Here is a 117,040-nt window from a genome sequence, read left to right on the forward strand (position 1 = left end):
TATATATATATATATATATATATATATATATATATATATATATATATATATACACGTGTTATACTCCCTCTAATCCTTAATATAAGAAAAAATTTACAAGATTGATGTATCTAGACCATATAGTAGAATATATACATCAATATTTCAACGTATCTAAAAGGTGAGTTCTTTCTTATATTAAGAACCGAAGGTAATATATATTATTAAAAAAAAATTTGATGCCTCTTTAAATATGGAGCCCCAGGCAGTAACACATCTCGAACTATGCTCATGGCTGCCATTATTTACATGTATTTAATTTTATGTATCTGTTAAAATATTTGTCTCGTGTCTATGGTGAATTTTATCCACATCCACAGCAACCACGCATATGGATTTTTTGATATCCTAAATTATTTATTTTAATTATATATATATATATATATATATATATATATATATATATATATATATATATATATATATATATATATATATATATATATATATATATATATAATGAAATGATTGTTATGCCTATATATACTCATTTTATTCATTCTAAACATACACTATTAATTTTTATTTCAACTTCGACAAACAAAAGTGATTTGTTGTATATTTTATGCATATATATATATATATATATATATATATATATATATATATATATATATATATATATAAATTAAGTAGAACAACTTTTAAATTTTTATAAATCCAACCCATGCAACACGGGTAAAATACACTATTTTAAGGAAACAGTTTGATGACCTAAATACACTGGACAGACTTGTGTCACTTTACAGGATTAACGACCTCTCTCATTCAAAGGTTCGCTTTAGAGTTGATGTTAGTGCTCAACAAAATTATTTGACTGGATGCGCTGTGATTTGTGATGGTATTATCGTTGTCATGGTTGAAGGTAAAAGCAAGTCAATTAAGAGTTATGGAAAACTAATACTAAAACGTATGAATTGGAGTGATGTTTCAAAAGAGATAGAAGAAAACGAAGATTCAGATGATGACGCCTGCCAATAAATGTGTTATGGTGTGGCAGGGAAGTGTTGTCAAACCGAACTTCGATAGGTTTAGTATTCATGATTACATCACTGGAGCAGCTCGAAAAGTTTTTGTGAATGTTAGGGTTCATGTTTTAGATAAAAATGTTTGCAAGGTACATTGTTGACATGTTAATCAATTGTAACCAATTGTATATATACATGTGTGTTGTTTGAAAAAAGTGGAGTCGTAAGCTCAGTGATATCATATGCAATTATACTCTCACCGTATAGCTTCTTTTGTGTTGAGTCGGCATCCAGGGGCGCCCAAGCCCATGTGCAATATGTGCATATGACCTCTTAAAAATGAGGGTCTAAAAAATAATTACTCCCTCCGGACACAAATATAAGAAAAAAATATTTTAAATTTTGGACACAAATATAAGCAAAAGTCAACTACTTTTAAACTAATTAATACTACTGTTTCTAATATACCCTTATTTAATCATTTTACTTTTCAAAAGTTTATGTGATTTTCAAGGCATAAATCACTTTTCAAAGGGTAATATAATAAACTTTTTTTTTTGAAGAAGCTAAATTAGCCCACCCAAATTGGCGCCAGAGGGGTAATATAATAAACTTAACTCATGTTTTGCATTAAATCAAGAAAATTAACTACACTTAACTAAATTTCTTAAACAGCGCGTAAACGTTTATTTTTTCTTATATTTGTGTCTGGAGGGAATACAGTGATAATAGTATTAGTAAGTTAAGGGGTGTAAAAATTAATTATGTTACAATATTGTAAGGCCCAGGTCCAGTTTTTCTTTATAAAAAAAGAGGAATAGTAACAAAATACAGGCCCAAACCCAGTTTTTCTAAAGAAAAAAAACTAAACGAATTACTGAATTAGCGTACACCACCGTCCACCACTAGTGGAGATTACTTTTGTGTTGTTTTTAATTTTATTAAAAAAAAAACTCCTTGATTTTTAGTTTCAACATGACAATGTTTCTTGTCCTATTTGGTTTAATGCAATTGGTTTAATATTGATAATTTATATGTTTACTAGAATGATTATTTTTTTATGTTATTTGCAATTTATATCGATAATGATTTTTTTATTTAAAAAAGTTTTTTTTTTTTTTTATCAAAGGGCCACTTTTACATTTTGCACATAACATCGGAAATATAAATTTTCTTAATTATTATATAGTTTTGGAAATATAAATTTTAAAGTGTGGCATTAAATGAGGTCAAATCATTTTTATACACTTGAACATATTTAAAAACTTTAGTAATGAAAAAAATCGAAATAAATGAAAATGGAGAGGATCCCAACTCTTTTGTGCCTTTTCTGCTATAGTTCACCCTTTAAAGGCTTAGTCATTACCAAAACACACTAAGAAAAAATCGACAAAGTAAAAGTCCCGAAAAGTATATTTTATACTTTAAATTTTATAATTTGGATGCGTAACTTTTTTTTTTATAAAAAAAATACACCATAATTAAAATAATTGTGATTAATTTTTTTCTTTTTTAAATGGAGATTATTTCATAGATTCTATAATTTGAAGGGGAAAAAGCATCAAAATTTTAAAATTCGTACTAATTAATTAATTTTTTTTTTTTGCATTTGCAAGAAACAACGGAAATGTGGAGGTGAGAAAAGAAACTCCTCATGTAGTAGCTTCTCAGGCCTAGCCAGATTTGGCCCATAGTGCAATAAAACCATGAAGTTTTCTATCCCGACCCTCTCATTTCTTTTCTACCCCCCAAAAATCTCATTTTGCCCCTTGCGGTATGAAAAATTTTTGCCAACAAATTTCGGTTTATATAAACCAAAGTTTTTAAACATGGAAAAAAAATCCGGTTTATATAAACCGAAATAACATATACCCCCCAAAAAGAAGAAAAATTTATGTGAAAATTCGTGTAGAGCTACCTGAGTACCTGTGGTAAATTTAGCATATCTCTCTGAATATAGGTCGTATGCTAATTATTTTTAATCCAGTGTAAAGAAGACAAAATTTACTACAAGCTTGACACCGGAATTATTAAATTTCATTAAGTATAGTATGAGAAAATCTACCTACAAGTTTGAGAAAAGTTTCTATAAAATGTTGTAGAGATACATGTGGTAAATTTATCATAGCTCTCTGAATATAAGTCGTATGCTAATGATTTTTAATCCAGTGTAAAGAAGACAAAATTTACTACAAGATTGACACCTGAATTGTTAAATTTCATTAAGTATAGTATGAGAAAATCTACCTACAAGTTTGAGAAAAGTTTATGCTCTGTTTTTGTACTAGTACTCATTATTTGGTCAAACTGAACCAATTGGATATTTAACCCTGAAAACAAAAATTATATTTGTATTCTTGACACCCTAAGATTTCCAACGAGTGGTCATTTACTCAAATCGGACATCGTTTAGTATTTCAAATAAATTGTGGAAGTTGAGGGTCTCATGCAGAATTTATGCAGGAAAGCTGAAAAAAAATTTGGAACACAATATTTCGGTTTATATAAACTGAATTTTTTTAGCATGACAAAAATATTCGGTTCGTATAAACCGAAGTACCCCCCAAGGGCAAAAACGGAAATTCAGGGGGTAGAAAAGAAATGAGGGGGGTCGGGAGAGAAACCATCTAAAACCATATTTGAGAATCAACGTGGTTTTAAAGGCTACAAGAGAATACAATGAAGGAAGAATTTATCTAGGACTGGGGTGTGGCCTAAAACGAACAATTAAATAAGGTCTTTAATTTCTTAAAAATAAAATAAAAAATTGATTTTACAAAAAAAATTAAAATATTTTCCAGGTAAAAACCTACTAAATATCTATATTTATTAAAATAAATTATATTTTTATTTTTATTTTTGTATATAAGGAAACATCTTCAGTGCAATTGTTGTTTGCTAAAAAAAAGTACCATGGAGGGACCAACTTCGATTGAACTACCGGGGGACCTTTCATTGCTACAAGTTATGATTATGATGCACCAATTTTGGCATGTATTGGAATTCCCTGCATTGAGTGGACTATTTGTCGCACTATCTGGATTGGTTCCTAACAGTCTTTTACAATTTAAACCCCTCAGGCTGCAGTTTATAATACAGGATCTGTATGTGCTGCATTCCTCGCCAACGTGGACACCAAATCTGATAAAACTGTAAATTTCAGTGGCAATTCATATCACTTGCCTGCATGGTCTGTGAGCATCTTACCAGATTGCAAGAATGTAGTGCTTAATACTGCAAAGGTTTGTGTTACCTTCATTTATGTTAAGTTGCTTGCTTCAATAATGACGATTATACCGGTCAAAGTAGATATTTAGAAAGTGTGATTAATATTCATTTTGTGATTAAACCTATCTATATATAGTCAATGTGTTTTTTCTTATTTGCTTGTCCAAGAAGTAAATAGCATATTATGTAGTAAAAATAACTTTTGTTTTATGGCAGATTAATTCTGCATCTGCAATTTCAAGCTTTGTAACTGAACGTTCGAAAGAAGATATTGGTTCTTTAGAAGCTTCTAGTTCAAAATGGAGTTGGATAAGCAAACCTGTTGGAATTTCGAAGGCATATTCATCCTCAAAAAGTTGGATTACTAGAACAAATATATACCACAGCCGATAGAAGTGACTACTTGTGGTACACATTAAGGTAGATAAGCCTTAAGTTTGAAAGATATATTTCCTCCGAGCTATGATTTTCTGCTTCTTGATAACACTTCTCTTGTATTTTTTTTTAAAGCGTTGTTGATCTTAAAGATGATCCTGGTTCGCAAACTGTCCTTCACATTGAATCACTTGGCCATTCCCTTCATGCTTTCATAATCGGCAAGCTTGCAGGTAAATATTCATTAGGAAGTTATGTTTTATATATTTTGTATGTTTCAATTAAGTTCTTCCTGAACTATTTAATAGTAACTATGTATATTATCGACAACTTCTCAGGGAACCAAGCAGGAAACAGTGGCAAAGCTAAGCTTAATGTGGAACTTCAGGTTTAGATTTTACGGTTTATTGTGTGCATTTTTGCTCATTAGTTTCCATCGCGCATAGACTTGCTTTCTCCTCCATTGATTGCTCTCATTAATATGCAAGCTAACATGAACTGTACACACATCAGAACTATATATGGAGCTTATTTTGACACTGTGGGAGCGGGATCACTGGTCCCGTGATATTGAAAGGTTTGAAGAATGGCAACACTCTAGATCTCTCGTCTCAGAAATGGACTTATTAGGCCAGTCTTAACTTTTGATTAGGCACATATTACACGATAAATGTATATACGAAGATTATAAATTTGGAAATCAAGTTGAATCAATATACTTCTTTTATTACAATTATATATGAGAACCACATGATGACTTGAGTGTCAACTTTAAAAAAAATTATTTTCTACTTTGTTTTTGTTTCTATATTTCTCTTGAGATCAAGTAGATCACTTATACATTGTAGCACAATATAGTATTTAAAAATGAGACACATATTTATATTTTTAGATTATTTAGATTTCCCTCCTTTGATTGATTGAACGCCTCCATTTTATAAGCCATATTATTTATGTAACATATATTCCCCCATTTTACAAGACCTCTTTTCACTAAATACACCATTCATATGTCCTGCTTTGACCGTATTTTTCTAAAAATATATAAATGTAAATATATTTATATAAGATCTTTTTTTATTTGTTTTGATGGTTAATGCTACGGTGGACCACAAGTGATCTACCGAATATGAATTTTACAAAATTCACTATTGAATTGAAAGTTTATATAATATAGATCATCCATAAATTTTTTAAATTTTTTTGAAAATCATTTGATGTGTTATTAAGACCCATCAAGATTTACATTATTTAATAAACCGTTAATCTTGATGTGTCTCAATAACATATCAAATGGTTTCAATTTTTCTAAAATTTTTCATGGATGATCTATATGATCTAAACTTTCAATCCAACGGTAGATTTTGTAAAATTCGTATTCGTTATAATGTTATTCGTGACTGGTCCACCATGAACCACTTGATTAAATGATCCATATTAGAATTTACCTTGTTGTGATTAACATTTTTAAAATATCAAATTTCTATAATAAAAATTAAAAATATTCACAATCAAAATTATGCATAGCCATACGTGCAGTGATTAGGGTTGGGAACAGGCCAGGCCAGGCCAGGCCTTGACAGGCCTGAGCCTGGCCTACGATTTTTTTCAGGCCTAAGCCTGGTATGTGGCCTATCAAATGATATTTTTTTTGGCCTGGCCTGAGCTTTTTAAAAGTCTGGCCTGACCTTGTAGCCTGTTTAAAAGCCTGTGTTACATTAAAACTTCTCTATATAGTTTTTTTAAATAGGCTAAACAGGCCTTAAAAAGTTCACATTTAAATTTTTATAATTTCTACAATATTAAGAAAAAGCTAATAATATAATTAACACAATAATTAAAAACTAATCAAATAACAAATACGATTACGAAAAGTCGCAATAATTAAAAGCTAATAATATTTATATAAATAATATTTTTTTATAAGATATAAATAATAATATTATATAAATAATTATTATTATAAACAGGCCGGCCTATCAGGCTTCGTAGGCCTTTTTAGAAGCCTAAGCCTGACCTATTTATGTAAACATGCCGTTTTCAAAGCCTAAGCCTGACATTTTTAATAACCAGGTCAGGCCAGGCTTATATAGGCCAGGCCGAAGGCCCCTGTAGGCCGCCTGGCCTATTCCCAACCCTAGCAGTGATGAATAACTTCTAAATTATTACAAAATAAATTGTGAAATATAAGCTTTCATTTATTTTATTTACATTTATTTATTTAGTTGCATCACATCACATTAGTTAAATTAATAATGTAGTAGAGCATGAGAAATGTTAGAAAAAAATTTGGAGTAAACAGTCACTTTGGTCCCCGAAAGTGGCACTCGCTGTCATATTAGTCCCTGAATCATCAAAAAACATTTAAAATTCCCTGAATGTAACTTCCGTTAGTCAAAATAGTCCCCGACGTCAAGTTTTAGCAAAGAACTGTTTGATAGTGCTGACGTGGACAATTTGTTGACTTTGTTGACCAATACGTGTCACTTTTCTTTAAAATTTGATGCCACGTAGGCAGAGACCATATTGAAGGAAAAATTGAACAAAAAGGAAGATGAACATTGAGGGACTAAATTGACAAAGAAAAAATCACCCCCAAATATAAAGTGGGAATCCAAAATCTTCTTCCTCTTCTGTTTCACCAAAAAAAAAATCTTCTTCCTCTTCTCATGGCCATGTTCTTCTTATTCTCATTGAAGTTTTATCAATCATAATCTTTATAACCATTTTTGAAAACCTTGAAAGATGAAAGGGGGAGGTAAAGTGGGAATCCAAAATCATCTACATACATTATTTGACTATTTGATTTGGTTTTGAAATCCTTAGTAATTAAGAATATCGAAAAATCCACTCAAATTTGTTTGAACATATCTGGAGAAGACAAGTGCAATTTCAATTTATGTTAGAGGCTTCTTTATAGTTGTTTATGAAGAAGTTAGATAGTTTTTGAAAAAGTTGAGATGAATAAGTTAATTTCAATTTATGTTAGAGGCTGCTTTATGATTATGGAGAGATTATGATTGATAAAATTTCAATGAGAATAGGAAGAAGATGGAGATGGGAAGAGGAAGAAGATGAAGATTGATTTAGGGTTTTATATTTGGGGGTGATTTTCTCTTTTAGTCACTTTAGTCCCTCAATGTTCATCTTTCTTTTTGTCCTATTTTGCGTTCAATATGGTCTCCGCTTACGTGGCATCAAATTTTAAAGAAAGTGACATGTATTGGTCAATGAAGTCAACAAATCATCCACGTCAGCACATCAAACGGTTCTTTGCTAAAAATTTACGTCAGGGACTATTCTGACTAACGAAAATTACATTCAGGGATCTTAAAATGTTTTTTGATGATTCAGGGACTACTACGACAGCGAGTGCCACTTTCAGGGACCAAACTGACTGTTTGCTCAAAAAATTTGGGGAATTAAAGTTCATTTAGATGTGACACGTAGACACAATGCTTGTCTAGAAGCTTCTTTTATAAGGAAAGTAAATAAAAGAAGTAAAATATTTCTATCCAATTTCTATTCTACTTATTTTCTCTTCATTATTTCTCTTTTCACTATCTCATCTCTTTGGCATCCATACTGTAAATCCGATTGCTGAAAATCAACAAAAAGCGTTTCGTAACAGTGATCACTACCGACTCCGCTTACGCGAGCTCCCAAAACCTGAACCCTAATTCATCACTCAATTTTCCCCTTTTCTTGGCGCGTTACGGTTTCGATTTGTTTCATAATTTCTACTTATTTTCTACTTAATCATATACTATTAGTTAAGAAATCAAATTCTACTTTGTTTTTTTTATAAATAGTTTGTGAATTTTACTGATTGCTTGTTGCAGTGTGGTTAGATCTGTGCAAAATGGATTTCATTTCTAACTGCAAGGTATGATATTAAATTGAACCATGAGGGTTTGCTTTCCTACTTTATTCCTACTTTACTGATCTAGCGACTTTTCATGTAGGAAAAATTGGCATATTTTCGTGTAAAAGATCTCAACCATGTGCTTACTCAGGCAGGGATTTCAAAGAAGGGAAAGAAGCAGGTGAGATCTTTGTTGCTGTTGTATAACGAGTTAGTTATGCATAAAATTCTGTCCAGGGCTTTCAACTTTGAGTAGTTTGGATTTGCTTCCATTAACTGGTCCTATGCACTTGACCCCATAAAATAAGCATATTCTCATATAAGGATTCAAATTTCACACCAGACATTGATTACATTTGGAAATTACTATTACTCACATTTGTTGCCTCTACATGTTTCTACAATCAATATTACTTATCGTGCATCTCCAATGTTTGTTGGAACTCAGATCAATCACACACACACAGGCAATAGGCACGATTTGGGCCTATTGTAGAGAAGGAAGAGTTTTCTGCAGAAATTGCAATGGACACTTTTGAATGGGCCTATTATGAAATTTAGAGAGAATTAAACAATATGAATATTAGGGAAGAAGCTCTCATTCTCATTATTCACTTTGATCAATTATACAAGTATTTATAGTTGTTACTTGCACTACAAGGTACAACTGTCATCACTAACTAATTTCCCTAGATTTTAGGATTTTTCAACTAACACATATTAACCAACTTACATTGAGTTAGTTACACATAACAAACTATTTACAATGCACTTAAAACACAAAAACTAATTCTGTTACTTGTTGCTCAAGCAGACATGTATCATTATTGTCTTCTATTGAATTCAGCTCCTCACTCATGGCATTGATCCATTTTGGATTACTCAGTGCTTCATTCATGCTAACTGGTTCAGTGTAAGCAAGGAAGGCATAGTGAACTAACTCACCTTCATCATTTACTTGATTATCTGCAGTTACTTTACAATCTTGCACTATCATTGTTTGTCTGATCCTGTGGTTCAGCTTCACTTATCTGGTCATCAAACATGATTCTCACAGAATCTCTCTTAGCACTTTGAGTCCAATCCCATTCTTTCAATTCATCAATTATCACATCTCTGCTTATTACAATTTGCTTTGTCAATGGATCAAGCAATTTTTAACCACCTGTTGAGTGATAGCCAATCAACACCTTGCTTGTTGCTTGAACAACTAGCTTCTTGCTTAGAGTTTTTATTATTTCCATTATTGTGACCACCTCTTCCTTTGTTACCATTCCACTTTCCTTTGTTCTTCTTTTCTTTGTTGGGTTGAGCCTGCAGTGCTACTTCTGCTTTAGCCTTGCCTGCAGCTCTTTCTGCCATTCTTTGTTCATGAGACTCTGATGAACCAAGCAACTCTTCTTTTGACAACTCTGACAATTTCTTTGATTCTTCTATAGCTGCTACTAAGTAATCAAATTTAGGTGTCAAAGATCTCAAGATCTTTGCTACAACAGATTTTGTTTCTATCACTTCACCACACACCATGATTTGATTCACAAGTCTTGTGACTTTTGTGAAAAAATCAGCTACAGACTCATTCTCTTCCATTTGGATCAAATCAAATCGTCTTTTGTGAGTTTGAAGCCTTACCTCTTTCACTTTTTCTGCACCACCAAATGATTGAGCTAAGATATCCCAGGCTTCTTTTGCTCACTCACAATCAACAACCTTCTCAAAGTTGTCAGGATCCACACATTGGTGGATTATGAACCAACCTTTGTAATCTTTCTTCTTTAATTCTTTGTGTGCCTCATTCTCTTCATCTGTGGCTCGAGCTCCTATTGATGGCATTCCCACAGTAACAAGATTCCACAGATCTTGTGCACAAAACACGACTTTCATCTGTTTACACCAGTTATCATAATTTTTGTTGGTCAAGATTGGTAAATTCATGGGGAAATGACCATTTGGATGATTCATCTTGCATACACTTGCAATTCTGAATACACTTATCTTGAACACACTCCAAGAAACGCTCCAAGATCGAAACCGGATGCTCTGGATACCAAATGTTGGAACTCAGATCAATCACACACACACAGATGAACTCACACAGGCAATAGGCACGATTTGTGCCTATTGTAGAGATGGAAGAGTTTTCTGCAGAATTTGCAGAAATTGCAACGGACACTTTTGAACACTTTCAATTAGGAAATTTAGAGAGAATTAAGCAGGATGAATATTAGGGAAGAAGCTCTCATTCTCATTATTCACTTTGATCAATTATACAAGTATTTATAGTTGTTACTTGCACTACAAGGTACAACTGTCACACTAACTAACTTCCCTAGATTTTAGGATTTTTCAACTAACACATATTAACCAACTTACATTGAGTTAGTTACACATAACAAACTATTTACAATGCACTTAAAACACAAAAACTAATTATGTTACTTGTTGCACAAGTAAGCAGACAAGGATCAATGAATTACACTTAATTTCAACAAGGGGTGGTTTTGAAATTTAAGTGCGATTGAATGGTGTTTATTGATTTATTACTTGTTATTGTTTTAATTGTTTAGAACAATGTAATAATGTCAATACTCCATTTTCCGTAGGATCTTGTCGATATGATATTATCTAGTCTCTCAGATGAACAAGGTATGGTTATATTATCACTTATCCTGGCACACACATGATTTAACTTTTAGTATTCATATCACTCTATTTGTATTTTCTAACTTTTGTCTATTTGATAAGTGTGAAAAACTGAAAGCTTATACAATATATGCGTAGCAGTTATTATTATTTAAATTCATAACACCCATATTTTACAAATGTTTTATTTATCTTTGAATATATCATTGGAAGTTGCAAATTGTAGCATGCGTATCAATTTTCTTTAGTTCAAATTCCGATGAAAATTCTAGGGAATGCAGTGAGTTCTTTCATTTGCACACACTAATCGGTAAATCTTCCTTGGTTAAAATAAGAAAACCCTAAACCCTAAATTAAAAAAATATCAACAAACCATATGAAGGTTTTCATCTGCATATAGGTTAAAGTATTTCATGTTACATCTTTTGCTTTAAAATTAAGAGTAAAATTTAAGGTTACAACTTTTAATGTGTCCCAACTTGGACATCTCCTTTTGCCTGTATGTTTTGTTATATGTAGCAACAAGGTAATGAAGGGCGGTGTTGTTAAATAACAGCAATGTGTAGCGCCATGATAGAATAGCGTGGCGGATTTTATGCCAGCTGCCATAGGAATTTTGTGGAACGCCGCCCGACATGGTGGTACCACAGATAACAATTCCCACATTTATATGGTGGAATTTTGGACATCCACCATTGATGATGAAAGGTCATCATCAGGCCAGCCCAGGCTTTATGCCATAATGAAGTAGTGCTTCGGTTTCTTGGGGAGCTGTCATCATCAAGCTTCAAGGCATAGTGAATGGTAGTTGGAAGATCCGCCTCTGTTGACTCTCCAGGCCATGCTTCCTCTGTTATTTGCTTGATATTTGCTCATCAGGCAACATGCACAAGGCAACAAGCTAAGTGCTGACAAAGGGGGTGGGAGTGACGGCATTGCTTCGCCGAGTGCATGGGGTTGGCGGTGTTTCTCACCGTCTGCAAGACGTTCACATCATTTTTATTTATTTTCAATTAAATTTCATCAAAAGAGAATGCTGGTTAGCTCTCCGGTTCTAAACTGGCTGAGTCAAACATGTTTATACCGATTGAGTTACATTTCCAATCTGATTTGAGACTTGGACTGGTTGGACCCGCTAGTTTTAACTTTCAAAACACTGCTTTAGGAGTGGTGGAAAATTCTATGATGCCATATTTGATTGAATATGAAATTTGGAATATTTAGCTTTTATGCTTCTAATAATTCAATTTTGTGTTTTTAATATGTGAAGTTGTGTTTCTGATGTTCCTCCCTTTTCTCCTGTAAAGTAAGCAATTTGTTACTTTTTTTGCAGTTGTCAAAGTAAGTGCTAAGAAGAATGCCGTTGATAAAGAAAAATTGGTAAAATTAGTGGACGAAACATATAGGTCAGTGTCAAAGACAACACTATTGATACCATTTTCTTCATCTAATTTTGGTATGCTTCTGATTAATGTCATGCCTGAAGTTTTATAGAAAAGTTCATAGTTAACACATGATTTGGTTATCTGTTTTTAGGTTTGCTTTAAGTTGACTATACTGGTGCATATATGCCATAATGCCCTCATTTATAGTTTTTCTTTCATGATGTTTTGTGTTTTATTTTTTCCCAGAAAACTTCAGGTATCTGGAGCCACTGATACAGCATCAAAGGGGCACGGTGCTTCAGACAGCAGTAATGTGAAAATTAAAGGTGAAGTTGCTGATTCCTTTCAATCAGATACAAAGGTTCGCTGTCTCTGTGGAAGCTCATTGGAAACAGATCTTTTGATCAAGGTGTAATATTCAACATATTTCCTCTATCCTCATTATCCATAAAATTATATGTTTCTTTAATCTTTACATTCTCGTATGATTTCATTGATCATTTCCATGGTTTTCCTTGATGTCATGTGATTTTAAATTAGAACCCAACTGACAGCGTATATTTGATAACTATGGCATTGTTTACAGTGTGAAGATACAAAATGCCCTGTGTCGCAGCATATCAACTGCGTTATTATTCCGGATAAACCCATTGAAGATCTCCCGCCACTTCCAGATAAATTTTACTGTGAAATATGCCGTCTCAGTCGTGCAGACCCGTATGTCACGTTCCCTTGTTATTTTCCTACATTTTATTATTTATCATTTTCTTTAATCCACATGCTCTTTCTCTATATTACAGGTTTTCGGTTTCAATGACACACCCTTTATTTCCGGTGAAGTTGATTACAACCCATATTCCAACTGATGGGTGAGTACCTTGTGTTGATTTTGTCGAAACTGATATAGTTGTGTAATTGTTTTCATTTGTCTTCAAGCAAGATATGTTCGTGTAATTTCTTATATGCCCTTTGAAGATATTTGTTGCCTAAGCTTGAACTTAGTCAGTAGAGATTAAGATGTTCTTCATATCTTATATGACACTAGGTGATATTTTGTTGTCTAAATTGGTAGAGATTTGCACATTCTTCATTTTGGCTTGACTACTATCCATTTCATCTAACTCCAACAGTGAATGCAAATACACGTGCTTTAACTGCTGCGTACTCCCTCCCTTCCTTATTACTTGTTGCTTTTGTAGAAAAAACTTTTTCCTATATACTTGTCGTTTTCAATATACAATGCACCATTTGTGTAAAACTTTTTTCTAATAAGACCTTCATTTAATTAAATAATCCATCTAACTATTCCACTACCACGGCTTTTAATCAGTCCAACTAATATGGGTATTTTAATCTTCATACATTTTTTACTACATAAGTCAACACAATCATTTTCTTAAGTAGTGTGCATGACCTAAAATGACATTTATAATGAGACAATACATTAGCATATATTATTATTTACTATTTTTGAAACCCATTTTTTGTAATGGTTTTCTACTTGAAAGGCTTGACCGTATTTCTGTTTGTATGGTTCAGAACCAACCCTGTGCAGAGTGTTGAGAAAACATTTCAACTTACAAGAGCAACCAAGGATTTGTTATTAAAACAAGACTTTGAAATTCAGGTTGGTTTTGGGTTCTCGGTGTAAGTATAAATGTGTAACCTTCTACTAATCTAATTAAGCACTTTGTGATGTTTGCCGAATGACATCATATGTAGGCTTGGTGCATGCTTCTGAACGACAAAGTTCCATTCAGGATGCAATGGCCACAATCTGCAGACCTACTGGTCAATGGTATGTAATTATTATAAGCTCATAATTTTCATGTAAAATATAAATCAGTTTTTGGAATTCATAATTTTGTCGTTGTATTGATTGTTTGTTCTATTTGATTATGATCATATAGGTTATTCTGTTCGTGCAATTAATAGACCTGGTTCGCAATTGCTTGATGATGATGGCCCAATTGTGAGTTTATTGTCATTTATTATAATTTATAACTATTCCGAACTTTCTTCAGTTGTCTTATTTATCGTGTATTTTAAATGTAGATATTTATGTTGGGTAGCTGGCTAGTCATTTAGCAGTGTTATATTAAGTTTTGCCTATCTTGGTTTTATTCAATTTCTTAATATTTTTTTCTTTCTATTTTGTTAGATCACGCCATATACAAAAGAAGGAGTTAACAAGATTTGTTTGACGGGGTGCGACACTCGCATTTTCTGTTTAGGGGTCCGCATTATTAGAAAGCACACCGTGCAACAGGTAGTCTGCAGTCTTCCTTAACTCTAGTAAGTTGAATGTATGTTGGTTTCTTTCATACAGGCTTATCCAAATAGTCAAGTTTGATGTTGAGAATCTGCGCAGTATGGTATCGGTCCGAACTTTCTGATATCTGAGGCTGATTCCCGAGAAATTTGATAAATTGGAATGCTTGTTTTGTGTGGTTCTTTTTCCATGTCAATTTGAAGAACATGTGTTTTAATCATGGTCTCAACTCCATAGCTCCCAACATAAATGAAATCACAAACCAAAAAACCTGAACATCCCCATTTTGCAAAATTGCAATGAACCAAACAAGCTTATTAGGTGGATGGTATCAACTTTGATTAGCTGAGACCTTGATCTACAAACCTACATGTGACTCTAATGAGGGGAGCTCAGTTCCGTCATATTTCAATCTTTAGTCATTTCGAACCTTATGATTTGTCAATATTACATGTCTATCGATTTTGAACTTGTTATGCTCTTTTTTTGCTAAGTTGTGGATCTATCGTGATTTTTATTTTGTCCATTAATTGTCTCATCTCCATAGCTCCCAACATAAATGAAATCACAAACCAAAAAACATAAACAGCCTCATTTTGCAAAATTGCAATGAACCCAACAAGCTTTTTAGGTGGATGGGCTCAACTTTGATGAGCTGAGACCTTGCTCTACAAACCTATATTTGACTCTAATGAGGGGAGCTCAGTTCCGTCATATTTCAATCTTTAGTCATTTCGAACCTTATGATTTGTCAATATTATATGTCTATCGATTTTGAACTTGTTATGCTCTCTTTTGCTAAGTTGTAGATCTATGGTGATTTTTTATTTTGTGCATTAATTTATTCGTCTGGTCCAGTCTGGTCTTTTTTCAGACCGCGTGCTTTATTGTTGTGACTTTTTTCTTTGATACATCTTACTAAGGTATTTTTGGGGTGTAGGAGGGGATGGGTGATTTATTATGATATCTTTTCATCAAACTGCATTTTGGGCATACCAAAGTATTTTTTTTTTATGAAGTTTTGGTATTTCTAAATAAAGCAAAATAAAATTGTACACTGTTATTATAATTATTTACCTATCCTTTTTATGCATATGTTAGTGGTCTAAATTTTGTTTCACCCTACACGATTTTGCAAAGTGCATCAACTTGCTTAACCATTTGACTTGGAGAGAGGTGTTTGCATTGATCCTAAATAACACAATGTACACGGGGTTGAGGATAAGTAATCCTCTTAAACGGGTAGAAACACTAGGGAGAAAACAGAAATAATGAGGGAAAACTAAGGTTGCTGCAAACCTAGACAATGTAATCCTTGAGTAAGATAAAAATTTAATTCAATAAAGATGTGTTTTTTTGGTCTGTACTGTTGAAATGTGTTTTGGTGGTATCTTGAGTTTTTAAAGCGTCAATGTTTTGATTGAACTTATAATTTTTACCATCTGTGTCATAAAATTAAATAATTTAGTCTCTGGTATCTAGGTCCTGAACTTGATTCCAAAGGAGTCTGATGGTGAGCGTTTTGAAGCTGCTCTTGCACGTGTCTGTTGTCATGTTGGGGGTGGAAATTCAGCTAATGAAGCTGATAGTGACAGTGATTTGGTGGAGGTGGTTTCAGATACTTTTAGCATCAACCTTCGTTGTCCAGTAAGGCTTTGATGTATTGGATTATTTTAGTAATTCATGAAGTTTTACAAACCAGTCCTTGAAGTTTTTAAAAAAATTATGTTCTTGTGAAATTTTTAGATGTATGGTTCAAGAATGAAGATTGCAGGAAGATTCAAACCTTGTGTTCACATGGTTTGTTTTGATCTTGAAGTTTTTGTGGAAATGAATCAACGTTCGAGAAACGTAATATCCTCAGAAACTGTGCATGCTTTATCTTATTCCTTTCTTTGTATTAAAATAAGTGTTAAATGAAGCATTAATCGTTTCTGCAGTGGCAATGCCCCATATGTCTCAAAAACTATGCATTGGAGGATATCATTATTGATCCTTATTTCAATCGCATCACTTCTATGGTAGTGTTTTCATCTTTGACCTTCATTTCTCTCCTTTGTATTTGAGTCTTATGAACCGGTACTTATTATTGAAATTGGTTTTTGGCACAGATGAAAAACTGTGGGGAAGAGTTTACAGAGGTGGAGGTGAAGCCTGATGGTTATTGGCGTGTCAAAGCTAAGAATGAAAGTGAATGCCGCGAGTTAGGGAATCTTGCTAAATGGCACTCCCCCGACGGGTTCCTCTCTGTTTCTACTAGTGGAGAAGACAAGAGAGCGGAAACTTTGAATATCAAACAGGAAGGTGTTTCAGACAGTCCTAATGGCTTAAGACTTGGCATTAGGAAAAATCGTACTGGAGTTTGGGAAGCAAGCAAACCCATTGAAACAAACACCTCTTCTGATAATAGGTTGAATGCAAATTTAGGAAATCATGAACTTGTGGTTATTCAAATGAGCAGCAGTGGCACTGGAAGCGGATTGGATGGTGATGATCCAAGCGTAAATCAGAGTGGTGGTGGGCATATAGATTATTCTGCTACCAATGGGATTGAGGCGGATTCTGTGTGGCACACTAATGTTAATTCAACTTATGGATATCCAATGGCTGATGCAGATACTATTCCTAACACTTCTACTCCAATGGCTGATGCAGATACTATTGTTCTTAGTGATTCTAAAGATGATGATATATTAGTATCTCCTACAGTTGGTTGCAACAATAATCAAACTGGCGATGCAGTTGATGTTTATTCAGCGCCTCCACCTGGAATTACCGATCCATATGGTGGAGATCCCAATATTGATAGAAATTCATGCTTGGGAGTTTATGATAATCCCGATGTTTGTTTTGGGGTCCCCTCTCTCTGGCCATTGCGTTCTAGAACTCAGGCAAGCTCAGGATTCCAACTATTCAGTTCTGATGTGGATGTGTCTGATGCATTGGCTCATGGTGATATTAATTGCTCCTCATCACTGAATAGTTATAAATTGGCTCCGGACACTGCTCTGGGATCTAATACTCTAACACCCAATTCATCCACTGATCAGTCTGACACTGATTTAAATGGTGGCTTGGTTAACAATCCATTGGCATTTGGTGGAAACGATCCCTCACTTCAGATTTTTCTTCCTACAAGACCAGCAGAATCATCTGTGCAGCATGAATTAAGAGACTGCACAGATGTGTTGAATGGCGTCTGTACAGAGGATTGGGTCTCTCTAAGCCTCGGAGGTGGGGCTGGTGGCAGTAATGGTGATGCTTCCACACCAAATGGTTTGAATTCCGGACCGCAAATTACATCCAGAAAAGATGCCACACATTCTTTAACTGATACCGGTTTGTTACTTTCTGAATCTAAATCTATTTTTATGAATGCAAGTTATTCCTGTAAATTTCATTATGTGACGGTGGCAGTCCACCAGAGCAATGTTAGCTATTGAATGCAAGTTATTATAGTATATTCATGTTCTAGTATAGTAATTCTTAATGTCATTTTTTTTCCTTTGACTTTCTTGACTTATTTTAGAGTTGGCATCATCCATGACGGTGTCGGTAGACTGGTCTGAACTGCCAACAGATCTTCTGAATAAGATATCGCAACGCATCGACAACGAAATCGATCTCATTCGCTTCCGATCAATTTGTTCCAATTGGCGCTCTTCTTCCATCCGAGATCACCATACCAAGATTTTACCCTTCAAATTTCCATTCCTGCGTTGGGTTCCTTTTGTCAACCCGGATTCTAAGAATAGATTTGAGGGTCCCATTGATACCAACGTGGAAGACTATCCATTTTCAAGACATCTCTCCAAATGTAGTACCTTTCTCATCAAACCACCACAACAACAACAAGAACAACAAGATCAAACACTTCGTCCTTGGTTAATTAGAATTCTTCAACACCCAAATGGAAAAATCAAAGTCTTCCGAGATACTGAATGGGTTGATTCATTTTTCCCTTTCTTTGAGTATTCTCGCGTGCTCGACTTCAACGATCTTTCCGTCATTCAATTAGGAGAAAATTCATACATTAATGAGGAAGACGTGACACCCCCTCCCGATTTCGGTGAATCGGTAAACGTTGACCCTGATGTTGTGTATGCTATCACATGCAATGGGAAAACCCCTCTACTACTAGGGTCATTTTCCTATGTAGTCGCTTATCCGATGGTTTTGGGTTATCTCGATGAGAGTTGGTGGGTGATCGGCCCGACAACTCTCCATGGAGATACATGTGTTTTTAAAGGCCGGTTTTGCGCACTTAACTTATCTCATACGACCTTGGTTGAACCGGAGTCGAGTCTCCAGCTAATGGCTCAACCGGAGAAGACCATGCGGTCAGTGACTCAACCAATTCTTGATGCCACCAGAAAACTCTTAGTGGAGAGTGACGGTCAATTGTTGTTGGTAAACATTAATGAGTCATTTCCCGACTACTTTCATATTGACTTATTTCAGCTTGACGAGAAGGAGAACAAGTGGGTGAGATTGAGGAGGTTTAGTGATGAGGAGAAAAAGTGGGTGGATTCAAATGATTTAGGGGATAGGATATTGTTCATAGGACATGGAAGTTCGTTTTCTGCGCATGCTTCAGAATTGGGTCTTCCCAAGGGAAATTCTGTTGTCTTTATGGACGATTCTATCATCCATAAAGATAATTTCAGATTAAGGTACTGCCTTTATGACCTAGATGAAGATGAACTCTGCGACATGGATGATTATCCCGAATATTCAAACTTGTTCTTGCCACCAACTTGGATCCTCAATCGATAAATTTGTAACAGGTATGTTATTTCTTTTCTAATGCAACAATAATTAATAGTTCATTATTATTATTATTATTATTATTATTATTATTATTATTATTATTATTATTATTATTATTATTATTATTATTCTTGTTGTTGTTGTTATTATTATTATTATTATTATTATTATTATGATGATGATGATGATGATGATGATGATGATGATGATGATGATGTAGTAATAATTGCAATATATTCAGGGAAACACATGTGAAGAGCTCCCTGAGTTTCTTCTTGGAACCTGCCGCCTTAACCATCTGGATGCCTCTAAAGTAGTTAGTCTAAAGCCTTGATTTTCAATGAAACTTGTGACAAAAGTACATTTTGGAAGAGAGAATTCCAAGTTGCAAATGTAGATAATTGAAATTGAAATTCTACATTCTTGTCTTCATATACCTGATTTCAGAAATCATTGTTCAGCGAATTTGAATCACACGCCAGTTTATGTGGTGCTGTAAGCATTGTTAGGATGAATGGTCTGGTAGGAGTGGTAAAATAAAAAGTTGCATTCGTTCATTAAAATTGACTGTTTTTTTTTGTCTCCGATTTAAAGCGTCTTTCATTCCTCATTCCTTAGCAATTGTGTGTAGATAGGCAATGAAATCTTAGCAGTTTTTCTCTTCTGAGTAAACCAAAGAATCTCAACAGATAACTATGGACACTACTCAAGATAATTTTAATTCATTTAAAAGATTGATCTCTTACAACATATGTTTTTCCATATACATTGACCATAGACCGAATTCTTGACCAAATGGTTAAGGGATCAGAAGGGATGGATCCTTTTGTGTGGGGTTTTCACATGAGAATGAGAGGATAAAGTGTGACCTCTTACTCTTCAAAAGGCAAGAGAAACCAATAACTAGTTTATATGTGATGACTTTGAATGGTATGAGATCACACTTTACTCTCGTGTGAAAATCACACTTAAGAAATTCCATTTTTGGGATCCAAATGTATACCATTAGCGTTATACTATGCATTATATATTTGAGAAGATAGATTTTGAATTCATTTCATGTAACTACATAATTTAATCCAAATTATGAACATTACTTTAGATGAAATTATGTTATTATTTTTCATGAATTTTAACTCAATTAGTAAAATTGTGAAATTTAATCAAAAGTATTTCTAATATAGATGACTCGTAATAATAATAGTGTCATAAAAAGGGAGCTGATAGGAGCATTTAGGAGTGAAATGCAAGTATTAGCATTGTGAAACATAACTGTACTTGTACCAATTATAAGTGAGTGAACTTACATACTACCTACCAATCCAACCAACGACCTTAACACATGATACATCATACCAAAGTGAGTTGGCCCCTCTTTTAAGTTAAACTATTGTTCGAGGTGCTCCTAAATATAATGTACAAGGACAACACTTTCTCCAACAAGATTAAATCCCATGATAAGATATTGTTATTGATTGTTTTCCATTAAGTACATGATGAATTTGAAATGAACTAGTTAGTAGTACTTGTAATAAAACTTACAAGAGGAACTCCTCTATCGAGGGTAGTACTTTTGTCTTGCAGGTTAAGGCACGTCGAAGTGGTACGATTCGGGGAGCTAAAAAAGTTTTGGCAGGATGGCTCTGTGATCTGCGTGGAACGCAGGGTATGAAGATGTATGAAACACGTGGCCTGTGTGAGACGCGTGTCACGTGTGGATTGGCTGAAGTTGATGGTGTGACACGCGAGTTTTTCTGCGTGAAACGCAGATGCGTGGGAAAACGTGAGCAGGGTTTTCAAAATTTGATTTTTTTTTTCTCCTCTTCCCTCATTCCATCAGTTACACTTCCAAACTGTCCCACTTCTCTTTCTCACCCAACCCATCTCCAATCTACCTTTGACTCCTAATCAATCACCATCATTTCCTCATCTATTCCCTTTCCTCCATATTTCTCAACAAAAAAATAATAAAAAAAAATTCCCCCAATTTACACCAATTCTACCCACAAAAGTCTAACCCTTTTTCACCAAATTTTATTCATTATGTTGAGAAGAATGACTGATAGAGGGAAGGAAAAGAGTGTGGCATCTTCCTCTCCACCGGAACCACAAAAAAAAATAAAAAAATAAAGAGAACTCTGAGGAAGATTGGTGCTTCTAAGGAGGGTTCTACTTCTAGAACTAGTGGTTCTTCTAGACAACCACCACAAGAGGCATTAGTACCTCCACCAGTACCACAAGCGATGCATGCTGCTGCTGGGAACAGATTTTTGAGTCCTATGGGTCGTTAGAGGTTCCGTCAAATTCGTTCCTTCAAGTTCAACCAAGAGCAGACTTTTGACGATGCTATGAGGAGTGTCCCTGAAATCTATAGGGAACTAAATCGAAGGCAGTGGGTGTTCTTCAATTCTATCATCTAGAAGAGCAACATAATTGTGGCTAGGGAGTTCTATGCAAATGCTTATCAGTCGGGTAATGTTACGTTCAAGTTTGAAAGTGTGGTCAGTGGTGTGAAGGTAAATTTTTTTGCTAATGCTCTTAATACTTTGCTTAAGCCTGAGATCTCTCCGGCATGTCAGCTGGAGCACTTGCTGTTGGAAACTAAGAAGGGGAGTTGGAAGGAACCCCAAAGGAGGGAAGTTAGGGACTATTGTTGTAGGCCTAACATTAAGTGGTTGAAGTATAAGGGAGGCTCTTTTCCGACAAAAATCAAGATGATAAATTTTAAGCCAATTGCTAGAGCATGTGCAGGTTTTTACGTGAGGAATTTTGATAGTGTGTCCAATCATTCAGAATATCAGATTGAAAATGCTCTGGGGGTTAAGGCAATTTCAGAGGGGAAAGAGATTGTATAGGGCGGCTTTTGAGCAAAAGTTTGAAGGAAATTACCCAAAATAAGGCGGGTGTTTGCCGCCTTGGTCATGCTAGTTTGATTCATGCCTTATGTGCGAACCAAGGTGTGCCAGGTCTAGATGAAGATGGTGATGATTTTCTGGATCCTATTAAAGCATTGATTGGTGCTTGGTTATACAAGTGGAAGGTTGGTCCGGTTTTGTCTGATCCGGAGTCCACTGATGATGATGAGGGTAATGATGAGGCTGAGATAGATGGGTTCACCAGTGGGGCTCCTATGGGTGATGGTGTGCCCAATGCAGGAGTGCAATTCCAAGAGTTCCAAGTACCGTAAATCACTCCAGCAGTGTACCAGTATAGAGCTAATGAATTGGGGGCCTTCTTGAATCAGAAGTTCTCGATCTTGAGGAGGTGAACTACTATGACAAGGAATCTGAAAAGTGGAAGCAAGCGATGGAGTATAGGCAGATGGTGGCGCCGAGCGCTTTCTATCCGTGCTATCCGACGGAAGCGGCGTGTGTGGCTGGGCAGGAACGCCGAATGCGTCAATATCAAGCTCGTCAAGTGAGCAATTTGAGGACTTACCGGTGTATTAGGTTTTCTGCGAATGATGGTTGTATGGACTTCGTGCATAACTCTAGGGCAGCTGAGGCCCAACCCTCTCATGACCCGACTATGAATCAGGACCATCCCACTTATCTCTCCTTGCCCTACTACTATTTTATGTTGCTGTTTGGATGTTGCTTGCCTGCCTGTTGCGTGTAATAATTTGTTTGGATTTATCTTGGACCCGTATTTTTCACTTTACTTTGCCTTTAATGAATGCATGCACCGTTTGATATAAATTTTGTTGTATATTGGCTTTTGATATCTTGAATTTGCGGTGCAATTGATCTTGATATGATGGATTGAACGACAAGACAAGAGAACATTCACATGTTTGACCGCTCGATGATCCGGCCATAAACCGTGAGTATTTGAGCCCAAATACTATGCTTTATTTGATGTGTGATTCCACAACATTTCTCATTCTCTTGGGTTTATGTGCGTTCTTTTAATTAGTTGATTGCAATGAATGACTCATGAGGCAATTTCTTTGGTAACTTGAGCCTTATTCTTGCCACCCTATGCATGATTTATCCGTTCCTAAACCACTAAGCTTAAAGAAAAATGTTGTTTCTATCTCCCAAGTTTAAATTTGTTCTTATCAAATTGGAAAAGAAAAAAAAAAATTTGGAGATTAGAATAGCTTACTTATGATTTTTGCACCTTGCAAATCATTAAGTTTGGGGTTGCCTTTGGAACTTGGCAACTTTCTAAGTTGGGGTGGGTGTACTTGAGAACCATTATTTTGTGAAAATAAAAATAAAAATAAAAAATTTAAAAGAAAGAAAGAGGCACACAATAGTGTGAAATGTGTTGCAAAGTCAATCTAGATTACTGAACAAAAAAATTATTTCGTCTGCCATATTATTTGAAATGAAGTTCCTTTTATAGAGCTAGAGAAGAGAGTGGTTGAGAAAAGAATCTTTAAAAAAACATAGAGTTGTTGGAATTGAATCCGATGTAGAGTACAACAATAATAATGAACAAAACAATGATTAATTCAAGAACAACAAAAAAACAAAAAAAAATAAAGAAAGAAAAATAATTTGATAAATAAGTGTAATAGACTTCTAGTTCTAACCATTTATTTGATCTTCATAAGCCATATAATCATGTCATGATTGTTTCTATCTTAGGAACCATCTCCAAAAAATTCAACTCATTCTTTTTACAATTCGTTTCCACAAGTGTATCCCTTTGTGTAGGAATTATAACACCCTCATGTTGTGCATTAAGGATGTTTTTGATTGTATCCTCACTCACACCAAAAGCAGCTGCAAGTTCAGGTCCCATCAATGTCTTCATAAGTGATGTAGAACCTACCAAAAACTGTGGCTTGTTCTTCTTTGAAGAAGTTGTGAATCCAAAGAAATCTAGTTGTTCACTACTTGATGCTATTTGACTGAATGCAAAGTATCTTGGTACAAAGAAAACATCTCCTTCTTTTATACTTGTGTCCATTGCATTGGTTCCATTTGGAAATATTATTTGAATTCTACCTGAACCTTTTACTACTATGCCATATTCTGTTGCCCTTGGATTTACATGTGGTGTCATCATCGATCCCTGCGATAAAAAATAATGTTATTTCATTATCGAATATGCGGTCATGGACGTTTATTTAAAAGAGTACTACGAATAATAAAATTTGAATTGTTTACGGTATGAGTGTGATCGGCTGACTGCACACAGTCAACCACATCTAGATAGTCCAATCAAGACCTTGAAAATTAAAATATCGTGTTTGAAATTTGAACTATATGATCTTGATTGATCGATCAAGATGTAATTGGCTGGATCTAGATTTTGTGCAATTGGAGAGAGGTGACTGCATTGCAGTCGGTCATATCTAAACCGTTTGATTAAGATCAGACGGTCCAGATATTTAGCTTGAATTTTATATTTAAAAACAGTTAAAATATGGACTTTCCGATATTGATCGGACGATCCATATGTTCTGACTGCATGCAGTGTGACTGGCTGACTGCACACGCTCCAATTCCGTAATTGGCTGTGTGCAGTAATGGACTGTGACTGCACACAACCTAGTTCATTATGAATAACTATTGAACAATACTTGGCTTGCATACCGGTTTGAGATTGACGTGATAAATGCCAATGCCGGAACTTTTGAGAGGAGAATACTCGGAACCGTCTAGAGCAACGCTCCAACCATAACTATTTTTGAAATCTGGTTTTCTGTCATAGAGATTGCAAGAATGAGGTGATTTATGGGCAACATTGTCTCTTTTATTGTTTTCTATCTCATCACCAAATACAGATTCCAATAGCTTCCTCCAAGACCAACTTGCTTTTTTCTCTACTTCTTCAATATCAACTTCATCTTCTTGATCTTGCATCATTTTCTTCATGTGGTGCAGTTTTTCATCCTCTTTTAGTTGAAGGAATTTGGTCCATAAGCTTGAGGCTTTGGAATGTGAATGGCCTACGTGCACAATTGGACCCTCATGTTGCTGAGTGAAAAGTTTCTTCAACTCTGATTCCGATACCTGTGATCGAGTTAACCATTGAACACATTAATTAATTTGCCTGCCATGAATATTGTGTCGGTGTCAGATACCGACATATGTCAGCACAAACACACACCTTGAATTGATATGTTAGAGGCTAACTTTGTAAAAAAAACAAATTGAGAAATGGAAAATTATTATTAATTAAAGTGATACTAACGAAGTTATTACTCGATTAGTTGTCTTACATTAAAAGCGGATTCAAGGACTTCAGGCTGGAATCCGGAAAGTACTGACACTGGATTGGATCCTCCTCCAATATAGAAAGACTGCAAACATATAAATCAACCATATTAATGAATTAATTAGCAAGATTAACAAAACTATATGTAAATGTATTGATTGATTATACAAATGCATATATATACCTGGAAAATGCCCAGTCCTAAACTCTCAGAGGGGTCAATGCTGCAAATAATATGAAGCTTTTAGAATCCTTAGTGATCGTGTTGACCAGAATGATGCGACTTCGCCGGCGTTTGCGGTGGTTGAGAGCGTTTGAGACCCCTGTTGGAGCGGAGGGGGGTTGTGTACCTGCAGGCACTCCGACGCTCAAGTCAGTATGTGTGTAAGGTTTTCTTAGCTATAAAAATGCGTACCTTGCAAATGAAGTGGAGATGCATATATATAGCCCCCATCGCTGGGCTAAGGCCCTTGATGGCATTAATGGCCATCAAGTGACTGCCGGAAAACGGCTAAGGAGCCATGATGTGCAGTTAATGCTCATCATTCCGGTGTCTTAGACGTTACAGAAGCCATAGAGAAGTAGCCGTTGGTATCCCGAGCATTTATGGTGTGGCCGGTGGGTAAGGGTCAACTCGACTACACAAGCTCGTTAGAATCTGTACCGAGCTTCTAAGCTCGGCCCAGAACAGGAGCCCCCCAAGTTGTTATGCTCTTAATTGAGGATAATAACTTTGGAGTCACCATCTGATGCTGTATGAGGGAAACGGCACTTCAGGAGCGTTTGCTCAATTTCTCGAGGAAATTTGAGCGATAACTCCCATGATCTGCTTGGTTGATAGTCAAGGCTTTCAGGTGAGTCTATGCTATTTTCCAGAACAGTCAACTCTGGAGCTTGTGCACGTTAGACTGGTCAGTCTTTGGGAATTGCAGCCGCCCATTTATTTGTTGTGGGCCTTTTAACAAAGGTATTGGGCTTTCTTGAAAAGAGGCAAGTTTTTCTTATAAATACCTTGCTGCTTTTTCTAACCCTTGTGTTTTTAGGCAAGTAAGATGGAACGGCAGAATACCAAAGAAGTTGCTGATAAGAAGAGTTCTCACAAAGGAAAGGGAACCATGCCAAGCCGGCCTCAACCCCCTCGCCGGTCTGTTCGTTTGAGGCGTCCCACAAAGGCCAAGTTTGAGACGATCGTACTTTCTTCCGATTCTTCTGACTTGGATGAGACCGATGAAGATTATGCTGAGTTCCTGAAGGTGTATAAGCCTGAGGACTCATACCCTCAAGTTTCAGCCTCTAGCGGCGAGGAAGGCTCTCAGAAGACGGTGGAATCCAAGCCTGTAGTCGTAGTGGAAGTTGATTCGGATAACGAGCAGTAGATGCTCGTTCCCCCTTTCCCCTTTGCTTCCTGATTTGTATTTTGGCTTTCCGCCCTTTATAATAATAATAATAAAGTTGATTGTTTCTAGTCTTTTTCTTTCGAAATTCACAATTATTGATCTGCACATTTTATCGCGAGCGTACATTTAGTTTCGGAGCCCACAGTTCTCGAACTGCACATTTTATCGCGAGCATGCGTTTGGTTTCGAGTGTTTACCAACACCGTAGGTATCGTAAGGGATCCCTTTGATTTCGCGAAAATCTCGGATGGCCGTGTCGCACGTTATCCTCCGAGATCATTGCGTGTTGATTTTCGCGAGATTTGCGTGCAGATGGAAGTGATTTGAAGGGACGAGTCGTTTCGTTTCCTTGCGCCACGTGTGTGAGCTACCCAAATAGCACTTGAGTGGCTATTTGAAATGTTTCAAATTCCGAGGCTTTATCTGGGCCGTTGGATTTTCGCGCCCTTTGGTTTTTTGGGAGGGTGCTTCTGGATCGTTGGATTGTTTCCTATCGCACCCGTTGGATTAAGGCAACGGTCCAGATTCGAGGCGGCGTGACCTGGTGTATGCGGTCGCATTTGTCTATATATATGAGGAAGGATGATTTTTTCGAAACTTTACAGTTTCCTTGCATCCTTCGCTCAGTTTCTTCTCCTTCTCCTACCCTCTCCGCCTTCCAAACTTCAAGCTTCGTGAGTTCAAGCTGTTTCTTTGGCGTGTTTCTTTGATTGTCTTCACTCCGAAGCTTTTTCATCCTTTCCATTGATCAAGTAAGTGTTTCCTTTTACTTTCTCTGGTTTGAATGGTCTGTTTGCCTGATTAGGATAGATGTTTGATGGCTTGCCAAGGTCTTTTTAAGCAAAACTTTAGCGATTAAACTGCTTTAGACTTGGATGTTTTAGTTTTGGCCTTAGGTTGTTAGCGTAGTGCTTTTAGAAGCTTTAGGCTGGAAGTGCGCCCTTGTCTGGGTTTTTCGGCGCTCGTTTTTAGGGTTTTCGAATGGATTTCCCCCTTTGTTATTGTTTCGCGTTTGTGGCGAATGGACGACCACGCGCTCGCTATTATCCACGCCCTTTCACTTGATTTGGCGGTGGAAGGGTGGATTTGATATTGCGAATGTCGAATTCACATTTCCTTCCTCTGCTTTCAGGTATCCGATGGAGGGCGACCAACCTAGACCAGAAGAGGGCTTACCGCGTTTGTCCGTAGACATTTCGTGGGTAGCGAATGAGGTTCGAGAGACGCCCTCTATCTTCTCCGGGTGCACTGGTGGGCATAAGGAGATGTTTTACGAAGTGGAGGATCCTAGTGTTTCTCATTGGGAGATTCGGGTTCCTCCCCTCGGCCGGAGAATATGCTCTAACTGGGGTTGGGGAACGATCCCGGTGTACCAGATTATTTTCGAGCACATGGGGTATCGCCTGCCCTTTACCGACTTAGAGGTCGCTGTGTTCCGATATTTGAGGGTAACGCCGTCGCAGCTGCACCCGAATTCCATGGCCTTTCTTCGAGCGTTTCAGGTGACGTGCAAGTTCCTGAATATTGTTCCTACCCTGAAGCTGTTCTTCCATGCCTTTTTCCTCCAACGCTCGTGTCCCAAGGGCGAAAGGGCCAAAGGGAAGGCGTCTAAAAGTGGTCAAGTCTTGGAGGGCAGTAAGTTTGGCTGGGTATCCTTTAGACAGAGGAAAAGTTTTTTCCGTATATATGAAGATTCGATCCGGGGTTTTAAGGAGAGGTACTACGCTGTCCGTCCCATCACCTCGGAGGGATGGAAGCACGTTTGTTACCGAGGACCCAAGAAAGATGTGCGCGGGGAGGTGGTCAGGGACCCGAGCGGTGTAGCTGTGGAGGCGGACTATGGGAGTTTTCCCTTTTATTGGAATAGGAGTCATTATGATCTTCTTCCTCGGGATTTAACCATTACGAAATCCGACCTGAGCCCTGAGGAAGCGGCAGATTATAAGAGACTGGAAGACTATGTCGGGTCTTTTCCCCAGGTTTCCTTAGAGGATAGTAACGGTAACCTGATCCGAGATGAGGCGGGTCGTCCGCAAAAGGTTCCGAAGCTAATTGATACCAAGAGGCTACTGGCCTGTAAAACCGATGAGGATGTGGCCGCTTTTTTCCGTATGCTCGTACTTTGTGCTTTGTTATTTTGCTTTGCTTTTAGTTTTCCATCTGGTTTACTTTACTGATCTTCTTTTTCCTTTGTTTGTGCAGTTGAAATGTCGAGTGCTCAGGCAAGACTTCGTCAGGCTAAAACTGCCAAGAAAAAGATTATGGAAGCTGCTGGTGGTTCGCATTCAATGCCTGCTGGTGGTTCGCATTCAATGCCTGCCAACTCTTCAATTCAGCAAAATCCCAGTCCTTCCCTCGAAATCATCGGAACCTCAGCGGAGAGACGTGTCCGTGAAGGGGATACCGAAGACACGAATTCTTCTCGCCAGCGTCGTAGGGTGGATGATGTCGATGATCTCATGAATTCGACGTCAGGTCTCCACAAGCTCGAGCCCGGCAAGCCTGCAGCCCACTTTGTTTTCCCTCCTGTTTATGCTCATGACCCGATCTTTGATGACCAGACGGAGATCTCCATATCAGAGCCTGATTCCGGCATTCTTTCTTCCCTGGGACCTACTGCCATTAGAGCTGAGATCGCCAAGCATTCAGTGGCGATGTTCAAACTTTTGGAGATGGTGACTTTCCTGAATGGTCGGGAATGCCATTACCTTCAGGAGAGGGATGCCGCTCTCACAAAGCTGAAGGAGGTTTCCTGTCAACTGAGCTCGAGCCAAGCCGCTTTCTCGGAGTATAAAAAGCAGTATGCTCTTCAGCTGGAAGTGCAGGAGTCCCTAAAGACTGTACAGGCAAAGCTGGAAGAGGTTACCAGAGAAAGGGATGCGTCTTTGGCGAAGATAGAAGAGCTGGAGGGTCAGATTCAGGAGTTGAAGCTGAAGGTGGATGAGCGCGCTAAGCAGGTGGTTCCCGAAGCCGTTGATGAGGAGGAGAAGGTCGTAGATCCGGCTGGTGTTTATGCTGATTTTTCGCGAGCCCGTCTTGTTCAGACGATTATGGATCTGAACGACAGTATGATTGATGCTGCGAGTTCCCAGTTTGCCAATGCCGTGGAGCAGTTGAAGATTGTGAATGCTGATAAGGATTTGATTGTTGAGGGTATAGATGAGGATAAGGTGGTGCTCGACGGAGCTATCGTCACCCCTCCCGAGGATGAGATGTAATCTTATTTTTCTTTTTTCTTGTAATTAATTTGCTTTCTTTTGGGCGCTTCGTTCGCCCTTTTGATGTATTTGATAGCTATGGCCCCTCGTGGTCTTTATATTTCAGTACTTTTATTTATCCACCTGCTCTTTTACCTTTGTCTCATCTAGATTTAGGCTTTGTATGGCGATGTTTTTAATTTCCTCCGAATGTTGAATCGATCGTTTGTATGCTCAATGCTTTTAGGTTTGCGCTTTTGATTATATTTTCGTTATGACGACCTGTATGCTTGATGCTTTTGTTTGTTTGCGCTCGACCAATCTTGAGGTTTTTAACTTGGTAATTTTCCAAACATTCTATACGCCGAACTATTCGTTTCTTCGCGCTAGTGTGTGTTTGGATGGTGGTCATCGTTGTGGTAGCTGGTACCATTAGATGCCGGGCTTAGAAGGTGCGGGGAACCATTCTAAGTGTTTGGAGATGTTAATCCAAACTAACAACGAGGAGAGGGGCTGTTGTTAAGCTTTCCTCCTCGGGGTGTGAACATCCCATCGCGAGCTGGGGTTCTACCGGGCGTGTACTATGACGATGGTGCTCCGTGGTCTAGAGCTTTCCTCGCCAACATCATCGAGCTCAAAAACGTCTCGACTTTGTTTTATATTTTAAGATTCATGCCTGTACCTAAGCACTCCTCCGTTGTATAGGCGTGTTTCTCATGGGCGAAGACACAGCCTTCGTTGAGGGATGGTTTTGAACTTCTCTCAACTGTAGTATTGTTTGAGCTTTTCGGCATTCCAAGGTCGAGGAATTTCTTTTCCGTAAAGATCTTCCAAATAATAGGCACCGTTTTCGGTTTTGGCTCGAACACGATAAGGTCCCTCCCAATTTGCCGCGAGTTTACCTTCACGAGAATCTTTTTGGTTGCGTCGGAGTACTAGTGTCCCAACGTCAAATTCTCGCTTGATGACCCTTTTGTCATGCCGTTTTGCTATTTTTTGTTTCAAAGTAGCTTCTCGGAGGGCTGCGCCGTCTCGGAGCTCTTCCAAGAGGTCGAGCTCTTCTCTGAGCATTTCGTGGTTGTCTTCCCCTTCGAGGGGTACTTCCGTTCGGAAAGATGATGCTCCGGTTTCTACTGGAATTACGGCCTCTGTTCCGTACGTCAGTCGGAAAGGCGTTTCTCCCGTTGTAGAATGTGGAGTGGTTCGGTAGGACCAGAGTACGCTGTGTAGTTCTTCTGTCCATTTTCCTTTTGCTTCATCCAACCTTCTTTTGAGTCCTCGTAGTATAACCCTATTTGCAGCTTCGGCTTGGCCGTTCGTTTGAGGGTGTTCGACAGAGGTGAAGTGTTGGGTTGTACCTATTTTTGCCATGAATTCTCGCACTTTCTTGTCCGTGAATTGAGTCCCGTTATCTGTAATGACAACTTGAGGGATCCCAAACCTCGCAAGTATATTGCGTTTGAAGAATCGCAACACGTTGAATGTTGTGATGTGGGCGAGAGGTTCGGCTTCGATCCATTTCGTGAAGTAGTCGACAGCTACTATTAAGTATTTATTTTGTCCTGCTGCCGTTGGAAACGGTCCTAAGAGGTCCATCCCCCACCAAGAAAACGGCCACGGGGACGATAGCGTTCTTAGCTCGTTTGGAGGGGCCAAGTGCATATCCCCGTGACGTTGGCATTTGTCACATTTTTTGACATGCTCTTTTGCGTCTGCTTGCATGGTAGGCCAATAGAATCCTGCTCGCAAGGCCTTTCTGGCCAAGGAGCGTCCACCGATGTGTTGACCGTTTATTCCTTCGTGGATCTCGCCGAGGATCGAGGCTACCTCGCTTTCCTCGACACACCTTAGCAGAGGGATGGAAAATCCTCGGCGGTACATTTTTCCATTTAGGATTACATATGCGCAGGCTCTCCTTTTTACCTTAGCCGCCTCCTTCTTATCAAGTGGGAGGTTTCCAGTGTTCAGAAATTCGAACACGGGTGTCATCCAGCTGTTGGCGTCGATCTCGCATATCAGGAATACCTCGGTGGGTTTTACTATGCTTGGTTTGGATAGCGTTTCCTGAATAAGCGATTGATTTCCACCTTTCTTTTTCTTAGTGCTTGCGAGCTTTGATAAAATATCTGCTCTTGCATTGTGTTCGCGAGGAACGTGCTTGATTTCGGTTTGTCTGAATTTGGTTAATTTTTCTTTGATCAAGTTTAAATATTCCGTGAGTCGCTCGTCTTTTGTTTGGTATTCCCCGGTTATTTGTGATGCGACGAGCTGTGAGTCCGTGAATATTTTAATTTCCTCGGCTTCCATATCCTGAGCCAACCTTAATCCCGCCAAGAAAGCTTCGTATTCGGCTTGGTTGTTTGTGGTTGGAAAGGTGAGCTCGAGTGAAACTTCTATGAGCGCTCCTTCACCGCTTTCGAGTATGATACCCGCACCACTCCCTTGTGGATTCGAGGATCCATCTACGAAGATGGTCCATTTGTTTTTGTTCGGGGTAGATGGTGTGGTCATCTCGGCTATGAAGTCTGCTAGCACTTGGGCTTTTAAAGCCTTTCTGCTTTCGAAAAAGATTTCGAATTCGGACAACTCGAGCGACCATTTTAGCATTCGTCCTGTCATATCCGGCCTCGCAAGGAGTTGTTTGATCGGTTGATCAGTTCGAACCACGATGGAGTGAGCTAAGAAATAGTGTCTTAGCTTCCTCGCGGCCATGACTACTGCTAAGGCCGTTTTTTCAATCTGTAAATACCGGAGTTCTGGTCCTTGCAGAGCCTTGCTCACGAAATAGACAGGTTTTTGTCCTTGCTCGGTTTCTCTTATGAGAACGGCGCTGATGGCCTCCGATGCTACGGCGAGATAAAGATATAATGTCTCCCCTTCGTTGGGTCGTGTTAGGACTGGAGGTTCGGATAGTGCTCGTTTTAAATGTTGTAGCGCATCCTCGCATTCCTTTGTCCATTCGAATGCGGATTCTTTTCGAAGTAATTTGAATAAAGGTAGCGCGTGTTGAGCGGATTTTGCGACAAAACGAGATAAGGCTGTGAGCATCCCGTTTAATGATTGGATAGATTTCTTTGAGTCCGGCGTAGGGAATTCAAAGAATGCTCTGCATTTATCGGGGTTAGCTTCGATTCCTCTTTCGGTTAAGTAAAACCCGAGGAATTTCCCAGCTTTTACGCCGAACGTGCATTTTTCAGGATTGAATCTCATGTTATACTTTCTCGCTTGGTCGAACACTCTTTTTAGATGGGCTGTATGATCGACTTCCTCTTCGGATTTGACGATCATATCATCCATGTAGACTTCGAGCATGTCACCGATTTCATTATTGAAGACTTTGTTCATCATCCTTTGGTATGTGGCGCCTGCGTTTTTAAGCCCGAAAGGCATTACGTTGTAATAATAATTACCGGATTCGGTCATAAACGCTGTTTTCTTTTTATCGATTTCAGCCATTTTTATTTGATTATAACCCGAGTACGCGTCCATAAACGATAGTAATTTAAATCCTGATGAATTATCTACTAATTTGTCTATGTTAGGTAAAGGGTAAGCGTCTTTAGGGCAAGCCCTATTAAGATCGGTATAGTCAACACACATGCGCCATTTTCCATTCGATTTCTTAACAAGTACAACATTGGATAGCCAGGTGGTATACCTAGCTTCCGAAATGAAATTTGCCTCGAGGAGGTCTTTTACAGCTTTTTCGGCAGCCTCCGCTTTTTCGGGAGACTGCTTCCTACGCCGCTGAACAACGGCACTAGCCCTAGGATCTAAAGTCAGCTGGTGACAAGCGACCTCAGGGTCGATACCAGGCATCTCTGCAGCGCTCCAGGCGAACAGTTCAGCATTGTCCTTAAGGCAGGCGATCAGCTGCTTTTTGACCAAGTCGGGGAGTCCAGTTCCAATCTTGATCCCTTTGAGGGGGTCTTCGCCCAAGGGCACCAGCTCGAAATCTCCGTCCGGGATGGGGCGGTAGATTTTCTTTTCAGCATCGGCGAGGTCCTTCTGTTTTTCTTCTTGATGCTCCTTTTTTGTGAGTCGAGCATCGATGTCGACGGAACCTCCAATAGTGTTTACCCCCGGATTTTTCTTTTCAGTTTTCTTGGGGGTTGCCACGGTGCTCAGATTCTTTGCCGCGGCCTCGAAGCATCTCCTCGCAGCAGCTATGTCGCCGTTGATGGTGGCGACCTGGCCGTCCGGTGTGTAGTATTTCAGCTTCAAGTGAACAGTGGACGACACAGCAAATAGCTCCGCTAAAGTAGTTCTGCCGATGATGCAGTTGTACAGCGAGGGACAGTCGACGACCATGAATTGCGTCCTCACGGATTTCATAGCCTTTTCCTCGCCGAAAGTGACGATGAGGTCCACGTATCCCCAAGGTTTGGTAGTCGACCCATTGAACCCCTGAAGGTCGGGTCCTACATATGGGACCAAGTTCTTCTCCGATAGCTGTAGAGTTTTGAATAGCCCCGAGTACATTACGTCGCACGAGCTCCCCTGATCTACGAGGATGCGGTGGACGTCGAAGTTTGCCATGCGAGCCCTCACCAACAGTGGTATCTGATAGTTTGGTGAGCCCCCGGGAACTTCTGATTTGTAGAAGGCCAGCGGGTCGGAGTCTCCCTCAGGTTTGGTGACGGTGATGGGAGTCACCGAGCAAACGTTTTCCAGCTCCTCGAACTTCCTTTTTACCGATCCGAGGGTGATTTTGTTTAGCCCTCCACCTGTTATCACCAGTGCTTTTGGGAAATTTTCCCATGAGCCATTCAGGTGGGCGTTGAAATGCCTTAGGAGCGCTCCCTCGTCTGACCCCGGGGATGGGAGTGGAATTTCAGGTGCTGAGATGGCAAGCGCCTGAGGGACGATGCCTCTGTTTTCCTGCTCGGGAACATCAATGGCCATTGCGACCTCTTGAGGCTCCCGCCTTTGTTGTTGTTGTTGTTGTTGTGCTTGTTCGTCGTTCTGAACATATCTTCGGGCATAACCCTTTTGTATCAGAATCTCGATGGCATCTTTTAAGTGGACACAGTCCTCAGTGACGTGTCCATGGCTTTTATGATAGCGACAAAATTTCGTCCTATCAGTATTTGCCTTCATGGGCTGCTGTCTCGGGAAGTGGATCCCAGCCTTTTTGAAGTCCGCAGCGGAGACTTCGGCGAAAATGCGATCTCTTGACGCATTCAGTGGAGTATATGTTGTGAATTTTCCTCGAGGAGGTTTGGAATCTTTTATCCTTTCCTCCCTTTGCTTTTCGTTACCTCTTCGCGAGGTCCCAGCTTCGTCCTTTTCATAGTTCCTGGTTTTTTCTTGACTTTTCGGCCTTCTTATATCTTTGGCCCTTTGTTTCTCCTCGTAGGTAATGTACTTCTTCGCTTTTTCGAAGAATGCATCCAGCGTTTTCGGCTCTTCGATACCGACGGCTTTAGCAAAGTCGCTGTCTGGATGTAATCCCCTGTCGAGGAGATACAGCTTCATGCTCTCATCGACCTTCACTTCAACGGCTGCCTTGTTGAACCGTTCGAGGTAGGCCCTTAGAGGCTCGTTCTCGCCTTGGATGATGGCCTCGAGGGTTGCTTCAGTTTTTGGGTGACGCCTCGAGGAAGTGAAGTGAGCCCGGAAGCGGGCGCACAGGTCCGACCAAGAATCTACGGATCCTGGCGCCAAGCTCTTGTACCAAGCCATAGCGCCTTTCCTCAGAGTTGTGGGAAAGAGCTTACACTTGATAGAGCCTCGTACATTTCTGTACTCGAGGAGAGCTTCAAGATTTTCGATGTGCTCGTCCGGGTCTGTCGAGCCATCGTAGGTATCCATTGCCGGTGGTTTTTCGAGTCCGACCGGTAGGGGGAGTTCTCGGATCCTTCGGGAGAGGGGGCCTTGGTGATTGTCTCTCTCTTCCGGGGATCGGTTCCTCTGGCGACGAGGAGGGTTGTCCCTTCTAGGGGAATGTCTCCTCGGCGGGGTGGAGTTTCGAGATATAGCCTCGTTTCTCCTTTCGCTTCTGTGGCGAGGTGGTGAGCGAGACCTGGAGTAGGTTCTGCTCCTCACTGGTGTGGGTGAACGGCGAGCTGGGCGAGCTTGCGCCGTGATCCTCGACTCGGCAATTGCGTCGATGCGACGGCTTTGTTGCTCGAGCCTTTGATTCTGCTGCTCGAATCGCTGGTTCTGTTGCAGCAGTAAGTCCAACTGGCGGTTGATTGCATTGACCAGCGCAGCCATCATTTCTTGCATGGGAACGCCCGGAGGGATAGCCGCTGCCGGAGTCGCCTGTGGCGGGGTAGCCACAGGGATCTGCGGTTCTTCTGGGTTGTAGGGCTCGTAATGCGCGTTTTGCTCTCCCTGGCCATCTTCCGTTACGGAGGCGAATTGGCCGTCCCCTGGGTGGTACGCTGCGTAGTCCATCGGTGATCCATGGTTCTCCGCCACTTGCTCCGGGATTTGATGGTTGTTAACGCCAGCCATTGGTCGTGAAAGGGTGTTTTGAGGAAGTTTTTAGTTTTTGGTTTGAATAAACAGGGAAACTATGGTTCCCACAGACGGCGCCACTGATCGTGTTGACCAGAATGATGCGACTTCGCCGGCGTTTGCGGTGGTTGAGAGCGTTTGAGACCCCTGTTGGAGCGGAGGGGGGTTGTGTACCTGCAGGCACTCCGACGCTCAAGTCAGTATGTGTGTAAGGTTTTCTTAGCTATAAAAATGCGTACCTTGCAAATGAAGTGGAGATGCATATATATAGCCCCCAGCGCTGGGCTAAGGCCCTTGATGGCATTAATGGCCATCAAGTGACTGCCGGAAAACGGCTAAGGAGCCATGATGTGCAGTTAATGCTCATCATTCCGGTGTCTTAGACGTTACAGAAGCCATAGAGAAGTAGCCGTTGGTATCCCGAGCATTTATGGTGTGGCCGGTGGGTAAGGGTCAACTCGACTACACAAGCTCGTTAGAATCTGTACCGAGCTTCTAAGCTCGGCCCAGAACACTTAGTATTAGAGTGTGTTTGGATGGGAATGATTCTAGAAATTCAAGGGATTTTAAATACTAGGCAGTTCAATTGATTTAATTGAATTCCTTTTATTGTTTCTATTTTCTTATATAATTTTTTTTTAACTAAACTTTGATATTCCTATTTTTATGAGTATTTATTTTATTCTTTCTATATTCAATAATATCTTTATTGTTTTTTTGTTTCTACTTTAATGCATAAATAGATTCATATATAATTTTTTTATTGTTTCTATTTTCTTATATAAATTTTTTTTTACTAAACTTTGATATTCCTATTTTTATGAGTATTTATTTTATTCTTTCTATATTCAATAATATCTTTATTGTTTTTTTGTTTCTACTTTAATGCATAAATAGATTCATATATAATCTTTTTATTGTTTCTACTTTCTTATATAATTTTTTTTTTACTAAACTTTGATATTCCTATTTTTATGCATATTAATAGAGTAAAATTATATGCTTCAAAAAAAAAAAATAGAGTAAAATTATAATGAAAGATACAAAATTTGGAACATTATTAAAATTGATAAGTGCAAATTAGTAAATTGGGCACTAATCAATTTTAATATAGTAGATTAGATTTTGTAACATGTACAAAAAAAAGATTAGATTTTGGAACCAAAAAAAAAAGATTAGATTAGATTTTTTTTTGACACATAAGAGTAACATGTACCAAAAAAAAAAGATTAGATTTTGTAGAAAAAAAAAGATTAGATTAGATTTTTTTTTTGACACATAAGATTAGATTAGATTAGAAGTAGATTTGAAAAAATTATTATAAATAAAGCTGAAGTGATTCTTATACTCCAATTCTTCATCACACACACGATAGAATAGAGTATCTCCCAAACCCTAGAATGGACGTCATCCCCGATAGGCGAAAGAGAGTTCGACATTCCGAAGGTGACCGCCATCATCGATCTGACCGGAATGCCAAACGCCACCGCAAAACCAGGGATAATAAGGTATACGACAGGGACGAAAGAGAGGGTACGAAAGTTAGGTCTAAATTGAAGCGCGATGAAGAGATGGAAGATGATTGCGACAACAATGCATCACCACAAAACGTGAGATTCTTTTTTGCCTTTCTAGTTCGTTTTATTTGCTTAATTCTATACTTTTGCCTTTCAGAGTATTGCTTTTGATTTAGAATCCCACTTGAAACTGTAGGAATTCTTGATTTCAGTAACTGTTTACTAGATTAGAATGATGATGCTGATATACTTGTACTGAGAAATATATATGTATGATAGCTTTTTATTTTTTTTATTTTTTTTTTGAACTCAATTACTTGGAGTTGGTGTTACCTAATTGCTTCCGTTTTGAATATTCATTCCACAAGAGTAATGCATTTATTGGTGTTTCATCTGTGCTGTTTCAGGGTGTTGCTATGGGATCACCTGCTGCGGTGTCTGCTAGTGTGCCAGACTCAACTTTGGTCCCTCCTCCTTCCTTTCCTATTAAGGTATCATCGATTTCTACCACAAATGAAAATAAGGGTGTTAGTTTTACCATGTCTCATGAGGTTACTGGAAAATTTAGTACAGATGGATCCTCTCCAATTGCTGGAAAACCTGGAAGCCTCTCTATTCATGCCTTAGCTAAGGCAAAGAAGGTTTTACAAATGCAAAAAGCTTTGTCGGAGAAACTCAAGAGAATTCCTCATGTAAATCCTCCAGCTAGTGGCATTAGTGCTGCTGGTGTCACAACTGCAGATGTTACTATCCCTCAGAAACCAACCAAGGCTCATGTTCTTCGTCTTGACGCCCATGGACGGGAAATAGATGAACATGGGAATGTTGTTAATGTAACTAAGCCAAGCAACCTTAGCACATTAAAGGTGTGTAGTTTTCTCAATTGTCTTTTTCTCATTTATTTATTGTCTCTTTCTATTTGCGAATATTGTCTTAACCCTACCATCTGTGTCTGATGATTCCAGGTCAACATTAATAAACAGAAGATAGATGCATTTGAAATACTAAAACCTGTGTTGGATTTTGATCCTGATTCTAACTCTCATTTTGACGAGAGTATTGGCATCAACAAAACAAAGCTCATGCGCCCCAAGAGGACAAATTTTCTGTTTGTGGAGGAAGGAAAATGGTCAAAAGATGCTGAATCAATAAAGTTGAAGGTATATCTCTTTGTTATTTGCCCTTCTAATTACTTGCCCTTTACTTGTTTCTTTCAAATTATCTTATATGTGCTTTTGCTATTATTATTTCGCCTCATGCAGAGTAAATTTGGAGAAGCTCAAGCAAAAGAGCAGAAGGCCAAACAAGCACAGCTAGCAAAGGCAAAAGCTGCTCCTGATATAAATCCGAACTTAATAGAAATTACAGAGAGAGATGTAATGAAAGAAAAGCTGAAGGATCCAATTCCAGAAGTTGAGTGGTGGTAAGTTCATGCTTTATTTGGACTACTGGTTAATTTTGCATACAGAATTAGAATTACTAGAAGAGAAGGGTTATTTTTTATTTCCAAGCATTAACAAGAGCTTTTAAATTACTAGCAAAATATTCTGAGGTGTTTAAAAGGTGATTACAAATTAGTTAGGTGGGTATCTTTCCCCCAGGCTGACTGCAAAATGAATAATATAACATGAGTGGCTACATGTAAATCTAGTATTGTTTGTCTTTGAGGATATATATTGTCTTGTTATTTAAATTAAATTTAAATAGTAAAAAAACTAGAAACAGAAAACGTGTAGTACGTGTATATTGATAAATCTTCAACTAACTTTTGGATTTTTGTCAGGGACGTGGCACTTTTGCATTCTGGAAATTATGGTGACATTGACAACAGAACTGTAGACGAAGATAAACTGAAAATGGAAAAAATCACCTTTTATGTGGAGCATGTTCGCCCCATTGAACCGCCTGCTGAGCTTGCCCCTCCACCACCTCAACCTCTCAAGCTAACCAAACAGGAGCAAAAGAAACTCAAGACCCAAAGGCGTATAGCTAAGGAGAAGGAGCGACAAGAGATGATTAGACAGGGTGTCATAGAACCGCCAAAACCAAAGTTAAAGATGAACAATTTAATGAAAGTGCTCGGGACCGAAGCAACTCAAGATCCCACTCGGCTTGAGAAGGAAGTACGTATTGCAGCTGCTGAGCGTGAGCAGGCTCACATCGATAGGAATATTGCACGCAAGCTTACTCCTGCCGAGCAGCGTGAGAAGAAGAAAAGGAAGCTGTTTGATGACTCAAATACACCGGATAGACTTGTGGCGCTTTACAGGATTAACGACCTCTCTCATCCACAGACTCGCATAAAAGTTGATCGTAACGCTCAATATAATGAGTTGACCGGATGTGCTGTGATTTACGATGGTATTAGCGTTGTCGTAGTTGAAGGTAAAAGCAAGACAATTGAGAGGTATGGAAAACTAATGCTCAGACGTATCAATTGGAGTGAGAAAGAAGAAACCGAAGATTCAAATGATGACAAGCCTGCCAACAAGTGTGTTCTGGTGTGGCAAGGAAATGTTGCCAAACAAAACTTCAATAAGTTCAGTGTTCATGATTGCATCACTGAAGCAGCTGCTCGGAAAGTGTTCGTGAATGCTGGCGTTCCTCATTATTGGGACCATGCTGTCAACTATGAAGATGACGGCGCTGCTTGAATTGTCGTGTAGTGTTTTTGGTCAATATTATTAGCATAGTTAGCCAGGCTTTTTAAGAGTGATCAGTTATACAATTTGTGTTAAGCAGAGATATTTGAACACAATAAGAAATAAAATAGCTGTTGGTGCTCCTTGTTTCATGTGGTCAATGATGTGATGTCTACAACTATTGTATAGGTTTGCTAACATCATTTAGTAATTAGTGGTGTAAACTTTTTTCCACTCAGAAAGTGTCCCTTTGATATGATTGTGTGCGACATCACTTGGTTAAAACTTAAAAGTTTCAGGCCTTTGAGATTTATTGCGATGTTTCAAACTGTAAGATAAAATAATTATTTTCACAATGAACTCGAGGAGTACTTAAGGGAAAATCATTTTTGGAATTAAAGTGGACTTATTAGTAAGTAACTAAGGTGGTGAGAAGGGTTAAAGTGTGTAATTGAGTAGCGATAAGATCAGTTAAATTACTCTATCTAATACTCGAAATGATCATTTTTTTATAGTAAAATGCTTATACTTGATTGAGTAAAATGGTTGTTCTTTCCTGAATATTTTTTTTTTTTAAAGAAAAAAATGATGGTGATGAATATTCTTGAAATCCGTCGATGAGGTATGAATGAGACTAATTAGAGTTTTGGTTCAGTGACGGAGATTAGAGCTTCGGCTCAGTGACGTTGATTAGAGTTTCGGTTCAGTGACGGAGATTAGAGCTTCGGCTCAGTGATGTTGATTAGAGCTTCGGCTCAAAGACGTAGACTAGAGTTTCGGCTCAGTGATGTTGATTATAGTTTCGGCTCAGTGACGTAGATTAGAGTTTCGGCTCAGTGACATTGATTAGAGTTTCGGCTCAGTAATATTGATGTTGTATGTGTTAAAGATCGTAAATTTGAATTGTTTCTTTTGTGGTCTTTGGCTGTGCAATCTGTTTCTTACTACTATTTGTCACTAAATTTCTTCTTGTAATATTGATGTTGCTTCTATAAATTTTTATTTTGGATAAGTGCTGTATTTTTAATATATATTTATATATGTGTAGAAATCTTCTATTTTCTCTAATAATGTTGTTTCCAAATTATTATTATTATTTTTTTATTTTTTTTTAAAAAAAACTAAGCTTTATGAAATTATAAAGTAGAGAAATTAGTTTTCGTTTTCTTTGGAATGTGAGTGTAGGCAAGGATGAATTTTGAGGTTGTTTTATTCGGGAAATTTTCGAGGACGAAAATTCTTAAAGGGGGGGAGAGTTGTAACGCCCCGAAATTTAGGAATAGTTATTTCATTATTATTTAATTAATCTCTGTAGAAATTTATGTTTAGCCAATTAATTAATCAGAATTTAGAGTAGAGAAGATAGATAGTAAAAATAAATAACTAGAAAGTTTGGATAGGGAAATAAGTATCTAGTCAACCACAATTAAGAGGAATAATTGGGAGTTACTATCATTTATATGTTATGAATGGCATTCCAAAATCAAATTGTAACTTTCTCAACTTAGTCACACGACCAGCTCATTCCTTTCATTTGTCTTCAGCTCCGATTTGGATCCTCAACTGCAAAATTCTCTGCTGCCTCCCCTGCTGCACCATTCTTGACCATCTAATTAATCCAACAACTCAATTATCAACGCTGAACAAAATAAAAAAACACCAAAACTCATCCCATTTTATTCACACCCAGACAACGTTGAACGAACTGCCATGAGGATTTTCTGTTTCATGTTGTTATGATTTATTATACACTTTGTTGATTTTTGTAAACTTTTGCTCCAATTCGTTAATTATATGTTGTGTATTGTTATGATTTATACACTTGTTGAGTTTTGTGAAGAAAGAGAGAAGAAAAATAATGAAAAGAGAGTTCTTGAGAAAAATTGTGTAGAAACTAGAAAATTGATTGAGTGTTAAAAAAAAGTTAAATTAAAATTGATAAACCCTAAATGTTCAGATCAAGAAAACCGTGATAGATATAGCAGTTAGCAGCCGTAAAGAAGAACAAGGTGAAAGGAACATGTGCTAACAAATAATAATAATATAGTGCTTTATGTTTTTTAGTGTTTTTATTTGGGTAGTTGTATGTCAACCACTTGATTAATCCGATTGTCAAGAATGGTGCAGCAGGGGAGGCAGCAGAAAATTTTGCAGCTGAGGATCCAAATCGCTTCAGCTTATTCTCATTCATCTAGTGGAAAATAAATAAGCCATAATTACTCAAAATTATCTTGAGTCGGTTACAATTGCATTGAACCTCACTTCAATTTCAATTGCCTTAGTTTCATTTGAGACTTTCATACGTTTTCTAGGGAGTTGCTACATATTTCCACTTGCTCTCATTACTATATTTAACCCTAAATCAAAATCAAGCTATCCATTGGTTCCCTCTTTATAAAAATGTTCTAAGACCATCAAACAATACTCTATTAGCAATTTCGTTTCAAATCCATGGGAGCCTTGAGGTTCACAACACGTGGTGCTTTGTTTTAAATGGTCGGATCATCAAGCCGAATTTTGGAGTGATGGAAATCGTGAGTGCAACGCAGGATACGAAAGTGGAATCTATAGGTTTACTAGGAAGAATAGGTAAGGGTTTTTTCTCCGTTCATTCATATTACGTAAGAATTGTGTCAGGCACGGATCTAAGTGCATTACATTGGGGTCATGTGACCCCACTCCTTTGAAAATCTCTTAACCAATAATAACATAATTTGTGGCATTGACCCCACTTCCTATATGTTAATGTTCCCACTCATAGTCACACACAATTCCACAAGCACATTCATGATTCATTTGTTGTAATTTATATGGTGCATGGATAGTACTATCATAAATTCATATGAAATTGGGATAGGGTAAAAATTCATATGTACAATTTGTAAGTTTGAATAAAGATGTCCATAATAATATTGACATTGTCATTTAAAAAAATGTGTTTTAAAGCGTGTTAATTGAGTTTAATTGTTGTGCACCGTCGGTGTAAAATTTTTTTACACATGCATCCAATAACACGTTGCCACATCATTTAATGAATGTGACACATCATGTGTTTTTAATTACCATACATGATGTGTCGGTATATTATTTGATGCATGTACAAAATAATTTTACACCGACGGTGCATATAAATTAATTCTAATTCATATTAGAATAATTTATAGTTTACACATTTACTAGTTACTTATGTTCCTAATCATAAACATAAATGGGTAAAAGAAAATGATAAATTTGATCCAAATTCTAAGTTGTTGGCCAAATTTTATTTATAATTAGAGACTAAACGAGTATATATATACTCATTTGTTCTAAAATATAAGTAAAAATTGGTCAATAAAAATGAATGTATTTGATCCAAATTTTGAACCAAATACATATATAATTTTGACCCCACTTACTAAAACTTCTGGATCCGTCCCTGAATTGTGTTGTGAAATGGTAATAGGGTCTTTATCTTTTAAAAGAAATAATTAAAAGTAAACTAATAGAAAGAATTTGGTTTTGTTTGAAGCGTGTTGTTGTTTGAGAAGTGAGTTTCCGATGATTTTGTTATGATATATTTAGTTTGTGGTTTGTTAAAATTCATAAGAGTTAAGTATATAAATCAAGGGAAATATGAATAAAAGTATAGAGAGGATTAAGTTATCTGTTTTTGTCGCTAGTCGTATTGATTTAGTGTAGAAAATGACTATATTCAAAATATCTGATTTAGAATTGACATAGTTGAATCAAATTTAATTGAGTTAATACTTTTAAGGTGTGTGATTATGTTGTTGTATTAATATTAAATTTCCGTTGTTGTTGTTTGTCGTGTTGCTATGGTGGCCGTTGAGCTGCCGTTTGTCGTGTTGCCCTTGTTATTGTTATGAGTTGTTTCATTTTATTAATTGTTGAGTTGATATGCTTATGTTTGATCATCTAAGAGAGATAGTTTGCCATTATGTGCCCAATTGTTTATCTGTTGAGAAGTTATTCGACTACTTTTTTCTTGAAAAATAAATAATTATATATTTTTTTTAGAAATATTTTGATTGATGAAGTGTTTTGTTATTATTTTATGACATTTTTCTTACCTTGAGCATGATTCAATTTGGATAAAGAAATTGACCTTACAATTAACATTTTAGGTACTCAAGGAGATGATCATGATTGGTGTTTTTGCTTGATGCGTGCACGGGGATAAACAATTGGGGGGTTTTATTAACTTGTAATTTAAATGAAACATTGTATCATTGTATAAGTATTACTTGTAATCGCATATAATTATTCTTCTTTATAAAAAAAAGAATTTAGTCTTTTTTTATAATTATTTTATCGTTAAAAATATGGGTTGTTACAATATGCCTATTGAATTCAGAGTTTCAATAGTATAAAGCTCCTTTACTTTTTTTTTTGTAGTGATTTCCCTAAGATTTGAGATCGAGTTCCTTCCTCCTCTTCCTTCTCTTCTCTCCCACGTGCATTCTCCCCATCTCGCACTTGCACTCTTAATTTTATTTTATTTTTTCTATCAGAATGTTGACCATTCCTATTTCCTAACGTTACTCCTCTTTAAACCACTTTATTTCAAAGAACAAGATTTTCAATACAATTAAAGTGAATTTATTAAAATTAAAATCATGATTTTCTTTTATATTTTATTTTTACTACAATCTTATTCACACCCCTCCTCTTTGCTCTCAACACCTCATTATCTAATTTTTCAACTTCTTTTTCTTTTAATTTTATTTTAGTTCACCAACATCATTCTACTCATTTATTTCCCCATGATTAATTATTCAACACATCAAAATAATTAAATAACCACACAACAATCAACACAAGCAACTTTTAATAATAAAAAAAATATTAATAAACTAATTCTAAAAGTTGGGGCGTTACAAAAGTGGCACATAGTATAACATCCCGGATTTTTATTTAAGATATTGTAAAAAAAATTCTTAATTAGAAAATGTGCAGTATTTTTTTTTTCCTTTTATCAAAATAAAATAGTATAATAATAACTGAATTGAAAATCACATGAAATATAAACTTAATTAAATTGAACAATAGTTTGAAAATTCCGGCGGAAGAAAATACAACAGCGAATTATTTATTACATAAAAATTCTCAAATTTACAAAACCCAATTTTCCCCATACATACGCGCTTCAAGCATCACATTCAGTTAAAGTTTTCTCCTTGAGTACGTAAAATGTTGGTTGTAAGGGTCAATTTTCTTATCCATATTGAATCATACTCACCACAAGAAAATGTTACAAAATAATAACAAAACACTTCATCTTATGAAAAATATAAATATTAGTTTTCCTAAAAACTTTGGTGATTAGAGTACAAATATAGAATATGAGTTCTTATACAAAGAGTAACACATTTCAACACATATCATAAGTTAAATGATCAGCCAAATATATAAAATGAGAAACGGCAACCCTCTTTTGCTACGTACAGCCAAATATATTTTTCTTTCTTTCGTCCCATTAACATTAGTTTTCTTATGACCAATTATTTACTATTGTTACTTTTCTTCTTTTCTATATGAAATGCAATGCAACTAAGACCACCCTATATGAAATACTAATGATCCGGATAATAAGTCTCATACCAATGAGAAAAATCAGCCACACAGGCTAAAAGTAAAACCAGCCACACGGGCTAAAAAAAAATTAACCAACCACACAGGCTAAAAATAAACCAAGCCACAAAGGCTACCTATAAAAACTCTGCTATAGACATCCTATATGATGCATGAAACTCCACTTCCTTAACAAGACCAACCTGACCTGCGACCAGGGGCGGACCCAGACATTAATTTTCATTGTGGCTAAATTTTTTAAGCATTACTAAAAAAATTCATCGTTATCTTAATAATTCAATTAAACAACGAACAACATATAAAATTATTATTAATACAACATGTGTATCTAGAAAAAGAAAACCAACAAACTAACAATTCAGAAAATTTCTATTAAAATAAAATTAACAAACTAACATATTATATCCAGAAAAACACAAAATTTCTATTCGAAAAAAAGAAACGACTATAAATTATTGAATATATGTGAAATCGTGCATATTACTATTGTTTGATACATCTCAAGATTCTACTTGGACCAAAATATATAGACCCAAAATTTTACTAACTTATAGTTTATTTTGATAAACTAATTCAATTAGCTTATAACTTATTAATTTTTATTCCAAAGCTTACCCATATTTTCTTACTTGAAAAAATTAAACTTATTGTTTTATGTCATTTCATATTTATATGCCACAATCGTTAATTTTACTCAATACTACGAATTCAAGTATTTTTCACAAACAAAGTTAAAGTTGATTATTATACGATTAAAGTATATAACTTAAAATAATACATTGTGTATAACCAAAGAATTGAAATCATTAATAGTGGACTATAAACTAATATTTGCACTAATATTTAAACTAATATGTATCGAGAGACTTACAGTCATTAATAATAAACTCTAAACTAATATTTACATAAATATTTATACGAATATGTGTACGAATAATTTAAAATTATTCATAAAATTATTATTATTATTTTTAAAAAATATTTGGGCTAGGCTGGTGTGGCTATAGCCACACCAAACCTCACACAGGTCCGCCCCTGCCTGCGACATACTTAGTCCTCCCTATAGTTTTATTTACATCCCTTAATTTGTATGTATTAATAAGGAAATGACATTCTCACAAACCGGAAACATAATAGTATATGTGTAAGTCTATTGTATTCACCACGACATCAAGTATTACACATTGATTCTATATATTATGAACATGGCAGCACACATGATAATCACATTGTAAACACATATAATGGCATAATCATAGTTCACAAAATTACACGGATTAAAAATATATTTCCAATTATTTATTTATTGTTTTATATATAGGGTTAATTCATTTGGTTCATATTAAGTGATAAATGTTTTACTATTATTCCACAACAAATCCTTATGTAGCATGAATGTATGAGGAAAAAACTCTTACCTTAGGCGCTTTTCTACTCTAACACGAAGCCCTTGCAGTTACACACATGGCTCGTTCGACGTATGGTTCAAGCTTTTTCTTTTAAGGATATATCAATATTGGACATACTTTCTTACAAAGATGAAGTAGGTTGATCGAGAAGAAAATAGATGGAACTGAGTCATTTGAGATAAATATATATATATATATATATATATATATATATATATATATATATATATATATATATATAGATAGATAGATATATATATATATATATAGAGAGAGAGAGAGAGGCGTGAGTCTTCTAATAGGGAGAGAATTGTTATCTTCCTCAATATACATATGGCAGAACAATAACTAGCAGAATGGTCCAGATTAATTAATTAATTAGAATAATGATGATTGAATGATATTCAGTGACTTTTAATTGTAACAATTGAGGGAAAATGTGTGAGGTTAAAATAAGGGAATAAGGCATGTAGCAAATTTAATCTATAATAATGGTATCGGTTATGGAATGAACTAATATTGGAGATAAAAATAGTATTTTAACTCTGGCAGTCCAAATGACTATAAAGTGCTCTTTAAATAATTTTAGGCAAGAAGGGTTAGGGATGGGCGCACAAAGTTAGAAAATGAATGGTGGTGAGTGTTAATTAAATTGAATTGATTATTATTAAATTAAATTAATTAAAATTAAATACTGAATTAAACGTGTGGCAATTTGAATGAGAATGAAGTGGAACAAATTTGCAAAACGTGATTAATCGATATCCATTTATTTAAATGCTTTTAGTTCAATTTTTATCTATCACTCAAACCTCACGATGATATCAAATTAACTGGCTAAATTATTAATAAAATAATAATTGAAATATGACAAGAACAAAATATAATTATAGCATAGATAAGTTCTGCAATAAAAACTATGTTCCCCGGGTACGGGTACGGTACCGGTATCCGGTACAGGTACCGGTACGAGGTACGTCATTTTTTGAAAAACTAAGGTACGAGTACGTCCTTATAATTTTTTTAAAATATAATTATATATATTAAATAATAGAATTATATCATTAAAACAAATAATTAAACATAAAAATATCACAGCACACTTTAAAAGTAATTTAAATTGTTCGAAACATCAAAATATGAAATTAAAAAGCAATTAGCTCAAAAAGAGTTAATGATTTCCCTCTTCATCATCACTAAAAAGAGCGACCTCAAGTTAGGTTCACCGCGAGAAAGACTAGCAAATTCAAGAATATCAACTATATATTAAATAAATTTCATTTATCTCTACGAATATCCCACGTTTTTGTTGCACTTTCATTATAAGTATTATTATTTCTCTTTCTCGAGAGAAAAGAAGATTGCTATGAATAAAAACTAGATAGTTGATACTTTGTTATTGTTTTTTTAGTAGTAGTTACTACTTTTATATTATAAACAAATAAAAAACTTAAATCTTCCTATAAAAAATACTAATAAAAGAAAAAAAGGAGAAGAAAAAAAATTGTGTATTTTTTTTGATTGGTGTACCACAGGTGTACCACACGCGTACCCATTGCAAAAAAAAAAAAAACTAGGTACGGCGTCGGTGCATACCGAGGGAGTACCATACGCGTACTGGTACTCGATACGTACCCAGTATCGGTACTCTGTCCAAAATGAAGTACCCATAGAATAAAAATAAACTAAGAAAATTATTAAAAGAATATATTCCAAAATGTTGGGGCGTTACACATAGCATGAAATGAGAAAATATTTGGCTAGAGACTGACTCCTTGTTGGTGGTGCTAGCTTTCAAAAACATCAACTCAAATATTTCTTGGAGTCTTAGAAATAGATGGCACAATATGAAGCTTCTTTGCACAATATGAAGCTTCTTTGCAGTCAAATGAATTGTATTGTGTCTCATATTTACATAGAAGTGAACTAAGTGGCTGATTCTCTTGCTAATTTTGGCAGTTCTATTCCCAATTTTACATCATGGCAAGTTGTACCTAATTTTGTTAATGCTAGATTTGTCAAAAACAAGTTAGGAATTACTAGTTTTAGATTTTGTAACTCTTGAAGGAGTTTCGGTCTATGTTCCCATCCTTTTGTTTTGTTGATCCTTGCTAGTTTTCTTAATATATTTTGAGTTAGTAAAAAAAAAATATTGAGTAGAAAAAATTGTTGCAAAAATTTAAATAAGATAAGATTTTGAATTTTGAGTAGAACAAAAAAACGATTACGACAATTAAATTAGAATTTTATTATGAATGTTTATGATTTGGTAAATTTGATACTAATTAACTTTATTATATTTTTTATATGAATTAACTTTATTCGTCAAAAAACGTTATTAAGTTTTTTTTTATAGAGAAAACTTTATTATATTATTTGATAGTAATTAACTTTATTCTATTACTAGTTGAAAGACCCGTGCGTGATTTTTATTTGATATTCAAGTTTGTCATTATATTAAGATAGAAAATTTATTTAGAATTAAATATTTAAAAATTTATTATATAATATTGTTAAAATATAAGTGGAATTATTGCGTTTTTTCTTGTAAAATTATTTATTCAATTTTTTATGTTTAAGTGATACTGATAAATAATGGTCTCATATATATATTTTTAATAAAAAATTATTAATTTTATTATAAATATTTAGAATAATTTAGTAAGTTTGATACTATTTAACTTTATTATTATTAGTGGTTAGTTAATAGTAAACTTGATAGTAATATTGTTTATGTTTCTTTTCTTATTTTGATAAAAAAATCATGTTTATGTTTCTTTTTTTTATAAAGTATTGTTTTTTTTATTAATTATTTCTATACTCTTATTTTTATGCGGTTTCTTTTTATTTTTTCTATATTCTTTCTATAATTTTTTTTATTGACTAAACTTTATATAATGTTTTTATTGTTTTTTTCTCCTATTTTTATGTGTATAGATTGTTCTATTTTGTTTCTATCTATAATTTGTTTTGTTCATTTTTTTAAGCATATCATTTTTTTTTATCTTTTATTTTTTCTATATATTTGTCCTTTTTTTTGTATTTATCTTATATTTTATATATATATATATATATATATATATATATATAATTTTTATTTTATATTCTTTCTATATATTTTTTATAGTGAAATTACAATGAAGGATATAAAACTTGCAAAGTGGTTAAAAGCAATAAGGATAAATTAGGAACTTTGGTGGTAATCGATTTTAATATATTAGTAATAGATTAGTAATTATATTGTTTATGTTTCTATTATAAAAAATAATAATATTGTTCATGTTTCTATTTTTATGAGTATTTATTTTATTCTTTCTATATTCAATAATATCTTTATTGTTTTTTTGTTTCTACTTTAATGCATAAATAGATTCATATATAATTTTTTTATTGTTTCTATTTTCTTATATAATTTTTTTTTTTACTAAACCTTGATATTCCTATTTTTATGAGTATTTATTTTATTCTTTCTATATTCAATAATATCTTTATAGTTTTTTTGTTTCTACTTTAAAGCATAAATAGATTCATATATAATCTTTTTATTGTTTCTACTTTCTTATATAATTTTTTTTTTACTAAACTTTGATATTCCTATTTTTATGCATATTAATAGAGTAAAATTATATGCTTCAAAAAAAAAAAATAGAGTAAAATTATAATGAAAGATACAAAATTTGGAACATTATTAAAATTGATAAGTGCAAATTAGTAAATTGGGCACTAATCAATTTTAATATAGTAGATTAGATTTTGTAACATGTACAAAAAAAAGATTAGATTTTGGAACCAAAAAAAAAAGATTAGATTAGATTTTTTTTTGACACATAAGAGTAACATGTACCAAAAAAAAAAGATTAGATTTTGTAGAAAAAAAAAGATTAGATTAGATTTTTTTTTTGACACATAAGATTAGATTAGATTAGAAGTAGATTTGAAAAAATTATTATAAATAAAGCTGAAGTGATTCTTATACTCCAATTCTTCATCACACACACGATAGAATAGAGTATCTCCCAAACCCTAGAATGGACGTCATCCCCGATAGGCGAAAGAGAGTTCGACATTCCGAAGGTGACCGCCATCATCGATCTGACCGGAATGCCAAACGCCACCGCAAAACCAGGGATAATAAGGTATACGACAGGGACGAAAGAGAGGGTACGAAAGTTAGGTCTAAATTGAAGCGCGATGAAGAGATGGAAGATGATTGCGACAACAATGCATCACCACAAAACGTGAGATTCTTTTTTGCCTTTCTAGTTCGTTTTATTTGCTTAATTCTATACTTTTGCCTTTCAGAGTATTGCTTTTGATTTAGAATCCCACTTGAAACTGTAGGAATTCTTGATTTCAGTAACTGTTTACTAGATTAGAATGATGATGCTGATATACTTGTACTGAGAAATATATATGTATGATAGCTTTTTATTTTTTTTATTTTTTTTTTGAACTCAATTACTTGGAGTTGGTGTTACCTAATTGCTTCCGTTTTGAATATTCATTCCACAAGAGTAATGCATTTATTGGTGTTTCATCTGTGCTGTTTCAGGGTGTTGCTATGGGATCACCTGCTGCGGTGTCTGCTAGTGTGCCAGACTCAACTTTGGTCCCTCCTCCTTCCTTTCCTATTAAGGTATCATCGATTTCTACCACAAATGAAAATAAGGGTGTTAGTTTTACCATGTCTCATGAGGTTACTGGAAAATTTAGTACAGATGGATCCTCTTCAATTGCTGGAAAACCTGGAAGCCTCTCTATTCATGCCTTAGCTAAGGCAAAGAAGGTTTTACAAATGCAAAAAGCTTTGTCGGAGAAACTCAAGAGAATTCCTCATGTAAATCCTCCAGCTAGTGGCATTAGTGCTGCTGGTGTCACAACTGCAGATGTTACTATCCCTCAGAAACCAACCAAGGCTCATGTTCTTCGTCTTGACGCCCATGGACGGGAAATAGATGAACATGGGAATGTTGTTAATGTAACTAAGCCAAGCAACCTTAGCACATTAAAGGTGTGTAGTTTTCTCAATTGTCTTTTTCTCATTTATTTATTGTCTCTTTCTATTTGCGAATATTGTCTTAACCCTACCATCTGTGTCTGATGATTCCAGGTCAACATTAATAAACAGAAGATAGATGCATTTGAAATACTAAAACCTGTGTTGGATTTTGATCCTGATTCTAACTCTCATTTTGACGAGAGTATTGGCATCAACAAAACAAAGCTCATGCGCCCCAAGAGGACAAATTTTCTGTTTGTGGAGGAAGGAAAATGGTCAAAAGATGCTGAATCAATAAAGTTGAAGGTATATCTCTTTGTTATTTGCCCTTCTAATTACTTGCCCTTTACTTGTTTCTTTCAAATTATCTTATATGTGCTTTTGCTATTATTATTTCGCCTCATGCAGAGTAAATTTGGAGAAGCTCAAGCAAAAGAGCAGAAGGCCAAACAAGCACAGCTAGCAAAGGCAAAAGCTGCTCCTGATATAAATCCGAACTTAATAGAAATTACAGAGAGAGATGTAATGAAAGAAAAGCTGAAGGATCCAATTCCAGAAGTTGAGTGGTGGTAAGTTCATGCTTTATTTGGACTACTGGTTAATTTTGCATACAGAATTAGAATTACTAGAAGAGAAGGGTTATTTTTTATTTCCAAGCATTAACAAGAGCTTTTAAATTACTAGCAAAATATTCTGAGGTGTTTAAAAGGTGATTACAAATTAGTTAGGTGGGTATCTTTCCCCCAGGCTGACTGCAAAATGAATAATATAACATGAGTGGCTACATGTAAATCTAGTATTGTTTGTCTTTGAGGATATATATTGTCTTGTTATTTAAATTAAATTTAAATAGTAAAAAAACTAGAAACAGAAAACGTGTAGTACGTGTATATTGATAAATCTTCAACTAACTTTTGGATTTTTGTCAGGGACGTGGCACTTTTGCATTCTGGAAATTATGGTGACATTGACAACAGAACTGTAGACGAAGATAAACTGAAAATGGAAAAAATCACCTTTTATGTGGAGCATGTTCGCCCCATTGAACCGCCTGCTGAGCTTGCCCCTCCACCACCTCAACCTCTCAAGCTAACCAAACAGGAGCAAAAGAAACTCAAGACCCAAAGGCGTATAGCTAAGGAGAAGGAGCGACAAGAGATGATTAGACAGGGTGTCATAGAACCGCCAAAACCAAAGTTAAAGATGAACAATTTAATGAAAGTGCTCGGGACCGAAGCAACTCAAGATCCCACTCGGCTTGAGAAGGAAGTACGTATTGCAGCTGCTGAGCGTGAGCAGGCTCACATCGATAGGAATATTGCACGCAAGCTTACTCCTGCCGAGCAGCGTGAGAAGAAGAAAAGGAAGCTGTTTGATGACTCAAATACACCGGATAGACTTGTGGCACTTTACAGGATTAACGACCTCTCTCATCCACAGACTCGCATAAAAGTTGATCGTAACGCTCAATATAATGAGTTGACCGGATGTGCTGTGATTTACGATGGTATTAGCGTTGTCGTAGTTGAAGGTAAAAGCAAGACAATTGAGAGGTATGGAAAACTAATGCTCAGACGTATCAATTGGAGTGAGAAAGAAGAAACCGAAGATTCAAATGATGACAAGCCTGCCAACAAGTGTGTTCTGGTGTGGCAAGGAAATGTTGCCAAACAAAACTTCAATAAGTTCAGTGTTCATGATTGCATCACTGAAGCAGCTGCTCGGAAAGTGTTCGTGAATGCTGGCGTTCCTCATTATTGGGACCATGCTGTCAACTATGAAGATGACGATGCTGCTTGAATTGTCGTGTAATGTTTTTGGTCAATATTATTAGCATAGTTAGCCAGGCTTTTTAAGAGTGATCAGTTATACAATTTGTGTTAAGCAGAGATATTTGAACACAATAAGAAATAAAATAGCTGTTGGTGCTCCTTGTTTCATGTGGTCAATGATGTGATGTCTACAACTATTGTAGGTTTGCTAACATCATTTAGTAATTAGTGGTGTAAACTTTTTTCCACTTAGAAAGTGTCCCTTTGATATGATTGTCTGCGACATCACTTGGTTAAAACTTAAAAGTTTCAGGCCTTTGAGATTTATTGCGATGTTTCAAACTGTAAGATGACTTTCTTTCTCACAGAATTGTGTTTTAATATGCTAATATCGTAGTATTGATCCAACTTTTGGTATACAGGTAATCTTCACCTGTCTCGCTAAACGCTGTTTCAGTGAAAACCGGCTGTGGTAATGGTATGGGGCTTGAGTGTCACGTTCATGCACACAGTTACTCTCTAACAAAATTAAACTTTTGCACAGAAAAATTGTTATATATTTTATTGCTTGAATAAGTATATTTGAATATGTTAGTATTTGCTAACAAAAATGCAAGGTAAAAAATAATGGAAAATGCTAAATATTTCTGTTAATGCCGGCCGGGAAAAGGAGTCCTGTTAATCGCTCTACTCCTGTCTTTTAACAACTCCAGACGAAGAATATCCGGCGGTTTGACAGTCCAAAGGTATGGAAGAGAACCATTAGCAGCCAGAGAAGCAACTCCTACATGAGCTGCTTTATTACCCTTTCGAGATACCCAGGTAAAACCACATCTAATGAAGGCTTTCTTTTAGAATGAGTATATCATTAATAATAGAAGTGATCCGTCCTCTTTCCAATTCCCCTCCCCTCTTTCCACCACAATATGAGAAAAATTCAGGTTATACGCAAGGATATGTGCATCTCTAATAGCTAAGGCTTCAGCTACCAGAACTGAAGGAGCAACAAACACACGACACGAGCCGATCCTGAAGCTTTGAATTTTGTTTCTAGGGTATAAATAATTTCAATTTCTTCTCGATTGAATTTTGTAATTATACTAGAGATTTATTTATGTTTTATTATAGGGTCAGCAGAAAAGTTAGTTGTTAGGAGGATATTTATTTTGGCCATTTGGGGTGAGTTAGATTGATGCTGATGATGGCAGAATATAGGAGTTTTTCATTTACTAAAATGATTGGCTGCTGGAGTTGTTTTGGGTTGATAAGAAAGCCGACACGTAAACCTACTAAGCGCCGCTGCGGCATAAAAAATTTTCTCTCCCAAGGGCGCTATTGACGGATGGAGAAACTGAATGTGATGAGGTATCATATAGTGGTGACTATACTAGTAATAGTAACACAACCAGTGGAGATTATAGTGAGCCGCAAAATTTACCCAATCGTTCTGAGGATATTTTGAATTTTAGAGCAGAGAATGGCATGATTTGTAGGCCTTTTCCTGTTAAGGAGACTGACAAACTTATTCGATCAGAGGTAACTATGGGAATCATAGTTTTCTGTTTTTGCTGAGGTTCTTTCAGTTTTTAGTGGCAATGAAACATCTAAACGAGGTTGAATTGTCAATTGTGTGGATGTATGAATGATTTGAGTTCAATATTGGATAAATGAAATCTGCACCCTTTGTGTTTTTATTATTATATGGTTTCCAGAGCCTTAGCCAAATTGTGTTAAACTTTGTGTTTTTTATTATTATATGGCAATGAAATCTGCACCCTTTGTAATTTCTTTCTTTGAAGTCATGATTTATCATGTATGTTAGTCTTGCTGTTGAATCACATGGTTGTTTCTTATTTGTATCGAGGCAAAACTTTTCAAGTGTATTGGATATCTTTCTGTCATAATCTTTATTTAAATTCTGGCACTCTTTCCGGATGAAAACGGGAACAAGATGTTAAATGAGTATATTCGAGAATATAAGATTGGTTCTGGTAGCTATGGCAAAGTGGTAAGTAAAATGTTTGTGGAATTATACCATCTCTTTTCTCATTGAGCTTACTTTCCTGTGCCCCTTCCTTCTTATTCATTTTGCAGGCTCTTTACAAAAGTAGCGTTGATGGAAAGCATTATGCAATTAAGGTAAGGGGGATACCTTAGTGTTAGCATTCAAACCACTTTATGATTTGAAAGTTTTAGTAACAGAGCAGAAGTCACTGTTCCTGACAGTAGGGAAGTGTGACGTAGATAGGTTGTTGGACTAGCTAGTGTGACTGAGCAATTGCGGACTCTGTTATATTAAGAGATTGGAATTGAATAAACACAAACCAACCAAAGGCTCACTGCAATATTGCTTGTTTGTACTGTTATTATCAAGATAAGGACATTGCTGATGATTTATTGACATTAAATCTTTTGAACTGCAGTCCTTTCACAAGTCTCACTTACGGAAGCTTCGAGTTGCTCCATCTGAGACTGCCATGACTGATGTTCTACGTGAGGTATTTCTTCTAGTATCTTTCTTTGGATAAACATTGAAGTTTCCTCGTTGCATGGTGGCTTATTAATATCTTCAATCATAATTGTCTAGAAATGTGTTTTAAGTGTGAATATACCGAATCTGGTCAACAAGTTGCTCATCACCTAGTGGCTACTGCTGCATTTTCCTGTCTAATACATGCTAAGATGAGTATATGGAAATTACTACTTTATTTCAGCTCCTAAATGTCAGTGTTGTCAAATATCAGTCATGGCGGATATCGATGGCGGGTTATTAGTTTTCTGCCATGGCCAATTTTTGTGAATGATGGTGGCGCCACATGTCGGCCGGTATGGTGGGATTTCGGCTCTCCGCCATGGTCCACCATGCACTGTCAACAACACTGCTAATTGTCCAATAATGTTGTGGAATCTATTGTCACTTGTTCTTTTTTTACGGTAGCATGCATATAGGTCAGTCTTAGTAAACATAAATCTCGGCATCTCCTAGATGTCCATTACTGTTCTTATGAAATATATTGTCATTTGGTGTTTTTATTAGACAGTAGCATGGTTATATGTCAGTTCTGGAGGATATGAATATCCTTTTGCCAATGCTTTTATATTCCAGTTTAGCAGTTTTATTGCCAAGGTTTTATGATGTAATTGCTTCGTGTTTTGTGCATCATATGATTTATTACCTTTGTTAACTCATTTGTTTTAGACATTGTTTAGTGTCCCTGCAGTAGTTTAAAAGGTGCACTTGCTTTATTTTCATTCAGGTACTTATCATGAAAATGCTGGAACATCCTAATATAGTTAATCTTATCGAGGTGATTGATGACCCAGAGTCAGATGACTTCTACATGGGTACTCATGATTATTTTGCTACATATATGTTTGAGCCTTAAGTTTGAATATGAATCCTTTTTATGCTATGTTCTCTGCTTAACTGGTAATGTTTACTTGTACTGTACTGGAATACGTGGAAGACAAATGGGTTTGTGAGGGTTCAGGCTGATAGTGTGCCATAGGTGAAGAAACTACTAGGCAAATGGGTTTGTGAGTCTGGCACACTAGCAGACACCACAACAGGTATGGCATTCCGGTCAGATCGATGATGGCGGAGGTCATCGCGGTCACGTTCGGAATGTCGAACTCTCTTTCGCCTATCGGGGGTGACGTCCATTCTAGAGTTTGGGAGATACTCTATTCTCTCTCTCTCCCTTTCTATCGTGATGAAGAATTAGGTTTTGAGAATCACTTCAGCTTAGTTTTAGAATCAATAGTATTTATACCACATATCAACATCGGTTTATTCTCAATTTTTTTTTATAAATTTTAAAAATAATTTCTTTAAATCTACTTTGAATCTAATCTAATCTAATCTTCTAATATATTAAAATTGATTAGTAGCCAATTTGCTAATTTGCCCTTATCTGTTCTGGCATCAAGTGGTTACGCAACATTGGAAACTCGTCCGTGGGGCTACCATTAACAAGCACCGATGTTGTGGATGTGCCTACACACTCTTTAAGACCGGGAAGGCCATATGACGCATAACATCATCTAAGTACTCACAATCCACCGAATCATACGCTTTTTCGAATTTTCGAAATCAACTTTAAATAAAACAAGTTCCTTCCGATATTTGCGGGCATCATCCACCATCTCATTTGCTACCAGAATCCCATCAAGAATTTGTTTTTCCTTCACAAATGCTGGCTGAACCTCAAAAACAACACTGCCCACAACATGTCGCAACCTATTTGCAAGTACCTTTGCTAGAATCTTATACAAGCTGCCCACCAGAGATAGGCCGAAAATCATTCAATTTTTGTGGATTGTCAACCTTCGGTATAAGAGCTATAAACGTAGATTTTATGCCTTTGGTCAGTTTGCCATTTCGATGAAACTCCGAAAGAAACCTCACGATGTCTCCTTTCAACTCGGACCAGAACTCCTTCAGAAAACCAAAATTAATACCATCTGGTCGGAGACTCTTATAGCTATCACAATCCCACACTGCCGCCTTCACTTCGTCGACTGAAAAAGGTTTAACCAGACTCCCCACTTTCGAAGGAGACAAAGTACTAAACTGAAGTCATCCACCTGTGGTCTATCGACGTGAACTGCCTTGAAATGAGAGGAAAAATGTGAGAAAACTGCTTGGCGGACGGGTTGCACACCCTCCACCCTCTGACCGTCCACCATAATTAAGGACAAAGCATTTCGTCGTCGGCGACTCGTCAATATAGAATGGAAATACGTAGAATTTGCATCCCCTTCATGAAGCCACATAAGTCGTGCCTGCTGCCAACAAATGCTAGTATTCATACGGGTCAACGAGTGAATATCAGATGTGACGGCATAAAGTTCAACGGTGTCGTCCTTAGTCAACCCCTGCGCTTCTCCTTTACAATCCAAAGCTGACAACAAAACCTTCAAAGAATCGATCCTTCCCAATACATTCAAAAGTTTCAATTTTTCTTTTAGCACAAAGCCACCACAACCCTCTACAGATAAGGATTACCATTTACTAATCACAAACTGCTTATAACCAAGTATGTCTTGGCAGCACTTCAACATTCGCAAGGGCCGGGGACCCCAATTTTCCTCGTCCACTGACAAAGACAAAGAGAAATGGTCAGACAGTCCCCGCAATTGTGCCTGCTGTATACAATTAGGCCAAGTTAAACATCATTCCTCTGTGAGCAAAAACCTGTCAAGTCGGCTCATTGAGAGGCCGTCACCCTTATACCAAGTAAAACTACGACCGCACAACGGTAAATCTACCAAGTCATTATTATCTATAAACTGATTAAAAGAGAGGTAGTCGTGCGACCTCAGTCCTTGACTCACAGAACGTCTCTCCTCGTCGGACCGGACCGCATTAAAATCCTCGCAAACACACTTTTTTCCCATCCAACTGTTGTAACCTCCCCGTCAACGTGTCCCAAAAGACTACCTTTGCATTGCTCTCACATGGCGCGTAGACATTAAATAAAAAGAACTCCTCCTGAGATTGTAGAAACCAGCCGTCACCTCCATCCTTTTATCCAACCCACCTAACCCCCTCACATTCCAAGATAGAATCTTCATAGTGCATCTCGACATCCCTCATCCGTCACCTCCACCCCCCTCTCCCTCCATCGCATTAACCAATTTCTTTGCCCCCCCCCCCCCCCCCCCCCCCCCCCCCCCCGACAACACACTAAACATATTTGCCGAAGCGCCATTAAAATTTACACTTATGGTCTGCCCAATCTCCCTCACATCATCCCTCACCACCTTCTCATCCCCATGCAACACCACCCAATGTTCCTAGTCCTTATTAACTGCAGCCACAGAAGAACCCGAGCCTGACCTATCCAGACAAACCACCCCTGCAGATTTGTTAGTTCGGCTCCTGCCACCTCGCTTTCTGACCTTTTTTTCCAGTTTCCTAAGGACCTCTCTGCGATCCTCTTTGACTCTCTCCCAAATACCCTAAATGGAATATCTTGTTTTGTAATGTCTTTTTTGGCGAGAAAATAATGCCCGCATCGCAGTGGTTATGATCGTTGAGCCATTCTATGCTCGAAGGCCCAGACAACACAGGATGTCCTCCACAAGGGGGACACAATAAATGTCGCTTTCGGCGACTAAGAATAGGGCCACTTTGCTTTGGTTGTTCGGCCGTACCCTCCAAGGGGTAAATCATCGGTAACTCATGAGTATTGTGCAAGACTTCATTTTCAGGGGATGTCAGTAAAAGAACATTCTCTGTGTCGCTTATGTGATGTTTGGGAACAGAAACTTCTCGCTGCAAAGAATGTAGGCTCGCTATCAGCAGCCTTCTGTTCCCCATAAGTTCGTCAACATCCTCAAGCCCCTCAACACGCACTAAGTTATATGCTAATTTCTCCACCAACATATCAACATGGTGACTAAGGTCATGGTCGTCGTGGTCTACTGTGTGTTCCGATTTTGACTCTTGCTTATTTTATCTCCCTCACACATGCTTATTTTTTCTCCCTCACCCTTGCTTATTTTTTTCTCTCCCGTATCTTCCTCCATAACTCCCAACGTCACCTCCTCCATTCTCCCTCAACCCATTGTCTTCCCCACCATCATAAGCTTTGTCAAACCGTGCTACTCGCGCCCAAATGCGAAACTGTCCTAAGCTAATGTCATTAATAGCACGCAACAGTTTCGTCACATCCCTAACCTTGGAGTATCGCACAAAACCATATTTTTTATCGTAAACATTACCTTTCCTAGCCAGTCACATTCTCTAATATACCATAGACCTCAAAAGCTTTTCTCAAATAAAAGCGAGATATGTTCAGGAAAGTTCGTAAAATAAAACGTGACAAACCGCTTAAACCCGGACCTGGCACCTGCAACATCATCCTCAACCTGAACCTTGCTCCTATGGTGAACCAATTCCAAATCAGTCTCAGCCAAATATCGCCCTGTCCCGACAGACATGAACCACAAACCCCTTTCACTTAATCTGTTCATGTCATGAAATTCCCATCGATCATCAAAACCATAACCATAACCAGTTCGTGAGAAATCGCGCACCTGACCCTGTTATGTACCTTTTTGCCGTGAGCTCCACCGTTGTCCGTCCTGATCTCGATCTTCCTGTCGCAACCCTTTCTGTCGTCGCGGCATCACGTCCTGCCAATCTCCCCAATCCCCCCTAATTTCTGGCACCCAACCTGGATCCCACCCCACCCAGTTTGTATCACTCATCGGAGAAGAAGAACGTAAGCGCTGGCCATTAGATTTATGTCGTTTTTGGTAGAACAAAAGTTGACCATTTGCAGCATCATAATTCCAGCCTATACTTAATTGGTTTTTCTTTCAATTTAATTAATTTAATTAAAAGTGATATGATAATAATATTATTAAATTTTATTTTAATAATAGAAATTATGAATTTTTTATAGAATGTCACATCAGCACAATGGTTACTTAGGGCAAAGTTTCCTTTTAAAAGATAAATAAAAGATTGAGAGTAGATATATATAATAGAGTAATTTAATTAAGATTTTGCATATTTTTATTTGGTAAACCAAATTATCATCCGCGCGCAACTGCAGAGACTAATCCACTCGAGATAATTGAGATCTATTTAAGGAGTTGACATTTTTCAACAAATGTTTCTCCATACGCACCGGTCGGAGATTGAACTCAGGATCAAATAGTTAAACGACCCAAGTATCTACCACTTGTGTCACATTATGTTGATTAAGATTTTGCATTTTTAGTGGAATAAAAATACAATTACAACAATTAAATTAAAAAATTTATTATAAATATTTATGGTAATTTAGTAAATTTGATAGTAATTAACTTTATTATATATTTTTATAATAATTAACTTTATTATATTTTTTTATATGAATTAAATTTAATCGTCAAAAAACTTTATTATATTATTTGTAAATATTAGTAATTATATTGTTTTATGTTTGATACTTGGACATTAAGGGCAAATTTTCTGTTTGTGGAGGAACGAAAATGGTCAAAAGATGCTGAATCAATAAAGTCGAAGAGGTATCTCTTTGTTATTTTCGCTTCTAATTACTTGCCCTTTACTTTGTTTCTTTCAAATTATCTTATTATATCATTTATATGTGCTTTTGCTATTATTATTTCCAACATAAGTCAGCATAATTTTTCAACATTTTCTCCTACTCTCACGTGCTTCTCTCTGACATTCAACAACCCACCTCTTTCTAAACCAATAGCATAATGGAAAGAAAAAGAAACATAAAATCAAAGTCATTATCTCTTCTTTTCTTTCTTCTCCTTCACGTTAAACAACAACAAGGCTAGTTTGGATGGGACCCATACTTGGACATTAAGAGAAATAAAAGTACACTAGTCAGTAAAGTGAAACCAATCCTTCCCGTCCTTTCCCCCTCTCTCACGTGATCAAACAACAACACAAGAGTCGAGGGACCCATTTATTTATTTATTATAAAGGAAGACCAAGTCCAACCACTACTATTCAACTTTCCAACTCATGAAAGGAAATTGGTAGCATAAGCAATCTCTCTCTCTCTCTCACGCCTTCAGCAACAACAACACAAACCCCACACCTTCATATCTCTCCTCACGCAAAGAACACCAAGATTCCACCATTTTCTTAATCCAAGCTTCCTTTTCATAAACATAAGTGTTGCATGTAACCTCTAGCAAACACATGATCTTTGGAAACATTAATAGAAGTTGCAAAAGTTAAGCTTTTTCTCTAGTCATGTTATGGCAAGTTAATCATCAAACCCCCCTCTCTCAAATTAACTCATCTAGTCAAGTGATGGAGAAGTAGATATGGAGAGGAGCTACCAATTTTTCAGAATTTAAGGGTAAGATTACAAGACTTTCTTCTTACCCCATTCAATGTTCCATTCCCTTTTATTTTAGAAACTCACGAGCTCATCTATTCCAAAATTGGTACTTGCATGCATGATTTTCTTCTCAAATACGAGTCATGCAATGACCGGAAGAGCATGGCTTCGGCTGGAAGTAGAAGATTGCAGCAAAAGCTGCGTTTTGGAAGCAGAACAGCTCGCCTAGCGAGTGTGGTTCTCGCCCTAGCGAGACCAGCAGAAGAACTCTGCTTATGCATACTGCTGTTCTCTCTCATTAAACCACCCTTGATCAATGGTAAGCAAAGATCCTGACCCTTTCCTCGTTCCAGAATCGTTCCTTTTCTATTTTATCCTTAGAGCTTCATGAAATCATTTACTTCCATTTTATATGTTCATATGAGATTCCCTGGATGGAGAAACAAGCACAACTAGCAAAGGCAAAAGCTGCTCCAGATATAAATCCGAACTAATAGAAATTACAGAGAGTTGTGATGAAAGAAAAGCTGAAGGATCCAATTCCAGAAGTTGAGTGGTGGTAAGTTCATGCTTTATTTGGACTACTGGTTAATTTTGCATACAGAATTAGAATTACTAGAAGAGAAGGGTTATTTTTTCTATCCAAGCAGTAACAAGAGCTTTTAAATTACTAGCAAAATATTCTGCGGTGTTTAAATTAAATTGTCTTGTTATTTAAATTAAATTACTAGCATAATTATATTGTCTTGTTATTTAAATTAAACTTAAATACTAAAAAAATTAGTAACAAAACGTGTAGTATGTGTATATTGATAAATCTTCAACTAACTTTTGGAATTTTGTCCGGGACGTGGCACTTCTGCATTCTGGAAATTATGGTGACATTGGCAACAGAACTGTAGACGGAGATAAACTGAAAAAAAAAAATCACCTTTTATGTGGAGCATGCTTGTCCCATTGATTCGACTGCTGAGTTTGCCCCACCACCTCATCCCGTCAACTGATTGTATTGAGCATTACGATCAATTTTAATGCGAGTTGATTCTGTATAGTGACACAAGTCTATCCGGTATATTTGAGTGTTTGATGATTCAAATACACCGGGTTGACTGGTGTCACATTACAGGATTAAGTTCGCATTAAAGTGTATCGTAATGCTCAATATAATGAGTTGACTGATGGAGGTGGTGTAGGGACAAGCACAACAGTCGGTTCAATGGGACGAGCATGCTCCACATAAAGTGATTTTTCCATTTTTGGTTAATCTTCGTCTAAAGTTTTGTTATCAATGTCACCATAATGCAGAAGTGCCACGTCCCTGACAAAATTCCAAAAAGTTAGTTGAAGATTTATTGTTTTGCTGAACCTTTGGGTTTTGCTTCATCTTTTGAAGCTGAGCTATGTGCTGCAATGAGGGGAGTGGCTTTGGGTTTTTCTTCTTTTCTCTTTTTACAAATTTTATTTTTTTATTAAATAAAAATTAATTATTAAATGGACATCGATATATCCAATATATATTTATTGTCTTATATCATCTGACACATTTTTTTATTATCTACAAATCCCACATTTTTTTTTTCTTTTTATATATAAATCCAATTTTTTGTATGTGTTGGTCAAGTGACTCCAAACGACATAAGAGGAGGGGTGAATTGTGTACTCAAAAAATGATTAAAGATAAGTACTTAAAATATTTTAAACAAATAAAATAATTTGCAGAGAGAAATAAAAGAGATGAAAGGGTAAGAAGCAAAACACAGAAATTTTCCTGGTTCGGCCAAAAACAAAGGGCCTACACCAGTCCTCAAGAAAAGCACATCGAGATTTCACTAAACTAAACTTTTATAATAGGATAAGCTAATAACCTTTACAACCGAGAACTCTCAACACAAATAATGGAATAGCACCTCTCTTATGTAAAAGCCTCTAAACCAAGAGATATCACATTTCTTGAAAATCTTGGGAACACACCTAATATAATAGAGATTACAATAATTGAAAGATTACACCAAATGTCTAGATATAACAAATTGAAGCACAAGTACTACAAGATAAATTATGTAGTATAAAAGAGCTTTCAAGATAATATATTAGTAAGTGTAAAAATTAAGACACTGATGAGTATTATTTTCGATATGATTTTGATGCAAAATTCAGTTCTAGTTCGAGCTTGCCACAAAGCACCCATTTATATAGAAAAATATGAGTGAGGTGCAAATGAAAATAATTTAGCCGTTAGCCAATTAAATTTAGAAAATTGCCGTTAAAAAATTAATGGACAATGTGATAATCCATTGCATGATCACTAAATGTCATTGAAAACGAATTTCCATCCAATATGCCATATAAAAAATACATGCCTAAATAATATAATGCACAACGGCTAGAATTTGTTTAATGCAGATCATGGATTAATGTCATATATTATTTCCTCATTTGCTGATCATAATAATCAATTAGCATTAAAAGGAAAACGTTGAAACAAAAATTGGCTAATTGATTATTTGCATAAATGTTTTTGTAGCAAGAAATTAAATCATGATCACGTTTAGTAACAAGCTAGCAATTCCTTTGCTCTAATATAATTATGACCTTGTTCAAAAGCATGCTTAAAAATATTTTTAAAGAGATAAAAAAAAATGCAATTTCCAAAGAATTTATGCAAAATTAATTTTATGCAAAATCACAATTAAGTAAAAATTACTGTGAGTGTGTGTTATATTTTCATGACAGTTATTTTTACTTCTCACATAAGGATCCTAAAAAACATGGATTATATAATTCTATAAACCAAGTCTTGAAAGCTTGATCATCTTTTTCGCTTTTTGCATCATTGTCATTCTTAGACTTCTTTTGTCAATCATCAAAATCACAATGTTCTTGTTAAGGCATATATTCACAGTATGTAGCCCAAATTATTCAAATTACTCACTTTATTTGTTACTTCTCCTACGTTTTTTTTTTCTTCTTTTTATCTACATAAACTCCCACTTTTTTTTATCTACAAATCCAATTTTTTGTATGTAACCCAAATTAAAATTACCCCACTTTATTTGTTAGTTATCCTACGTTTTTTTTATCTACAAAACCAAATATTTTTTGTATGTATTCCAGATTCAAATTATTTTTATACAAATTCAATTTTTTATCAAATATAAAATAATTATTAAAAACATATGGCTGATCAAAATTTCGAAACTCAACTTGCTCTACATTATTTAAGAGGTTTTTATTGCTTTATGCTCTCTTTTATATATTCTAACTATTCATTCTCGCCGCGTTTCAAAACCCAACTTGCGCTACGTTGTTTAAGAGCTTTTTATTGCTTTATTCTCTCTTTTATATGTTCTAATTATTCATTCTCGCCGCGTTTTATATTTATTGACTTTATTTCATTTTTTTATTAAACAAATAACACCATTTGATCCAAATCCAATAACTGAGTTAGATAAGTACGTAAATCATACAATTGGAGCAGATGCTCTAGTGGTTAAAAGACTTTGTTGTAAGCAAGGGTGGTGGGTTCGATTCACATGTTTGACAAATTTGTATTTCCAATTTGGGTGGGCTAATTTAGCTTCTTCAAAAAAAAAAAAGTACGTAAATCATTGTCAGATCAAATATCAAACTTATTATGTTGAATTTCACCTTGATAAAGTAAGTATACATATTATTTCAAATTAACGTATTTGATTATTTCACATTGGTAACGATTTAACATTTTTACTGATTTTATTTTAGGGCGCAGTCATGTTACCAAAAAAAATTTCATCAGATTTTTGTGACAGTGTAAATCATTATGCTACACTAATTGATTCAAACGAAAATCAATTTGATGTTTTAGTTGAAAAAATTAATGGGAATATATATTTAACACATGGATGGTCTGTGTTGCATAATTTTTATAATATTCGGTCACTTAAACTTCTTGGTGTATATCTCCACTATCAATTTTCTCCCATGGGTGACTGCAGTCTGGCAAGTGGATCAGTTGTTCATCGAGTAATAATTCACAATCTAAGTGTCTAGAATGAGTTCGTATCCACAAGATTTGTTGGTTTAAAAAGGTTTTGACTGAAAGTAAATATCTAAAACTAGAAAGCAGAATAAATAAAAGACAATAAAATAAAAGACAGAAAAGTAAAGGTGTCTAGAATTCACATTCTAGGTGTCTAGAATGAGTTCGTATCCACATGGATCGTGTCAAGTCGACTAATCTATTTTAGTAATCTTTATTTCAAAGTAAGTGTTGCATTCGCTTTATTTGTTTAGAAAAGGTTTGACTGAAATTAAATAGCAGCTTAAAATAAAGGACTGATAAATAAAAGACATAAAAATAAAGAGGTGGCTAGGTACTTTCGATTCACTCCTTAGTCTTGCTTGGTAAATACTAAATAGCGTTATATCTGCATATTATTCCAGTTTCATTCGGCAAATTAATATCTTTTGAAATCGGTAATTCAACTCTTCTATTGCAATCTGAATCGTTATCAATAAATCTTTTTAGTAAGGTAAGCCTATTTATGTCACGTTTTACCTACGGTAGATCAATAATGGATTTCATGCAGAATTTAAGTTCTATTAATTTATAGCTCTAACCTCGGGTACTGAATTTAATGGTCCCCAATATTTATGTTAAATGTTGTATCTTATATTTTCGGGCCTCTAGTGGTGTGCTAGATGTATTAAACCCTAAAAGTTCATTCAATAACGTGGCCTTTATTATGAACGAATAATTAAAGCAAGATAGCGAATAAATAATAACTGAAATAATAATTGATACAATGTTGGACAACCATATTACATGTTCTCAAGCAATCCTAAGGGAGTTCCTCTACTTGCCCTAGCCTAGAAGTATAAAACTTAAAGACAAGAAAGAAAATAACCTTAAGCCTCGGAGATGTAGAGCTCTCCTTGCCTCTTCCTAAGAGTTCTCCTAACTCTTGCTTTTTGCTCCCAACTCAGGATAACTCTCAGTTTTTCTGAATTTATAATTGTGAAGGAGAACTCTATTTATAGATTTTTGGACCGGGCTTTATTTCCATTGTGCCCCATCGTGGCTACAATGGATCGTATCGTGGTGCGATGCAAGACGGTTCTTCAGATTTAAAACAAATCCATCATGCTACGATGGCTTCTCATCGTGACTACGATGAGTATGCATTTTTCTCCCATTTTTGCTTCTTGGTCTTGTACTTCTGTATTTTCATGTATTTGTCTGCTTTTGGTCAATCCCGTTAATTTCGATATTAAAGGGAATGTTCTCGCAGGGTTACGAGAGAATCAGTTCGATGGACGCACGAATCAAGATCCATGGGATCACCTGACTCAATTCTCAGAAACCTGCCAGATACAAAAGGTACCTGATCACATCACTAAAGATCAGAAAAAGCTTTGACTATTTGCTTTTTCTTTGACAGGTATGGCCAAGGAGTGGTTACAATGCTTGCCAAGCGGAACGATCTAGACATAGAAGGAGCTGGAGAATAAATTTCTTAAGATGAAATCAGCCCAAACACCCCCTTTCCTACTAACACCGTTATTTTTACGCTAACTTTTTTTAGTTGAACATAATATGTTTTATTGATTTGTAATTTTTAGGGTTATCTATTGTTGAAGGAGAAGGAATTATTCAACTCCCCTCCCAATCTGTCATGAGAATTTGAAACAAGTTAAAAGCATTCCATAATCCAAAAAATACTAACGGCTTAAACCTCGTCCAACTCTCTTACAATGTGTTTGTTTAGGTAGATTTACAAAAGAAAGAAATAAGAAAGAGAGAGATAGCAAAGAAATTAGCTATTTCTATGGTTTGGATGAGGAGAGAAATAAGGAAAGAGAGAAATATAATGGTTAATAACTGCCAAAAATAAATTTCTCCATATTAAGAGAGATTTGTGGGACAAGAAGTGAAATAAACAATTTTACAATAATACCCTCATTCAACTAATTTATTTTCTTGTAGAAAAGGGTAAATTTGTTATTTTCTCATTTTTATTAATTTATCTCTTCTCACTTTTCTATTCATCCAAACCATATAAAATTTCTATTAAATTTCTCTTATATCTCTCTTCTCTCTTATTTCTCTCTTCACTATTTGTCTCTTCCCTATTTCTTTGACATCCAAACATAGTGTTAAAGCTCGTAAATCTTTTCTTGCCTGAATGACATCAAAACAAAATTCAGCTCTGAATGATATCAAAACATAATTCAACATAAATCATCTTGAAAAAAGTAAATCATTGAATTAATAAGCTTTGTTTTGCAACAATTGTTGATTACCACTAATGCCAACATAACTTCGCATTATTAAAGTTGAAAATGTATCATATACATTTTATTTTATTTTGCATGAAATCGAATTTCAAATTAAACAAGAAAGTGACATATTAAAAATAATCGGTGTTTTTATTTTTTTTATATAATTTTGAAGGCTTGTGACTTCAAAGTGTGCTCATCTAAACATTTAAAGTTTAAATCATCCGGTGTTAATTCATTTGTTGATTAGGGGGTAGGGGACTCCGCTAGTAAATGGTGGAATTGGTGTATCTCTCATATAAGTTAGGTTTTGGACCGGATACCAAATTATAGTGATTACATAAATAATTATTTGATGATCTTGAAAATTACATCTTTGATTACATAAGCAATTCTACATGCCAAAATTCAAAATATAAGATAAAAAAATAATCAGTTATTCACTTGTCAATGTTTGGATTGATGGAATGTAGTGGGATGAAATGAAATGAAGTGGTATATAATATGATTCCATTGTTTGGGTTTATAAGAAATGAATGGAATGGAATGGAATGAAATGTAACACAATGAAATCAATTCCATCCAATACCACTCAATCCTTCAATTTTCCATTCCCCCAATTTGGGATGTATCCAATGGAATGAAACTTCATAATTGAAATATTACCATTTTACCCAATTTGCACCGGCTTGACATCTTCCCCGTCAATTTTTTTCTTGGCATCCTCCCCATCAATTTTTTTCTTTCGTTGATCCATAGTTGATTTTGATATTTTCTTCAAATTCAATATAATACTCAACGTTGTTGTTGCTATACGACTATAGTTTTATAAGATTATCTTTCTTTTTGTTATTTAACTATAGTTTTATAAGACTATCTTTCTGTTTGTTATTTAATTATGGACAAAACTTACATGCATTTCCATACATGCATTTCTTACTTTTCCTCTCACAAAGAGGTAGTTTTTTTATTAAAAAGTAATTTTCTTTTATTTTTTCAAAATGAAAAAACACAAATAACCACCTCTTTGTGAGTGGAAAAGTAAGAAATGCATGTATGGAAATGCATGTAAGTTTTGTCCAGGATATATGCTTCTATTTAATCTGTGCAATACTGTTGTTCTTGTTAGAACTGATCGATACCATATCAACGTTTTTATATATTATTGTTAGAACTGTTCATTTTTGTTAAATAAAAAATGAAATAAAAATTTTATAATTTATTTCATTCCGTTCACTTCCCAAATGATGGAGTGGTAATTTTGTTTCATTCCATCGTTGAATATCCAAACAATGGAATAGACTTTGTGATCCATTCCGTCTCACTTCATTCCATTATGTTTCATTCTCCTCCATTCCGTTATATACCATCGATCCAAACATAGCGTAAAGGTCGAGGAAAAAATGAGTACCACATTCAGATTAAGATTATTGCCGATTATAAGGTCAGTTGAAAAGCTGCTTTGTTTTTCGGTTGAAAACACTGTCATGTTAATAATCAAATATATTTATTCTAGCAATAAAATATATAGCAATAAAATATATTCAATTATTTTTTAACACAATTCCGTGAGAAAGAAAATCATCTTACAGTTCGAAACATAGTAAATCTCAAAGGCCTCGAAACTTTCAAGTTTTAACCAAATGATGTCGCTCACAATCATCATCATATCAAATGGACACGTTCTAGGTGGAAGAAAGTTTACACCACTAAATGATGTTAGCAAATCTACAATAGTTGTAGACATCACATGAAACAAGGGAGCACCAACAGCTATAGTATTTCTTATTGTGTTCAAAAATTTCCGCTTAACACAAATTGTATAACTAATCACTCTCAAAAAGACTGGCTAAGCATGCTAATAATATTGACCAAAAAATTAGAAGACAATTCAAGGAGCGCCGCCATCTTCATAGTTGACAGCATGGTCCCAATAATGAGGAACCCCGATATCCACAAAAACTTTACGAGCAGCTGCTTCAGTGATGCAATCATGAACACTGAACCTGTTGAAGTTTTGTTTGGCAATATTTCCTTGCCACACAAGAACACATTTATTGGCAGGCTTGTCATCATCTGAATCTTCGGTTTCTTCTTTCTCTTTTGAAAGATCACTCCATTTGATACGTCTAAGCATTAGTTTTCCATACCTCTTAATTGTCTTGCTATTACCTTCAACCACGATAACGCCAATATCATCACAAATCACAGCACATCCAGTCAAATGATTATATTGAGCATTACGATCAATTTTAAAGCGAGCATCTGGATTAGAGAGATCGTTAATCCTGTAAAGTGACACAAGTATACCTAGTGTATTTGGGTCATCAAACAACTTCATTTTCTTCTTCTCACGCTTCTCAGCAGGAGTAAGCTTGCGTGCAATATTCCTATCGATGTGAGCCTGCTCACGCTCAGCAGCTGCAATACGTACTTCCTTCTCAAGCCGAGTGGGATCTTGAGTTGCTTCGGTCCCGAGCACTTTCATTAAATTGTTCATCTTTAACTTTGGTTTTCGCGGTTCTATGACACCCTGTCTAATCATCTCTTGTCGCTCCTTCTCTTTAGCTATACGCCTTTGGGTCTTGAGTTTCTTTTGCTCCTGTTTGGTTAGCTTGAGAGGTTGAGGTGGTGGAGGGGCAAGCTCAGCAGGCGGTTCAATGGGGCGAGGATGCTCCACATAAAAGGTGATTTTTTTCATTTTTAGATTATCTTCATCTATAGTTCTGTTGGCAATGTCACCATAATTTCCAGAATGCAGAAGTGCCACGTCCCTGACAAAATTCCAAGAGTTAGTTGAAGATTTATCAATATAGACAGACTACACGTTTTCTGTTTCTAATTTTTTACTATTTAAATTACAAGACAATATATCATCAAGACAAACAATACTAGATTTACATGTAGCCACTCATGTCATATTATTCATTTTGCAGTCAGCCTGGGGGAAAGATACCCACCTAACTAAAAATAATAATTTGTAATCACCTTTTGAACACATCAGAATATTTTGCTAGTAATTTAAAAGCTCTTGTTACTGCTTGGACAGAAACTAACCCTTCTCTTCTAGTAATTCTAATTCTGAATGCAAAATTAAATACTCATCCTCCCTTTTACACAGGTCAGTAAGGTACGGGAAAAGAAAAGAAAAAAAAGAGCTCGCTGATTAGTTGCTATACATGTTTTGACAATACTATTTCCCCCGTCATTTCAGCTCCACCAAATTCCCTTCATACTGAAAGCTATTCAGTCATATATCCTATCGATCCAAAATGATATTACCCAAGGTCTGCACCCAAACAACTCACAATATAAAGTTAAAGTCCACCCAAGTGATCACATAGGCATCCATCTCTATATCTAACCTAATTAAGATCAGCAGCCTAAATTGTAGTGTTCATCATGCAAATAACCCACTTAAGATGAAACCAGCCCAAACTATTGAATACATTGATCCACCTCCGCGATTGTTTCAAACACACATTCAAAGGAATCATCACACTTTATCCGCAACAAGCTATCATAGCTCGTTTCAAACACACAAGCTATTCAAATTTCAAAGGAAATTTCAAAGGGAATGTCAAACTCCATTCATAACAAGCAACTACAGCTTTTGTCTAATTTTATCAACATTAAATCGCCTATACTATTGAGAAGTTGGCTAAGTTAACTTATCATATGGGGAACTTTCGACCCTCTAACCAAGTGAACTTTCGACCACCTGGCCGGGAAACATATTGATTAGAGGAGCAAATTGTGGATCGTAACGGAATCCCATCCTGGCAGCAAGCTCCTGAGAACGCTGACAGCTTCAAAGTTGGCCGCAGTTGTGACACCAGCAGCACTAGTACCACTAGCTGGAGAATTTGCAGCAGTGGTAAAGATTGACATATTTGAAACAGGCCCTGAAGAAGCTAAGTTGGCAGGTCTTGATACCACCCCGACACCAAGAGAGGGCGCTGCAGATTCAGTCTTGGAACCCAAATGTGTGCTTTCTTGCGAATTTGAGGTAGAACTTTTATTCAACTGCACAATAAAATGCATAGCACTTAATCCATTCAGAGAAAGATTTATAATTGTGGTGAAAGTGAAACAAATCATTATCCTAAAGAAGCTATCATATAACCATCCAGCTAACAAAAGATAGTAATGAGTAGAAACAATAGACAATTTACCTGAGGAATTCTCTTCAGCTTCTCCGACAACTCTTTTTGCATTTGTAAAGCCTTCTTTGCCTTAGCTAAGGCAGAAATAGAGAGGCTTCCAGGTTTTCCGGCAGTTGAAGATGACCCATCTGTACTAGATTTTCCAGTAACCTCATGAGACATTGTAAGACTAACACCCTTATTTTCATTTGTGGTAGAAATCGATGATACCTTGATAGGAAAGGAAAGAGGAGGGGCCAAAGTTAAGTCCGGCACACTAGCAGTCACCACAGCAGGCGATCCCATAGCAACGCCCTGAAATAGCACAGATGAAACACCAATAAATGCATTACTCTTGTCCAATATTCGAAACCAAAGCAATTAGGTAACACCAACAATAAGTAATTGAGTTCAAAACATAAACAACAAAAAACTATCATATATATATTTCTCAGCTCAAGTATATCAACATCCTCATTATTTTAAATTTTTTTGTTTGTCAAGTAGCCTAGTGGCTAGAATTTTCACCTTAAAGATTAATAAGTGGAGTGTTAGAGGTTCGAACCCCGGCTCTGCATAATATAGAGCTGTCAAAATGGGCTAGCCCGAATGGGCCGGCCCGCCAAGCCCGATTTTTTCCCGGGCTCGGGCCTTGAAAATACTAGCCCGAATTATTTCCGGGTTTTTTAGCCCGGACCGATAAAGGCCGATTAAAATATGGGCTAGCCCGAATGGACCACGGGCGGCCCACAAGCCCGAAAAATTAAAATAAAAAATAATAATTTGTTTTGGATGATTTGAACTTAGTTCGTAATATAAATTATAAGGCACCTAAGAAACACGTAAGTAGCGGCTGACTAAAAATAGGGCGCGCGAGAAAGTCGTAGGTAGTGGATGAGTAAAAATATGATGCGCAAGAAACTCGTAAGTAGCGGATGAGTAAAAATATAGGGCGCGAGAAACTCATAGGTAGGGGATGAGTAATCGTAGATAGCGGATGAGTAAAAATATGGCGCGCGGGAATTATTATTGTAGGGACGCGCAAAAATTATTGATCATATTTATAATGTTGAGTTTGAGCACTAAATATAAAATAAAAAAAAAAAAAAAAAAAAAAAGCAGCCCGAAAGCTGACAACCCGTATCGGGCCGGATTCGGACACTAATTTTGGTAGCCCGTTTTTTATCCGGGCTTTTTAGCCCAGCCCGATGAAGCCCGACCGGGCTGGCCCGAATTTGGCCGGATCGCCCGTTTTGACAGCTCTAGCATAATATATGCAATGTCACTACAAACTGAGCTAAGCTCAAGGGTACATCAGCATCCTCATTCTAATCTAGTAAACAGTTAATGGAAGATATAAAAAGCATAAAAAGAACACCTAGGGTTTCAAGTGAGATTCTAAATCAAAAGCAATACTATGTAATCAAGAATTCGTAGCCTATAAAGTAATTAATCAATTATAACCACAAAACTATAGAATTAATCAAATAAAACAAACGCATAAAAGAATCTCACGTTTTGTGGTGATGCATTGTGATTGGGAGAGGCTTCCCTCTCTTCATCGCAGTTCAATTTAGACCTAACTTTGCTACCCTCTCTTTCGTCCCTGTCGTATACCTTATTATCTCTATCTCTGATTCCTTCTCGGTCTTCTCTGTCTCTGATTTTGTGATCGTGTTTGACATTCCGGTCAGATCGATGATGGCGGTGGACGGTGGTGATCGCGGTGACGTTCGGAACTTCGATCTCTCTTTCGCCAATTGGAGTCGTCCATTCTAGGGTTTGTGGAGAATGGGAGTCCTTGTTTCATGCATGCAAAATATATCCCAAAAAAAAGATTATGGGTTTGGGAGATATTTTACTTAAGATTATATTATGTAGGGATGCGAATCTTTTACAAAATTATCTTAATATGCCTAAAAAAAATATTATCTTAATAATAATAAATTTTAAAAATAATGTAAATAATATTTGGATAAATATTGAAAAAATATGATAATAAACGGTGAAATTTATATGTAGGGACGTAGAATGAATTTTATATGTCGGGGCTACACAAGTAAAAAATTTAAATGTAAAAAGTTATTTTTGTCAACATTAACTTTATGTTTTATTTTTATTTTTGGTATGTTTAATAAGTGGGTGTAGTGGTTAACATGACCTATTTTTTAACTCTCTCCTTTTGTTTAAGATATTATCTTGACCCCACTTGTTAAATTTTTTGGATCCGTCCTAGGTTTGGTGGGGTGTGTTTTGGAGATTTTCGATGGAAAAAGTTCAAACATGAAAAGGGTATACGTCTGCCGTAAAAAAAATGAAAAGGGTACGTCACTAAGGAATTAATTTCATCTCATAGATACCATGTACCGCGATCGTTTTTTAAACCAAGCCGCAACATTCTTGTATTGTTTGAGGAAAAGGAAGACGATCGAACACAAATATCTTTTGCTACGGAACAACTAGGAAGTTTGTGTGCACGTATAACTTAAGATGACTCGCTTCGAATAGACTTGTGGAACTCGGATACAAAATCAGGTAGAAAAATAGGACATGCACTATTGCTTGAGTGTCCTAGTCAGTAGCAATAAGTCACTGTCAATTGTAAAGAAGGTATGTTTCACTCTGATCTAGACCGATTCTGTCGGATATGGTTCATAGTTTACTGATAAGTAGGCGTATCACTATATAGCCACTTTGCAGTCAGAGACGTAGGCACAATTGGTCAAACTTGTCAAGAATTATTGGCTTGATGCCTTTCTCATTGTTATTTCTTGTATATATAGAGGTTACAAGGTTATACATGTAATTACACTAAATAATTACATTTAATGAGAACAAATCAATATCTGATTTATTTTTCTTATTCTAGAAACAAACTAATAATTATGATTAACAGGACAAGTCAACTCCTTATTCACAAAACTATGTGATCAAATATTGAGTATCCTTTTGTTTGTTTTTCGTATGATGATGTTCTATACTTAAATGATTTTTTTTTAAGAGGCTTGCATTGGATCAAGAAGTTGTAGTGTTGGAGACTTGGAGTATTCAACAATATTTGAAGACCCTTGTAAAGGAGTGACAAAGTGTTTAGCTGTTGAAGCTACTTGTGCATAGACAAACATGTGTAACATGTTGCTCCAAGATTACTCCCTATTGTAAGATGTTTCATCTTATTTCTAATTAGAATTGTATTATAGGAACATCCCAAAATAATTTGTCAATTAGAACAGTTTAGTACTACCACTTGTGTAGTAAAAGAAACAAAATTGTGGTCCATACTCCATATGATGATGCAAGATATTTGATAAAATGGTGTTTTCTTTGTGTTTTTTTTAGGTGAAAATGATAGTGATGTTGATGGTGGCACACTTGCAATACAAGTTGCACTCATGTGTCAACGTGAGAAACATGAATATGAAAAGTGGAAAAATTAGACTTATGGAGTATATATGGACTAAAGTTGGAAAATGATGTATTTTGAAATTTTCAATCTTTAATATTTCCATCTGCATCAAATGTATTGTGAGCTTTTATACAAATTGAACATTCACTATTGAAGAATATAAGAGCAAGTTTTGGAATTTCAAGAACAAAAATACTTGTAGCACATTGTGGTATGTTTAAGAAACATTTAAGAAACATTATGGATTTGTGGTTGCCCCATATTACTCTTGGGTAGGCAAAATACAATATTATATATATGGATGAAGTTTATGATGAGAAACAAATTTTTTATTACGCATAAATTTATTTTCACAATTAGATCAAATAACATGTAACATGAAATATTAATTTAATGGGAAGACTTGTTAATCCAATGGCAAAAGAAAGAAAAAAAATATGTATTCACCGTGTAAAATAATTTTACACTGTTAACCAATGACAACCATGCATTTAGTCACGTCACACACTTCACTCTACTTTCTTCGTATGACATGGAGGATTGGTGGTTTCTTATTGGATGACTGTGTAAAAAAAATTTACACCGTCGGTGCATCTCTATTAAACTCATGGTAAAAATAAAGAGAAAAATGAATGCCCTGACAGGGTAAAATAATTTTATACTGTCAACCAATAACAAATATATTTTTCGCCATGTCACGTTAATTTGATAGTTTTTTATTTGATGATCGTGTAAAACTATTTTTTTATATAATTGATGCATTTTCATTAAATTCAAAAATAAATTTGCACGGTGAAAAATTTATCTCGCATGCACAAAACATACTCTATAAAGTAGAGATAATGAATATGTACAGGTAATCATAAATTTCACTTTTTTTGTACGCAAATGTGGCGCAAAAAAATATTTTTAATGTATTCATTTATTTATTAAGATGAAGGATAATTTGGGTACTTCAAAATTCAAATAATTTGTAGGGTAGAGATATAATTTGGGGGTATGTGGTAAAATTTTCTTATATAGGGCCTACTCAATTTAAAATACAGCCACATTTGGCAAAGCTAAAATTAACAGCTCTAATATTATAAGTCTAGGAGATAATGAATAGTTTTGTATTGACTGTTGACAATTCACAACTCAAACATGTAACAATTTGACCACTAACTTGTTTTTTTTTTTTTTAAATGTAAATTAAGTATGTGCAATTATATAAATTAATCTCTCAACAATTTTCATCAAACAGTTTTATAATAGATAATTTTAATAGAACGATTGAATATCGATGCATTATCATAGTTATATTCGAACATAGAACGTATGACTAGAGTTGGAATTAAGCCAAGTCGGCCTACAATAACTTAGGGTTTAGCCTACATAGGCTCGGGTCGGGTCAGGTTATTTCTTTAAATGAGCAGATCAATTTTTTTTATAAGTCTATTTAACTAAAAGGTCAGGCCGCAAACCATTAAAAAGTCTTTGAGACCTATTAGGCCGACCTATTTAAGTTAATATAATAATATTTTTAGTACGATTATTGTTTATATATTAAAATTTGATTAAATTATAAATCTATTAACTTTTTAAGTAGTTTAAGTTTATTAATCTACATTTATTTTTAACGGATATAAATGTATTATTATAAACTAGTATTGAAATATGATGACATAGATAGTCAAATTATCTAAAATATCAAGCTAAATATCAAAATAAACATTGGTTTATTAGTTCATAAATATATTTAAAAATATATATAATAATTTATTTAAATATGTTTATGTGAAATAAGCTTCTAAACAGACTAACATGCCACATCAGGCTCTCAAACGGTCAGACTCAAGCTTATAAATTAAGCTTGTGATAGGCCATTGACTAAGCTCAGGTCTTTGATTCTTTGACAAAACAGACTCAGGCTTTACAAAGACTAGTTTGGCCTAACTTATTTTCACCTCTACCTATGACCAATAATTTAATACTTATTATGTATGAGTTAGGATCAAATGACACCAAGGTGTCAAACTTTTTATATGACACATCTGATAATTTTTTATTGGATAATCGTATTACAAAATCGACCGTTGGATTGAAAGATACCATAACATAGATCATATATATATATATAATATAACATTAATCGGAAATCGTTTGATACGTCAATGAGATACATCAAAATTAACATGTTACGAATATTCAAAAAATGAGTTAATTTTGATGTATCTCTTTGACATATCAAATAATTTCCGATTAATGTTATATATATATATATAGGGGGCTGCTAACTTAGACCCAGTTGGGTCTAAGTTAGCAAGGTGCACCTTTTCAGTTGGACCAAAATACCCATTCTTTTTAATTAATTAACCAAATTACCATCAATGGACGCGGATCCAGTGTCGCGCGCGTACCGCAGTACCATGGTTACAGGCCGTTGATTTCCATCAGACAGCCAAGATCTGATCTCATCAAGACTGTCTGATCAATCAGACAGCCTCTGTCATCCGAATCCATCAGATTTCAGCGCGTGCACCACACTGGATTACACCCTGGAGAGAGAAGAATCTACTTTTTAAAAGCAGGACACGTGTCGCTGTCTGATTGGCTGGGCGTGATTTTTTTCCATTTAATACTTTGAACTCAATTATTTCATTGTAAATTAATTTTTTATTTTTTTTTTTATACCAAAATTCATAATTTTTTTTCTCTACAAATAGAGACTTGGTTCGTTTGATTTGGACACAGAAAAAAAAACCCAATTTTTCACTACCTTAATCTCATTTTTCACTACCTTACATCAACTCACTGAAACCATTCTACCAGCAAAATGGTTTCAGATTACAACTCTCTGAAACCATTGTACCAGATAAATGGTTTCAGAAGCAAACACAATTAATAAATTACTCACTGAAACCATTCTACCAGTAAAATGGTTTCAGAATACAACTATGTGCAACCATTCTACAAGCTAAATGGTTTCAGAAGCAAATAACTAATAATCAACTTACTGAAACAATTCTACCAGCAAAATGGTTTCAGATTACAACTCTCTGAAACCATTGTACCAGATAAATGGTTTCAGAAGCAAACACAATTAATAAATTACTCATTGAAACCATTCTACCAGTAAAATGGTTTCAGATTACAACTATGTGCAACCATTCTACCAGTAAAATGGTTTCAGAAGCAAACATTAGTTTTTAATTACCGTTTTATCTCATTTAATTAACTAAAAATAGTTTCAGGTCTCCAAAAACTTCATAAAATATACCAAAAGTTCCAGAATATTATCTACTATTTTCCTGGTATAATGGTTTCAGTGAGTTGGTTGAGTGGTGCGTGTTAAATTACAACACACAAGTAACGTATTTAGTAGACAAAAAATGAGATTAAGGTAGTGAAAAATTGCGTTTTTTTTTCCGGTGTCCAAATCAAACGAACCAAGTCTCTATTTGTAGACAAAAAAAAATTATGAATTTTGGTATAAAAATAAAAAAATAAAAAATTAATTTACAACGAAATAATTGAGTTCAAAGTATTAAATGAACAAAAATCACGCTCAGCCAACCATTGTGTGACACGTGTCCTACTTTTAAAAAGCAAATTTTTCTCTCTCCAGTTTGTAATCCAGTGTGGCGCAGGCGCTGGAATCTGATGGATCAGGATGATCTGGGCTGTCTGATTGATCAGACAGTCTTGATGAGATCAGATCTTGGCTGTCTGATGGAAATCAACGGTCTGTAACCATGGTCCTTCGGTACGCGCGCGACACTGGATCTGCGTCTACTAATGAGTATTTTGGTTAATTAATTAAAAAGAATGAGTATTTTGGTCCAATTGAAAAGGTGCACCTTGCTAACTTAGACCTAACTAGGGTCTAAGTTAGAAAACCCCATATATATATATATGATTTATGTTATAATATCTTTCAATCTAATGGTCGATTTTGTAATACAATTATCCGGTAAAAGATATCAAATATGTCATACTTTTAAGTTTCACACCTTGTGTCATTATAATAATAAAAAAGTTGTATTTAATCATAATTCTTTTTAATAAATTAATCATCATCTTAACTTAAAGAACAAAATAAATTTATCTTCTTTGTAATAATAATAATTGAAAAATGTATTTTATCATTTGATAATGAAATAACATGGGAGTCCTTTATCGGTGCAAAAAAAAACATGGGAGTCCTTTATAGTCTCTTCCAACAAGCTACTCAAACGTGGCCAACCTGTTCCTACTTTTTCCAATTGCTACTTTTTCTTCCTCCTAAACCAAATTTTATTTTGATCCCTTAAAAAAATATTTTATTTTGATCTTTAAATTATAAATGTTAAATAATTTGATCCATTATGAAATGTTAAACATTTTTGTCTCTTAATTTATAACATTAAGATACGTTAGTTTTTAATAGAGGACTAAATTGTCTTCAATAATAATTGATTCAAATAGTAATAGTCTTAAACTACTTAAGTAGATAGCCAATGTAGTTCAATCTTATATCGATTCAGAGAACAAATTTTATTTTGTGTGTTTTACCTATTTTCTAAAGTTTGTAATTATAGAATGAAAAGTTTTCAAAGTTTATATATTAGTGTAGTTTATTTTTATTGTATCATTTTTTTGCTTTGCAATTTTTTCGTGTCAATTGTGAAATTATTTTTCTTTTTATAAGCAATGTTAGTTGTTATTATTACAATGTTATGTTAGTTTTTTTTTTCTTCCTTTTGTCAGAAATTGAATTATAGAACTCTTGCTCTTTAACCCTTAGTTCAACTAGCTTAACCAGTTGAGCTACACCTACCCATCCCACCATCCGTTTATTTTAATTTTAAATAAAATATATTTTAAAACAACATTTATATTTTTGGTAAGTTTTTTTTTGGTTGATAGACGAGGTTTATATAAAGAAATTGCTTTTGGTAAAATTTCCTTATATTTTTTTTTGGTAAGGTTTATATATTTATGATTTCTTTTTAGTAAAATCATTGAAAATTTACACATAAAATGGAGTGGTCGGGGTTCGAACCCCGATCATGACGTACAACACTGGTAATTTTGACATTTTTGTCGGGTAAGCTAGTATTAGTGGACTATTTTTGGTAAGATTTTATTTATTTATTTTTTTGAAACAAGATTTTATTTATTTTTAAAATGATTATATTTTTGTGTCAAAAAAATGATTATATTTTAAAATAAAGTGAGATTATTTTTTATTTTAAACAGATTTATTTTAAATATTTAACCTTATATTTATTTATAAATAGACTCTAGAGTAATTCTTCGTTAAAAAATCCCCTAATCAATTTAAACTTTTATCAGACTTTTTTATATATTCCTCCAAAAAAAAAAAGACTTTTTTACATTGTATCCCTCTTTAGCTTTGCAATTTTCACAATATTTTGCTGTATTTAACCCTCTTTTCTCGTCTCAAATTGATTTCTTCCACGTAGGGTTTCTCTGCATCCACCATTTTCTCCTCACCATTTCCCAATTTCAATTCCAATTTTCCCCTTTCATTTTCTTTCATTCATCTCTAGGGTATAATTTCACCTTTCTTCTCGATTGAATTTTGTAATTAGGGTTCCGCGTTTTCACTCCAAAGGCCGTTCATTGTTGCTGCTGCAATTTCAGGCTTTTGGAGCTTCAATTTCTGTCATTTTCCATCACAAATCAAATAACAACAAATAAAAATGTAATTTTTAATCATTTTTATTATCTTATCATTATCCTTTATCAATTGTTTCATTATTCATTTGATTGCGTATGAAATATGAATTAATATTCTTTTATTTGTGTAAATTTTGTCTCTTTAAATTGTTGTTTATTTAATATTAATCTGACTTTTTTATGTGTAATTTTTAATATTTTTTTTCTTGTTTCTGTTCATAGAAAAAAGGTCAACGAATTATTGGTTGTGAGTTGTGGGCTGAGCCTGCAACATTTGTTAGAAACTGGAGTTAAATCATCACAATGTTGGGTGTCAATCGTTGTTGTTTCAATTTCTCTAGTGGTTTTCTCCATCTAGCTGAATGGCATCCCTTAGAATAACCGAGTTAACTTGGGCTTGAAGCCCTTAATTTACTCTCATATATAAGGTAATTATCAATCATCAATTCATAATCAATCATATTTTGTCCATAATTATGGTAAAATCTTATTTTGCTTTCATATGTTGAGAACCCCTTTTGATGATGTTTTGTAGGGTCAGCAGAAAAGTTAGTTGTTAGGAGGATATTTAATTTGGCCATTTGGGGTGAGTTAGATTGATGCTGATGGCAGAATATAGGAGTTTTTCATTTACTAAAATGATTGGCTGCTGGAGTTGTTTTGGGTTGATAAGAAAGCCGACACGTACACGTACTAAGCGCCGCGGCGGCATCAAAAATTTTCTCTCCCAAGGGCTATTGACGGATGGAGAAACTGAATGTGATGAGGTATCATTTAGTGGTGACTATACCAGTAACACAACCAGTGGTGATGAGCAAAATTTACCCAATCGTTCCGAGGATATTTTGAACTTTAGAGCAGAGAATGGCATGATTTGTAGGCCTTTTCCTGTTAAGGAGACTGACAAACTTGTTCGATCAGAGGTAACTATGGGAATCAATTTTCTGATTTTGCCGAGTTTCTTTCAGTTTTTAGTGACAATGATACATCTAGACGAGGTTGAATTGTGTGGATGTATGTATGAATGATTTGAGTTCAATATTGGTTAAATGAAATCTGCACTGTGTTTTGATTATTATATGGTTTCCAGAGCCTTAGCCAAATCGTGTTAAACTTATTTGATATATAATTTCGAAAGAATAATTTGTCAAAGGGAGGTTAACTATAGTTTTTTGACTATTTCTTTTAATCAATTTTGGCAACTTGACTTGATGTTAAGGTTGGACTTTAAAATATTTTTGGGCAATTTCTTTCTTTGTAGTCATGATTTATCATGTATGTTAGTCTTGCTGTAGAGTCACATGGTTGTTTCTTTTTTGTATCGAGGAAAAACTTCTCAAGTGTATTGGATATATTTCTGTCATAACCTTTATTTAAATTCTGGCGTTCTTTCAGGATGAAAACGGAACCAAGATGTTAAATGAGTATATTCGAGAATATAAGATTGGTTCTGGTAGCTATGGCAAAGTGGTAAGTAAAGTGTTTGTGGAATTATACCATCTCTTTTCTCATTGAGCTTACTTTCCTGATCCCCTTCCATATTATTCATTTTGCAGGCTCTTTACAAAAGTAGCGTTGATGGAAAGCATTATGCAATTAAGGTAAGGGCACTTTAGTGTTAGCATTCAAAGTTCAAACCACTTTATGAATTGAAAGTTTTTTGTAACAGTGCAGAAGTCACTGTTCCTGACAGTAGGGAAGTGTGACGTAGATAGGTTGTTGGACTAGCTAGTGTGACTGAGCAATTGTGGACTCTCTATTATATTAAGAGATTGAAATTGAATAAACACAAACCAATCAAAGGCTCACTGCATTATTGCATATCTGTACTGTTACTGTTATTATCAATATAAGGACATTGCTGATGATTTATTGACATTAAATCTTTTGAACTGCAGTCCTTTCACAAGTCTCACTTACGGAAGCTTCGAGTTGCTCCATCTGAGACTGCCATGACTGATGTTCTACGTGAGGTATTTCTTCTAGTATCTTTCTTTGGATAAACAGTGGAGGTTTCCCCGTTGCATGGTCTGGGTATTGACTTATGAATATCTCAAATCATAATTGGCTAGAAATGTGTTTTAAGTGTGAATATACCGAATCTGGTCAACAAGTTGCTCATCACCTAGTGACTACTGCTTCATTTTCCTGTCTACACATACTAAGAAGAGTATATGGAAACTACTACTTTATTTCAGCTCCTAAATGTCAGTGTTGTCAAATATCAGCCATGGCGGATATCGGTGGTGGGTTATTAGCTTTTTGCCATGGCCAATTTTGTGAATGATGGTGGCGCCACATGTCGGCCGGTATGGTGGGATTTTGGCTCTCCGCCATGGTCCACCATGCACCGTCAACAACACTGCTAATTGTCCAATACTGTTGTGGAATCTATTGTCACTTTTCTTTTTTTACGGTAGCATGCATATAGGTCAGTCTTAGTAAATATAATTCTCGGCATCTCCTAGATGTCCATTACTGTTCTTATGAAATATATTGTCATTTGGGGTTCTTATTAGACAGTAGCATGGTTATATGTCAGTACTGGAGGTTATGAATATATTTGGTCCTTTTGCCAATGCTTTATATTCCAGTTTAGCAGTTTTATTGCCATGGTTTTATGATGCATTTGCTTCCTGTTTTGTGCACCATATGATTTATTACCTTTGTTAACTCATTTCTTTTAGACATTGTTTAGTGTCCCTGCAGTAGTTTAAAAGGTGCACTTGCTTTATTTTCATTCAGGTACTTATCATGAAAATGCTGGAACATCCTAATATAGTTAATCTCATCGAGGTGATTGATGACCCAGAGTCAGATGACTTCTACATGGGTACTCGTGATTATTCTTATTTATTTTGCTACATATATGTTTGAGCCTTAAGTTTGAATATGAATCCTTTTTATGCTATGTTCTGTGCTTAACTGCTAATGTTTACTTGTACAGTACTGGAATATGTGGAAGGCAAATGGGTTTGTGAGGGTTCAGGTCGACAGTGTGCCATAGGTGAAGAAACCGCTAGGAAATACATGCGTGATATAGTCTCGGGATTAACATATCTTCATGCTCATGTACTATCTCTCAACCAATCATTTTGTGTTGAATCAACTCGCTATTTTTCAAAAATAAAAAAACTCTTGCTACGCTTGTGGTTTTCCCAATCTCAGCTTGTTTAGTTCATGTATCTATTTCACATTTTAATGATTTTTTATTTTTTATTTTTTTTATAAAAAATATATTTTTAGGAATGGGATAACAGAACTATATACTGTTGCAATTTTTTTACTTGTATAACTTAAAGGTTGTTGCAAATTATCCTTAATGCTTTTCAAGTTAGTTTTGTTTTCTGTGTGTGAAGCTTTAAATTTTGACGTTCTAGTTTAATGTTGTCTGCAACTACTATTCACATCCCAATAGAAATACGTGTTATTAAATATGCATGGATGAAAAACTTATTATCCAACATGCTTGAAATACTACGTTTTTTGTAGATGGTTACACTCATTCGTTTAACATGCTTTGAAACAATTTGACCATGTATATATGGTGATTCTTCTAATGTTTGAATTGCAGAATATAGTGCACGGGGATATAAAACCTGATAACCTGTTGATTACTCGCGATGGGACAGTAAAGATAGGGGATTTCAGTGTCAGCCAGGCTTTTGAGGTAATGCTGAACTAAATGACACTTCATAGATATGTGGGATGATAAGTTTACTTAGTCTGCCGGAATATTTTATGTATGAATCTCGAAAGTTACAGCATAGGAGTTGGTCCCCACATTAACCTTTTTCTGTGTGAAATTTGAAGTGATTGGTCGGAATATATGAAAGCTGATGAATATTTGACTTGAGACTTGAGCCTGTTGTGTTATTAATTTTTAATATTTTTGTTGAACAAGCTAAAATGAGATATATTACCACAACAGCCTCCCCTATAAGATATAAATTATATATAACAACTTAGCTAATTTGATTACGGGTGTAGCACCTATTAAGTTATGATTTTTCCTCAAAATCAATAATCAGAGTATATATTTTAGCATGCTTTATTTTTTCTACATTCCCGACCACATTCACGACCCTTAAATTTTTCTGAGATATTTAATGTGTACTAAAGATATATCCTGCCAACTAATATAGAACCCATGCTTGCATTCATTTTGCAGACTGGTAACGATGAACTTCGTCGATCACCTGGCACTCCTGTTTTCACTGCACCAGAATGTTGTTTAGGTTACAATTTTTTTCAAGCTTGCAAGATACTTTGCCTTGTGAAATCTATTAAAGCACATATTCTCATTGCTGTTTTGGCTGTTGACGTTATTTAGGTCTTACTTATCATGGTAAAGCTTCAGACACATGGGCAGTCGGAGTTACTTTGTACTGTATGATATTGGGCGAATACCCATTCCTCGGAGACACACTTCAAGATACATACGACAGAGTAATATTTATATTAACTTCTCACCCTCTAATATTATTACATAAACATAATGTTACATATTTTCAGCCTGTACTAAAGAAATCTATGATTTCTTACTTTTCCAGATAGTCAATAATCCTATAGAAATCCCAGATGACGTAAACCCGCAGTTAAAGAATTTAATAGAAGGATTGCTTTGCAAAGGTACATGCACTTAAATTCTGTTAATTCCTCTTAAAAGGGGCATAACATAACTAAATATAAGTTCTGCATATGGATTGGCTTATGAACATTTTATTTGAAATTATATATTGACATAAGTGCTTATTGAAGTGTTTGGGAGTGCTTATAAAACAACTTATAATATGTCCGTAAGCTGTTTTCAGTTCATTATAATAAACAAATTATATGTATAGAAAGTTTATACACCGACACTTAATTAAATTGTTTATCCAAACACATTCCATATCAATTTGCATTGTTTATCTCTTTGTGCACAAACTATTTGACCAACCTAATTTTATTTTGTGCGGTGCATTATCTTATGGTTCTCAATTGAACTTTGTGTTCTGCAGACCCAGAACAAAGGATGACGTTACCTGAAGTTGCCGAGCATGTCTGGGTTATTGGAAATGATGGGCCAATTGGCGAGTACCACTGTTGGTGCAAACGCAAGAGTGTGGTGAGTGTAGACTTTGAGGAGAGCAATGTGCTTGTTTGATCGACACTCATGAAATTATTTTAAGTTGGATTACTCAATGTACAGTGGCAAAGCCCATTAATCTTATTTCTTTTTGGTATCCCTCTTTTGACCCTACGTTGGTATGTTATGATAATTTCTAGAGTCCGGAACGAATCCTTGGGATTAAAGAAATACGATTCATGCTTCTTTTTCTCTTTTGTTTGTATTGTGAAGCATTTGGGAATTTGTGTTTAGGGACATGGAGAAGATTTTAATAGTTGATCTCAGATATCCATGGCTTAGTAGTTACAAATTAATTCCCTAAAATAGAGGGGTCTTGTACTGAGTTTTTTTTCTTTCTCAAGCATGAACTGAGTTTCATTTGGTTAAACTTTTATGATGGTTGCTCTTTGCCTCACATGCATGGCTCACACTAAAAAAACACTACCGAAAGATATCTCATCGTAAAATTTGTACTACCGGAAGATATCTTTTGGTAGATGAGGGAACATCGGGGGGATTATGATCAATTTAGGGAGGGCGAAGAACAACCATCTACTTTTTTATATATTTTATATACATCATCCCATGGAGTGTTCTGTTATATGCTTTTAGTTTCTTTGGTCTTCTGTGTTCTGTAAACAACTATGCATGTGCTATACTTTGATGTTTTTGGGGCCAATGATCATATTACCACGCACAATTATAAGTGTACTGTTCTTTCTTCTTCTTCTTCTTTTTTTTTTTTTTTTTTTTTTTTGCAATTTAGACATTTGCCTCTTAAGTCTAAATATTTTTTACAATATTAAAATGATTATTTATACCACCTCGGTGTACATGCATATTGTAATCACTCATGTTTAACTTAACTATTTATTTATCAAATAAAAAATAAACTTGTTAACTACCTAAAATATGAAGTATTGAATTATTCTAAAAACTAAATTGAATTTATTGTTTGCAACAACAAAATATCAAACCATTTTATTTTAATTTAAATGATTTTTTTTATGAATATATATAAATGCAATTTTATTTTTCCTGGAGATTCACTTTATATTTATATAATACCTATGGTAGATCAGCAACAATGCTGATGTATATGAAAAAAGTAAGGCTGCACTTCCTACATCCAAGCCATTAATGGTAAGGCTCTATGCCAAGGTGCACCAATAATTACTTATGTATGTGAAAAAAGTCCCTGCTTACCGATCGTTAGTTTGGTTTAGCGGTGATTAACGCTGAACTTGCTAGGGAGGATTATGGTTCAATCCCTCGCAACTGTGATTGAGAGATGGCTGAAACTATTTGATGTCAGAACTGACCCACCAAATTATATTAGACGGTCCGGTTGATCAGATACTGATGATAAAAAAAAAATTCACGGCTTAAGTATCACATTGATTTTTATTTTCTTTTACCAAGTAATCACATTGAAACTTCAATGCAAGACTCATACACTATTATATGGTATTTTTCATACGGTGCATTGTTGGTAAATCTCCACTATTATATTTAATTATTTATATGGTATTTGCCTTGATAAAGTAAAGATAACAATAAGAACTAAACATGGTAAAGAGCACAAACATTTTTCAATTTTGAATACTAGTATTGTACTTACTTTAGCCTTCTTTCTTGGTCCAAAAAACGTGAGATTGGAACTGAGGAGTTGTTGTCGTATACACTTTGTACTCTCAAAGAAAAGTCTTTGTTCATCCATCCAAAGAAAAAGACAAAATTTGAGGCAGTTTTTGGCTGTGTTATTTGACATCATCATCATCATACTAATTAATTGGAAACACAAAATGCGGTACCTGTTCAACATCGTACAAAATACACCCGTGGTGTTGTTTTCCATTGAGGTGAGGTAGAGAAAATAATACTCCACATGGTCATTATACAAACGCAACTTATTATAGATCAGATATATTAATTTTTTAATGAATGATTTTTTGCTTATAATAGTGACCGAAAAAAGTAAATAATCAACTTTAAATGGTCCAACATTTCAATGTACCCCAACGGATACAAGTTACAACATTTAATGACTCTAATGGCTTAACTATACATTTGATCCCTTACGTTTATTTTAGGTTTCAATTTGGTCCCTTACGTTTAAAAAGTATCAATTTGGTCCCTTACGTTTATTTTAGGTTTCAAGTTAGTCCTTTCCGTCAATTTTGTCACATGTGGCAGTCAATTTGCATATGTGGACTGACACGTGGCACTTGGACATGCTGACATGTGTACGGTTCAAACGGTGTTAGTGACAAAACTAACGGAAAGGACTAACTTGAAACCTAAAATAAACGTAAGGGACAAAATTGATATTTTTTAAACGTAAGGGACCAAATTAAAATATAAAATAAACGTAAGGGACCAAATGTGTAGTTAAGCCGACTCTAATTGTTAATCATTACATTGAAAATTATTGTCCCTTCGTAATTGACGAGGGTCTCACATCTTTTGCCTCTCATCAATGGTCGTGGCTCTGTGTTTGTCAAATAACTGATTATCCCAAAAGCTTAAACTGTTAAGATAGGGTCACATCAATGATTTTATATTATTTCTAACATGCCCCCTCACGTAAGAGTCTACTTGGGCTTGAAGCGTGGATAATGCACAGGCCCACCTACCATATGCTTAAATTTCAATTTTTAATTAGAAAGTGAGGGGAGCAGGGATCGAGCTCTAAACCATTAGTCGTAGAGGCTCTGATATCATGCATAGGCCCACCTACCATATGCTTAAATTCCACTTTTCACCGGAGAACGGGTTCCACTAACCACTCATATTTTTACGAGTTTTCTAATTTTTATTTTATATAATATGTATTTGAGTTTTTACCATTTGACTTGGAATATCAAGTTACTCATCTTTAACTAACAAATCCAAATTCTCCACGGCTCTCTGCTATTAGCCAGCAGCACGAAACAAACGGTGCATGAGAAAAAAAGCAAAACTTGCGTTTTGGTGAAAAGGAAAGGTTTCTTTTGCAAATACCAAGTAATTTTCCATATTTCCATTTTTTTTTTAAGTTTCATACGGCACTACCTAACAATGTCAACAATATACATAAGTTGTAAGACTCCACCTTTAATATTATTTTAGGGGACTTTGAATTTTGAAATATTACTTTCTCTTATCGTAAATATAAAAGAAGTTGAATATTTTATCTATAATGTAATTTAAATTATAGATAAATATATTAATTTTTGTTGACTCAGTTGTGTTTTATATCTATGATCGATGAAGTATTACTAACTATAGTATCTACTATTATATGCAAATCTTTGTTAGTTTGGTTGTCCTTTTTCATTTTTATTATAAGTGATAAAGAAAAGATAGAATTAAATTATTGACTATTATTATATCTTTTGTAGTATATCTTTGGATAGTTTGATTGCCTTCATTTTTTTTTTAATAGAAAAATAGTATGAAGAATTTGAAAGTATTAATGTACTATACTCGAATAGAAGCCGTTGGTTATAGGAGAAGAGTAGGAGAATCATAAATACTAATATAAGAATTGATGTTGTGGAGATAAGGTTCGACTTTCAAGTATTGATGAGATTGAGAGAAATAAAAGAATCACGTTACGGAGCAACTGGACCTATGTTGCCCTAATCAATATATTTGTAGACTAAATTGTATTTTTACACCTTTAATTTTTACAAACTTGCAAATTTTATCCTCTAATTTTAGTTCCCTTTGTAAAAGAATGAATATCTCTTATTTTGACAAGTCAACGCACATGCCGCGTCTGCATGACTTGCCACATATGCTGATGTGACATATGAATTATTGTCCACATAGTAAGACACAAGTCAATTGGTCATGAAACAAAAATTGCAAGTTTGTGAAAGTTAAGAGGCTAAAAATGTTGGGGTTGACTTTCAAGTCTCATATTGCATAGTTTCTTAAATAAAGAAGGAGGTTAAAAAATAGCTATCGGAGAAGTCTCACATCGCTTAGAATGGTGAAGTAATGGGGAAATCAAAGCTATATAATGGACCTAAGTTTTTTGCTTATTATTGCACCAAGCAGTAACATTTGTAAACACTTTAAGTTTATATTGTGTTTTTTCTCTCTTATACTCTTGTTTTAGTGTATTTGATATGTAGTTCAAATATTTACTTTGGAGAGTGTGGATGTACTGGGGTCATGAGATGGTTGAGAGCGAAGTCTATGTGTTGTAACAAGTGTCGGGGGAGATTGTTGGGTTTCAAGTCTGAGTGGTTAAGTCTCACATTGACTATGTATGAGAAGAATGTTAGATTCATAAGATAGGTGACTCATTAACCTAACGTCTTAAGATTTTGGGTGGAGATATGACGTCTCCCTCTTTTGTGATCCTGGAGCATTGACCCATTGTTTCTCCGGGCTCCGCCAGACTCTCCAACAAAAAATGCAATTTAACTATATTCTTAATATGATTTTTTTTAAAAAAAAAAAATTGAAATTGAAATTAAGAGAGATATACTATCAAACCATAACGATTGTTGAATCAAATGCCAAATCATTTATACCGATCAAAATTGGACTTAAATCTTCTCCTTTTTATTTTCTCTACATCTCTTTCCTTCTTCTCTATCTCTCTTAATTTCACTCTCTTTTAATTAATTTATTATTTTTTTAATGAGAAGACCTCAACCTTACCTAAACTCAAGGTACCTATTGATATTGCCTACCACTTTTCCATCACACAAGCCACCTTCCTCTTAAATATAGTATTTTTAATTTTTTTTTTATCAATTTTCCACTTTGATATTTTTTTTATACTTAAAGCACACAAATACTAACAGACAAGAGAGACCATAATTAACCACACCAAATATCACAGTAGTACGTAGTTACACTTACATATATATGAATTAAGAAAAACTAGTGCAATGAAAATAAAAAAATATATATAAAATAATAATTTGAATTAAATACATCAACTTCTTAACATATTTATTTTATATAGTTTCAAACGGAGGGAGAGGGAGTATTTATTTATGTAATATAGTTCATTCAGCCATTAATTAATTTGTTTGTACTTGTAGAGCAATGTTATAAACGACACGCAATAAATAAACTTATATTAAAAAGAAGAAAAACGACGTCATGCAATAAATAATTGGACATGCCAAATTCAATTGACTATCCATCAACTTCTGCCTTGATCCTTATAAAGTTGTTTGTTGCTGAACTGGAGTGGTGTTGGCAATGAAAATTGTTCTGGGCCGAGCTTAGAAGCTCGGTACACATTCCAACGAGCTTGTGTAGTCGAGTTGACCCTTACCCACCGGCCACACCATAAATGCTCGGGATACCAACGGTTACTTCTCTATGGCTTCTGTAACGTCTAAGACACCGGAATGATGAGCATTAACTGCACATCATGGCTCCTTAGCCGTTTTCCGGCAGCCACTTGATGGCCATTAATGCCATCAAGGGCCTTAGCCCAGCGCTGGGGGCTATATATATGCATCTCCACTTCATTTGCAAGGTACGCATTTTTATAGCTAAGAAAACCTTACACACATACTGACTTGAGCGTCGGAGTGCCTGCAGGTACACAACCCCCCTCCGCTCCAACAGGGGTCTCAAACGCTCTCATCCACCGTCAAACGCCGGTGAGGTCGCATCTTTCTGGTCTACACGATCAGTGGCGCCGTCTGTGGGAACGATAGTTTCCCTGTTTATTCAAACCAAAAACTAAAAAACTTCCTCAAAACACCTTCTTCACGACCAATGGCTGGCGTTAACAACCACCAAATCCCGGAGCACGTGGCGGAGAACCATGGATCACCGATGGACTACGCAGCGTACCACCCAGGGGACGGCCAATTCGCCTCCGTAACGGAAGATGGCCAGGGAGAGCAAAACGCGCATTACGAGCCCTACAACCCAGAAGAACCGCAGATCCCTGTGGCTACCCCGCCACAGGCGACTCCGGCAGCGGCTATCCCTCCGGGCGTTCCCATGCAAGAAATGATGGCTGCGCTGGTCAATGCAATCAACCGCCAGTCGGACTTACTGCTGCAACAGAACCAGCGATTCGAGCAGCAGAATCAAAGGCTCGAGCAACAAAGCCGTCGCATCGACGCAATTGCCGAGTCGAGGATCACGGCGCAAGCTCGCCCAGCTCGCCGTTCACCCACACCAGTGAGGAGCAGAACCTACTCCAGGTCTCGCTCACCACCTCGCCACAGAAGCGAAAGGAGAAACGAGACTATATCTCGAAACTCCACCCCGCCGAGGAGACATTCCCCTAGAAGGGACAACCCTCCTCGTCGCCAAAGGAACCGATCCCCGGAAGAGAGAGACAATCACCAAGGCCCCCTCTCCCGAAGGATCCGAGAACTCCCCCTACCGGTCGGACTCGAAAAACCACCGGCAATGGATACCTACGATGGCTCGACAGACCCGGACGAGCACATCGAAAATCTTGAAGCTCTCCTCGAGTACAGAAATGTACGAGGCTCTATCAAGTGTAAGCTCTTTCCCACAACTCTGAGGAAAGGCGCTATGGCTTGGTACAAGAGCTTGGCGCCAGGATCCATAGATTCTTGGTCGGACCTGTGCGCCCGTTTCCGGGCTCACTTCACTTCCTCGAGGCGTCACCCAAAAACTGAAGCAACCCTCGAGGCCATCATCCAAGGCGAGAACGAGCCTCTAAGGGCCTACCTCGAACGGTTCAACAAGGCAGCCGTTGAAGTGAAGGTCGATGAGAGCATGAAGCTGTACCTGCTCGACAGGGGATTACATCCAGACAGCGACTTTGCTAAAGCTGTCGGTATCGAAGAGCCGAAAACGCTGGATGCATTCTTCGAAAAAGCGAAGAAGTACATTACCTACGAGGAGAAACAAAGGGCCAAAGATATAAGAAGGCCGAAAAGTCAAGAAAAAACCAGGAACCATGAAAAGGACGAAGCTGGAACCTCGCGAAGAGGTAACGAAAAGCAAAGGGAGGAAAGGATAAAAGATTCCAAACCTCCTCGAGGAAAATTCACAACATATACTCCACTGAATGCGTCAAGAGATCGCATTTTCGCCGAAGTCTCCGCTGCGGACTTCAAAAAGGCTGGGATCCACTTCCCGAGACAGCAGCCCATGAAGGCAAATACTGATAGGACGAAATTTTGTCGCTATCATAAAAGCCATGGACACGTCACTGAGGACTGTGTCCATTTAAAAGATGCCATCGAGATTCTGATACAAAAGGGTTATGCCCGAAGATATGTTCAGAACGATGAACAAGCACAACAACAACAACAACAAAGGCGGGAGCCTCAAGAGGTCGCAATGGCCATTGATGTTCCCGAGCAGGAAAACAGAGGCATCGTCCCTCAGGCGCTTGCCATCTCAGCTCCTGAAATTCCACTTCCATCCCCGGGGTCAGACGAGGGAGCGCTCCTGAGGCATTTCAACGCCCACCTGAATGGCTCATGGGAAAATTTCCCAAAGGCACTGGTGATAACAGGTGGAGGGCTAAACAAAATCACCCTCGGATCGGTAAAAAGAAAGTTCGAGGAGCTGGAAAACGTTTGCTCGGTGACTCCCATCACCGTCACCAAACCTGAGGGAGACTCCGACCCGCTGGCCTTCTACAAATCAGAAGTTCCTGGGGGCTCACCAAACTATCAGATACCACTGTTGGTGAGGGCTCGCATGGCAAACTTCGACGTCCACCGCATCCTCGTAGATCAGGGGAGCTCGTGCGACGTAATGTACTCGGGGCTATTCAAAACTCTACAGCTGTCGGAGAAGAACTTGGTTCCATACGTAGGACCCGACCTTCAGGGGTTCAATGGGTCGACTACCAAACCTTGGGGATACGTGGACCTCATTGTCACCTTCGGCGAGGAAAAGGCTATGAAATCCGTAAGGACGCAATTCATGGTCGTCGACTGTCCCTCGCTGTACAACTGCATCATCGGCAGAACCACTTTAGCGGAGCTATTTGCTGTGTCGTCCACTGTTCACTTAAAGCTGAAATACTACACACCGGACGGCCAGGTCGCCACCATCAACGGCGACATAGCTGCTGCGAGGAGATGCTTCGAGGCCGCGGCAAAGAATCTGAGCACCGTGGCAACCCCCAAGAAAACTGAAAAGAAAAATCCGGGGGTAAACACTGTTGGAGGTTCCGTCGACATCGATGCTCGACTCACAAAAAAGGAGCATCAAGAAGAAAAACAGAAGGACCTCGCCGATGCTGAAAAGAAAATCTACCGCCCCATCCCGGACGGAGATTTCGAACTGGTGCCCTTGGGCGAAGACCCCCTCAAAGGGATCAAGATTGGAACTGGGCTCCCCGACTTGGTCAAAAAGCAGCTGATCGCCTGCCTTAAGGACAATGCTGAACTGTTCGCCTGGAGCGCTGCAGAGATGCCTGGTATCGACCCTGAGGTCGCTTGTCACCAGCTGACTTTAGATCCTAGGGCTAGTGCCGTTGTTCAGCGGCGTAGGAAGCAGTCTCCCGAAAAAGCGGAGGCTGCCGAAAAAGCTGTAAAAGACCTCCTCGAGGCAAATTTCATTTCGGAAGCTAGGTATACCACCTGGCTATCCAATGTTGTACTTGTTAAGAAATCGAATGGAAAATGGCGCATGTGTGTTGACTATACCGATCTTAATAGGGCTTGCCCTAAAGACGCTTACCCTTTACCTAACATAGACAAATTAGTAGATAATTCATCAGGATTTAAATTACTATCGTTTATGGATGCGTACTCGGGTTATAATCAAATAAAAATGGCTGAAATCGATAAAAAGAAAACAGCGTTTATGACCGAATCCGGTAATTATTATTACAACGTAATGCCTTTCGGGCTTAAAAACGCAGGCGCCACATACCAAAGGATGATGAACAAAGTCTTCAATAATGAAATCGGTGACATGCTCGAAGTCTACATGGATGATATGATCGTCAAATCCGAAAAAGAAGTCGATCATACAGCCCATCTAAAAAGAGTATTCGACCAAGCGAGAAAGTATAACATGAGATTCAATCCTGAAAAATGCACGTTCGGCGTAAAAGCTGGGAAATTCCTCGGGTTTTACTTAACTGAAAGAGGAATCGAAGCTAACCCCGATAAATGCAGAGCATTCTTTGAATTCCCTACGCCGGACTCAAAGAAATCTATCCAATCATTAAACGGGATGCTCACCGCCTTATCTCGTTTTGTCGCAAAATCCGCTCAACACGCGCTACCTTTATTCAAATTACTTCGAAAAGAATCCGCATTCGAATGGACAAAGGAATGCGAGGATGCGCTACAACATTTAAAACGAGCACTATCCGAACCTCCAGTCCTAACACGACCCAACGGAGGGGAAACATTATATCTTTATCTCGCCGTAGCATCGGAGGCCATCAGCGCCGTTCTCATAAGAGAAACCGAGCAAGGGCAAAAACCCGTCTATTTCGTGAGTAAGGCTCTGCAAGGACCAGAACTCCAGTATTTACAGATAGAAAAAACGGCCTTAGCAGTAGTCATGGCCGCAAGGAAGCTAAGACACTATTTCTTAGCACACTCCATCGTGGTTCGAACTGATCAACCAATTAAGCAACTCCTTGCGAGGCCAGATATGACAGGACGAATGCTAAAATGGTCGCTCGAGTTGTCCGAATTCGAAATCTTTTTCGAAAGCAGAAAGGCTTTAAAAGCCCAAGTGCTAGCAGACTTCATAGCCGAGATGACCACATCATCCACCCCGGATAGAAACAAATGGACCATCTTCGTAGATGGATCCTCGAATCCACAAGGGAGTGGTGCAGGTATCATACTCGAAAGCGGTGAAGGAGCGCTCATAGAAGTTTCACTCGAGCTCGCCTTTCCAACCACAAACAACCAAGCCGAGTACGAAGCTTTCTTGGCAGGATTAAGGTTGGCTCAGGATATGGAAGCCGAGGAAATTAAGATATGCACGGATTCACAGCTCGTCGCATCACAGATAACCGGGGAATACCAAACGAAAGACGAGCGACTCACGGAATATTTAAGCTTAATCAAAGAAAAATTAACCAAATTCAGACAAACCGAAATCAAGCACGTTCCTCGCGAACACAATGCAAGAGCAGATATCTTATCAAAGCTCGCAAGCACTAAGAAAAAGAAAGGCGGAAATCAATCGCTTATTCAGGAAACGCTATCCAAACCAAGCATAGTGAAACCCACCGAGGTATTCCTGATATGCGAGATCGACGCCAACAGCTGGATGACACCCGTGTTCGAATTTCTGAACACTGGAAACCTCCCACTTGACAAGAAGGAGGCGGCTAAGGTAAAAAGGAGAGCCTGCGCATATGTAATCCTAAATGGAAAAATGTACCGCCGAGGATTTTTCATCCCTCTGCTAAGATGTGTCGAGGAAAGCGAAGTAGCCTTGATCCTCGGCGAGATCCACGAAGGAATAAACGGTCAGCACATCGGTGGACGCTCCTTGGCCAGAAAGGCCTTGCGAGCAGGATTCTATTGGCCTACCATGCAAGCAGACGCAAAAGAGCATGTCAAAAAATGTGACAAATGCCAACGAGCTAAGAACGCTATCGTCCCCGTGGCCGTTTTCTTGGTGGGGGATGGACCTCTTAGGACCGTTTCCAACGGCAGCAGGACAAAATAAATACCTAATAGTAGCTGTCGACTACTTCACGAAATGGATCGAAGCCGAACCTCTCGCCCACATCACAACATTCAACGTGTTGCGATTCTTCAAACGCAATATACTTGCGAGGTTTGGGATCCCTCAAGTTGTCGTCACAGATAACGGGACTCAATTCACGGACAAGAAAGTGCGAGAATTCATGGCAAAAATAGGTACAACCCAACACTTCACCTCTGTCGAACACCCTCAAACGAACGGCCAAGCCGAAGCTGCAAACAGGGTTATACTGCGAGGACTCAAAAGAAGGTTGGATGAAGCAAAAGGAAAATGGACAGAAGAACTGCACAGCGTACTCTGGTCCTACCGAACCACTCCACATTCTACAACGGGAGAAACGCCTTTCCGACTGACGTACGGAACAGAGGCCGTAATTCCAGTAGAAACCGGAGCATCATCTTTCCGAACGGAAGTACCCCTCGAAGGGGAAGACAACCACGAAATGCTCAGAGAAGAGCTCGACCTCTTGGAAGAGCTCCGAGACGGCGCAGCCCTCCGAGAAGCTACTTTGAAACAAAAAATAGCAAAACGGCATGACAAAAAGGTCATCAAACGAGAATTTGACGTTGGGACACTAGTACTCCGACGCAACCAAAAAGATTCTCGCGAAGGTAAACTCGCGGCAAATTGGGAGGGACCTTATCGTGTTCGAGCCAAAACCGAAAACGGTGCCTATTATTTGGAAGACCTTTACGGAAAAGAAATTCCTCGACCTTGGAATGCCGAAAAGCTCAAACAATACTACAGTTGAGAGAAGTTCAAAACCATCCCTCAACGAAGGCTGTGTCTTCGCCCATGAGAAGCACGCCTATACAACGGAGGAGTGCTTAGGTACGGGCATGAATCTTAAAATCTAAAACAAAGTCGAGACGTTTTTGAGCTCGATGATGTTGGCGAGGAAAGCTCTAGACCACGGAGCACCATCGTCATAGTACACGCCCGGTAGAACCCCAGCTCGCGATGGGATGTTCACACCCCGAGGAGGAAAGCTTAACAACAGCCCCTCTCCTCGTTATTAGTTTGGATTAACATCTCCAAACACTTAGAATGGTTCCCCGCACCTTCTAAGCCCGGCATCTAATGGTACCAGCTACCACAATGATGACCACGATCCAAACACACACTAGCGCGAAGAAACGAATAGTTCGGCGTATGGAATGTTTGGAAAATTACCAAGTTAAAAACCTCAAAATTGGTCGAGCGCAAACAAAAAGACAATCAAAGCATAAGCTTAAAAGCGTTGAGCGTACAAACGATCGATTCGACATTCAGAGGAAATTAAAAGCATCGCCACACAAACCCTAAATCTAGACGAGACAAAGGTAAAAGAGCAGGTGGATAAATAAAAGTACTGAAATATAAAGACCACGAGGGGCCATAGTTGTCAAATACATCAAAAGGGCGAAGGAAGCGCCCAAAAGAAAGCAAATTAATTACAAGAGAAAAATAAGATTACATCTCATCCTCGGGAGGGGTGACGATAGCTCCGTCGAGCACCACCTTATCCTCATCTATACCCTCAACAATCAAATCCTTATCGGCATTCACAACCTTCAACTGCTCCACGGCATTGGCAAACTGGGAACTCGCAGCATCAATCATACTGTCGTTCAGATCCATAATCGTCTGAACAAGACGGGCTCGCGAAAAATCAGCATAAACACCAGCCGGATCTATGACCTTCTCCTCCTCATCAACGACTTCGGGAACTACCTGCTTAGCGCGCTCGTCCACCTTCAGCTTCAACTCCTGAATCTGACCCTCCAGCTCTTCTATCTTCGCCAAAGACGCATCCCTTTCTCTGGTAACCTCTTCCAGCTTTGCCTGTACAGTCTTTAGGGACTCCTGCACTTCCAGCTGAAGAGCATACTGCTTTTTATACTCCGAGAAAGCGGCTTGACTCGAGCTCAGTTGACAGGAGACCTCCTTCAGCTTTGTGAGAGCGGCATCCCTCTCCTGAAGGTAATGGCATTCCCGACCATTCAGGAAAGTCACCATCTCCAAAAGCTTGAACATCGCCACTGAATGCTTGGCGATCTCAGCTCTAATGGCAGTTGGTCCCAGGGAAGAAAGAATGCCAGAATCAGGCTCTGATATGGAGATTTCCGTCTGGTCATCAAAGATCGGGTCATGAGCATAAACAGGAGGGAAAACAAAGTGGGCTGCAGGCTTGCCGGACTCGAGCTTGTGAAGACCTGACGTCGAGTTCATGAGATCATCGACATCATCCACCCTACGACGCTGGCGAGAAGAATTCGTGTCTTCGGTATCCCCTTCACGGACACGTCTCTCCGCTGAGGTTCCGATGATTTCGAGGGAAGGACTGGGATTTTGCTGAATTGAAGAGTTGGCAGGCATTGAATGCGAACCACCAGCAGCTTCCATAATCTTTTTCTTGGCAGTTTTAGCCTGACGAAGTCTTGCCTGAGCACTCGACATTTCAACTGCACAAACGAAGGAAAAAGAAAATCAGTAAAGTAAACCAGATGGAAAACTAAAAGCAAAACAAAATAACAAGGCACAAAGTACGAGCATACGGAAAAAAGCGGCCACATCCTCTTCGGTTTTACAGGCCAATAGCCTCTTGGTATCAATTAGCTTCGGAACCTTTTGCGGGCGACCCGCCTCATCTCGGATCAGGTTACCGTTACTATCCTCTAAGGAAACCTGGGGAAAAGACCCGACATAGTCTTCCAGTCTCTTGTAATCTGCCGCTTCCTCAGGGCTCAGGTCGGATTTCGTAATGGTTAAATCCCGAGGAAGAAGATCATAATGACTCCTATTCCAATAAAAGGGAAAACTCCCATAGTCCGCCTCCACCGCTACACCGCTCGGGTCCCTGACCACCTCCCCGCGCGCATCTTTCTTGGGCCCTCGGTAACAAACGTGCTTCCATCCCTCCGAGGTGATGGGACGGACAGCGTAATACCTCTCCTTAAAACCCCGGATCGAATCTTCATATATGCGGAAAAAACTTTTCCTCTGTCTAAAGGATACCCAGCCAAACTTACTACCCTCCAAGACTTGACCACTTTTAGACGCCTTCCCTTTGGCCCTTTCGCCCTTGGGACACGAGCGTTGGAGAAAAAAGGCATGGAAGAACAACTTCAGGGTAGGAACAATATTCAGGAACTTGCACGTCACCTGAAACGCTCGAAGAAAGGCCATGGAATTTGGGTGCAGCTGCGACGGCGTTACCCTCAAATATCGGAACACAGCGACCTCTAAGTCTGTAAAGGGCAGGCGATACCCCATGTGCTCGAAAATAATCTGGTACACCGGGATCGTTCCCCAACCCCAGTTAGAACATATTCTCCGGCCGAGGGGAGGAACCCGAATCTCCCAATGAGAAACGCTAGGATCCTCCACTTCGTAAAACATCTCCTTATGCCCACCAGTGCACCCGGAGAAGATAGAGGGCGTCTCTCGAACCTCATTCGCTACCCACGAAATATCTACAGACAAACGCGGTAAGCCCTCTTCTGGTCTAGGTTGGTCGCCCTCCATCGGATACCTGAAAGCAGAGGAAGGAAATGTGAATTCGACATTCGCAATATCAAATCCACCCTTCCACCGCCAAATCAAGTGAAAGGGCGTGGATAATAGCGAGCGCGTGGTCGTCCATTCGCCACAAACACGAAACAATAACAAAGGGGGAAATCCATTCGAAAACCCTAAAAACGAGCGCCGAAAAACCCAGACAAGGGTGCACTTACAGCCTAAAGCTTCTAAAAGCACTACGCTAACAACCTAAGGCCAAGACTAAAACATCCAAGTCTAAAGCAGTTTAATCGCTAAAATTTTGCTTAAAAAGACCTTGACAAGCCATTAAACATCTATCCTAACCAGGCAAACAGACCATTCAAACCAGAGAAAGTAAAAGGAAACACTTACTTGATCAATGGAAAGGATGAAAAAGCTTCGGAGTGAAGACAATCAAAGAAACACGTCAAAGAAACAGCTTGAACTCACGAAGCTTGAAGTTTGGAAGGTGGAGAGGGTAGGAGAAGGAGAAGAAACTGAGCGAAGGATGCAAGTAAACTGTAAAGTTTCGAAAAAATCATCCTTCCTCATATATATAGACAAATGCGACCGCATACACCAGGTCACGCCTCCTCGAATCTGGACCGTTGCTTTAATCCAACGGGTGCGATAGGAAACAATCCAACGATCCAGAAGCGCCCTCCCAAAAAACCAAAAGGCGCGAAAATCCAACGGCCCAGATAAAGCCTCGGAATTTGAAACATTTCAAATAGCCACTCAAGTGCTATTTGGGTAGCTCACACACGTGGCGCAAGGAAACGAAACGACTCGTCCCTTCAAATCACTTCCACCTGCACGCAAATCTCGCGAAAATCAACACGCGATGATCTCGGAGGATAACGTGCGACACGGCCATCCGAGATTTTCGGCGAAATCAAAGGGATCCCTTACGATACCTACGGTGTTGGTAAACGCTCGAAACCAAACGCATGCTCGCGATAAAATGAATGCTCGCGATAAAATGTGCAGATCAATAATTGTGAATTTCGAAAGAAAAAGACTAGAAACAATCAACTTTATTATTATTATTATAAAGGGCGGAAAGCCGAAATACAAATCAGGAAGCAAAGGGGAAAAGGGGAACGAGCATCTACTGCTCGTTATCCGAATCAACTTCCACTACGACTACAGGCTTGGATTCCACCGTCTTCTGAGAACCTTCCTCGCCGCTAGAGGCTGAAACTTGAGGGTATGAGTCCTCAGGCTTATACACCTTCAGGAACTCAGCATAATCTTCATCGGTCTCATCCAAGTCAGAGGAATCGGAAGAAAGTACGATCATCTCAAACTTGGCCTTTGTGGGACGCCTCAAACGAACAGACCGGCGAGGGGGTTGAGGCCGGCTTGGCATGGTTCCCTTTCCTTTGTGAGAACTCTTCTTATCAGCAACTTCTTTGGTATTCTGCCATTCCATCTTGCTTGCCTAAAAACACAAGTAAGGGTTAGAAAAAGCAGCAAGGTATTTATAAGAAAAACTTGCCTCTTTTCAAGAAAGCCCAATACCTTTGTTAAAAGGCCCACAACAAATAAATGGGCGGCTGCAATTCCCAAAGATTGACTAGTCTAACGTGCACAAGCTCCAGAGTTGACTGTTCTGGAAAATAGCATAGACTCACCTGAAAGCCTTGACTATCAACCAAGCAGATCATGGGAGTTATCGCTCAAATTTCCTCGAGAAATTGAGCAAACGCTCCTGAAGTGCCGTTTCCCTCATATAGCATCAGATGGCGACTCCAAAGTTATTATCCTCAATTAAGAGCATAACAACTTGGGGGGCTCCTGTTCTGGGCCGAGCTTAGAAGCTCGGTACACATTCCAACGAGCTTGTGTAGTCGAGTTGACCCTTACCCACCGGCCACACCATAAATGCTCGGGATACCAACGGTTACTTCTCTATGGCTTCTGTAACGTCTAAGACACCGGAATGATGAGCATTAACTGCACATCATGGCTCCTTAGCCGTTTTCCGGCAGCCACTTGATGGCCATTAATGCCATCAAGGGCCTTAGCCCAGCGCTGGGGGCTATATATATGCATCTCCACTTCATTTGCAAGGTACGCATTTTTATAGCTAAGAAAACCTTACACACATACTGACTTGAGCGTCGGAGTGCCTGCAGGTACACAACCCCCCTCCGCTCCAACAGGGGTCTCAAACGCTCTCATCCACCGTCAAACGCCGGCGAGGTCGCATCTTTCTGGTCTACACGATCAAAAATGAAGTTTGAATAAAGTTGACACAAAATGAAATGTGTGGTTTATAAATCTTCTAATTAGATTTGTAAAACATGTTAGTATAAGTTTTCATTTTAGATCATATAATAGTTTACTTGACGATTCACATGTGAGATAAAGGATGATCGATGCATGATGATAAACAGTTCGTTTGGAAGAAAAAAGTGGGGTTAAGAAATAGATAAAATTCAATGATTTTGATCGTAAAAAAAAAATAAAAAAAATTCAATGATTTAGGTTTAGTTAATTAACTCTTAACATATCTCTATTCAACTTTTAAAATAGTATCTAATGTGACTATTCACTAGCTAACATTGAACTCGTTTATAGCCGATTCATATGAGACTACTACATAAACTAGAATATTAACAACTTAAACTTCACGTATGAATATATATCTCGAATCTTAGATACTATATTTGCACCGTCGTCATCACAACCAATAAAACATCAACATATAGACTTTCGATATTAGGATCCACTTTTGCTTCTTCATCAAACTTAACTAAAATTCTGATATCATTTATTGGGGAGTCAGGGAGTACCGATTGCAACAATAGATCAATTATTCAAGATTACCAAAAGATAGAAACATTATATGTTCATCCAAAATAAGATATTGGATATATAGAAGTCACCTCCCTTTTATATATTTAATTAATGTTAATTTTATTCACATTTGAAACTAGCTATATCATTCACACTTTAATATTGACGCATTGATCATTAAAAATAGAGATTTGTCTTGTTTGTAAGAAAAATATATAAGAAAAAAAATTTAAACTTTTATATTGTTTTGAGAAAAATTTTAATATGGACCACTCCCGCAAGTGATCCATCATGGATCAGTTTATAAAAAATATTAAAAATTTCAACGACGACATACATTGTTGTTTGAAAGTATAAGTTAATGATCATCCTCATTTTTACAACTAAAATAGTGACTTAATTGAGATCAATGTGACTAACACAACAAAATAAAAATATAACCTTTATCGAACTGGCTTCAATCATGTCACAGTTTTAGCCGTAAAGATCAGGGCAGTTGTGATTTTTTATCTTAAAAAATATTATTGACAGTAATTAAAATTTCTGATAATTTTAAACATTAATCTACGATACTGAACCACTTATGATGATAATCCACTATAACCGTAGTCATTGTTTTGATCCAGAACACAAATTAATCTTTTAACAAATGTACATAAAAGGGTGTTTAGCTGTAGTCTGCTGAAATTAATACTAGTATATGCCAGTGAAATAAATGCTTCACTAAAGAGAGAGCTCCTTCCTTATAGAAAAACATTGCTTTGATTCCATTGTTTTTAATTGCATTCTTAGTAAGAGACGGTGAATGAGAATGATCATGTTTGTTTCAGATTTTTCTAAAAAAAATCTATTTTTTTAAAAAATAATCTTTTTTTTTTGTGTGTTTGTGTCAGTTTTTTTCAAAAATTATTTTAGTAAAAAAATTATTTTTTCATTAAAATGAGAATTTATTTTCAATAACTTTTATCAAAATTTATTTTTTTATTATTCATTATCCCTCACCATCTTAAAAAAATAGATTTTAATGATTATAAACAAACAGCAAATAGCTTTAGATTTTCTTCAAAATCTCTAAAAAAAATGATTTTCTTGAAAATGATTTTTTTCAATTTTTTTTTTTTTTAAAATCTCAAACAAACAGGCCCAATTTGAATTTATAAAGTAAAAAAAGTTTATATTTTATAAATTAATTTTGTAGAGTTGAGTTAGATTTAATTTTTAATTTTAAATATGATACATTAGGATTTATGAATTGCAAGAAAAAAAAACCCATAGCTACAAGGCTTTTGAGGGTCGACAAGTGGCATATTAACAAACACATTCACATGATCAATCACTCTCTATTTTGGAATAAAGAAAACGTATTAGATTCTTATCCACCTTCTAATCTTAATTGCTTTAGTTTTATTGATTCCTGCCTCTATATTTTGTCATTGGCTGAAATATCATGATATTAATTAATAATATATATTTTAAAGAATTTATATGTTGACAAAAAAAGAGTTTATATATTTATTATAATATAATCTTGAATTTGATCAGGTATATCCATATGTTTGTTTGTACCTTGCTGCCGTTCATGCTTTCTTTTGTTTATTTATATATACTAAACGTGCAGGTAAGATTATATATCTGATCAACTTATTTATTTAAATTTAATTAATTAATTAAAGCAAAAGAGTTTCACTAAAAAAAACAACAAAGAATTATCGAAAGTCTTCCTGACAAAGGTGGTCAGACGACGTGTCTCGTTGAGTGCAGCGGTAACGACACTGCAAATATTTGGATGAAAAAAGCTTCCGCTTGAGAGGGAAGCATAATGAATTGAATGATTGAATGACTCACACTTTAGAGGGTGAGGTGAGTTAAGTCTCACATTGCTTAGAAAAGTGAAAGTTAAACATTTTATAAGTGAGATGACTCATAAACCTAACGTCTTAAGGTTTTGTGTTATGATGTGGTGTACAATTCACTTGTGTTGGTATTCTTAGTCCAATATAAATGATCCCTCATTTACCCCCTCGTTACCCAACATAAGGTTTGAATCAATGTGCTCTTCTCTTTATCTCAACCTTCAAATTAATATGTCATTGAACTCAACAAATATATAAGTAATTTTGTAAATACTCTAAATCTTGAGATTTTTCCTAAACTCTAATTTGCCTCCTATATATACTCAACAAATATAGTTGTTCATCATCTAATAAAAGTACCATATTCCAGCTTCATCTCCATTTCATGGAATTTTTTTATCAAGTTGTATTTCTGGTTCTATTTTTCTTTACCAAAATATATATATTTTTTTTTTATCAAACCAAAATATATTCTAGGTGCTATTTGAAGTGAAATACAATGAATTTATTTCACTATAGACATGTGTTTTGAAAAAACTTGATTCAAACCCACTAAAACGAAAACTTAAACTGTTGACCCGGTCGAATTTTGAAGCTTCTCCACAACTGGGTTAATAATAATTAGAAAAAAAATCAATCAAAACCAACAAAATTCAAAACCCTAATTAGGGATCTATATATAGGGTATCTACGAACACAAGATAATCATTTTCTATATTTTCAATCATAAAACAAATTAAAATCAAATGAAAATTTCAAACATTATATATAAAATAAATTTAAGTACATACTATGTGAAAAAAAAATAACATGTAAAATACTTGAAAAAATGCCACAAAATAAAAAGAAAGTGCAACCCAATATAAGCATATTTGCATCAAGAAATTCTTATTAATTTGCTCTTGACATTACTAATAAATTTAGTGCACTGCCAATGGAGAACTGGATCCTCTTCGATTATTAGATGGTCTTACGTAAATTTCAACCATTGATTTAAATTTATTTAGTAGTCAACAACAAAAAACAGAAAATGAATGACATAAAAGAATTCAGATCCTTGCCAAAATAGCATTTACAAAAAAATAAAAATGTCAATAGATAATATTAAATCAAAAAGCACAATTACTTGTCGATGACAATTTTACACTAACATCTAATAAAAATTAACTATAAATTTTTTCACATGATACTATTAAAATAAAGTATAATAAGAGATGATTCGGCAAATTGACATTTGTTCCTTTTTTTTTTAAGTAAGCAAAATTCATTTCTTTACATCAAAGATAATAGAAGAAATATAAATTGGAGGATAATAATAAATACAATGCCTAAACTGAAATATAGACGCTATTATACTACTATTTTTTTCTCCTTTTCTTTATTAAAATCTTTTTTAGTGTTTTTTTATTGCTAAAAAATCTTTTTGAGCGTTACTTTATGAGTTTATGTAGAAAAGAATTTTATATTTTCTTCTTTTTCTGAAAAGATGAGGTGTCATTAGTGAACGACATAATTTTACTTGCAAACGACCTCATTTCATCATGATCTTCTTTAACCACACGACAAAAAAAGAAGACAAAAATACAATAAAAATGAAAAGTACAAATTGAATTTAGACTAAAGAGTAGGGTCACAACAGCAAATAAAACATTTTTTTTAAAGAGTAGTACTACTAGTATCTTTTTTTAGACGAAAAGTAGTACAACTACTATGTCATCCTTTATTTTCTTTTTTCCAAAATTTATCTAAATAGTTTAGTGGTTATAATCTTACGATTTAGAAAAAAATAAGTGAAGTACTAAAGTTGGAATTTTGGTTGCTGCATATCACATCTAATGTTCTTTTATCAATTGAGATATATTCATAGAAATGATCTTTCAAATATTAAAATATATTAATTTGGGTTTGATTCTCGGTCGGTGTGTATGTAGAAGCATTTGTCGGAAGATGTCAACCCCTTAAATAAATCTCAATTACCTTGAGAGGATTAATTTATGCAGTTACACGTATAAGAGGAGTGTTTTATCGTGAGAGGTGAGAGGAACAAATATAAACCCTTAGATCTAAATAAATGGATGAGATTAAAATACACCGTTTCATATTCACGTGCACCCCTTCATCTTTCTCGGTGCCTTTGTTCTACATCCAGGGATGCTCCTGGCCACGCACACATGCATCTTGTACAAAATACTCTTCACAACAACATCAAATCCCTATTTTTCCAATCAAAACGATAAACAAATGGATCATAATAACAATAATTTGATTGTTCTTAATTAAAAATAAAAAGGATTGATTTGGGGGTACATAAATTATTCATGATTGGTTTCATTCTTTTGTGGTGTGGTGCATCCATGGCAACCCGATAATTCTCACATGTTTGTTCTTCTAATGTTCACAACTACTTAATAAAATTAGTAATTTTATTTTTATTCTGAAAACAAAAACAAAAACAAAATTATGAAATTCAGTTATAAAAACTTTCATTTGATCTTGAGAAGCATAACTAGAACAACAACATCCATCACAGGGTAGAAGTATGAATTCGAGAAGCAAGGGCTCAGAAATAAAAAAAAAAAAAAACTACTTTACAGATTGAAGAAAGTGGAGAAAGGGGTGAAGGAGAAAGGTAAGGTCCAGATAAACCGAAGACAAAGAGTGGTGTAGTGTATATTAGTTAAGTGAAACCAATTTAATCAAGACCGTTAGTTTTGATCGGATGGTTTATATTTGTTCCTCTCATCTCTCACAATAAAACACTCCTCTCACTTGAAGTGCTCCCTATATATATATATATAGAGAGAGAGAGATCAAATTACACTGGTGTAACATTTGAGTAAAATACATGGAAAATGGAGATTTATTAACTTGAAATTTAGTCGATGGTTAAATAAAACCCGACAAAAAATTATCCCACTTAAAAATTAAATGAGTTGGATTCGAATATTTTTGAACAAATCATTTTTTTTTAACTCATTAACAATTTGCGCTTAATAACTTACTTTTTTTAATCCACCTTATTTATCTTGATAGTGAAATTTTTAGTCACTAAGCTACTTAGAAAAAAAAAAACTTTTTATTTTTGTATATGTGTTTGATAACTTACTTAAATGCCCACAAATACTATCTCAACTAACATAAATATAAAAATTATTAGATCAGATATCATGATCGAAATTCGAACTTGAATCTCTCTACTTTGTGTTTATAAGTTTTCAATGACTTGTCATTAAACTTACTCAAACTACTAATAATCTAAATAATATCAATCGTTAGTTGGTTTAGTGGTGATTGACGTTGAACTTGGTAGGGAGGATCACAATTCATCTCTCACAACTGTGATCGGAAGGAGGCTGAAACCATTTGGTGCCATAATTGACCGCCGAACCAGATTAAACTAGTGGTGAAAGCAAAAAAAGAAGTAATAATAATAATAATAATTAATCATTGATGAGATAGATAACTCAACTTGTTGAACTAAGAGTTAAAATGAGTCGGAGTTTCATGATTCAAGTCCGTAAAAAAAAAATTACCATAACAAATATTAACAATTTGCATTAAAAAAAAAGTCTAATTAATCACTAATATATGTTTGACTTGTATACTTAATTTTGATTATTTATATTTATATTACATAATAAAAAAAAAATTTATTTATTTATTTATTTATATATAAGAAGTTGTATCTCTCTCTCTGTTCTGTTATCACAATCACATAAACATAACATAACATACTTCATTTTCTGTTCAAACTTGCAAGCTATATACTTTCATCAACAAACATGCTTTGACCCAATTCCTTCTATTTCTCAGATCTTCCCTTTCTCTTCACTTCTAGGTACACATTCTCTTCAATCAATCACTTTTTCTTTTCTTTCTACTTTTAATATTATTTTTTTATTCTTTTGGATCCAAATCCTGTTTTTTCTGTTTTAATTGGATCAGCGTAAACCCTTTTGCTCAGATTTGATTTTTATGGAATCTAATTTTAACCCTTTTAATCAAAGTTGTTTAAATTTTCATTTTTTTTCGTTGTTTTTCAATTTTCAGATTGTTCTGTCTCATTGGAGCTGTAAATCAGACATGCAACTTCTCTAGAAGAGTTTTGAATTTTGTTGCTGATTCAATTTGGTATTGCAAAATTATTCTTTTCATGCTTATTTATAAATTGGGATAAATTGAAATTTGTTCCTTGAAAAAAGAGTGATTTTTAAGATTTAAGAATAAGTCAATTTCAGATTCCTAACTAATTGATGCAAAGAATTGATGTATAGATATATAGATATTGTTTGCATATTAATGGATTATAAGGTTTTGTTGTTGTTGTTGTTGTTGTTGTTGTTGTTAAGATTGATGTTGTGTTATGCTATGGTTTTTTGTTGTTGTTAAGATTGATGTTGTGTTATGCTACGGTTTTTTGTTGTCAAGATTGAATTTGTGTTATGCTATGGTTGTTTTGTTGTTGCTAAGATTGATTTTGTGTTATGCTATGGTTTTTTGTTGTTGTTAAGATTGATGTTGTGTTATGCTATGGTTTTTTGTTGTTAAGATTGATTTTGTGTTATGCTATGTGGTTTTTTGTTTTGGATGGATTGATGATTGGTTGAGATGTTAAAGGAATTGTGTTTTGGATTGTTGTTTGCAGGAGGATGGGAAGAAAGTGAATAGCTTTCTTAGAATGGATCGGAGGGAAGGAGTGAATGATGGTTTTCCTAGACTTGGACCAAGTGATTCGCTTCTCCCTGGTTTGATCGATGATGTTGCGCTGAATTGTCTCGCTTGTGTTAGTAGATCCGATTACTCGTCCCTGTCGTGTATTAATAAAAGGTATAGAAAGTTGATCGATAGTGGTTATCTATATGGGTTGAGGAAAGAGTTGGGAGTTGTTGAACATTTGGTTTATTTGGTTTGTGACCCAAGAGGATGGGTTGCATTTGATACCAAGATAAGTAGATGGATGACATTGCCTAAGATACCGTGCGATGAGTGTTTCAACCATGCGGACAAAGAGTCCTTAGCTGTAGGTTGTGAGCTGTTGGTTTTCGGTAGAGAATTGATGGAGTTTGCCATTTGGAAGTATAGTTTGATTTGCCGTGGTTGGGTTAAGTGTCAAGAGATGAACCAACCTCGCTGTTTATTTGGATCAAGTAGTTTTGGTTCGATTGCCATTGTAGCCGGCGGAAGTGACAAATATGGAAATGTTCTTAAGTCTGCTGAGTTGTATGACTCTTCAACATGTACGTGGGGAATTTTACCGAACATGCATACACCGCGTAGATTGTGCTCAAGTTTTTTTATGGATGGCAAATTCTACGTGATTGGTGGCATGTCAAGCATAACTGTTTCATTAACTTGTGGAGAAGAATATGATCTTCAAACAAGAAGTTGGAGAAAAATAGAGGGCATGTACCCATATGTTAATGTGGGTGCTCAAGCACCTCCACTTGTGGCGGTTGTGAATAATCAGTTGTACGCGGTTGAACATCTAACTAATATGGTGAAAAAATACAACAAGGAAAAGAACACATGGCATGAATTGGGAAGGCTTCCGGTTCGTGCTGATTCTTCTAATGGTTGGGGCCTTGCTTTCAAGGCTTGCGGAGATAAACTTTTGGTTGTAGGTGGACAAAGGGGTCCAGAAGGTGAAGCTATAGTGCTGAATTCATGGTGTCCCGGGTCTGGAGTTAGGAATGGCGTCATAGATTGGAAGGTACTCGGCATAAAAGAGCATGTCGGGGTGTTCGTGTATAATTGTGCTGTTATGGGCTGTTGACAAATTTGAGATAATTTTACATTAACTCAACAGAAGAAGCCGGTATTCACACTCTGACTTCGCCTTGAAGGTTGCTTCCATGTTCTACCATTGCTTCATTTACCGAGTTAATTGTTGTTTGGGATAGCTTTCACTAGCTGAAAATTTAGTTTCATCTTTTTAACATTGTTTATTTGAATGTATTTCTCACTTTCATGTTCCATAATTTTAAATTTCTTTTGAGATTACCGAGTAGTCTTACACAGAAATGTTATGTTTTATTTTTCTTACTCAACTATGTAAACCAATAAATCTAGAAGTTTTCATTGTTTAATGTTTGTTGTTTTCTGCTTAGTCCCTGTAGTGTATTTCTTCACAACTTATGTCCACCATTCATTCTTAGATTTTGTGCGAGTCTGTCCATTATTCACGAATTGTTCATCCGACTAGAGTTTGCAGCGATTTGGGTTGTTTACGGTCAAATTACCTTGCAGTCACTAGGGCCGTTGAGTAAAGATCAGACGGTTCTTATTCTGACTTCACTAAATCAAATTTCAAATAGAAACTCGAAATATGAACTATCTGATCTTTGATTCACGGGCGAAGATGTGCTAACCCGACTGCATAATATTTGACTGCAGCTAATCCAAATCTAGTTTATACCTAATAAGGTCGGCAAGTCAAGCGATAGAGGTTGCTTCTCCGACTTGCTCACAAAAATCTATCTTCTCATTTGGCTTAAAGTTGAATGTTAGATTGCAAGCATATGTGAAAACAAAGTTATCAATAATTTTGTTCATGTTATCTTTTCATTTGTACTTATTTATATGATCTTAAAATGATTTCTTTTCCTTTAATCAAGAAGGTTAATTCAGTTGGGACCATTCTTCATTACCCTATAAGTTTCTTTTGTCCTTTGTGTTTGCAAGTAGCAACCCACTATTCAATGTTTCACAATTCTTGGTATATCTTTCTTTATACATTTATCATAAGCTTGATGTTTTGAGATGAATAGGAGGTGGTTGAACCTCTTTTTCTTGCCAACCAACAAATGTGTTTGTGTTAATCATGTAAAAAAAAAAGGATCTTCACTTTATTTTTTATCATTGCACTTTATTTGTTTCTTTTTTGTCATTAGTTGAATTATTTTTAGTTTTACACTTTTACTATATGATTTTTGTCAAGAATTTTTTATTTTTTGGTACATTGTTAAGAAATGTTTTTTCATACCTTTCAAGTGGTGCAAGCATATTTTAAATTTATTTATATTTTTCACCATACTGTATGACAACAGCATGTTAGAGAATGAGATTCATTTTTTAATGATTGAGAATGGAATCTGACTTTTACTAGAAACTAGAAAGGACTTAAAATAAATAATTTAGGCCACCCTCATATTTTATTATATTTTTGAGGTATACAATAGTGAATAAGTTGATTACTGTTTTCACCCTCCCTTTTTCTACCTACCTATATTTAAAGGAAAAAAAAAAATTCTAGTGAAACTTTGTGAAATATACACACGTTTATAATCTCCAAAAATATCTTAATAAGAATCAAATTCTAAATTTCAATGGTAGTGACTACTAGTGAGAAAGCTTGGACCCCTACAGTGAAAAAATATTCTCATGTGTATATTAGGAATGAGATCCTTTGTAGTGTATGTGGTGAAAATGAAATGACATGAACATTTCTCTTGGCTATTCTTAAATAAAATTAAAAAAAAACTCTTGGCTAGTTTTGCAATTGGATATTTTAACTGAGATTGAGAGAAGATTTTTACTTTTGTCACCCTATCCATTTTTTCGCACGTCCTACAAATTTACCGGACAACATTTTTCAGAAATTCTCATTTTTATAACATCTGCTACTTAAGTAGCGAAATAGTAAAAAGAAAATGGCGTAGGACGCGCAAGTAGCCGGTAGGGTGGCAAAAGGAGATCTCTTGGGAGAAAAGGATGAAGCCTTAATTTTTGCGCCAAATGAATAAGATGAGCCCGATAAACCAATAAAAGAAAATGAGAGTTACTTTTACTTCCTTATGTTTTTGATAAAATAAAAAATAAAAATTATACATCTTTGGATTTACTCCAAATTTACTTATTTGGATGGGGCAAAAATATTATTTTTCTCGCGTTCAGATGGGAAAAAATCAAAAAAAAAATTCATCCGGAATTTCGAATGGATGAAATCAGATGAGAGTGATTTTTAAGAATCATGAATATAAATGAGTTCTCAAATAAGATTGCATGATCTTTAAGTCCATAGAAGAAAGTTGGGAGCCTTATATCTATGTTGTTGTTTATATATCGAGGAACAAATTTTCAATATTAGGCGCATGCATTGCGGTCGGGAGTGGTTATGGTGCATAAGCTTTTTTCTTATGCACCATGTATAAATAATGAAAATTGCTTAATGCACCCCAAAAATTGCTTAGCGCCCCCCATATACTTAGTGCACCTCAGATTTTCTCGTGCGCCCCCAATTCAAAGGGCGAAGAGCAAATATCAATAGTCCATAACCTTACTTGTTTGATGTTTTCTCTCCCAACCCCCCTCAATTCTTTTCTACCCCCTGAATTTCCGTTTTTGCCCCTGGGGGTACTGCGGTTTATACGAACCGAAATAAGCTGACATGCTGATATATTTCGGTAACCACTTACCGAAATCTGGGACATTTCAGTTCGCAGGTACCGAAACAATTATTTCGGTAAACTTCTATCGAAAATGGCCTAATTCCAGCGACCAACGTACCGAAATCTAGGATATTTCGGTTCGCAGATACCGAACAAGCTGACGTTCGTTTTTTGTGTACCGAAAACGCTAATGTTCGGTTTGCAGTTACCGAAATGGTCTAATATTTGGCTTCGGTGAATACGAACCAAAGTTTTTTGGCAAAAATGTTTCAAACCGTAAGGGCAAACTTGGATTTTTGGGGGTAGAAAAGAATTGAGGGGGGTTGGGAGAGAAACCATCTAATTGTTTTATTTTTGTCAAATGCAGAAATTTCACTGCAGGATAAAAACATCTAAGCCCAAAGGGCCGGTTACAGGACCAGACCCAGCTAAACTCAAATTCTCACCCCAAAGCCCACGTATTTATTTATTTAATAATTAGCATAACGTGCATTAATTTTTTATTTTTCAATGATACTTATTATAGTTTCTGAACCGTGCGTTCAGAACAAAATATTCTTCCGGTGTGATTGATGAAATTAGATTGTATTGAGGTGATGTTTTGGGCTTCGAGTACTAAGGAAAAAAATTTCTATAAAAATATTAGCACTCCAACACTCAAGAGAGTATTTGCTTAAGATTAGAGAAATTGTTAAATTGGGCAAGAACGTGAGTACTTTGAGGATGAATGCATATGTCCGTATATAGTGGAATACTTGCATAATCATTTTATGTGGTGTTGTGAATAGAATGAGTCACCAATATCAATCAGATTATCCAAAGGTCACAAATATACAATATATGTGAAAACCAAATTGATCAATCAAATCCAACCCATGTTTAATTGAACTAGATTCAATCAGATTTTTTAAGAAAAGTATATAGATTGAACCACATGTTTAATTCTTTGGATCATATTGATTTTTGTCTCAAAGTCGATTCAAATTGAATCGTGAACGCATCTACATACTGTCACTGCTATGCAAAATTTAAAGAGTGGATTGGATATTGAATTACGTAAAAGTTTGTCTAAATTTACTTTGAGGACAAAAATTATTATGTGATTAGATTTCTAAACAAAACTTCTCTCTAACGCCTCTCCATCATTTTAGACATCTCTTTCTAATCTTCTTAATCTCTCTTTATTGGTTTTATCATTTCTCTCTCTTTCCTTTTACACTTACTTTTTTTTGTTGGAGAGGAATGCGTGTAAGAGAGAATTTTAATCTATCTTAACAACTCTTAATTTTATAAATTAATTGTTTAGTGACTTGTTTTTGTTTTATCTCTATCTTTTGTCACTTTCTTTTTTTATCGTATAGGATTATTCACTGAAATTATTCTATTCGAGTCGGTGTCAGATATTAAATATTGACACATCTCTCAATCAAAATTTAAATATTAATTTATTCCAAATAAACTCAAGTTTCTTCCAAAAATTAAACTTAAGTTCTTTCAAACGATTCCTTATAAATAAATTACTATTTGGATAAATTACTATTTGAATCCGATATCTTAGTTGAACTAAATATTAAAATGAATAAAAGAATGAATGATATTTGATGATCATTTATCGCAACAAACTATATCACCTTACTATTTCCTTATCACGTAAATAAATAGCGTCGGTGGCAGTGTGGGTCATTCTATAATCTGTGTGA

At 36.1% G+C, this 117,040-nt stretch overlaps 7 protein-coding genes, 1 long non-coding RNA gene and 2 pseudogenes across 21 annotated transcripts; 8 read left to right on the forward strand and 2 right to left on the reverse strand.

Annotated features, from left to right (window-relative positions):
* Positions 1-1,003: 1,003 nt before the first annotated feature.
* LOC123896618 lies at positions 1,004-5,040 on the forward strand (annotated as a pseudogene).
* A 3,036-nt stretch (positions 5,041-8,076) lies between these two features.
* On the forward strand, positions 8,077-20,290 carry LOC123894614 (E3 SUMO-protein ligase SIZ1-like). 5 transcript variants are annotated; one of them, XM_045944663.1, is made up of 18 exons: positions 8,118-8,328; positions 8,453-8,496; positions 8,576-8,656; positions 11,079-11,121; positions 12,452-12,524; positions 12,750-12,912; positions 13,090-13,220; positions 13,304-13,372; positions 14,043-14,130; positions 14,226-14,301; positions 14,414-14,475; positions 14,665-14,772; positions 16,258-16,422; positions 16,522-16,626; positions 16,716-16,796; positions 16,887-18,114; positions 18,305-19,562; positions 19,787-20,290. In XM_045944663.1, the coding sequence occupies exons 2-17, from the start codon at positions 8,473-8,475 to the stop codon at positions 19,549-19,551; spliced, it is 3,744 nt and encodes a 1,247-aa protein (XP_045800619.1). In that variant the 5' UTR covers positions 8,118-8,328; positions 8,453-8,472; the 3' UTR covers positions 19,552-19,562; positions 19,787-20,290. The 5 variants fall into 5 exon arrangements, with proteins under 5 accessions (XP_045800618.1, XP_045800619.1, XP_045800617.1 ...); XM_045944661.1 differs by having other exon boundaries at positions 8,118-8,318; positions 19,787-20,289; XM_045944664.1 differs by having other exon boundaries at positions 8,118-8,322; positions 19,787-20,212.
* Positions 20,291-24,114: 3,824 nt separating this feature from the next.
* LOC123896619 (vicilin-like seed storage protein At2g28490) lies at positions 24,115-28,311 on the reverse strand. The gene is made up of 6 exons (XM_045946989.1): positions 28,272-28,311; positions 27,845-27,948; positions 25,904-25,960; positions 25,724-25,804; positions 25,095-25,514; positions 24,115-24,570 (listed from the first exon to the last, which is right to left on the reverse strand). Exons 1-6 carry the CDS (start codon positions 28,309-28,311, stop codon positions 24,115-24,117), a joined length of 1,158 nt encoding a protein of 385 aa, XP_045802945.1.
* A 9,787-nt stretch (positions 28,312-38,098) lies between these two features.
* Positions 38,099-41,193, forward strand: LOC123899517 (protein RDM16-like). 3 transcript variants are annotated; one of them, XM_045950666.1, is made up of 6 exons: positions 38,099-38,388; positions 38,703-38,786; positions 38,864-39,161; positions 39,261-39,455; positions 39,558-39,718; positions 40,079-41,193. In XM_045950666.1, the coding sequence occupies exons 1-6, from the start codon at positions 38,342-38,344 to the stop codon at positions 40,947-40,949; spliced, it is 1,656 nt and encodes a 551-aa protein (XP_045806622.1). In that variant the 5' UTR covers positions 38,099-38,341; the 3' UTR covers positions 40,950-41,193. The 3 variants fall into 3 exon arrangements, with proteins under 3 accessions (XP_045806622.1, XP_045806621.1, XP_045806623.1); XM_045950667.1 differs by having other exon boundaries at positions 38,354-38,388; positions 38,869-39,161; XM_045950665.1 differs by having other exon boundaries at positions 38,136-38,388; positions 38,703-39,161.
* A 10,727-nt stretch (positions 41,194-51,920) lies between these two features.
* Positions 51,921-54,960, forward strand: LOC123898936 (protein RDM16-like). 3 transcript variants are annotated; one of them, XM_045949981.1, is made up of 6 exons: positions 51,921-52,179; positions 52,494-52,577; positions 52,655-52,952; positions 53,052-53,246; positions 53,349-53,509; positions 53,870-54,960. In XM_045949981.1, exons 1-6 carry the CDS (start codon positions 52,133-52,135, stop codon positions 54,738-54,740), a joined length of 1,656 nt encoding a protein of 551 aa, XP_045805937.1. In that variant the 5' UTR covers positions 51,921-52,132; the 3' UTR covers positions 54,741-54,960. The 3 variants fall into 3 exon arrangements, with proteins under 3 accessions (XP_045805937.1, XP_045805936.1, XP_045805938.1); XM_045949982.1 differs by having other exon boundaries at positions 52,125-52,179; positions 52,660-52,952; XM_045949980.1 differs by having other exon boundaries at positions 51,927-52,179; positions 52,494-52,952.
* A 1,671-nt stretch (positions 54,961-56,631) lies between these two features.
* Positions 56,632-58,421, forward strand: LOC123898938 (serine/threonine-protein kinase GRIK1-like). The gene is made up of 4 exons (XM_045949983.1): positions 56,632-56,720; positions 56,807-56,851; positions 57,136-57,210; positions 57,970-58,421. The coding sequence occupies exons 1-4, from the start codon at positions 56,664-56,666 to the stop codon at positions 58,096-58,098; spliced, it is 306 nt and encodes a 101-aa protein (XP_045805939.1). The 5' UTR covers positions 56,632-56,663; the 3' UTR covers positions 58,099-58,421.
* A 4,741-nt stretch (positions 58,422-63,162) lies between these two features.
* LOC123898875 lies at positions 63,163-69,250 on the forward strand. Of its 2 annotated transcripts, XR_006805457.1 has the most exons (3): positions 63,197-63,853; positions 63,960-64,093; positions 68,805-69,250. It is a non-coding gene; the product is annotated as an uncharacterized LOC123898875 (long non-coding RNA). The 2 variants fall into 2 exon arrangements; XR_006805456.1 differs by having other exon boundaries at positions 63,163-64,093.
* A 2,134-nt stretch (positions 69,251-71,384) lies between these two features.
* Positions 71,385-74,390, reverse strand: LOC123896620 (annotated as a pseudogene).
* An 8,314-nt stretch (positions 74,391-82,704) lies between these two features.
* LOC123897219 (serine/threonine-protein kinase GRIK2-like) lies at positions 82,705-88,508 on the forward strand. 2 transcript variants are annotated; one of them, XM_045947762.1, is made up of 13 exons: positions 82,705-83,032; positions 83,230-83,435; positions 83,543-83,930; positions 84,403-84,477; positions 84,564-84,608; positions 84,906-84,980; positions 85,753-85,840; positions 85,955-86,079; positions 86,582-86,677; positions 87,179-87,245; positions 87,341-87,456; positions 87,561-87,639; positions 88,011-88,508. In XM_045947762.1, exons 3-13 carry the CDS (start codon positions 83,607-83,609, stop codon positions 88,154-88,156), a joined length of 1,236 nt encoding a protein of 411 aa, XP_045803718.1. In that variant the 5' UTR covers positions 82,705-83,032; positions 83,230-83,435; positions 83,543-83,606; the 3' UTR covers positions 88,157-88,508. The 2 variants fall into 2 exon arrangements, with proteins under 2 accessions (XP_045803718.1, XP_045803719.1); XM_045947763.1 differs by having other exon boundaries at positions 82,709-83,032; positions 83,230-83,930.
* Positions 88,509-110,649: 22,141 nt separating this feature from the next.
* Positions 110,650-113,039, forward strand: LOC123897685 (F-box/kelch-repeat protein At5g60570). 4 transcript variants are annotated; one of them, XM_045948415.1, is made up of 3 exons: positions 110,650-110,791; positions 111,004-111,084; positions 111,599-113,039. In XM_045948415.1, the coding sequence occupies exon 3, from the start codon at positions 111,632-111,634 to the stop codon at positions 112,724-112,726; it is 1,095 nt and encodes a 364-aa protein (XP_045804371.1). In that variant the 5' UTR covers positions 110,650-110,791; positions 111,004-111,084; positions 111,599-111,631; the 3' UTR covers positions 112,727-113,039. The 4 variants fall into 4 exon arrangements, with proteins under 4 accessions (XP_045804371.1, XP_045804374.1, XP_045804373.1 ...); XM_045948417.1 differs by having other exon boundaries at positions 110,661-110,790; positions 111,001-111,084; XM_045948418.1 differs by lacking the exon at positions 111,004-111,084.
* Positions 113,040-117,040: the final 4,001 nt, after the last annotated feature.

Source organism: Trifolium pratense, linkage group LG7 (genome assembly GCF_020283565.1).
Source record: "Trifolium pratense cultivar HEN17-A07 linkage group LG7, ARS_RC_1.1, whole genome shotgun sequence".
In the NCBI taxonomy this organism is placed as follows: domain Eukaryota; kingdom Viridiplantae; phylum Streptophyta; class Magnoliopsida; order Fabales; family Fabaceae; genus Trifolium; species Trifolium pratense.

Coding starts and splice junctions, on each gene's coding strand:
- LOC123894614 (XM_045944662.1), top strand. CDS start 8,473: ATGGATTTCATTTCTAACTGCAAG. Junction 13,221..13,303: donor CGTCTCAGTCGTGCAGACCC/GTATGTCACGTT, acceptor TCTATATTACAG/GTTTTCGGTTTCAATGACAC. Junction 13,373..14,042: donor ACCCATATTCCAACTGATGG/GTGAGTACCTTG, acceptor TGTATGGTTCAG/AACCAACCCTGTGCAGAGTG.
- LOC123896619 (XM_045946989.1), bottom strand. CDS start 28,311: ATGTCTACGGACAAACGCGGTAAGCCCTCTTCTGGTCTAG. Junction 27,949..28,271: donor TAAGCCCTCTTCTGGTCTAG/GTTGGTCGCCCT, acceptor TTGCTTAAAAAG/ACCTTGGCAAGCCATCAAAC. Junction 24,571..25,094: donor ATCACGTCAATCTCAAACCG/GTATGCAAGCCA, acceptor TTTTTATCGCAG/GGATCGATGATGACACCACA.
- LOC123899517 (XM_045950665.1), top strand. CDS start 38,179: ATGGACGTCATCCCCGATAGGCGAAAGAGAGTTCGACATTCCGAAGGT. Junction 39,162..39,260: donor GCAACCTTAGCACATTAAAG/GTGTGTAGTTTT, acceptor TGATGATTCCAG/GTCAACATTAATAAACAGAA. Junction 39,719..40,078: donor ATTCCAGAAGTTGAGTGGTG/GTAAGTTCATGC, acceptor GATTTTTGTCAG/GGACGTGGCACTTTTGCATT.
- LOC123898936 (XM_045949980.1), top strand. CDS start 51,970: ATGGACGTCATCCCCGATAGGCGAAAGAGAGTTCGACATTCCGAAGGT. Junction 52,953..53,051: donor GCAACCTTAGCACATTAAAG/GTGTGTAGTTTT, acceptor TGATGATTCCAG/GTCAACATTAATAAACAGAA. Junction 53,247..53,348: donor CTGAATCAATAAAGTTGAAG/GTATATCTCTTT, acceptor CGCCTCATGCAG/AGTAAATTTGGAGAAGCTCA.
- LOC123898938 (XM_045949983.1), top strand. CDS start 56,664: ATGTTAAATGAGTATATTCGAGAATATAAGATTGGTTCTGGTAGCTAT. Junction 56,852..57,135: donor GAAAGCATTATGCAATTAAG/GTAAGGGGGATA, acceptor TTTGAACTGCAG/TCCTTTCACAAGTCTCACTT. Junction 57,211..57,969: donor TGACTGATGTTCTACGTGAG/GTATTTCTTCTA, acceptor ATTTTCATTCAG/GTACTTATCATGAAAATGCT.
- LOC123897219 (XM_045947762.1), top strand. CDS start 83,607: ATGCTGATGGCAGAATATAGGAGTTTTTCATTTACTAAAATGATTGGC. Junction 86,080..86,581: donor TAACATATCTTCATGCTCAT/GTACTATCTCTC, acceptor TTTGAATTGCAG/AATATAGTGCACGGGGATAT. Junction 87,246..87,340: donor TGCACCAGAATGTTGTTTAG/GTTACAATTTTT, acceptor GACGTTATTTAG/GTCTTACTTATCATGGTAAA.
- LOC123897685 (XM_045948415.1), top strand. CDS start 111,632: ATGGATCGGAGGGAAGGAGTGAATGATGGTTTTCCTAGACTTGGACCA.